General features: G+C 37.3%; 1 protein-coding gene and 1 long non-coding RNA gene across 7 annotated transcripts; one reads left to right on the forward strand and one right to left on the reverse strand.

Moving 5' to 3' along the window:
* The first annotated feature begins 13,441 nt into the window (after positions 1-13,441).
* Positions 13,442-66,646, forward strand: LOC101789263 (uncharacterized). Of its 6 annotated transcripts, XR_010046683.1 has the most exons (8): positions 13,442-13,703; positions 15,442-15,477; positions 16,289-16,433; positions 17,345-19,095; positions 27,528-27,564; positions 30,623-30,700; positions 63,645-63,789; positions 65,438-66,646. It is a non-coding gene; the product is annotated as an uncharacterized LOC101789263 (long non-coding RNA). The 6 variants fall into 6 exon arrangements; XR_002789959.2 differs by having other exon boundaries at positions 27,508-27,564; positions 63,645-66,646; XR_002789960.2 differs by having other exon boundaries at positions 63,645-66,646.
* A 5,696-nt stretch (positions 66,647-72,342) lies between these two features.
* Positions 72,343-73,519, reverse strand: LOC101787700 (cerebellar degeneration related 1). Its single transcript, XM_063246483.1, has one exon. The coding sequence runs from the start codon at positions 73,312-73,314 to the stop codon at positions 72,922-72,924; it is 393 nt and encodes a 130-aa protein (XP_063102553.1). The 5' UTR covers positions 73,315-73,519; the 3' UTR covers positions 72,343-72,921.
* Positions 73,520-144,179: the final 70,660 nt, after the last annotated feature.

The raw sequence follows: 144,179 nt of genomic DNA on the forward strand, positions 1-144,179 counted from the left end.
CCAGTACTACTGTTTCTGTGACATCCCTGGGACTTTGGTGTTAATCCTTAGATCCTCATTTGGGAAAGGGGAATAAATAGCACAGCCAAGCCACAGCAGGGACAGTAACAGATGCAACAGAGCCTGGCTGAGCCGTGGTTATGTGACAGTTGTGGAGACATACAAGACTGCCAGAGTTCTTTCGCATCTTTTATCAGAGTAAGGAAGTTTCTTGCTATACCTAATTTTCTTAGACTTTTAATGTGAATGAATGTTACATTTCAGAGTTTTACTCGGCTCACTGACACAAGTATTTTTTTCACTGAAATTTCAGTTCTTTCTCTCTGAAATGTTCTGCCTCCTTCACTTTTTAAAGGGCCATTGACTTTTTTAGTATTCAACTTGCATTTTGTCTGTAGCCTGGAAACTTTCTTAGATACATTTTTCTAACTTGGCTACCCCTTATCCATTTCCTTCATAATCCACACTACACCTTTATTAGAGGATTTACTGCACTATATTATAATAATTTGTTTAATTTCCTGTTTTACCCATTTAATTTTGTGGTCCTCAAAGTCATGTATTATATCTTATTGTTTTCTCTATCCTGGTACAAGGACTTATTTATGGGGGGTACTTAACTAATGTTTGTGAAGTATATCAACTGTGCATACATTCAACAGATAATCTGCCGTATTCTGCAACTAGCGAAGAGGGGCTAGTGAACATGACAAGGAAGAGGATTAGTAAAACTGCAGTGGCAGCGTCACTGACTCCCATTGAGCAGAGCTAGGGAAGGAAGAGGCTTACATCCCAAATGACCTGACACCAAGGTTATTGAACTCATTCTTCTCGGTGTAATCTGGTTGAGAAGTACAAGGTCAAAGTTGGACAGGTAGAGCAAGTTAACTGGGATAATGGAAGCAAGATTCCAACCTAAGTCTGAATCTAACACCCATGTTATTCCTATACCTTGCTGCCTCTCCTTCCCTTGGTAATTACTGCTTCATTTTAGCTCTAAATTCCACACAGCGGAATAGAAACTCAAGATGGGCAGATAGTAAATAAATCGTCAACTACAGCTCACAACCCCATCACTGCCATTTTACTTTTCTGAAGGGATTTCTCTAAGGCATGCTTCCTTGGAGATTGCTTTCCTTAGGGTGACTTAGCAGTTACTTGTATGACCCAAGAAGGTTATTTCATCTTTGAGCTGCACTTTATCTAGTGAGACAAATTAAACAGCTGGAATATGGTCGAAGGCAACTGATAAACAAATTGGAAGGCCTAAAATAGAGAATATTCATGAACTGCAACTATGAAGGCACGCTGGAGATGTTTTTTCCCTTTGTATATATTTTATTTGAAGTCTCCATTCCTAGAAGTCTACATTCTACTTCATATATAATTGGGATATGTTATGCCTATTGATATATGCAGACGAAAGGCAATAAGAATCAGTAGAAAGAATACAGCTCTGTGTGTCCAATTGAGGTCACTTAGTTTTGTTCAGCCTCAGATTTTCCCATATAAAACAATAAGAGTGAGTAGTACTTAATTTAAAAGGTTGTGCTAATATTGAACTGAAATAACATTTTAAAATACGATGTTTGGTGCAGTGGTAGCATTATTAATATGATACCCACGTACCAACCTTAGGTATTATCTCAGCTAGTATGTGCTTTGATTATTTTTCAAATAATGAGACAATTTCCTCTTGTCACTCAGCTGACTAGAATTTAGTGTGTGAAATATATTGTCACTGGATGAGGTTAACTGGTTATAGAGAGACTGATTACATGATTTTTTTTGCCTTGATTGCCTCAAGAGCTGGCTAATTAAATGTTTTTGTGTCTCCCAAAACAGAATAGTGAAGGGTGTTACAGTGTTCAAAAAACATGAAAGAACCTTCCAAACCTGTTCTCTATCTACTTCAAACACTTTGTTTTTATTTCAATTTTCAAAACAAGTTAATTATGTAAGTAAAAAATAAATCGTTTGCAAATCGGAGCTTAAGTTTGGTGCTCAAATGTTGTGACTCTGCTAAATAGGGAAACTCCATGAAATTGGAAATTAAGAATTGTATTTGCAAGTACCATACAGAATAAAATAGGAATTCAAAGATATTTTGAATATAGAAAGAAATTGAAAATGCTACACAAATTATTTCAATGACTCCAAGAAGTAATTCGACAATAGTTTGCAGTCTTAAGTGTACATATTAGGAAAGAAGAGAAGCTAGATATTTTTTAGCTATTATCTGACTCAAAAACAGTAAGAAAATAAAAAGTAAATATAAAGAATATGGACTGGAAAATCTAAGGAAAAAAGTATAAATTAATGAAATTGAAAACAAATGTAACATGTCAACAAAACAAAAAACAGTCATTTGGTAAATCTGATTGGGAAAAATGAAGAAAACTCACAAGTAGCCAGTAGCAAAAATGGTAAAATGAGATGTCATTACAGATTTCTAGAGGTAATTTAAGATACTAGGGGAGTACTTGAATCTTTGGATACATTAGTGAAAGGGACAAGTCCTTAGAAAAATGTACTGTAACAAAACGGTTTTAAAAATTGCCCCCCCTCAAAAAACCTTCAAATATATTCCCACAAAGAAAATTCCAGGCCCAGTAAAGATTCCAGTAGTGAGCTTTACTAAATATTCAAGGAAGACAAATTCCAAGCTTACACAAATCATAGCATAGAAAAGAAAACGAGAACATGACCCAACTCACTTTGTGAAAGTAACCTTAATACGAAAAACCAATCAGGGCAAAACAAGAAAAGAAAATTACCCTCCTATGTCATTTATGTAAAAAGATGCAAACATGCCAAACAAAATACTAGCAAATCAAATCAAATATAGTAACACAGGGCTGGACAACACAAAACAACAAAAACAACACTACAACTACTGTTAGGCACAGTGGTACATACATGTAGTCCCAGCGACATGGTAGCTGAAGTAAAAGGATCACTTGAGCACAGTATTTTAAGGCCAGTCTGAGCAACATAATGAGACTTTCCCTCAAATGTAAATTAAAATTATATGGCATTATGGTAACCATTGTTGATCACCTTGTATTATGTTTTTACATTATCTATTATGTCCACCCTTTTGATTTGACTTACTCTGTTCTGTTGTGTCACATGTGATTTTACTCTCTTCCAAAAAAGTAATAAGAACCGTGGGAGTAATAAACCCAAAATATGTAATAGTCATTGTACAAAAGAGAGGAAAAGAAAGTGCTCTAAATGATATAACTGCATGTATATCTAAGTGTATAAGATAGACAATGATATTACTGAGTTTTGTTGGATCATTGAACAGAACTGTTTGCAGTCTCACTGTTTGAATGTCCACTTTATATGCTTTAATTTTTTAACTTGAACAAGTATTTCTAAGATGACAATATGTAATCCAGTAACTAGTGATTTCCTACTGTTTATTTTTTTCTGAAATTCTGTATAACTTGTACCCTTTCTCTGCTTTTTTTTCCCTTTTTCTCCTTAAATAAAATAAAAATTATATGGCAAAAGATAAAATACACAATACTAGTCATATGTTGCTAATTAACTGCTTTGAGACTTGTAGAGTTCACCATTTTGCATATTCTGACATGAAAAATTCGACCCAGTACTTGCTATTTGATGCTTGACCAAGAAAACCAGAGCTTGTCTGTGTCGATTACGTTAAAACAGGCTAACCTTTCCAGCCAAAACAATTTGATTGGTGCTCATTGTTTTTGATACTAAATAGCGCCTCCTGGAACGAATTAACAATAAGTACTAATGTATCTCTACATATCATCCCAGTTGGGTTTATTCTAGAAAGAGATAATTTCCTTAAGATTTAAAAATCAATTCTAATTAATTTGTCACAAGTCCAGTGAGAAAAAAATATGATCATCTTAACAGTTTCATCAAGAAAATTTAATAAAATTCGACAACCACTCATGCATGATTTAAGAAACACTTTTAACAAAGTAAGAGTAAGAAAAAACTTGCTTAATCTGATAAGGTATTTCTTCCTTACCGCAAAATTAAGATGTAAGTATCCTTAGTTGTGAAATGATAATTTTTCTTTTAGGTTAGTAATGAGGCATGGATATTTGCTGTACAAATTTCTATCACTATTGTGTTGATATTTGTATCCGGTTCTGCAATACAAGAAAAAAAATTAAAATTTGAAAAATTGGAAAAGAAGAAATAAAGGTCGTTGTTTGTGAATGATCATGTCCTTAAAGACGATAAAAGCAGAATACAGATAAATCTTTTAAATATATGAGATAATTTAATAAGATTCCTGAATACAAGGTCAGTATAAAAATTACTTATAGTTAAGTATATTAGCAAAAAGTTAGAAAATGTAATGTTTTTAAAAGTAACCATTTATAACTTCATACAAGTATCAACACATATCAAATACCTAGGAGTAAACAATTGAGTAGCAACATATGACTAGTTTTGTATATTTTATCTTTTGTCATATTATTTTAATCTTAGAAAAAAACCTATATGGCAAACTATAAAACATTATTAAGTGAGAGTAAGAATCTAAATAAGAGGATAATTATGTAATTTTCATAGAAGATTCAATATTGCCTTCTGCAAGTTGATTCATGGGATAAACATACAACCTCAATCAGAACCTCACATTTTGTTTTTTGTATGACTTTAGAAGCTGACTTGAAATTTTATGTGGAAATGCAAATGCCAAAATATGAAAACACCTTGTGTAAAAGAAAATAAAACAGCTTTTTTCAAAGTGATTGTAATTAAAGACAGTGCGATATTGGCACAGGGATAGACAAAACAATGGGTCAGAAGAGAGCCACAAGAGATAGTGTTACATGTAGGGGCACATGATATGAGACAGGAGTGGCACTGCCTATCCATGGTGGAAGGCTAGATATTCAATAAATGTTGCTGGACAATTGGAATTTATGTGAGAAAAATTAAAATTGGTATCCTATCTTATATCATATACAAAAATCAATTACAGATGTGATATAGACAAATATAAAACACAAAACAATAATGTCCTTAGAAGTTAATACATATTTTCTTCATTATTTTGGGGTAGAGAAAGATTTTAAGACATAAAAAGCAGGAGAAAATATTTGTAAAAGTGATAACCAAAAATGCACTGATACGTAGTATGGATGAAGAACACAACCCAATTAAAATGAGAACAATCTCTACCAACTGTGTCACATCATGAAGGAGGAACCCCAAAGAACTAAATGATTTTGATCATCTTCATAATATTAAACTTCATCATTAATCGGGAAAACGAAGATTAAAGCCACAGTGAATACCACTGTATATCCTCCAGACTGACTGGCAGAAAGATTAGAGTCTAACTATAGTAAGTACCCAGGATATTGAGTAGCAGAAATTGCAAACTGGTAGTAGGTATATAGACTGGTGCACTCTGGAAAATGGATAAAAGAGCAAAAGGGATGGGAGATGAAAATAATTTTGACAGTCTATTATGTGTCATATGCATTTAATTCTAATGAACTCATGAGATTCATAAGGAAATGAGTCAGAATTCGACTCTGGGTTTCTTAGTTCTAAATTCTGTGTTGTGTTGTACTCTTCCTGGGAGATTAACTTTGTGGTCTAAAGAACAAATGAATGGTTCCAGCAGAACACTTTAAACCAGTTTGTTTGGATATCCGAGTTAGTAGGTTCTGAAAATCTGCCAAGTAAGAAACCCGAGAAGTATAGATTTAGAATTATTTTGTAGATTATTTGTTATGGGTGAGAGAAAATGAATTCAGGTAAGTCTTGTCAAAAGCAGTTGTTTGTTAATCATATATATATATTATATATATAATTATTATTTATATATATAATATATATATATAATTACTTTATATATATATAATATATATATAATTATTTTATATATATAGTATATAATATAATATATAATTATATAATTATATAATAATATATAATAATAATTATTATATAATATATTATATTAATTATATAATTAATAGAATTATTATTATATAATATTTATTATTATATAATAATTATTATTATATATTATATAATAATTATTATTATATTATTATTATATAATATATTATATTAATTATATAATAATATAATAGATAATAATTATATAATTATTTTAATTGTATAAATTTTTGGGTCACTGATAATTTAATATGTTGGTAATAACGACATTACAATACAGCAGTTAACATTTTCCTCTGCTTAAACACTAAAAATTTGAATAACACATAATAATTATAAATGTTCTTTGGGGCCGAGTGTGGTATTCCAATAAAGAGATATGAGATACGCTGATCAACTCAGGGTGATTAGCATTTCTTTATCCTTATTATGACTTTGTGTTTGGATCTTTTTAGCTCTCCTCTACTAGTTACTATAGTCATAAAACACATAACAGGTCATCATTAACTCTAGTCCTCCCACTGTTTTGTAGAACGGTAGAACCTACTGCTTCTATTTATGTTTCAATATTCATTATCTGACTTCCGACTAGCTCCCCTTACTGCGTGCACTTTTGATAGATAGAAGGATTAATTGGATGCAATTCTCATGGTACCCAGCAAGTGAAAGTTACTGCATGATGAAATGTAGTGATTTCTTATGAGTGCAAGTTTAATTGGTATTTAGAATAACTGCAAAGTATGTTGCAGCCAGACAAATAGGCATGGGCCATAATATAGTGTCTTATTTTCAGAATTTGAGGATATATAACTAGAAGTGAGGGTGTTGAGTCATATGGTAATTTTAGCTTTTCGAGGAACCGCCAAGCTGTTTTTAACAATGGCTGCACCATTTTACACCTCCATCAGCAATGTTCAAGGTTCCTGTTTGTTAACACTATTTTCCTCATTTGCTTAAAATTATAGCAGTCTTCAGAGTGTGAAGTGGTACCCAACTGTGGTTTTGATTTGAATTTCCTTGATGACTAATGATATTGATGATCTTTTCATACGCTTGTTGCTATTTGTGTATCTTCCCTGGAGAAATGTTTATTTAAGTCTTTTGCTTAGGTTTTAATCATGTATTCCTTTTTGCTGTTAAGTTTTGAGAATTCTTTAGATATTTCTGGTACTAGACTGTTATTGGATGTATGACTTACACATATTTTCTCACATTGTGTGGGTTGTATTTTCACTTTTTTCACTGTGTCTTTTGAAGTGCAAAAGGTTTGAATTTTGAGAACTTTATAATTTTCATTTTTGTTGTTGCTAGAGATTTTGGATTCATATCTAAGAATCTAATTTCAAATCTGTGGTCATGAAGATTTATCTCTAATATTGTCTTATAAGATTTTTTGTAGTATTAGCTCTTACATTCAGGTTTTGACTCATGTTGAATTACTTTTTTGCACTGTGAGTTAAGGGTCCGATTTCAATCTTTTGAGTATAGATATCAGGTTGCTTCTGCACAATACCTGTAAAAGAATCTTATTTCTCCATTGAATGTTCTTTGCATCCTTGTCAAAAATTTTTCCACTTCCTGGATGCTAAAGCCTGTTCGATTGATCTATGTCTATTTTTGTATAACACTGATTTGATTACTATAACTTTGTTCTCTGGAATAAATTAACCTGGTCAGAATGTATAATTCCCTCAATATGCTTCTAAATTTAATTTGCTGGTATTTTGCTGAGGATATTTGCATCTATAGTTGTAAGACATATTCTTGTATAGTTTTGATTTCTTGTGATGTCTTTATCTGGCTTTGGTATTGTAGGGTAAGGTGGCTCATTGATTTAGGAAGTGTTCTCTCCTCTTTCATTGTTTGAAAGAGTTCGAGAAGGATTGTTACTGATTTTTCTTTAACTGTTTGATAGAATTTACAGCTGAAGTCATCCATGATATTTTTTATTATTCTTGTTGGGAAGGTTTTATTTATTGATTCAATCTCATTAGTTTGTTTAGATCATGTATTTCTTCTTGAATTAGTTTGAGTATTGTGTGTGTTTTTGTGAATTTGTCCATTTCATATAAGCTATTTAATCTGTATGTAATTTTTTACTGTATTTCCTTATAATATTTTAAAAAACTATAAAGTCTATGGATTTTCTTATAATATTTTTGAAACGTCTATAAAATCTGCATTATCAACTCAATTCTCTCATTGTTTTGATCAGTTGAATTAAAAGCTTGTCAATTTTGTCAGTCTATTCAAAGGATTGACTTTTGGTTTTGTTGATTCTATTTTTTCTATCCTCTTTTATTTACATCTGTTCTGATCATATTATTTTTTCTGTTAGCTTTAGGTTTTGCTTCCTGTTGTTTTTCTAGTTTCTTAAGGTGTAAGATTACTTCATTCATTTGGTGCCTTTTCTTTCTTCTAAAATGTTTTAAGCTACAATACACCTTTGAGCCCTGTTTCTGCTGCATCCCAAAGGTTTTGTTTTTGTGTTCTGTTTTCATATTCATTTGCCTGAAATTGTTTTACTTATAACTTTTTGTTTGACTCACTGGTTGTTTCAAAGGATATTGTTTAATTTCTACATATTTGTGAATATTTTTGTTTTGCTTCTGTTACTGATACCTGGTTTCATCCATTGTGGTTGAACAAGAATGTTCATATGATTTCAGTCTTTTAAAATTACCGTAGGATATAGTTTGTCCTGGAAAATGTTCCATGTGCACTTGATAAAAATGTGCATTTTTTTGTGAATGTGTGGTATGCTGTATGTCTGGTACATCTAGTTGGTTATAATGTTAATTAATTCCCTTTTATCCTTCTGATCTTCTGTGTAGTTCTTTACTGTACACTATAAAAAGTGAGGTATTATGTTCCCCATCAGGACTGTCGAACTGTTAACTTCTCCCTTAGATACTGTCAGTTTTAGGTGGATTTTCAAATCCCTTTTCTGCTGGGCATGATGGCACATGCCTGTAATCCCGGCACTCGCGAGGCTGAGCCAGGAAGATCATTGCCAGTTCAAGACCAGTCTGGGCTACAAAGTGAGCTCAAGGCCAGCCTGAACTGCGCAGCATGACCCTGTCTCAAAAAAAGACAAAAAAGAGAGAAAATATAATAATAATAATAATAATAATAAATAATCTCCATATTCTTCTACTTTTTCCTCTCCAAGAGTCTTGCTTTTTCTGGCACTGGGACTCAACGCATAGCCTTACGTGTTTCAGGCAAACGGTCTTCCACTGAGCCTCACGCTCAACCCATAGAGTTTTCTTTTCCTAATCTCTTCCTTCTTAGTCTCCTTGGCCTGCCTTTTGTCTGTTAAAATTATTTTCCTTTATTGCAGGCTGCTGCCACCAATATTTGTGCTTTTTACTCCTTTAAGCCAAAACCTCCCTGAAAGCTTTCTGAGCACTGAGCCCTGAGTGAAGCAACACTAAGGCGAGTCCTACTGCGGGCCGGAAGGGTCACTACCAGGTAGGGTAAGCCCACGATCCCTTTGAGAATAACTTCCCTGCTCTTTGAGGATAAGTTTCCTATTGTTGCCACTAATAACCTGTACCAGGTGTGTGTGCTGACATAATAGCTGCCACCTGTCTAGGGAGAGGGGTGACAGGTGGGCAAAATAACCCAGCACTCTCATACATTAAAGTAGCCACGTCTCTCCTCACTGTTTCCCATGTCATAATTTCTCTTATTACAGCATGGACTCTGGCATTCTTCAAAAAGTTGTAGCTGATCATTTTTATCGCCTTGTTACTTCTGCAAAGGAATGGAGTCCTGGAATTCCTTCCTCTCCTATTTTAGTGATGTTCCCAGGGGGAATTTTTTGGATGATTCTGTGTTACATCTTGATATACCTGTGCATTTTAAAAACTCAGTTATGTATTTTACATTATTCATTTCACTCTATGGAAATTATATGTCAATTAAAAAACTGTATTAAAGAAACCATTCTGGCTGCTGTGTAGAGAACATATCGGCAAAGACCACAGCCAAAGTAGGAGGCTATTGAGATTGTTTAGGCCAGAGGTGGTGGTTACTTAGACTCAGGAAGTTAAAAGTGTAAGTGTACTCATTAGAGGATTACAGGATAAAGTTCAGTGTTGGTACCAGTTTCTCTAAAACTCTTTGCATTAGACTAGTGCAGGATCTCCTATTGCTAGTCCCTGTAGGGGTGGTAGAGCTATTGCAGAGATTCTAAGTTTTAAAGATGATAACTCATGTAAATTTTAAAGCTGATTATTTATTTATTGTTGTTTTGAGACAGGGCCTCACGATGCAGTTCAGGCTGGCCATTAGCTCACTTTGTAGTCCAGCCTGGTCTTGGACTCGCAACAGTCCTGCCTCAGCCTCCCAGGTGCTGGGATTACAGGTGTGCGCCACCATACCCTGTTTAAAGATGATAATTTAAAGGTCAATAAACTTGTCATTTTCTTGTTTTAAAAGTGTTATGCTTTCCCCGGCTATATATTATAGAGTGACTAATAGCAATTGCTGATCTTACTTATAACTCTGTCACTCAGTTGGTTTATTTCCCAGGTGAATGTTGGTTTAGGCGTCATATAGGCTTTATTAATCATAATGTGTATTCTGATTTAGAGACCAGCTTTTTTCATATAATAAAACTTTTCTGGTGATACAAATTTAAATAAATCATTAATACTGCACTTCAAAATTAGTACCACAAATCACATAAATGTTGAAAAATTTTTAAAAATCAGAGTTGTATTATTGTTTAAAGTGTTCTCAAAGCAGAAAAAGTCAAGAAATTCTAACTCTATCCGTTTAACTTTGAGAAGGAAAAATGTCCCTGCCAAGAAATCAAGGAATCTCTAAGCAGCAAGACCTTCTAGGGTGGGTGTGACACCCATAGATTTGGCCAGAACACAGTGAGCCTAAGTAATGCAGAGAGTGTGATACTAAGAGAGGGCATTAGCAAGAATATCACGGGGTCTGCTCTGCCATCCTTAGCCCCGCGGGAAGACAGGGAATCAGTGGGGCAGGACCAAAGATGACCTGCGTTGTGAGTTGCTCTGTCATGGAGAAACTGTCCCACACTATAGCTAAGCAGATCTCAGAGGCCATGGTGTAACGGACAAAGCAAGATGGAGAACCCCACACTTTGCTGGAAGGAGGAAGGTGCATGAGAAACAGCCTGCTGGCAGCCACCCATAGGGCAGAGAAATTCCTACAAATACTCCCCATGAGGCTGCTTCTTTTGCCGTGTTCCAGGGAGGATTACTGGGTGGTTCAGAAAGACTTGGGTCAGATTTCATTTGAGCCTTAGCTTTGTGGCCTATGGGGAGGTGCACAAGTTGGTCAGTATGTCACATCCATCTCTTCCCTTCATTGCATTCCCTTACAAGTCAGAGTGCATAACTAGGATTAAGGGAACTGCCTTCAGCTCTATTAATACACGGTAAGGAAAATTTATTTACTTCAGTATGAATTATCAGTAATATTTAATGGTCCTTGATAAAATTTATCCTTCAGTCATGGTAAATTGGGATTTGACCACTAGGTGGCGCATAACAAATAATTATCCAATTGTCAGTATGCAAAAGTCTTTTCTTGAGTGATTAAAATTTGATTGTCATTAATCCCAAAATATACATGAATTCTAACTCTCCTTGTACTGTGTGTGTGGTATTGTGTATTGATCCCAGGTACTTGTACTAAGATTCATCCTTGATATGAAACACATCAACAGAAATATGCACACACATACTCTCAATTTTAGTTTTAATTTTTAAAAAAAATCTTTCATTTTGAAACAGGGTCTTGTTAAAATATTAAGTTGTCCAGATTGGGCTCGAATTTGCGGCCATCCTGCTTCATCCTTTCCAAGTGCATATGGACTTGGAAAGGGAGAGGGAGAGGACTATAGAAGTGCAGAACTTAAAGTTATTTTAATTTTACATAGAACTTTTGTGCAATAATTATTTTTCTGCAAGTATTTTATTCCTTATTTTCTGAATTTAATGTATATATATTTTCATTTAAAGTACCTGGAGCCCCAGGGAAATTTCAAAGAATCAACACAGTGACTATCTGTATATACTTGACTTAGATTTGCCAACTCTTATCTCTGTGACATACATTCAAGAATAATTTTAGACATTTTGGCCATTTCCCCCCAGTACTTCAGCACATGTCTTGTGGATGTAAGTCCATCTGTCTGTTTTTTATAGATGTTTTACTTTTGTTCCAAGGTCCAGTTACTGCCACACATCAAATTCAGTTCTCATAACTTTCTAATCACCTTTAAACTAGGATAGTCTCCCCCTTAAAATATGACAATAACATTTGGAATGTTATGGGCCAGTTGTTTTTCTAGAATATTTCACAATCTGTATTTCTTCTCCAAACAAATAAAATTATTATGCATCACACATACATACTGATAAAGGAGATGCACTGAATGATGTAGTGATGAAGAGAATGAGCTTTAGGTATTAATGATTAGTAATCCTGTTCTCTTATTTAATCCCTACAGTTTTTTCATCTATGCAATGGTGATAATATTAAGTTCTTTATCACTTGATACTCATAAAAATGCCTAGCATATAATAAATGCACAGTAAATAGTACTTACGATCTTTCTTTCGTTTTAGTATAAAGCCTTAAAGTGGATTTTCAGGTATTTCCTATCTGGTAAAAATTACATTAACTAAACAATTTTTGTGCAATCATTCACTCAGTACTCATTCTGGAATGGAATGAATTCGTGACAATAAAAGCAAACATAAAAATTCACTATAAATGAAAGTGCACATTATCAGTTGAGATGTACATAGTTATAATTACATATCAAAATTATGCATTTCCCTATTTCTTCCACATTCTGGGAATTCATTATTTTGGGGGCAGATTGTGTAACAAGTTTAGTTACTCAAATTTACTTACCCAATCTTGTTAGCCATAATTGTTGATAAAGAAAGATAAGCAAAATGGCTTTCTTTTGCAGCCTGTGAAGATCATTAGATTATAAACTTTCAGAAGGGGAAGTGGACTATATTATAATCACTTTTATCCTAGCAGACACCATCTTTTGAACGTGGCCAGATTTAACATATCTTTGTGACACGGATGAGTGGTTCTGTCTCTTTGTAATAAAACGTAGTACAAAATACACAATTTAACAATTTAACTATTTAATTGTGCAGTTTGCTGGCATGAAGCACATTCACATTCCAGAAGAGGTTCACTGATAGCATTGTGCCAATAAAGGGGACAAGAACAACCTCTGCTTTGCAGAATTGTGGAATGTCATTTGAATGAGACAATTTCCTCAGGATACCTTGTTCCTGAATTCCTGACTTCATGTATTACTTACCTGGGGAAATCGTATATTGGTCAGTGAAATGGGAATGCTTCTTCTTAGAGACTCATCCTTGTCAGTGTTCTCTGATGCCTAGTAGGACTACTGCTGGAAAAAAAAATGAGAACGTTGCTAGGAGACGGAAGAGCCAAAAGCCCACAGTCTTGTAGGGGTTCCACTGGAAATCAACGGAATTTAAGTATGGTTTGGAGCAGAGGTTTACCCATTAAACTGTGTCCTCTGATGAGCATGCGCATTTTGGCATATAATGCGTTCCATGATTTTGTGATTGTGGAGGATTATTGAAGATAATCTCAAGGCAATTTATTTATTTCTGTTGGGCTAATCCCTTCGTCGGAGCACAGCTCATTTTCAAGTGGCTGCTGCGTTGCCTTGCTGTTTTCCCCCACCCCTTCAGTGCGACAGCCTCGGAGCTGGTGGAAAGGCAGAAAGTACGCAACTGGTAAGTGCCTAAGAAAGCCTTCGTAAAATACTTACCGAGGCTCCACTTTTTAAATCGAGTGGCATGTTTGGATGGAATAGAATAATACAGAGCTGTGGAGGAATTTCTCCAGTCAGTGGCACTGAAAGATGGATTCAATTCTAAATATTCCTTGGTTACTTTTCTAGTTTAAAGCTTGCTTCTTAAATGGTGAGTGAATTGCTAGAAGGGAATACAGATGCTTCCTCTTGTGATGCTGGTAAGATGCTTCCTAAAATAAGATGTAATGGAGGTGTAATTAGGATGAGAAATTGCCTTCAGCGTCATGTTTGGATTAGACGCGAATGGGTTACGGTTCAAGATGTTCTCAGATCTGTTTCCTTAGCGAGTGGCATGAGAGAATTATTATTTTGCGATGGAGAAAAAGATACGGTGCCTCCTCATGCTTCTTAAATTAAGAAAATTGTATGATATCTGTGTGGGAGGGAAAATGAGAAAGAGGGCAGCCTGTAACGATTTCTTCACGTGAGAGATGAACATGTATTGAATGGAAAACATTAAATTCAGGCTTTAGAATGAAAAACAAATAGCAAATATTGTGACTATGGATTCGTTTGAAAAATTCATTTGTATTATTAGATATCAATTTATACAGCAAAGATAATGCTCTTAGTGGGTTTTTTTGAGGATGTGAGAAACATAGCAGAGATTCCTATTGACCCAGCTTTTATGTGTGTTTCTGAAATATACCTTGAAATGCATATTATTCATAGGTCAGTTTCTTCAAGAAAAAAAAAAGTATCGTGGTTTTTTAAAAATTTCTTTGGAATTTAGATTGTTTTGACACTCAAACAAGGAAGAGCAGAAAGCAAAATAAATAGGTTTTTGAGTTAGATGACAAAGCAGCAATCAAAGAAGAACAATAAGAACGACAAAGCTTGCTGGAAAGTATATGACCTGGGCCACTTCCTAAGTTGAACATGTCTGCAGGTAGCGTGTTTTGCAGGGGACAGGGAGAGAGCATGTTGAAGGCAGAGGGAGGGGGCGTCAGCAGAGCACTGCGGCAAAGAGACTGACTGATGCATCTAGGGACATGTGACGACTCTCTGGTGTAGCCAAGAAAAATTTCCAGGACTCCATCTTGTATAAGGAATTCCATACATATCAACATGCAATAATGCTGTCATCTTGCTGTGATCCATAATTAGTCATCTTGCATAAGCTTCCAATGGTCTACATTGGTATTTAATCTTTGCTTTTTATTGTCTTTGTTCCTAGACTTTCTTCTCTGTATTCCCAGTGAATTTATATGATTATTGAAATATCTTACCAAAAATGTTGCTTTCCCCTTTATTATAAAATTACACTATTTACAGTAGAATATTTAGAAAGGTATACAGATAACTATAAAAATCACACATAATCCCATAACCCAAAGATAATCACTTTAAACACAATTACTATCAATCTCTTTTCTCTGAACATATGCAAATATATGCATAGGGATATATATTTTATACAAATGAAGATCATATGTATATACAATTTTTATTTTGCCTTATTCATTAGACATATACTAGAAGGAATTCCTCATTTTAAAACACCTATGAGAATGTAATTATTTTGGATGCATAATTTTTGATAGAATCTCACTAAATGTCCAATTATCAAATGTACATTTGTGCAATTTTGATGCTATAAATAATTTAAGAAATATCTTTCCATATAAATCTCTGTGTGTTTTTCTGTCCTCCCCCAGGATAAATTCATAGATGCGGAATTCATGGATCAAATGGTATGAACCAGTTTAAGTTTTTCCCCCCAGTCTCAAGACATATCACTTAATTTATTTATCATCTGTGGTAACAACGTTATTTTCTAGTCATTGTTTGCCTATTGATTTTCATCATTGATGGTGGTGATGTTTGGAGCATTTGGAAGCTTTATATTTTTAGATATCTACATCTATCAGCTGTTGATTTTGTGATTTTTTTTTTCCTTTTAAGTATTTATTTATATACGGATACACCTGTATTTTCCCTTAGGAACTTCATTCCTTCATTTGTAATTGACCTCTTAATCCATCTAAAATTGATTGTGCATGGTGTGTGGTGCAAAGTAGGATCTAATTTTGTTTTTTCCTAAATAGGTCACCAATTGTTTCAGCATTGCTTATTGAATAAGCCAAGCTTGCTTCTTCCAGTGATTTGCAACAGCAACAGCTGTTCTCCCATTAGCTAGGGTGCAGCTTGCCACAGGTCGGCCATTTTCTCTCCACCCAAGATGTTCACATTCCACAATAGTCCTCTTACCTCCTGGCAGCAGCTGGCAGGGTGCTAAAGCATCCTGTTCGTGCATCTGCTTTGCAAGCGTCCTAGGCATGTGCAGTAAATTATGTGGTTTTCCAACAAATTTTATTTTAAACGTTTGCAGTGCTTATTCTTGTCACTTTTTGACAAATTAAAATTGAGAAACTGACTATAGAAAACCTTTGCTCCAGATGTGGTATTCTTCTTGGACACATGTGAGGGCCCAGCTGTTTATTTAAAAGGGGACTAGTGGCCATCCCTAAAGCTCCTCTTTCAACCTCTTTTTTTATTCTCCAGGTACTTGCAGAGTTAAAGCTGTCTGGACTCAGTTCCTGGAATTTTCTAGAATGGTGTAACAGGAAAATGTAAGAAATGTATGAGGAGCAGAAATAAAAATGTTTGCCAGGCTGTTGCTGACAGTAGTGTGATCTAGAGATAGAGGGTGAGTCCCAATCCGATCTGCCACTGTTACTATCTCTTTGACATAGAGCAAACACCCCACTGGTCCCCCTCTTTTTGCTGCAGGTGGGTGGCTCAAGACATAAAACAGAGTCTTTAGCAGGAGCTGCCTTAAATGCTGCTTACAGAAATATTTGACAGTTTTTTTTCGAAAATCCCCTAGTGCACCTGCTGAGGCCCTGCCTCCAACACAGCCTTCTTTTACTATTGACTTCTGACCCTGGCCTCTGGCATTTACTAATAGTAGAATAAAAGGACAGGGAGACTTTCTTACTCACTGTTATTTCAAGACATTCTCTGTGACCCAGAGGCACAGCCCTAGTCATTTTCCAACTTACCGCATTAGGCTCTGATTTGTTTATGACTGGAGGCTGGTTTCCCAGGCAACGGAGCTCACCCCCCTGAGCATGCGCACTTGCTCCCCTGCTGTAGCAAAATGCAGCTATGGAGCCATAGGAGGGGTCTTGGGGGCTTGCAGTAGTGGAACAAGTTATTCTGCAGGCCTAACGGTCAGTTTTTCTGTACAGTACTTAACCAGCATCGTTACTGCCTTAAAAAGCCCTCTGAAGGCTTTGAGCCTCTTTATATTTCTTCTTCCCAAATCAGCTGCATTTGATGTTTTTGCCACTCATCACAAAGTCTTTCTAAGGTGAAGACCTCCTACATGGGAAGTGAGGGGACCTTGGGGCACCAAGGGGGTCCATACAGTATGGGGAAAGGAAACAAGATCGCCTAATTTCAAACCCCCACCACTTGTTGGTGACATATCAAGAGACAGCTATTCTCAGTGTGCCTCGGTTTCCACAGATGAAAAACGAGGAGACTAGTAGCACCTTTAGAATAAGGTCAGGTGCATAGTAACCATTAAAAAGTGTTGTCTGTTGTTATTTTTAGATTTTAAGGGAGTCTTGCCTGGAAAAAGACTTGCGCCAGCAGTTACAATTCGCCCTTTAATGCCTACACTGCTCAAATAGTACAAACACTCATTTGCACCTCCAGCTACAGACCTGGTACACACAGACTTGCCCTACTCACACAGACACACCTCAAAGCATGGCCGTGAGTGTCCCAGCAAAAGACCTGTCCTGTAGTACAGGGATACTTCCCATATCATTAGAGTCACCTCAAAATGGAGACCCACCTAAGGGACACTGAACTGCCCCATTGGACAGAAATGGCTTTCACAGGCAATACCACCCTCACAGCCTGTCTTCATATCAGTCAGACTCTTTCTAGGACACCAAGACATACAGATTCATGGCATACACCGCAGTCCCCCCACAGCCCGCAGAGATTACTCATATTCAAAAATATCGCCATGGAGCACGGGCAGTGCACAGCACAGACACTCACCGGAGCCCACAGGACTCTCCACACAATGCAGACTCATGACCTCAAAACTCCGCTACAACAGACAGCCTCGTCACACCACATAGGACACTGACCATCCCAGCAGGATATACTCATCCGTGCTGTACAGCCACTTTCCGTGTTATGTATACCACACAGATTCTCCCTGTGAAACACAGACTGGATCCACAGTACACAGTCCCAACAGCATGCAGACAGGTCTGGCCCACCCCACAGGGATGCTGCTGAGTCCTGCAGTACACGTGTCACACTGAGCTGCACAGAATTGCATCGCGACAAATAGATTGTCCTTCAGTGTGCTGGCTCATTTCACCACAAACACAGTGACCATATAATGGAAAGGCTTTCTTTACAGGCATTCTCATCCTATAACATCTGACCACCCCCTCCAAATTCACCCTCCCAACACACACCTCGGCCTGCTGTCACTAGAACACATTCCGGATTCTGCAGACACGCTGTAGTAAATGGACATATGTCACAGTGCATGGCACAACACTGCAGCATGCACATGGGCACTGTGGTGGACAAAAGCATAACGCGTTAAGAGCATTTCACAGTCCACCTTTCCCTCACTTCCCACACGACCTCCACTGTGGGCACACATCCCACAGCACAACGCCCCAGCCCCACAATGCTCAGAATGATGGCATGGCATGCACTTGCTATCCGGCTTCATTTCATCAAACTGCACTGCTTACACAGTGTGGGCACATGCGCCACAACATCTAAAACCGTTTGCCAAGTGCTGCTCACATTTACCAGAAAGCACCTGGGCCGTTTTCATTGCTTACCCTTCTGCCCAGTGTGAGCTGTGTACAGAACAGCACCAAAATGAAGCTTCTCCCAGGGGCATACCTACTTTCCTCCCAACTCACACATGCACCCCTGCACACTGAGACTTACCCCACATGCGCAGGGCATGGACTTACGCCACGATACTTAGATTTGCCTTAAAATTCACAGGCATGCCTATAAACACAGAGATTTATTCCACAATGAACAGAATTACCTCCCAACACACAGACCTAGTCTAGAGTACGAAACCTACAATTACAGAAACATTTCCCACTGAGTAGACTGCAGCACACATATTACCCTCCTTCGCAAAGACTTCCATTCCAGTGGACGGACATGAGTTACTGTACTGTTGAGCTACAGCTCTGGCATACAGCAGAGATCCGGCTTTTGCAATGGTTTAGAGCAAGGCCTCTGAACCCAGCCCACCTGGGTTTGAATCCCAGATCCCATCCTTGCTAAACGTGTCACCGTGGGTAAGTATATTTTTGTTCTTTAGTTTGCTCATCTGTAAAACAAAGATAGCAGTAGTACTTGTTTCAGAGGCTTACTGTGGATAATAAATGAATTAAGACATGTTAAGTGTTTATTACAGTGCTGGATACATGAGAATGTTATTGGAGATGTTAATTTATATTCTAGTCACACCCTTGCCCATTACCCCTATTTCTCCTAAAAAAACTATCCCTAATGCCTACTGTAATCTAGCAACCCAAACATTTATTGCATATGTTAACTAACTTAAGAAAATGTAGAAACACTCTACAAATCACAGACATCCCACCACAGTACCCACAACATTACAGAGCATAAATAGAGGCCTAAACTTAGCAGTACTCATAGTGTAAAGAAGTGCACTGAAGTTCAGAAATCTCCTCGTGTACAACACAGAGATTCATTCTTGGACAGGCAGATCATCTCACAATGTGCAGAGTGGATCCACAGCACACTGCCTCACTCCACGAGGCAAAGACCCACAACTCAACAAGCATATATGTACTCTGAACTCAGAGGTTTGTCCGCTACCACCCAAACACACCTTCCTGCTCACAGACTTTTGTCCCATAACATAGATTCCCCTGCTGTTCACAAACGTACCTACCAACTCATCCCACAGTAGGCAGACTTGTTGTTAAAATCCCCACTCTCACACAAACCAAAGGCAGGCTCATAGTATAGTAACTCACATCACAGCTGTCAAGCTGGCACAAGGGAGAGGTTAGCTCAGCCTCCCTAGGCCCAACTGAATTGGCCCATGATGTGTAGTTCCCCTCTCCAGTGTAAAGCATCTACGCGGAGACCCAGCTACCTGGGCTCTAATCCCACAGAAGTCATTACAAGTTTTCTGACCTTGAAAAGTTTTGTGAGCCCTCATCTGTAAATTAGGGATAAGAAGAGGACTCCTAAGAAAAATAAATATGTTGAGGACTATAAAGTGCTTAGAAGAGCACTTGGTAATGAATTAGTGTTACTGATTTAGCTGATCTTGTTGTTGTTATTGTTGCTGTTGCTATGCAAGAACTGGAACAGAGTGGTAAGACTCAGCATGAAACCAATAGACACAAACTGCTGTATATTGACATTCCTTATAAAGCCCCAGATTACATTGCAACTCACCCTCTCACTACTCTTTCCATTCAATACCTGTATTGACGTGCTTAGCCCGTAATACCTAGAAGCATCTTCCACGTAGTATGCCTAACACCTAGACTCATCATGTAACACATAGACACCTGTATACAGCCTTCATATAGAAACGTGTCTAAACACTTCCTGGCATACACATACACATGCCACAATGTAGGAGGCATGATTGAAAAATACAGTGTGTGTTTGAATTAAAAAATACAACTGAAAACACATTTCTGTGAATACATCTTAAAATCCTGCTCACTTTCAACACACTTAGGTAAGTCCTTTCTGCCACTTTCTGATATAGTCACCGAAGGCCTCTCTTGTGAGTGATTATCTTTAGTTGTCCTGGCATGGTTGTCTTTCTGGGCCTTACCTTTCATGGTTATTTTGACTTTGGGGAAAAGGCAGACATCTGAGGGTACCGTATTTGGTGAATAAGACAGATGAGGACACAGCAGTATTTTCACAAGCCTGCCTTTTGGGGGCATGGCACACACTAGCAGTATTCACTATATTTTTAAAATCACAGTTCATAAAGACATTTGTGCATGCTCATCCCATCAGCTCCACAATATGAAGAATTCACTTCAAAATTCCTAGAAACAATCCACAACACATAGACTTTTCCAGAGTACAGAATCATAGCACATAAACTTCACCACACTAACAAGACTGGCCTTACAGCACATAGGAATGGGACACAACCCAGAACACATGGATTTTTCCCTGTGACATACATACTTGTCCAACAAAACACTGTCTTGGATATATAAAAGCAGGATTTACTTCTTGAGTACAGACTTGTCAACACACATTAACACGTTAAACATCTCATGGTGCACATATGTGACTCATAATGTGTACACTTGCTCCACTTCACACAGATGCAGCCCCTAGCATGGCAGTTTGAATCAAAACTGTCAGAAGAACCCTGTAACATATAATAGCAATGATTCAACAGTCTGTCCCTTCCGCACCTGGATTCATCTCACAAAGTAACTTCCTGTTACAAGCTTCCTCAGAGCAGCACCATAAAGGATGACACCCATAAAGGATGGTCTACACACAGAAAAACACAGTGCTCAGACCTTTCTGTAACACACAAGTTTAATGCAGAAGACTAAGGCTTGCTTTGGACCCCCAGATTCACTCCACATTAAACAGACTCACACCACTAACATCACACTAACCCACCAGTCAGTGGACATGCTATACAATACATAGATAAATCCATGACACACAGACACGACTCACACTATGTGGGCACACACAGATGCTGTCATCAATACACAGAATGGCTCTGTGAAACACTTCCTTGTCTCTATGAAACCTAGGCTAGTGTAGGAATGTTGAAAAATACACAGAACCGAAAATGCAGAAGAGGTAATTCCACTTTGACCAGCTTTGCCCTATACTACCCAGCCACTCTGAAATAGAGATTCACCCTGCCATATGCACAGTGGCCCACCATTACCAAGAGTAGCCGCAGAACATCCATACACAAAGCCTAATATACATATGTGCCCTCACATTCTTCCCCAAAATAATGATTGATCTCATAGGACCTCTGCCTCCACAACACCAATGCCTTCAAGCATATATAAACGCTGGACAACAGGCATTCTGACAACACATATGCATTATAATACTAGCACTTGCTTTAATATATTCATGCTCCTAACCAAACAAAATCACGCCATAATCCCCAGGCGTTCCCCAGAATACATGGCCATTTCTTCATCATGCACATAATCCACAGACAACATAGATGGGTTGGGAAAAGTAGGTTTTTGATCCATAGCAACAAGATTTAGAAGAGAAAATATAGAAATGCTGAAAGTTTAACATAAAATTTTGTTGCATAAACATGCCATCAATCCCCAAAGTCACTCCATAACAGTCTTACTGTAGTGCATTGACCTAGAGTCACTTAAAGACACTGAGATGGGCACATGAAATGCAGACCTATTTATGAATCCCTGTTTGTCCCATGGCACCCAGACTTAGCTTGCAATAGCCAAACTGACCTGAGTTAGCACATCCTGTCCCATAACAGCTACACTAGAATAAAAACAAAACAAAAAAAAAACCCTGTCTGAACAGCACATAGCGGCCCCCTAAAGTATTTTCTTGTCTCCACAGTTCTTAGACTTTTCCTCATAGCACACATAAATGCTGGAAAACAAACTGAACCTGCAACACTAAGATATGTTCCTTAACCCTCAGATTGGTCAGAAAAAATCCAGAGTAGCTTTACAAAACTCAAATTACAACACAACAAGCACATATCCCTTGCAACACCATGCTCCATAATGCACAGTCTCCCGGTGACATAGATTGATTTCATAGTTACTTATCAACATAAAGACATGTCTTATTCCACATAGAATTCATAATACACAGAAAAATACCTGAGGCACAAGTACATCCCACAACACCAAGACTCAGATTCCCCACTGAGAGCTTGATTTACCACTAGACACTTACACCTCCTCTATAACACCTGCTTTGTCCCACAAAACCAGAAACACCATCTAGATGTTACTTGCCTGGCAACCCTGCTTTTCCCCATAACCTACAGTATTGGCCAAAAGAATCCTAGTAGTCCACAGACTGTCCAGAAAAACACATCTTTTTCCCTTTACAACATCAAGACTTGCACATGGCACAGTGGACAAAATACAGGAAACTCTACAAGCACTGGAATCCATTGTAGTACCCAGACTCAGCCTGTAACACTGATCCAGCAGCATAGAGGTAATCCCCATAGCAAACAGACACCTTCCAAAATCTATTAACTCACAACATACAGACTGTTCCCATAAACACTTGTCGTGTTTTTTTTTTTTTTTTTTTTTTTTTTGCTCTACAACACATGAACTTCACATTACAGAGAGAGACTGGGTAGCACATGTGCAATTAAAAATAAGTCACAAGCACAGCGTTCCTCATCCAGACTTGTTATGTGATAACAGAAGTTATTCCCTGACACACAGATCTACACCACAACACCAGACTAGTTCTACGAAATCACTTCTTGCTTCTACAATACCAAATTTGTTTGGCAGCACAAGTCTGGAGTGCGAGAGAACACTGAGACAAAGCCCTAACACATAAATATCACCCAGATTCATTTCACAACATCCTGACTTGCCGTACAACATCCAAGCTTCCTCTGCTTCCCAGGCCCGGCTCACCAGATTGGCCGTGTAGCGCAGTTACATTCTCCATAACATACTCTCAGCACATGACAGATTGGCCTTTCAAAAATCTTTCTTTTGCAGAACAAATATTTTCCTCTGATCTGACAGAAAACTTGAACAGCATACAGATTAAAAACTCTGCCTTCCACATATATACCACGCACATCTACATCCTCTCTACGGGAAGGACTCACAGTGAAACTGAAATCCACTTTCATGACATCAGTCCTCAGCCCCTGGCACCCACAATCATTTTATGAACCCAGTCACTCCATAGCATTTAATCCAGCCCGATAAAACCCATACTGATCGCATAATACCAGACAGACCTCTTATCACTCAGTCTAGCCTTGTAGCAGCCAGACATGCCTTACAGTACAAACCAGCCCCACCACTCATGAATGTATCTCAGCTGCAACACACTGTCAGAAATGTGCCAGGTGGGATCTCCTGCCACTCTAGCACAAAAATTTCCCTCACAACACAGGACTGAAAAGAAGCAGAAGAATCACACTTTGCTTGGGCAGATCCCAGTGCTCAGTTCATGTTGCAGAAGCTTACAGAGCAAGACTCCTAGTGATCCCACAGAAATGCCTCCCAAAGCCTCAGGCTTACTCTACCATGTAGCTGTGGACTCAGCAAAATATGTCCTCCCTCCAAAACATTCACATTGTGACTTATAACACATATGAATGCTCAGCCACACAAGTAAGTCTTACACTGTCCGGATGAGCTCCACTCTTTGAGGGCTTGGTACAAACTGTCCATACTTTCTGCATAACACACGGACTTGGCCCATGAGTCCATCCTCATGCTCAGTCACAGAGGTCAACCTCAGCAGCACACGGGCATGCCCACCTATCCCCCCTCCCAGGCACACCCTGTGAAACAGCTACTTAACCTTCATTAGATCAGAGTGCAAAAGGAATGCACAGCACATAGAAGTCACAAACACAGACATACCCATGCCACTGTTACCAAAGAACACCCTGATTCACACTGTGACACTCACACTCACTCACTAGCATGCATTACTGTACAACACACAGACATGACCCGAAATAAGTAACACCCACAAGGCATGGACATGTTCAACACCATATGGCATGCTTCACAATTCACAGACTTTTCCCACAGTGCTAAAACTTGTCTTGCAATGCAAAGGAATTCTGTATACACACACACACACACACAGCACCCAGACTTGTCACACCATGTCCTACTTGCCTAATTACATGCACTTACCCTTTATAAAACTCGATCAGCTCGAGCACATACAACCTAGCCATACTCAACAACAAATGGGCTTGTCCCTAATATACACATGTTCTATACGACATAGAACTACTATACAAAATTACACAATAATGCAAAATTATAACCAATGACTCAGAATAGATTCACTCCCATATACCCTTATCTTACAATTTTCATCTTGCTCCAAACATTTTCACTCAGTTCAAAATATATAAAGTCACCCCAGAACAATCATAGATTTGCCCTCTCTGGATCACTTCGTAACTAACATGTGCCCCATAATACCCAGCCCATTTTGCAGTGTACAGACAACACTCATCACTTAGACTAAATTCTGAATAGCACAGAGAATTCTATAACACTAAAAGCTGTCATACAATATCCAATCCCACGTCGCAGCATCCCACATTTTAATAAAACGCATACACTATCCTGCGTACATCTTTCAATGCATGAATGTGCTTCATAAATAGGGATATCAGAAAAACATAGCATTGCCTAGTGACTTACAAATATTTCTCAGATCACATAATCATAAGGGATGGGCTCAGAATATATAGTTACTTCCTCAAACCCATAGACTTGTCCCTTTACCCTTGTGTCCTGCCAGTGTAGACATGTCTTGAAGCTCTAAAACACACTGTGGGAAACAGAGTCTACTCACAATTTGTGGACTTTATCCAGTCTTCAAATTCATCCTACAACACACAAACTCACCTCATACATGGCATTATCCTATAATGCAGAGATTCATCTTCAAAGCGTAGGATTGCCAAATAATGCTCCATAATTACCAGACATGATCCCAAACACAGGGATGCATCACAATAGCAAGAAATATTTCATAACATCAATATGAGCCACACAATGCCTGAGTGCTTCTATAACTTCCATACTAACCACTGAATAGCTAGACTAGCTTACTATGTCACACATGCTTCAGGACACATGACTCCTCATATATCCCATAGAATCCCCATCACAGTCTACAACTGTGCTTTGCAAAGAAAAACTTCATAAATGGCAAGTCGTGCTCCAGAATGTATCCACTATCACCATGACACCTAGATTTGCCTCAGAAGTCAGTCTTGCACCAGAGAAACATAAAAATGCCTCCAATGCCGTCAGTGAGCCTACAATAAAAACACTTACCTCCACCATGCCAAGACTCACTTCCTAACACCAAGAGATGATTCATAACCCACAGGTACGTTCCACAGTGCAAAAGTCTCTGTAATGCACAGCCTCTGTAGGATTGATTTTCCCATTACAGATTCCAAATGTCCAGTCTCCACAAATTGTCTTGCCACTCACGCTAAGGTATATCTTAAATAATGCACAAACTAACTCCATAATGCATAGATATCACTTGTGATGGACAGATTTACCCAGTGACAGAAATACTTCTTCACAAACACAATATTACATTCTAATGCACAGATGCATCTAAGATTTCTACACTCTGTCACACAAGTATCCTACAAAGAAATCATAGGCCCCTCCACACAGAGAACTGTTTGAGAACTCACCAACATGTCTCATAAAATTAAGATCTGTCCTATATTGCACAGGTACACTCCTTACTAGGCATGTATTTTGTAGTACAGCCTTAGCCCACAAGGTAACCATCCCTACATCCTGTTAAGGGGTACAAACTAGCCCACTGTGACAAGCACTCCAATAAAATGGTACATTATGTGATGCAGAGATGCCTCAAAAGTTCACAGACACTCTGAAGAGTCACAGAATTGCCACATCATTTACACACTTTCCCTCATGTACAGTCACACACTAAAATGCCTAGAATCAAATCCCAGTGTAGAGTTGGCCCATTTTGTTCTTTTCACAATGCACTGGCATGCTGTATATCACTCAGACTTTTCTACAGCACACACAATCTTGTCACAACCTCACAGCACCACACACCTATACATGACCTATAATACATAAAAAATGCACAAGCAGTTTACAGCAAACCTCAAAATGTACAGACTTGCTCCATTACAGAGCAACACACTCTATGCTGCACAAAAATACCCGACCACAAAACATTGCTGACAAACCATCACCCAACAACGCAGAGATCCACACTCAATACACAGTGCTGTATCCCACAGTACAAAGAGTTGCATCTTAATCAGAGTGGACTTATAGTACAAAGTGGTTCTACAACACAAACACAACCTGTTTTCCCTAGATTTGTGACTGATCACCTGCACTCTATAACACTAAGACTTATACTGCCTTCCATCTAAAATCAGTCTACACCATACACATTTACCACATGACACACAGAATTGGATTACAAACTCTAGAAATGCTGCACTAGGTTCATAGAGACCTCACACCTGATGGACTTTACCACCACCTCTGCTTCCAACACAAAAATTCACATGAATTCTCCATAAAACACAGCCACATTCTAAAATCCGAAGATTGTAATATGGCATAGAAATCTATGATGGGATCTCTGAAATCAGCCCAGGAAATGGCATCATCCCTATGTCTCCAAGATATATCCCATAATACACAGACTTCAGTGTGTAGATCACAATATCTTGCCCTGCTCTATAATGTGAGAACATTTCCATAGTCCATGACTTCCCCAGTGGAGCACACAAATACACTGAAAAATGCACCATCATAAATTTACAGCAGAGCACACAAATACATCTAAATTACACCACCATAAGTGTACAGCCTAGAAAAACAGTATACTATGTATGATTAATATAGAGCATTTAGAGTCATTTCGGGAGGCAAAATTCAGTCTGTTATATCAACTTCTCACAGCATATCGATTTGCTCCTCAGATTCTGAAAAGAGGACCCACATGTTCACACAGAGTTGGTGAGTGACTTCACTTCTTTGAGTCTATTTAGCTGTTTTTAAATATGAATGAAAAAGTAACTCTCCTTTTAGGTTAGTCTAAGGACAAGATGAGGGCCTTTTTAGAATCAAGCAAGATTGAGAACACAGCCTATGGAGACAAACATGCCTGCTTCCAATCATGGCTTCACTATTTACAGAGGAATGCTGCTGCATTGTGTCATCCAGTGTAGGCTAGTGACAGCGTAACAATGTGCCCTCATCCACCTTAGTACTGAATCCTCCCCCAAATCAGAATGATCGTGAAAGGTAAATATTGTGAATTGATACAGGATATTCAAGCAGCCATGCCAGTGAAACTAAAGACATGAAAGCGGACTTCCAGAAGTGCTGCAGAAAGTGGACAGAAAGATGGGATAAGTGTGTTCAAAGTGTAGGAGGGCATTTGGAGAGGGCTAATAACAACACAGTTTACTGTAGTCAATTGTTTAAATTTATATTTTTACCATATTTGTTGGTCACACTGCATTGATTCAGAGAAACGTGTATAAGGAGAAAGAGAGAGAGAGAGAGATTGAGTATGAGTACATCCCAGTGCAGGCTTACTTTCTCAAAAGCATGCATCCACATATGGACACTGAGACACATTGAGACACAGACTCTGGGATCAAAGCAAAGCACGTCCATATTCTCATACTGACTCATTTGTACACAAAAGGAGCACACCAAGTTACATGAGTGTCCAGAAATACAGGCAAATTCACAGAAACACAAGCTGGTGCACAGAGAAAAGGGATGTATACACAGTCATACCCATATATATGCACACCTTGTTGGACCCAAAATATTGCACTGATGCTTGCTTATGCAGATGCTTGTGGAAACATTTAAACATCTATAAACATGCAGAATACTTCCTGGGTATACAGGTACACATGGATATCCATAAACATATACAAATACAGAGATTCACAGATATACACAAAATCATGTGTGTCTATTGGTCTATCCTCATGGAAATGTGTTCAGCCGTGCATACTTTCACTGACACACATTTGTGCAGACAGTTATGTGTAGACTAGTATGTATGCATGCAATTACAGATGAGTATGCATGCCACAGAGGTGTGCACAACCCAGGAACACATACATCTATATATCTACATCTCTATGTATATCTGTATCTATCACAGGCATGCTGAATTCCCATTCATACTGAGTCCTTATGCACACATCAACATAAACATTCACACACAGAGACACACAGATTTCTTCGGATGAATCACTGGGATTCATCCAAAGACAATAACTTACACACAGATTTCTGTTCAGACACATAATTCTAAAGATATGCTGAAGGTCACATAGACATGCACATACAAACAGAGGTGAATGAACACATAAACACTGTGATGTACATATGTGAATATAGAACATTGGTAGTGCACCTTTGACATACATGCCATAGTGAGCTGTTCGTTATCACTGAGAGCTCTAAGAGGTTTGCCATCACTAATACAGAAGGTCCCAGACATAGATAAAAGCATTACAGGAAATAACATAAAGGTCCAGACATATAAATTCAAACCAAGACATGTAGACCTGTGCATATTATGTACACACAGATACATAGACATGTAGAGGTTATACAGATGAACATTTTTAGCCAGTAAACATGAGCACTGAACATGTCCAAATAGACACAGATGCTATCCTGTAGGCATGCATGCACACACAGATAAATGCAGGGGTACACAGGTGCAGCCCTGCATACACATTTACATATGTACTTACCCACTTAGATGACGACATTTTTAAACTTCCTCCCAGGCACATGTGCACAGAGTTCTATATTGCATTTGAATAGATAGACACATAAAGGCACATGTAGATGTATAGTGTGTGGGTTCAGTGTATTCTCACACAGCATTGAGCAGACCACATCCTAAGCACATAAAAGCAAGCGACATATACATGTATCTATAGATAATACATACCTAAGTGTAGTAAGAACGTACAGATGCATAGATACACAGATATACAGCTGTGCACACACACACATTGGCACACATTGATCTATAGATGTACTTCTGTGCTTTTAATGGTGTACAAGATCTAAATGAACCACAGCTATATGAACGCACACATAGACACACACATGCCAACATAGGCATATAGCACATATAGATCTTAATCATACTAAAAACAGAAACACAGATTTACATGCACAGACAGATACACACGCGGATTTATGTATATGAAAACACAGATGACCAAGCACATATAAAGGGAGACATATTTTTAAAGGAGGCTGTGACTGCTAATGTACTTTTTTCATAGCCTCTTGAGAGAGTGAAGATTATGAAGTCCCATCAGCTGACTATATTGTATAAAGTCCATATGGAAATTACTGAAATGAATCCCAAAAGGTCTCAAGAGCACATGTTTTGCACATACATACATCTACGGGCAGAAAATCAGAGCCATAGATCACATGGAAGCTCAGAAATATAAACATATGCATAGCCCCAAAGATCCATTCATACATACATGCCCCACTTACATGGCACAGTATTATGCATAGCTATTGAAATTAAATACACACAAAAGACTTGCATTTCATTCCAGCCTTATAGCTTAGTTGCTTAATAGATTAGGGTACCTTTATTGTTTTCTCATCTGTCATGTGCGAGTAATCTTCATATTCACCTTTCAGACTTGTTTGAAGATTCAATGAAATGAGCTGATCTCAGTGCTTAGAACATCGTACATTATGCTGTTGTTGCTGTGCCAGTATATTAGTTTTTCTAAAGACAAACTGCTTAGCTAGATAGGCTTTGAGTTTTATGGTGAAAAATCAAAATGCTTATACCATAGAGACATTAACTTTATTTTCTGATGTACCAATAAGAACTAATTTGTTGTTGCATTAATAGAGAAGAGATTCTGTTCACAAACAAGGTCATTTCTGAAGTTCTCGGAAAGGATGTTAACTGCTGTCCCTGGTGAATGGGAAGACTAGAAAGAAATATTTTGTATTATTGTTGTCACTGTCATTAGTACTCTTTTCCTTTTCGTAGGAGGAGCTGGAAGACAAGAGAGAAGAGCAGACGAGGGCTTCGCTCCCAGTGCATATTGCCATCTAGTGACCATATTGAGTAAGTACAGTATTTGTGCGTTTCTTCAAACCCTCTGGAATTTGACCCATTACAAGGTTGTGTAACTGTGCTGGAAAAAAATTTAGAATCTATTACGTTGTTTTTTGTTTTTTGTTTTTGTTTTTTTTTTTTTTTTTTGCTATATCTTGACATAAAATAGCAATCAAATGAAATTTTATTTTCAAGTTCCATCCCTGTTCTCCCAGATTTCCTTCTGGGCTTCACTAAAACTGTTTTCGATAATGGCAGTCTTCACATTTTCTAAGAATTTTGCCACCGCAAGGCACTTTGAAAAATGGTTTATCACATCACACCTGTGCTTTGACGTTAACATTAGAAATTTGTAATGAGTTTAAATATTTTCTGTTATTTCTAGCATACTATAAATATTTATACTTTTAACAAAATGATTTAATTACATTTGACATTATTCAATGAAATGAAAATATACTATTTTGATACTCATTGTTAATTGAAAAGGAAAGCAATGAACAAGGTTTTTTTAAGCAGTAAGAAATTTTACATGATTTTTCTGTTTCCTTGAAATAATCATTCAATTCAACTTTCTTACATAATTGATTTTGATGTAATATATTTTTTATGTTTAAAGGCTTTTTATTGATCATCCTAGCACACATCTCTCCAGCAAGTATAAAATGATTGAAATAAGTGTTCCTGTGGATTATAAGCCTCAAGTTTTAAAATGTTATCATTCAATTATTAGTAGTATACAGCTGATAAGAAGTACATAAAATATGATACATTTTGGTAAGCAGTTAGTAAACCGAAAGGTAGATTTGGTTGGAAATGCATCTTACAAATGAACTTAACCTTGTTCTTCTCCAATATTCTTTCTTCGTTTCTGTTTGGTACTGTATTGAACCAAGGCCTTGTGAGTGTTAGGCAAATACTTTACCACTGAGCTATATCCCCAGCCTTTTTAAGTTTTACTTTGAGAAGGGGTCTTACTCCTTGTCCACACTGGCCTCAAAGTTGTGACTTTCCTGCCTCAGTCTCCTGAATATCTGAGATTTCACCACTACATCCAACTTATTTTTCAGTTTTATAGATATAAGAACCCAGATAACCTTGTTCCCATCAATAAGCAGAATGGAATGAAATAAAGGTTCAAATCACAAGTCAAAAGTCACACAAAAACCTATCATCAAAAATAGCTTAATGATTTAAAATAACTTAAATAAAATTTTTAATTTTTAACAGATCACTAGATTAGGTGTATCTTTAATCCCAAAAAGCAAAGTTACTCAGATGACTGTTATTTTAAATCATTGAGCTATTTTTGATGATAGAAACTAGAATCTTTTTTTCTCAGTCATTTCCTTTTTCAGTTTCTAGGAAGTCTACCAAAATGGCTGTACCAAGATTTATCAAATGACGGTTGTGCTTGTTATAATTTAACTTTGAGGCATTATTTTTAATGTATTATACTTACAAATGTTTGGTGAAATCAAAATATTTAGATAAATATGCCTTTTTCAATAAAGTAACGTGATATAACATCTAAATTTATAGCCTTTAAATATTGAAATGAGATTACAGTGTTGAATCAACAAAGTTACGGAAAATATTTATAATACAGTATAATTGGCAAAGGCAATATTCATGTCAGAATAATGCACCCAATCAGTTTTAGTTTTAGAAAAAGTGACTGACTTCATTCTTCAAAGAAAAAACTATATGTATATTGAGAATCATTATTAAAACTATAGAGAAGTCAGTTAATGGACACATCTCATTAAAAAGATAATGAACAAGTAGGTATAAGACTTACAATAATAATGAAATTTTTATCCATTTCAAAATAGAGAAGTTAAATAACAATTTTGCTTCTGATAGGTGTTTCATGTACTTATAATTTATTTTGTGTAGCTTTTATGATCCTGTGAATTGACTCCAGGACCCTGATCATGTACTACCCCTGAGCTATATTCCCAAATCCTCATATATAAATTTAAATTAAGCAATGTAACATGTAGCTGAAATCTAATCCATAGATGATACAAGGAGTCTGATGGCAAGGTCAGGTTCCTCTGGTACATATGTTTGCATGTGCTTTCAGACCACTGGTAGTAGGTTTATGGGAATACTTAATGACATATGAAATTTTTTAAATCCATGAATTTTGCTTGATCATCAAATCAAACTACTGAACTATATGTTATGGAAGGTAAAATATATATTGCTAAAAAGAATTGGTCTGGTAATTAGCATATCATTTTATTTTTAATATAAGTTAGAAGACATGTTATTTATAAAATGAAATAAGGGTTGACTTTAATTGGAAAAGTTATTTCAAGATACACCCTGAGAAAATAGTTTGAACTAGTTTAACTGAATGATGCACCTTATCAGTAACAAATCATATATAAATTCTATGGGTTAAATTTTACTGGCGTAAGCACTTTTAGTATTAGAATCAAATCTAGTTGCAATTAGAAGCAGTGCAGTAAAATATATACAGCTACTTGTTAGGAGGTGCTTTGCTTTCTACTTTAGTGATAATATGGAGAAAAACTGGAAAATTTGCTTAGTTTTAAGCATGCAGGGAAAATAGTTGGTATTAGGCTGTTGTTCTTGATTAGATGCTGGGCGTGAACTGAGATGTGCTGTAAATTTACAATATGGTATGTTGCAAAAACAAGACACATATAAGTAGAGTAGACAATATTTTATATCGATAATATGCTGAAATGACAATATTTTGGGTTGAGATAAGTAATAAATATTATTAAAATTAATTGCACTTATTTTTAACTTTCTAAAATGTTGCAACATGAAAATTAAAAATTCCACATATAGCTCACATTATATGTATTATGTGATAGCACTTGTCTAAAATTTTTATTGAATAATTTCAAACTTCTTTTAAACCACAACTATGGAAAAATTGATTTGTCCAATAATCTAGTCAGGTATATTAATATTCCAGTGTAACCAATACCTTTCATTGTTGTTTAGATTTTAAGTTGGCAAATTTAGATTTCGTGTTGACAAACTTGTAAAGCAGGAAAAAGTAAAAACAATTCCATTAAGGCTCTTTGAAAATAATCTGTCCTTAGTATGTAAAAACTTTTCTAGTACGAACTTTGGAAGGCTCTTTACTGATTACATGTGAAACTTTTGAAACTCTTCTGAATTTCCAGTTGTGGTTAATTGCATTTCATTGAAGTTTTGAAGTATTTCATCCCATTTGAGAAATTTTTAATTTAGTTTTTCTTATGTAACATTAAGAAACAGTTATACTTCCAGAAAAAATTGTCATGTAAAACTTTCTTATCCATGAAATTCTAATTCTCTGTTGACTGAAAAACCTTTTGTACTTAGACAGATTTTTATCATATATCTGGATATGGCAGTGTCCATGATCAAGTTCGAGACTATACAGCAACAGCTCCTGTTCAGCCACCTGCTGGCCCCCAGTGACTGTAAAAAAGCCTTTGAGTCTAATGTGTATTCTGCTTGCAGAGATTTGAAAAAATTATGCATCTTAGAATTGATTAAATATAGCAACTCATTTGTCAAGACACAAGTATTCTGGTGGGCAGAAAGCCAAACTCTAAGACATAGTGATATTGGAGATTGGACATCAATAAAAATAACTTTTTATATGTTGTATTTAGAAAGACAAGTGTGGATCTCATTGAAGATGTTATCATAGCCCTGTTAAATAACATAGTATATCTTTCATTGTTTGATGGTTTTTCTATCACTCTTTTATTGGTTTCTGTCTTAGTTACTTTTTACTCATGGCTGAGACAAAATACCTGATGCCCAAAGCTGGGAAAGGAAAGGTTTATTTCTTATAGTTTTTGGAGGTTTCAGTCCATACTCAGTTGGCTCCAAGGCAGGGTGGCATGGCGGGCCGCAGTTCATGGTGGCTGCAAACACAAAGGCAGAAAACAGCCAGAGAGAGGGACACACCTTTTTCCTGCCATTACATTGTATGCTGGCTCCACCCCTATGTGGGTGTAGCACTGACACCATCAATCCAAGTGCTAGACAGTGAACCAATCACAAATGCATAATGCAAAGGCATGGGGCCTAGGGGCCCCTGACATAAACCATGACAGTTTCCTAGCTTGGATGTGGAAGGTTGGCAAACAGTGGGGTTGGGCGAAGCCTCATCTGGAGTTGGACTGGATGAATTCACACGTGAAATGTCTAGCCTTTCTGCAGGGAGAATCACCTAGCACAGTCTTGTGTGAGGCTGTGGCTTCAGTGGCTGTCTGTTCTTTGTAAGTAGCCTGAAACAGGCAGCCTTTTTCTTGCCATGGCTCAGTTTAGGCTTAGTATCATCAATATAACCTTTCTTAACTGAAGGGCCTTAGAGGAGAAGGAATGGCGATTGAGCTGCTTTCCTAGTTTTGTTTTACACAGAATTTGAGAGGCTCAGCAAGGTAATGTCCGAACACCACAGGAAGTACATTATCTCAAGAGTCAGTGAAATAAAAGCTGGTCATCCAGGAATTGTGACATATTCTGATTCTAATGGTTCTCTTGATGATATAAGAGACTTATAAGAGGCAGCAAAGCCTGACATTTTCATAGAAGGAGAGGAATAAGAGAATTGATGACACATTTGTTCACTTGTCCCTATCATTAAACATTATACTAAGACTTAGGTATCTTTTGAAGAAACATGAGTGAGGCCAGCTTCATGGTTTGTGACCTGTGCTTTTGCACAGAGCCCCAAGATTAGAAGATCTCCATTCTTAGTTTAATGCACCTCTGACACCATCTTGAAATTCATAAGAAGTTTTGAAACAAGGGCTTTACATTTGCATTTTGCAATAGGCCTGGAAATTACATAATCGCTTATATTCTAAAGGCGGTACTCATTAGCATGGCATTCATAAGCCGCTGTTGCCACTGTTGGTATTTCTAGGAATAATAATAGTTGCAGGAGTGGTAGGAGGATCAGTAGTATTATTCAGGAGTATTTTACATTTAACTCCTGATTTGTTTGTGATTCTACTTGGGGCCTCTTCTGTGTTTGTGTTTTATCATCTAAAATATGTCTGTAACATTACTTACCCTTCTAAATCCCAAATTAGATTAATTTTTAGGGTCAAATTAAATTCACATGGAAGTACCTATAGATTTCTAAAGATCGAGTCACATGTAAAAGACTATCCATCCCCCTCTCCCACCGCCATGCTACGCACACACTGCCAATCATGGAGTCTTGGTGGCAATCACCTGTTCAGGGACCCATTGTGCTCAATAATCAGGTTACTGTGGCCCATGACCACAGAGCAATTGTTCTGGAAGATCCTAGAGCTAGAAAATCAGTTCCTTTGAAATCTCAGAAGCCTAAGCAAGGCATCTCACTGCTGCAAAAGATCTGAGTTGAGGAACCTGCAAAGAAACTGCAAAATTGGAGAAAGGAGAGAGTTGGGAAGAGAAGAGAGATAATGAAATGCAGCTTGCCAAGTGTGAGCCCCTGGGACATAGTTAAGAACACTGTCTAGGGTTGAGGGTTGAGGAGGGAGGGGCCAGGAGTGACAGTCACTTCAGAGTGATGCACAAGTTTTCTTATTGCCCAGAAGGGAATTGTATTCAAAGTTTCCATTGTCCAAGGACAGGAAGCTTTTATCTTGATGTGTGAAGGAGTTCATTTTCCTGATGGAAAGGGGAAAAGCACACAACCCAGACAGTGAGAAACTCAGAAAATAACAGATGGCTTAAAGCATGCAAGAATGCTGTAGATGCCTTCTGTGGTGCTTCCTGAGGGTTTTACATAAACAACTGAGGATTCGGGGTTAAAACAAAAGAGAGATGAAAATAGCACTTCAAATGAGGCCATGAAATGAAATGCCAGAAGATGACATACCCATCACTTTGGCAATGATTTCAGTTCCCTATGAGAAGTGATGATTGACACCTCGTTTTATTTGACATTTTCGCCTTGTGCATTGCTGACAAAAATGGTCAGTATGTTTTTTAGTCCTGAGCAGGCTCAAGGACTTTACTTAAATTAACTTATTTCTTTGAATCAGTAGGGCATTTTTGATTTATTTATGGATTAATCAAGCAGAATATATAGGTTATATTTTACCCAAGGAAAGCTTTTCCAGGGTGTTTCACTTTATGAAAGCATATTGGAATTTTTTTGTTTATATTGGATTGTGATCAAATTATTCAGTAGAGCATAGTTAAGGTCTCCAGGTTGAATATTTTGAAAAGCCATCAAATCACATCATATTTATTTTTAATATGCCAGGCATTTAGCTTAATTAGTGTAGGGTACACTTGTGGGATTTCTGTAAGAGAGGAAGATAAAAAAGAAAATGAATTACATGTTGGCAAGGGAGGGAAAATTAATTCAGTCATTTGAGACTTGTGCATATATATATATATATATATATATATATATATATATTAATATTCATTCCATGGTACAAAAGACAGGAAAGAAAAAACATTTTCTACATCTTATCTGGTAGATGCAAGTAGGGAACTTCTTAACTTTTCCTGTAATGTTTCTTTCTCTGTTAAAGGCTGGCTTCCTTACCAACAAACAAATCAACAAATGACATAAATCCCACAAATTAGAGGATGCATTCCAGCAGTGGTTCTGTATCCTGGTATTTGCTCCTATACATGTAGCAGAAAATTCCTACAACAACAAGCGATCCCTGTAAAATCCTCATGTGGAAAGCAATTAGTGTGATGCTGAGCTAATAGAAGCCCTGAATGATTATCTCAAAGGGCTATTTCTCGGTCCTTATGGCAGAGGCAGCTATGCAGCGAGATACCTCATAAGAAGTCAGCTCATCATTATAGGATCATTTTGACCAGATGTGTGTGAGAAAGCAACAATTAGATTACTGAGGGAGAAGAGACAGTGTTGTTCAGCTCTAACATTTGGAATCTGGATTTAAAGATGAAAGGCATAACCTTATCAGCTTCCACAAAAAGGAAGGATTTTTCTCCTCTTCACTCTGCTTTGACCTTTTGTTTATGTATTGATTGTGTAGAGCATCACTCAGCAGGTGTTGTTTCAAACAGTTGATCCTTGTATTGAATACATTTGATCAAATTGTCATCTTTATATTTCTTGTTCTATTATAAAAATTAATAGAAATGTGCCATTTTTAGTCATCTTGTATTTTTTTAATTTTTAAAAATTTATTATTTTATAGTCACCTTGTATTTAAATAATTGGATTTACAGGTGGTTAATTTCAGGGTGGTACAAAATTCTCCAGTCACCTAGAATAGTAATGTATATTGTATGTCGAACTTCTCATCACCCGATGTGAGCTTGGGTGTGAATTTTTACAAAAAAGTGAAAAACAGCTTTCCCAATCTATATGACACTTGCAGCATTTTTCAATATTTGCACAGAGAAAGCAAGAGATCCTTTATCAAGGAGCTTGCAAGAGTGCAGTTAAGCTGGCAGGACTTATCTCCACATTGTGTCGATGACAAGCAAATTACCAGCCCTGACAGATAGACAAATAGACGCAGCGCAGCACTGTTGATGTAGGGACATAAAAGCCCTTTCCCATGTGAGAAAGTCTAGGGGCTTCTTTCCTTCCACCTTCTCCTATTGACCTTGGACTTGGTAGGACTTGACTGTGCAGATCTGGGAAAAACAGAAGTCACTGAAGACTTTGATTTGGATGCATCTTGTTTGTATGTGTTTTTTATGTGTGGCATAAGAATGGAGGGTAAGAGTGTAGCCATATAGGCATGAGAGGGCTCCTTGTCTCCTGGCTGAGATGATGCAGTGCATTCAGTTGCATACCTGTGTTGCAGAGGTAGGAGGGATGCTTGCTCTGTTGTGTCAGAATGCAGAGGATCAGGTAGCTGGGACTCATTTCCACCATTTTAATTGATTGTCATCTGAGTTTGCGCACCAGGTTTAGACTGCAGCGAGGACTGCAGACATAGTTAAACCAATAGGAAACCGCCAGCATCTGCCTTGTGATTGGTTAACAACAGAGACTTCCAACTGTGTAGCAGCTTAGCTTGAGGAAGGTGAATGAGGTGGAGCCTGAGGATAAGGATGATGACTGACCAGTTACATTTGTGCTAAAGTGCACGAGGGTCCCCGCTGACCCTGTGGATGTTGAGAGCCTTCCTGGGTGGGGGACGGGGCTTTCGTGTGTAGAAGTTTGGGTGCAAACACAAAGAAGTCCAAGTGTGAGAGGCTGGGAAGTGGAGAAGGTACTGAGGGAAACACTTCTTGACTAATTGGCTGGTGGTGACAATCTTTTTCGATGCCTATGACTGACTTTGCTCAAGCCCACTCAGGCTCTCACCAAAGGGTTTTTGAACTACCTGCAGTGCTGCCTAACATCTTACAAATTCTTTTTTTTTTTTTTTTTTTTTTGTACCGGGGATCAAACATATGACCTCACACTTGCTAGGTAGGCGCTTATGCTGCTGAGCTAAATCCCTAGCCCAGTATTTTTAGACCAAGTAAGAGGTACTGAGTGTGTCAGTGAAAGAAAAGCTCAGCAGTGACTTCATTATGATACAGGAAGATTTCCAGTGTGTCCTTAGGACCTCCACTGAGACTGAGGGCAACAGAAAGGAAGACGGTAATGCAGGTTGAGAAAGTCTGATTCAAAATGCCTGGGATCTGAAGTATTTCTGATCTTGGAATATTTGTATAGACATATTGGTAAACATCTCTAATCTGAAAAGTGAAAGATTTCACATTTTGGAGCATTGCAGATTTCAGAGGAGACATGCTCAACCTCTGTATTATTAACAATTGCAAAAAACTCTTCCAGGTCAATTAACATAATTCTTCTATTTCAGTATTGAAATTCCCAGTATATAGTCTCCCCTCTGCTTGAATATCTCCAGGCCTGAGGAACTTGGGGTTTTCTGAGGTAGCTCATTCACTCTGTGGCCATTAGTTTGCCCCTATACTGCACTAAAAATCTACCTTCCTGGCTACAGGTTCTGAACTCTTGGGTAAGTCACCGTGTAGTGACTTCAGTGTCCATTTTTCTGCTATATACTCCTTGTTGAATGTTTGCAATTTCATATCATGCCTGGGAGACCAGACCAATGAAAGCATGGACAAGTGAACATTAATTCAAGTTGAGGAGCTGTTAATTACATGTACTACTCACAGAAAAGCCAGAGAGATTTTCAATTTCCTTTTCCCCTCCAATAGGAATGAATGACACTACAGTTCTGTGCATGAAGAAAAGAGAAGCTGGTAAATTCCAAATACAGCACTTCATGGTTTTCTTTCTCTCAATTTTTAATTTTTTTTTTAAATTGAAATTGCATAGATTTATGGGGGTACAATGTGAGGTTTTGGTATATGTTTACATTGTGACATGATTAAATCTAGATGATTAACAAACCTGCCACCTCATATACTTGTATTTTTTGTGCTGAAAACATTTAAAATCTACTCTTAGCAATGTTGAAATATGTAATGAGTTATTATTTTAGTCACCATTGTGGGCACTGGATCAGTTGATCCTTCCTCTTGTCTAGCTGAAACTTTGTAGCTTTTAATTAGCCCCCTTTTTTTCCTCCTTCCTCTAGATTTGTTCACTACATGGGTTGAAAAGTGTGATATACTTTATACCTGATACCTGAATTATAATCCGTGGTAAAATGTAAAGAAAATGATTTGCCATGCACATGCTTCACGTAGCTGCATAAGACCACAAACTAGTGTGAAATTTCTGCTTTTGAACCGTCACATTTTTGGTGGATTCACACAGTCAGCACACATCATGCTGGTGATGGGCTGAGAATTATGCAGATAAGACACTAGGCAAGGTTTTAACTAAAAGTCATGACAAGAAGAGTAACTGCTACATATGGTTTAGGGAAGAAGATGAGCAGGAACTGGGGTATTGAGAAGGTTCTGGAAGAAAGGGCATGTAATAACAGCTGTGAAGAATTCACCTACATTGTATCATATTCGTAATCATGTATTCTACCCTGTCCCCATCACTGGCATTTACTGCACTGTCTTGCTCTGGAGACTGACATTCCCACGGGTCCCCCTGAGACTGCCTTTGTTCCCACACATACCTGTCTTACTCCCAAGTCAGTTTCAAGTGTGGTTCCTTCTCTTTACACCATCTTTGCTGCTCTGAAGGACAGGGTATGCGACCTCCTAATGAAACTCTGAATTCCTCTTTAGAAAGACAAATACAGTTTTTCCTGCATTTAAAAATTTTTTCCACAATAAATACAAGAGAGTTTTCCTGGTAGGAAAACTAATAAGTGCAATTTTAAAAAACCCTTTATTTGGGTCAAGGATTGAATGAGTTTAATATTTTATGTTTTAACAGTGGAAAATTTCTGGACTGATAATAATTACTTTGACATGCACTCAATCGTGGCTTTTGTTTTTCTGTGGAACATCACAGTCATTGTGAGCACACGAAGCCAGCTGTCCTGTCTTGGATGATTAGATTGGCAGTGGGACATGGCTGCTTTGCCCGGCCATCTTCACTAAGAGCTGTCTTCTTTTTGAAGAGGCAGAATTGGCTGTTGGCAGCAAAATTCCTCTGCATGAACCCCTGACACCCTTGCCTTTGGGCTCAGCTCTGCTCTTTGTCCAGTGGTCTAGTTTTAGGAAGGAGGATATACATGGATGATCGTGCCTTCTGTGGCTACAGGGACACTGGATGCCTCATTACAGTTGAAACACTGGGTTAGCAGAATGTAAAGTAGTAAATTATACCACCGAAGAAACCACCTCAGATTTGTGTTAATGAAATGTTCTGAAACACATGAACTTAAAATTTAATATAAATATTCAGGAAAATATGCTTCCATTTTAGAAAAAAATGAAGTCAAAGACAGGAAGGTTTTTAATTTATATTATTTTAATGGCAACAGTGAATGCTTGATCTGAGACTGGTGAAGATCTCTAAACTGTTTATACTCAAGCTTTGCTTCTCTCAAAGCAACCAGGGAAGGGTCAATTTTCCAACACAAATGCTTTCAATTTTATTCAGACAATGAAACATGATACTACAGAATGCCAGCATTATTTTACACCATTACTGTTTATTGAGGGCACATGTCAAACTGAGGACAAAAAACTTAGATTCAGCATTTAACTCCATTGTTGATTGGATGATCTTTAGCTCATTAGCCGTCTTTGCATTTGTAAAATGAGAAAACCCCTAACATTTGCTTTGCCTGTGTTGCAGCACTATTGTGAGTATAAGGGAGGAAATACGGATGAGTGCACATTATAAAATGTGATGTGATATGCTTGTGTTTCTTGCATAAAATCAGAGTAATCGAGTTCAATTAGGTTCCCACATATTTCTCTTTAAAAATTAAGTAAGTTTGTTGGTTCGTTTTAGTTATACATAGTGATAATACTCATCAGAGGGATTTGTGCCTGCGCATGATCTTACTTTTCATTTTCCCACTCTTCCCCTCCCTTCATACCTTCCTCCAGTCCTTAGTTTCAGAAGCTTGCTTTCCATTTTATCCTTTTTTCTCATTAATTTCTTTTTCTTCCTTTACCTTCCAATTTGAGCATTTTCTCCCTATTTCACAATATTCATTATAAATGTTGGTTCTTAGTTACACATTTGTTTTTTCACACCACAGAAACAATATTATATGTACACATGTGGTTCTGATGTATTTCACTTAAGAGTATGTTCTCAAGGTGCCTCCATTTACCTAGAAATACCCCAAGTTCATCATTCATTCTCCATGACTGAGTAGTATGCCATTGTATTTTTTAAAAAGCCACTTCTTTATCATTTCATCAGTTGAAGAGCATTTGGACTGTTTCAAAGATTTGGCTATTAGAAACTGTGCTGCTATAAACATGAGTGTGTATATAACACCTTGGCATGCATGATGTTTTCAATACTTTGAAGAAAATATTGAAAAAGGGATGGGAAAAATTTTTGTGAGCTGTTGTTTAGATAAAAGACTAATACTTAGAATGCATAAAGAACTAAAAATATCATACCCCTGAATTTAAAGATCCATTCAAAAATGGACATCTAAAATTAATATACACTTCTCAGAGAAGTAATGCAGATGGCAAATAAATATATGAAAAATGTTCAATGGAGAGATGCATCTTAAACAACACAGAGATTCCACCTTACCCCACAAAGAATGGATAGCCTCAAGAAATTAGTCAATAACAAATGCTGGCAAGGCCATTGGGAAAAAGGAATCCTTCTCTGCTGTTGGTGGGAGTGTAGACTGGTACAGCCACTGTGGAAATCAGTGCAGAGATTTCTCAAAAAACTAAAATTGGAAGTTTAGTTTGATCTGTCATATTTCTTATAAATAATTACTTTGCATGGTTATAAAAAAGGCAATTTCTTCACCTCCAAATAAACTTTTAGGTGACAATCCTACAACATTCCAAATGTGAAGCAGTTGTTGCCAATTAGGCATACCTAATGGTACATAGGTTTTTGAAATTGAAAATTAAAAAAAAATTAACTCTGTAATCATCATGAATAATAGAGAGTTGGGAAAGTGTTTATGATGCATTCCATTTTCTCCCAGCTTGAAGATAAGCAAAGTGGCCTTATTTATAAAATACTTATATAAGAAACATTGCTTCCTACAGAGCAAAATAGGCTGATTCTGAAGCACACTGGTGTCAGCCAGTATAATGAAGTGGGTATTGATTCTTCCAAGGCTGACTTGAGCCAGAATAGAGGAGCAACTTGAGGCTCAGTTAATGTTCCAGTCACCAAAGTAGAGGGAAAGATACTTTATTTCTCAGCTTCTGACTAGGGGAGAAGATGTTAGTCTCCACAGGTTAAAGGAAGAAGTAAGGGAGGAGAGGACAGGAAGGGAAAGAAGTAATATCCATGGACAATTACTTGGGAAATATTTTAGGTTTATGTCCTAAGTGTCCATAAATCAATGAATAAAGAAAACATGTAGTATACACATGATGAAATACTATTTAGCTTTAAAAAGGAAGGAAATCTTGGCATTTCCAGCAGTGTGGATGAACCCGGAGGATATCATGTTAAGTAAAATAAGCAAGAGACAGAAGAAAAAATACTTTCACATCCCATTAATATGTGAAATCTAAAAAGTTGAACTCGGTACATAAAGAATAGAAAGGTGGTTGCCAGAGGCTGGGTGTTAGGGAGATCGCAGATGTTGGCTAAAAGGCACAAAGTTTAACTAGAAAGAATAAGTTCTGGGGATCTATCATACAGCATGATAACTACACATACTAACAGTATATTGCTAATAATAATATATTATATATTTTAAAACTAGTAAAAGAATAGATTTTAAGTGTTCTTACCACAAAAATGCCAAGTGTGTGAACTAATGTTCATGTTACTCAACTTTGCTAAGCCATTCTACAATGTATGTTTAAAAACATCATGTCATACCCAGTAAATATGTATAGTATGTTTATCGATTATGAAAATGAATTATACTAAAAAAGACTGTTACTAAGAGACTTTTTAACCTGGAAAATAACCACCAGGAATCAAAAGCAAGACATATGTGATATAAAACAGGACCTGAAAGCTTCACCTGGTTTAGACAGAGGAAAGAATAAATTTTGCAAAGGTTTCAATGTCTTTGCATGGCTGGATGCACAATTTGCCTAGGTGGAATTTCGGAGGAAGCAAGAAAATTAGTTTTGTATTTGACTCAGGGTATTAAAGGCTTCCTAAAGAGATTAAATCAAAACCTTATTATAGTCCACTAATGCTTTTATTAATGCAGCAGATTTTTTTTTTTTTTTTTTTTTGCTTTTCAAATCTTTCAGTGAAACTTGTGTTTGCGAATATTATTAAACTTCTTGGGATTAAGGACTTTTAAAATGCCTTGTTTGCAAAGCCCCGTTATTCAGTTCTCAGCAGGAGTTCAGAAAGCCTTCTGGAGAGCTACCCATATCCCTCCTCAGTACTTGGGGGCTTACAAGTGACAAAGGGAAGATGAAACAACTTTGGCAGAGGACTTTGGCCAAGGTGAGAGAGATGTTTGCAGTTGTTCACCACCTTTACCACGCCACCCTCTCATCTTCCTCCCTGAGTCCACTGGGGATGAATATTTTAGAGACAGGGCAGCGTGGTTAGCCCCAAACAGAGAACTTTGTCTCAGCCTCTCTAGTGTGCTTCCCAGAGTTCTTCCTCTGGTAGGGTGCTCTTGCCTGGTTCTGGCTTCTCTGCTTTCTCTAGGCTCCTGCCTCTGCTGTTGCATGCTGCTGTCTTGCCTGTGGTGGTCCTTTTCCTCAACTCATCGGTTTAAAACTTGTTGCATCCTTCAGAACTCATCTCCAATGAATCTTTATCACCCCTTTTGCCACAAGCCAGAAATAAAGTTTTCAGTGATTTCTGTTTTTCCCAGCTCTGCATGGTCATCCGATCATCACAAAATCCTCCGGGCTCTAAGTTAAGAGGAGAAGGTGGAAGGAAAGAATCCTATAGACTTTCTCATGGGAAAGGGCTTTTCTGTTCCTACATCAACTGTTCTGCGTTGCATCTGTTGATCCATCTGCCAGCTTGAAAGTAGAAGTTTCACCTCCTTTATTCTCTGACCCTTCTGGTGTAGCGCAGTGCTGTATATGAGGCTTCCCAGGCAGTGACCGAGTGCATGACAGACAGGAGCAATGTGTTTGTATTAGCAGGTATTCACATACTGCAGATTTACAAATTTGTGTGGTATAACACCAATAAAAGTAAATGAGCCAATCTTTGGGCAGATAGAACTGTCTCCAAATTAAAACCAACCAACCACTGAGAAGCATAATTAAAGAAACAAAGAAAAGCTCAAACACATTGGCCCACAGCTCTCCCTAGGACACATAAGAGCATGCTAGGGAGGTACTCTTTGATAGTTACTAAGCATCTGTTTCAAAAAGACTTTTTTTTTAACTTATCACAAGCTTCTGAGTATGGGACAGATAGCTGTTTGTACTTAAGTGACCTTATTGACTTTTGTTTTCTCAAAAACAGATAACAAACTAAAAAGATTGTGCAGCCAACCAGTGGCCTGTAACACACCAAGTGTTCTTTTGTTTAATGCAGATCTGTTAAGGGGGCATCTGATTGTTCCTACCAGATGTGTGGATTGTTCCAGAAATCAATCACTCTATTCAACTAGGATCCTCCTGAGTTAATTTGGCCTTTCAACCACCTCATTCTTTGTGTGTTGAAATTGATGATTGATGAGGCATCAAACTATCCAAAGCCTGCCACACGCACGCACACACACACACACACACACACACACACACACACACACGCAGGATCAAACTCCCCTCCCTTGAAACAACAAAGTGAAAATTAGTTATTTTAGTAAGAAATGAAAAGCATCTGATAAATTTAGTTAAATGTGATAAACCCAAATTTCTGGTGACATAATTTTCTGTTTTATATCCAGCATCAGAAGAATATCAGTTTCTTTATTGGGCACTAGAGGATGGACTTCTTTACTAATGAAGAAAAGGGAAAATGAGGCCAGATGTTACCTTTTTAACTACAAGTTTCTTTTGGGACAATGAGAGCGCCTAAGATTCCAGTCTTGTGTTGGCACTGATTATCAGTGTAATCTGAGCAAGCCTTCCACCCCAGTGGCTTCAGTCACCTTGTTAATAGATAAAGGAGTTGGACTAGATATCTATGGACTCTTACAGCTCTGAGGGTCACAACTGTGTGAAACATCTTTGTCTTTATCATCTTTGTCTTCACATGCTGTCATTTCTCGGTGGCAGCTTCTTGGAATGTAAAATCATACTCACTTGTGGGTATTTCTTAGATCCTATTGCCACAGTAGAAGAGGGTATTAGCTTCCAGAGTTGTGCTCCACAGAATACAAGATATGCTGTGCATGTAAAATTTCTAGAACCTAGGATGAAAAAGATCAGTTTTTGTATTGATTGTATATTGAAAGGACAATATTTTAGTTATGTTTGGTTAAACAGAATATACGGTAAACTTTTCTTTCACTTTTATCCATATGCTACGCAGAAAATTTAAATGTAACCTGAAATTCGACACCTGCTGGATTAGACAGAAAGCAGCACTGATGTAGCCCCAACACTCAGCCAGTCCCCAAGAGCAAAAGAGTCTTCTCCTTAACTCATCAACAAAATTCAAGGAAACAAGACATGGCAACTCGAATGAATTCCACTTTAGTTGCTACTTCTTGTCTGAGTTTCTGAACATCAGTTGACTGCTCTATCTGGCTGCCTGGGGCGATATTTAGTACTGCTTGGTCTATTTACAGAAAGGAAAAAGGGGGCAAGGAGTGTGGCCATCCATCTTTTCTTTTCTTTCTGTTTTTTTGGTGAAATGAGTTCCTTCCACTAGATTTTTCTTGTAATGGAGGGATTTTTAAAGGAAACTAAGGAAGGGACCACGGAATGTGTGGTTTGATTGGAATCGAACTGATTTCAAAAATGGAGTAAACAGCCACCAATTTCACGTTTGTTCCTTATCAATGCATAGGCTGTTTTCCAGAGATCCACCATCCACACATGTTCAGTAGATCGTCAATTATTTGAGGTTGGGCCCTTCTAAGAACCTCAAGTAGGGAGGGGAGCTTCTCTTGGTAGTTCTCTTGGCTCTCTAAGCTATAGATAGCTGCCTAACTTTTGTGGATGGCTAAGATTGGGGTCTTCAAAATGAATTTGGAACAGATTTTCAGCATAATTAAAACTCTTGCCTTAAATCAGACTCTACTGAATTATATCTTGGGATCTTTATAAGTCACAGCATTTTGTGACTTGGGGGTCATTGAGAAAGAGATTTTGAATTACTATATCCATAACAGGGCAAATTTAGCTTCATCTGTAGTACTGTTAATATTTTGTCAAGGCAATGGAGCATTAGTAAAAAAATTCTAGGAAATAAACCAGGTGAAGTGGCGCATGTTTATAATCCCAGCTGCTTGGGAGGTTGAGGCAGCATTTCAAATTTGAGGCCAGTTTGGGCAAGTTAGTAAGACCCTGTCTGAAAATTTTAAAAAGTTATGAGGTGTGCTGGGGATATACCTTAATGATAGAGAGACCCTATGCTCAGTTTTCAGTACTTCCAATAGTAATAACAGAAACAGCAACAGTAATAGTAATCTTATGTATTCACAGTGGCCAGAGGCTTATCCTAAAAATTTCAAATAAATACCACTTCACTGAGTCAAAGAGTTGATTTAGAGTATCCTTGTTACCTGAATTATTTTGGGGGTAGCTGCCATTTATAAGCTATGTGACCTTGGGTAAATAATTTCTGTAAGTTACACTTGTAAAGAAACAATCATAGTAGTCTACTCTACATATGTTTATTGTGAGAATTTCATAAGTTACTCTGTGTATTTCCTGCACCTCACAGTGGTACACCCTGATTAACAGTTGAGGAGGATTGTAGAATGAATAGGTGAGTGGATTCATTAGTATCGCTGTGAAAAGTACATGCTTACAGAGGTGCCCTCCTTTTAAATCAATCTGCAAGCATCAAGATTTAGTCTCGGAGCTAATTGCCAAAACCTAATTAGTTTCTCAGTCAAGTGTATCTTAGATGCATCGTATCTCCATTTCTCTGGCATTTTCACAAAATACGTGTTAGACAAAGTTGGAAATGTAGAGAAGACATATTGTGCTAATTGCTGTAGAGCCTTCTGCTGGCCACACTACAAATTTTATATTGCAGAGATATTTAGAAGATCAGATTGTCACCAAATATGAGAAAAATAAACACAGGTAGTTCATGATCAAATCTAAATAAATTCTATGTAAGAAGCCTTTAAATGGACAACGGTTTTGGTTGGTAGTTGTGTATTATTTTGAAACATGGACACTTAACTGCTTGAAGGAAAAAGTAGAATTTTCTGAACTGCTTTTATAACCTCCCCTCCAGCTAGAATGAATGGGAAGGGAGATAGTCTGCCAGACTTTTCTTAGAGAACAGCTGTAGGAGGATAGGATGTTAATGCAAGAAAGGGACCTTACATGAGCCGTGATGCAGGATACTTTTTATCGGGTGAAGTTTATAAAAGGAAGCATCATCCTTTATTCCTCAGGAGAGATTTTCTCTTAAGTTCATTGTCAGACTACATTCATAACTTACATGGCATTTGAATGACACCTCGGAGAGGATACATTTGGAAACCTCTCGTATTTAGAGTTGTAGCTACGGAGAATAAAAGTGACATGCTTTGAAGTTAGGTCAAGTGTAGAGCGATTCAACCCTGGCGTGATTCTGTGGAATTCCAATTAGAAGCCTGATCACTTCCATAGCCTCGTTTTATTGTTTTTTAACCCCATGAATCATTTTAAGGCATCTCTGTGAACTAGCAGGAGGAGTAGCAAATAATAGGACTTCTCACATGCATGGGGACGAAGTGAGCAAGAGAAAAAAGAGATGCCACAAGAGTAAGGGAGGACAGATATACAGTGGGCACAGCAGGTGCCGCAGTGAGCTGGATCACTAAATTAAGTCTGTCGGGGCTGTCCCCTAACCCGTTTGTTTGAGTGAATATAAGGAAATACGCATTCACAATGTCATTTTTTTATTTTCAATTTAGTTAACAGCTTTTCAAATCGACATGGTATTTTACAGCAATTAACTCTCATTACAAATCTTAAAAACATTTTTATGGATAATTACATGCCTAATTATTGTTCCTTCACTTTCATTTAATCTAAAAGAATTTAACTGTGCCATTTTGACAAGTGCTTAGCGTTTTTAGAACCAATAGTGAATATTCCATTACTGAAATATTCCATACACTTTCCCAAGCTTTCCCCCAATTCAAAACTGTCTATAACTTTAGTGATTCCCTGTCAATACACTAGTTGCATGCTCACTGTCACACCTGTAATTGCTTGGGAGGGAATGTCAACCACTACCAGGGAAAAGTGTTTCTGACAATGTGACAGCAGGGTCAATTAATCAGTGAGCACAAGAGAAGAACTAAGCTCCATATTTTCTGATGGTGATGTCTGCTCGGCAGCAGGCCACCAAGTGAGCTATTGATCTATTGGAACCCAGCCCATCTGGATTTCCACAATTGGTTTGCCGTCATCAGGCTATTAAACTGTGTATTTAAGGAAGGTGAAAAAATAAAAAGGATAATTTGTTTGACTTAACAGGTTTAAACTACAGACCAAAATGAATGCGGTAGGCATTAGCAATAGGCTAGTGGAGTGGCAGAAATACTGTAGATATATTGCATGAACCTCTGAAATTCCATTAATGGTCTGAGATAGCATCTAAAATGGCATTTGCGATGGGTAAGTATGAGGTAAAATATGAGGGATATCAGTAAGTGATACATTTACAATGAGTTTTAAATAAATAAGTCAGGCAGAATAGAAAAAAAGCAGGTGCATGTTTAAGTTCAGATACGTATTTTGCTGTGTAACCTCTGTTTAAATAGTTTTTCAGAGGGATGAATTAGATAATGAATTTCACACATACTCAGTAGATACTCAGAAACGCTCTTTTCTTTATCCCCATACATCTTAGATTTGTGTTATTCTGTAAGAATACACTTTGAAGATCCTCCACTTTGAAGGTCACTTCTTTCCAAGGAAAATTATTTTATTTATTAATTGATGGTGTAAGAATGAACCATTATTAATTTGTAGACACAGATAGTTTTTTATGATCTTTATAAACTTTCCTATCCTATTATAATATCACCTTTAAATTTATTGCTTTTTATCCAACCAATGCTAAGGTAATTAAAATTAACTTTGTCAAAAACAAGAGAGGGACCCCGGAGTAGTGCAACAATTGTCCTGGAAAATGAACACATCTTATTTGTCTAGAATATATGAAGCTATTGTGTGAGACTAATGCATTATATGCAAATAATATTTTATAGGTTTTTCACTACTGTTTTATTCTACTTGATTATCTTGATGTTTGTTTTCCTAATTTCTACAGTTCAAAGCAGAGGACAATGATCTGTCTCTAGTGTTGACAGTTGACAGGGATAAATGACAAATGCTGGTCCATATATATAGGTGTGAGTGACAGACTCCGTAACCCACTGCCCTTCTGTCCCACACACACTGTTCCCTTCAGCCTGGACAGGTGATTCTCACACAGCATGGCTTTGTTGCATTTATTCTTAGGAACACTGTTAAGGGGTTGCCTTCATTGTGATGAATCACTCATTTAGAGAACATTTATTGAGCCCCTTTACTGGAGCAGGAACATGGGCAGGTGAGGAGAGACCATGCAGGTGCTCGAAGTATAGACTCACTTCTTCTAAAGGTGCTAATAGTCTAACATAGAGGCTCTAACATAAACAAGTGTAGCAAAGGAGGGCCAGATTGTTGGAGTTAAGAGGAATGAAGGGTTATTTCCAGTTGGGGCACTTGTGAAAGGCTTCACCCATTTTTTCCTTCATTCCACAAGCACATGGGCAAGAGATCATACTACCCTGTGGATACAGAGATAAATAAAATGCTCTGCCCACAGGAGTTTAACTTTTAAGGAGAGGCAGGTCTGCAGATTACCAGCCAGGCTGTAATAGGGTTAAGTGTTACAGAGAACTAAGGTAAGAATGAAGTGCTGTAGGACCTCTGTGTGCCTGTATTTGGGGAAACCCAGAGAAGAGTCTTGAATGAAGCAGCGCTTGAAGATGGTTTTCATTAGCAAGTTTATAGTCTGGGGACTGTGACCGCATGCTGCACACAAGTAATCGCAATACCGGGCATAAGGTGCCAAGTTCCTTAGTAGAAATTCAGACAAGGCCTGCAAGGGAGAGCTTGGGGCCAATATGTTTATTTTCAGCTGGTTCTCTGGTAAGGATTTACGAAAGAGGTCAAATTGGAGCTGGCCCTTATAGGAAAATAGGAATTCAGCAGGGAAAGGAATGCATGTATGTATGGGGGCGATAAAACAGAAAAGGAGCAACACCAAGAGGCCTGTTAGTGATGAGTGCTGTCACGTGGCTGAAATGGACCTCTGCTGGCCTGTGATTTGGCCCGAGGAAAATGGAAAATGCAGGATGCAGCCAAATCACTGCAAGTGCTGAATGCCCAAGTGAGCCATAGGACTTTATTGGTAGGCCGAGGGAATGGTGTGTCTCTTCTTCTGTCTGTGCTTTGAGGTTGAGGCAACAGTAATTAAAAAGCAAAGAACCAGACTACCTGGGTTCAAAAATTGCCCCAGCCCACCCTGGCTGTGGGAACTTGAGCGAGTCGCTTAGCTTCTGTGTCAAATGGGGTTGACAGTAATGCTGTACTGCGCAGGCACAGTCTATGGGAATGGTTTTAGTTCTCATGCAGGAAGCTCTTAGAACAGTGATCAGCAAGAAGAAACACTATACGTGTCCACTGTTGTTAACAGAATAGTAATCGTAATGGTAAGAATATTAGCAGCAATAATAGTCTTGATATAAATGATAGCAGCTTTTAGAAATTTTGCACTCTGAACATCTAGGGATGTACTTCTAGGGACATACTTGGGAAGACTATACATGCTGGAGACAACAAGGAGTGAACCCCAGGTGCTATTAAAATAGCCAATACTGTTCTATTTGTACAACTTTTGCACTACACCTGAGTTGATCCACACAGTAGCCACATGAATAGCTCAGCCCTGGCAGCTGTCAATGGCTGAGCCAGATGTTGACAGCCAGGACAATGGGGCAGTTGACAAAAATGGGTCCAGGGTCATGTCCTAGCTAAAGCATCTCAGAAACTTTCTCCATCCACAATACAAAGTGCATCATTAGAGTTTACAACAGTAGAGCTCATGGGTAGTGAAGCCTAAGGTTGTGTACAATGTCGAAAAATGATTGAAAAGATTTTCATTCCCATGCCCCAGCTGCCTTAGCTTTTGCACCGCTACCTCAAGGTTAAATTTTTAACGTGAGAGTGTGACTGTCTGCAAGTACCACTAATGTGTTTGCTCAGGGACTGGTGGTCCACAAGAAGCCACCAGTCTAGGAACCACGATCTGCAAAGGTCTCTAAATTGCTTCCTCCACCACCCACCCTCCCCCCACAACCAGTGCATTTTTGGACACACTCAAGTACAAGTGCACGTAGCAGATGGCCGATGATCTGGTGCATTCTTCTTGTGTGCTGACCTGGAGGGTCAGCAGATGGGTGTCAAGGGTCAGCAGATAGATGTCATTGAAACACAACTCTTCCTTGTGAGCTGCCCTAACCTTTGGTTTGTTTAACCTGGTTCTTGGCCTTCACTAAGCATACAGGCTGCTGTTACAAGGCAGAGGCACCTTAATGAGAATTGGGAGAGCTCACAAATCTTCCTTTTCAAATGAGCTTTAGCACAGAATGCTCAGAGGTCCCTTCGCAGATTCAGCAGAAGCCCCTGAAAGTTTCGGAGACACTAAGCAATTAAAATCGATCTTTCTTTTGAGACCTATGTGTCTAATACTCTCAGAGCTCTGTGCAAACATTTTTCATAGGTCTAAAAGGAAGGAATTATATTGCTTGAAAAAATTGTTCTTATAGGTCTTAATCATAAAAGGACTTAAAGATAACTGGTGGCAGGTGTTTTGCCAATAGTCGCACATCCCTGGGAGGTCTAAGCCTTGGTTATGCTTGTTGCCTAATTTATGCATGTTCTGTCAGAAAATGGACGTGAACTAGCCTCATTTAGCTACGCAGTGATGAAATCCATAGCTAGGAAAAAGGTATGTTTTCCTCCTTATAATCTCTTTCTTGAGAGAACATATTCTGAATGATTCATGTTTGTTTAAAAACAGACTTCTTGGAGGTGGTGAAGAGAAGCAGAGGGTGGGTGAGATAAAGGAGAAGGAGGTAAAAGACTCAAAAAGGATCAAGGTGTTACGTGCATAATATCAGTTCTCCCAAGTGAGCATTGCTATTCTGTACTGCACACATACGCTAAAAACTACTATCCATGGAAATTCCTAGAATAAATGTACTTGTAGCAATTAGAGACTCTCAAAATCACTCACAGGACAGAACAACAAGAGGTAGAAATAAGCAAACTTAAGTTCCGAGGAGATACATAATAGAGTGAACCAATCACACTGTTTGCTTTACAGCTCAACTGTATGACCTTGAATCTGCCAATATTCAGAGTCGGTATAAATGAATTTAGAAAAATGGGAAAGGTCGGTTTTGCTACAGGACTGTGGTGATCAAGGATTAATCATAGAATTATACTTTGAGAAATGCTTTATAAATTACAAAGCTGTTCAAATAAAAGCTATGATTATCATTATTGTCCAAGGTCCTACATCTTGCAGCTAGGTAGTTGGTCAGAATAAATTACATAATGCACTCCTATCTTTCCCCACTAGATGGCAGCCGAGCCACTCACTACAAGTGACTGGGTTAAGAATCTGAAAGCTACACTGAATATTCTGATCAGTGGGTGAGACATTGCAGCAAGGGACAAAGAACAAATTAGAACTCATGAAAAACAGTTACATCCAGGGGCTGGGGATTTAGCTCAGCGGCATAAGCACCTGCCTTACAATCGGTTGTGAGTTAAATCCCCAGTACCGATAAAAAAGAAAAAACAAACAAACAAACAAACAAACAAACAAAAAAACAAAAAAACAGTCACAGCCTGTACTGTTAAAAACAAATCTCATTCAGTCACTCCAGGTTTGTAATTCGTCCAAACGTTTTATGGGTGGAAATACAGTATTTCATTTGACTATGAGCAAACGACAGCTAAGCAAATACTTTCTGCAAAAAAGGAGAGGGTTATCCTATTCAGGGGGAGAATTCAGAGACTGGACACCACTTTGCAGATAATCTATTATGTTAGGAATCCAGAAACTGCTTCCATAAAGGGCCATGTAGTAAGTGTTTGCCGTTTTCCAGTTACATGGTTTCTTTCCGGTCATATATGGCAACTTTTCAGCTTCGTAGTGAAACTTCCAAACATTCTGAGGCAGTATGAATTTTGAAATTCATCTAACTTTTACTTGGCACAAAATAGTCTTTTGATTTTTTCATCATTTAAAAATGTATGAATTATTTTAATCTAAAGATCATACAAGAGTAGATATAGGTCAGCTTTGGTTATCAGGCAGTATTCTATAGATCTGTGGATTAATGTTATTAAAGACTTAAGATTGTCTTAGCTGTCAGACTGACAGTCTTCTCAATTAATCTATCTATCTATCTCTCTGTGTGTTAATATATAACTTTTATAACAAATATTTCAGTGTGCTCATTGTTGTATAATTTTACCATATATAAATAACTAAAAAAATCCATGTAGTAGTTTTTTTCTTGCTGGTCCTAGTGCCTAGTCTGTGAAAGATGACAGGTAAAAATTTCAAATACTTGTTGCATGTGTTTATAGAGTTGTCAGAAAAAACAATACCCAGTTAAATTTGAATTCTGTTTGAAGAATGAAAAGTGTTTGGTGCACCTGTGTTGCAAACGTCGCATAGGACATGCATGTACAGTACCCTTTCTCCCTAGGAAAGCCATTTCAAGACCTCCTCCTCCAGGAGATGCCTGAAAACACAGATAGCACTGAGCTTTATACATACTGGTTTCCCGTATACATTCCTGAGCACAAATCGCTTCTCGTGCACTCTCTGTGACATTTAGAATCTGAGGTGCAACAGCAAACCTAATATCAATGTTTCCTTCATAATTGCACAGATTTGTTTTTACTGTTGGTGTTAGCAACCTCAGCATACAACTTTATTGTCAGTCAAGAATTTTGCCTTCTGACTTAAATGGATCACTTTACAACTGTTCTTTGGCATATCTGAATTGCCAGTTCTGTTACCCAGTGGAACTAGTATGTCATAAAATAAAGCCTACAGGAACACAAGCACAGCCATGCAACATGCCACTATCAATCAGGTACGCAAGGTAGCTACTAAGTGACTTCACAAAGGAGTCATTCACTCCTGTCCTAGGTGGGATGGAGCAGGATGGTGAGAGAGATTTCACAGCGCCACTCATAATGATGCAAAGATTTCAATTTATGGACAATTTCTTTCTGGAGATCTCTGCTTAGTATTTTCAGACTGTGGTTAACTGTGGGTAACTTAAACCATGGAAGACAAAACTGTGGGTGAGGGAGGACTATTGTATTAGGGAAAAACAAGTATTCTTTGCTTATCTAAGGTCTAGTTTTAACTGGGTGACCTGAATTTTTATTTGCCAAATCTGACATTTGTTCTTGTTTTTAGAGGCTTTGCCCAATCCTCATTTATTAAAGTCTTGAAAATAGCCAAAAGTCGGGAGACAGGACTCCTGAAGGAAAATACGTCTTTAGCGATTGGGAGAAATCTCTCCGTCTGCCTGCTTCTGCCTTCCTCTCTCTCTCCCCCCTCTCCTGCAAGCCTCTGACCTGCTAGATAAGTGCTCTACCTCTGAGTACCTCACCTCTAGCCTCTAGCTGTGTTCAGGTTAGGGTAGGGGGAGAGTGTTCTGGGCTGCCAGTCTCAGTTGGACCAGTCATTTTAAATGTGAGAAACCCCGAGTCTCATGTGGACACACATTTGCTTTCTTTCTTTCTGTCTTTTTTTTTTTTTTTTTTGAACATGATTAGAGACTTGAGATCTTGAAACAAGATTGGGTGAACGAATGCAATGTCCTCTCCTAGGGTGGTGGTCTGTGGTTCTCTTTTGGCTTCTCTAAACCCCTTTTTTGCACTTCTTGATGGATTGTGACTGGGCATGATTGGTGGGAAATGTGCTACAGGGGTGTGTGTGTGTGTGTGTGTGTGTGTGTGTGTGTGTGTAAGGGTTAAGTAGGGCTGATCACTCAGTGTTAATTTACCTTGACTTTTGGGGAAAGACATGGAGGTGAAATCCTGCTTTGCTCTGAGATTCCTCCCAGCTCCAAGATTTCAACCCCTTTCCACCTCCAGATGAGCGACTGCTCAGATTCTTGGCTGTGCTTTGGTTGTCTCTTATCTCTGTGGCATTGAGATAGTCAATCTGGAAGTGTCTCGGGCTGCCTCTCTGGGGACAGAATGGGCCAAGGAGGCGGTGGTGTGGCGGTAAGACGGAGGAGGAGGAGTCAGGCAACACTCTCCCATCCTGGCAGGGTCCAGGGAGAGGGTGGGGAGGTGACGCTGGAGCCCCTGTGGTCCCCAGGGACAGGTCTCTCTAGAAGCAGCTGGTGGATAAAGGCAACGCTGCAGGGCACTGAGTCAGAGTAGGCGCACTGCAAGGATGAAAGGCATCTTTCCGGGAGGGAAGGTGTTCAAGCCTTGGCTGTTAGAGGGGAGTTTGTGGCCCAAGCAGGCGGAGCGGTAAGACGATGCCTTACAGTTCCACTTAAGCCACCTCGATTTCTCTGGTGACATGGCTGCTACCAACCCCGAACCGAGCTTCCTCTGCCTCCTGGAGCTCGCCTCCGTGGCCTCATCTTCCATCGAATCTCCAGGCAGCGCCTGCGTGGGCCATACGCTCCTGGATTCTTTCTGCCCCTTTCCAGCTGTGAAACTCTGGGGCTCTCCTAGCGCCCTCATTGGGATTACCAGGACAGGAGCTGGAGCACCTGCGGCAAGGCACGTGCCTCAGGAGCAGAATTAAGGCAGCATACAGACGTTCAATACTCTAGGTAGTTTCGTAGGGTAGCTTTAAGATTCAAAGTTAATGCCAGAAATTCCACGAGGAAAAAAAAATCATGGAACATTTGTTAAACAAAGGCAGAATCAGACCCTGAACTCCCAGGCTTCCTAGGCTTGGTCTTGCTTGCCACCCGCTGACCCCGGCTCTGCGCGGTGCTTCTGAAAGTGTCGCCTCCCGGAACCTTACCTTAATTCAGCCTTTCATTGCAAGGCACTGGGGTTTCTCTGTATATTTGCCTCCCAGGCTCAGCCGAGGGAGCAGACACTGTTATAGTCACCTACTGGCCCCAGGAGGGAGGAGACAGGGGACCTGCGGGTGGGAGGGAGACTGAGAGGGGAGAGGAGAGCTTATGGAATGACCTCCGGGTGCAAAGCCCTTCATCCCCCAGAATCTCGCAGAAGCCAGGTGCTAAGGGAAGCCATAGTCCTTTAATTAAGGCTTAGGAAGACGCTCAGTACAATACTTGTGTTGAGTAAAAACTGTTTAAAGGAACCACACGTAGCAGGGAACGAAGAGTGAGTCTCTGTGCCCCGACCTTGTTCCCCTCTAGCCTGCGTGAGCATTTAGAGATACTCGAATTCAGTCTACATTTGCAGCCTTGCCAGCACCTTAATAAAGATCACATTCACTTAATAAGAGTCACACTGTCCCTCAGACCTCCTTTGACTCTCCCAGCAGGTGACTGGACACTACTCTAGGTGCTGGTGCAAAGGGGCTTTCAATTTTCATTAACCACTGGAGCCTTTGTGTGCAAGTGCTGTGATATTGCTGGCTTTGTGGTCAGGGAGGCAATAAGTGACACATGGAGCATGGAGTGGAGGACTAGGAGACGTCACAATGATATCGCAGGTTAGTTACGGGCAGGGCAGTCTGATGCAGGCTGGCTATAAACAGGAAGAACAAATGGAGATCAGGATATCTATGTATCTTTAAAGGAGGATATTTGAAACTTAGGGATATGTTGGCCCCCCACAAAGAAGTAAAAGGAATTTTCTGGGGCACCCACCTTGCCTTTGGCCAGCTGAGAACAGTTTCATTCCTTTGAAGAGCTATAAAGTCAACATTGTACTTAACGTGAAAGTGGAAGACATTGAAATGAAGGATCCTTATGGGCAACTTTAGGGCTCACAGTTGATCCCTGTAGCTTTTGCATGATCACCTGAATTTGTCTGTTCTACTCTATGACCAGTAGGGGTCAGAGTTGCCACATAAACTATTTTGACATTTCAATGGAAAATTTCAGAGGGACAAAAATACTTTGATCCAGCAAGACTTATAAATGACTTTCTATGAAATTTTAACATAAAAATACATTATTATTAAAACTCATGGGTATCTATTTGAGCAACGAGCCATTTAACTATAGAAGGAAAAGAAAGTTGTTTGGTAACTCTTATCACCAAAGATTAAAATAGCAGTGACAAGTAAGCAATATGGTAACAGCATTATTCTATATCTAAGCTGTTTGGACATAAATAGGGCTTTTGCCTTTAGAGAGGATATTTAAAATTTCAAACAAGGATAATGTGAATTTTTATTCTTCATTTGGGTCAATGAAAACTGGTAGGTGCATACAATTTAGTTTTTTATATAGACATCTTTGGTAAAATTTGGTCTCCCATACAGTGGGAATTTAAGAATTAAAAATCTAAACAATTTATAGCAAAAAACATTGAAGAAAGACTGTACATGATCTGAGCAGGATTTGGATCAAAATGTTCATTGTGTTTAGCTAGTATTTGTGACAATTTCATGGAATAGTTAGATCAATTGTAATGTACTTACTCCAGTTTTAATATGGATGCATGAGCCAAAAAGGAGGTTCAGAATGTGATGCTCAGACTTACATTTTGTATTGAAAGCCATGAGTTCTTTCAGGTGTTTATTTTGATATGCTTTTTCTCATTGTTATTCTCTGGGTATCATAATTTAACCAGAAGATTCTTGTGTTAGGGAGATTTTGAAGCAGTCAAGAATTATAAGATCTGAAGATCGTCAGTTTCAAGTGCAGTGTAGTCTTAATTGTGGAGTCTGGAGCAGGACTGCTAGGCTTAAATATTGGACATTAAATCTGGATTTGTAGCTCAGTAGTAGAGCACTTGCCTAGCATATAAGAGACACTAGGTTCCAGCCTCGGAACTAACTGACTCATTAATACTGGCCTTTGGCAGTTACTGAATTATGTAATGTTGGACAGTTTACTGTGAGCTACAGTTTCTTCATCTATGAAATAGAGATCAGAGTAATGGTAACATCTACAAAATAGGCTTGTCTGAAATGTTAAATTCCAGTCTAAAGAAACAGTGTTGGCAAAGGTATAAATGGGATCTTGGATATGACTTGAAAGTCAGTCTTCTCAGAGAACTTGCCTGAAAGAAGGTGCACTATGGTGCCCAGAATGCAGGAAGGATAGTTTGGATGGGACACTGAGCATTAAGCCAAGGAAGTTAGAATGTATCCTATAAATACTAGAGGGCTGCTGAAGGGTTTCTGAACCAGAGAGCAAATTAACCAAGGTACTAATTGGGAGAATAACAAGCTGGTGCTAGGAGATTGTAATTTTAGAGGGAGCAATCAGGGAAGTCTTCCCAAAGAGGTGACCTTCGAACAAAGGCTCTGATGAACTGAAGCCCTATGTATACACAAATCTACTTGAAGGAAAATAGGTTCCAAGATGAGAGGGGAGGTCAAAAGGATAAAGGTCCTGCTAAGGCAGAAGTGTCATTGGCAAGTTCAAAAAGAGGCCAGCAGCCCAGTGCCATTTCACTGTAGTGCCTTAGGTTTCCTTGTAAAATCAGGCAGAATGAACAAGATTTGCAGGAGTAGGACGGGACTGCGGAGTAAGGCAGAGCCCTCTGCAACTCTCAAAGTCACCATCGACTCCTTAATCTAATTATCACACCCTTTACATTTCTCTAGGCTGGATCTTTTGCATTCTTCAGGTGTCTACCATTTTAGTCTTCGATTCTCTGTTTTCTATTTGTAAGGACTAATTCCACAATCCAGTGTGATTTCCAGAACATATAATGAGGTCAGTGTTTTTCTCCTCACTACAAAGAAGTAGAATTTCCTATGTGCTGTTTGTGCTGAAATATTGTAACAAGGGAGGTAGGTGAGATTCACATAAAATCCCCTTTTTATTCATTGCAAATATAAAACCATTCATTAATACCATGACAGTTCAACATAAGTCCATTGCATCAAAGGCGTCTGCTGTCTGAAACTCTCTGCGATTGATCTTTTCTAACTTTTCCAGTTTGGGTTTGACTCCACTTCTGCCAGCCTTAGTTTCAAGCGCATCTCTCACCTAGCCCTCATAGCTGCCCAGGACTTTCTGGCTTCTGCCTGTGCCCACATCTCACACCTCCCATTTGCTTTCCTCTTTCTCCCTACTCTGGAAATCCTACCCATTTTTTTAAGATCCCGTTTCTGTACTGAGCGTTGTGAACGTATACCTTACAAAAGCAGATCTTTTTGTTCAGACACTGTCAAGGTGTTGGGAAATGCTTAGAACACAGAGAAGCAGGGGGCAGTGCAGTCAGGGAAAGGTCAAAAATGCTGCAGTGAGATGGAGCCCGGAAGTGAGGTCTTGAGGGCATCCATTAGTACTTCCGGGGTCAGCCAGTGAACCCAGAAAGCTTGCTGGATGGAGGAGGTGGTGCTGAACTAAGAGCTGCCATGTAACTTACCTAAAAGAAGGGGAAGAGTTAGTGAAAGATGAGTATGGGAAGGCCTGCAGGGACATCAGAAGGAACAAGTTGGACTTCATTTAGTAAGCTGTGGGGACTCGGGAAGTGTTTTAAAGTGGAGAAAGTGCCAGATGATATCCATCTTTCAGAAAAAGTGGATCTTATTTTTAAAAGTCAGTTGAATGCTGTCTTTGTTATCGTTAGTTAATGCACTGGGGCCACCTGATGAATTTTGGCCAAAATAAAGATTCCTTGTGGAACGCTCACCATCAGTTTTTACTTCTGGGCATTGTATTTGAAAATGTTGAGTGACTCTTGATGGCCTGTGCTTTTTAAGCCTACTGCTTCACTGAATGTGTATGTGGGTTTTAAGTTTTTTTGAAAGGTAAAATGAGAGTTCTGGGAAGCTTGTATAAAAACAACCCCTTAAGCCCAAATATCCTTTTATAACAAAAGCGAAAGTTAATTGAGTCCTCTGTTTGTCCAAACAAATCCTCACAGGCCTTTTGAAAAGCAGTCCTTGTTCTTTTCTGTTGAAATGTTCAGAGGAAAACATCCTGAGATCCTCCTGAGCTTCTGAGCACTTGAGCAGTAGAGTGCCAGCTCCTGATTCCGGAGGTGACCTGCCAGGCTTTATTTCTTCTTCCAGCAGCCACCAGGGGTTCTGGGCCTCACAAGGGTTCAAATGACGTTATAGTCTCCACCCTGTATATTACCGGACTTTAGAGAGAAGTACTTTCAGAACAAGTACACTTGATTACACAATTATTTATTAGTGTCCTAACAATTCCAAGTCTCTTTATGGCTTGTGGAACAGAAAAGAAACACAGGAAGTTTAATTCAGATGCCTTAGTCTTTGCATTAGCTTAGTCCCAGCAGGGCTCCTCCAGTAGAGAAAGACACTTAGTAAAGACAGAGAACATGGGGTGAAACTCTGACCCAAAGTAAATGTCATGAGAATAGGTATATTCCATCATCCGAAGATTGGTTGAAGAGAGCTTTACCCAGCTATTTAGCTTAACATGTAGCAGCCATTCTCCCTACTCACTGGTGTGTTCCTTATTTTCTTTTATGTAATCTCCATGTATTGTTTAGCATAGAGAACAATTGGTATTAGTGTTACTAGGTTGAAAGGTCCTCATTTTCAAATAATCTGGTTTCTGGGGAAATTGCTATAAATGTTTTTTATTTCTTAAATCAGTAGAAACAGCGAAGGCATAGAAATTGAGTTTTTTTTTTTTTGGTATTTATTGATTTGTTTATTCATTGACTGATTGTCTTAAGGACTGAACTCATGGTCTTTTGCATATAAAGCAAGTGATCTACCACTGAGATACATCCCCAGTCTTGAGTTTCTTACCTTTAAATTGACTCTAGGATGTAGGCTTCACAATACCTGAGCATCTAATCTAATTTCTTGATATGGGGAATATATTTAAAGTAATTTTCCTCTAATGATCAGTTATTTAGTTGTAATCCTTTAACTTGAGAAGCTATATATATATATATATATATATATATTTCATCCACATATCCACATGCACATTTCTAACGAGAATTTTCAAACCTATAAGGAAATAGACTAGTCAGTGTCTACTTACCAGCCAACCACATGGATTTAGTAATTAACACAGTTTCCTAAAATAAACTGCCTATCAATATGTATTTACTTTGTTATTCCACCAAAATATGGATATTTGCCCATCACTTTATCCAAGAGTCAATTGCAATTACTTAGTGATATCTAACAGCCTACTCATACTCAGATTTCTCCAGTTTTTCCCATCTGTGGTTATTTATTAATTATTAGTGAAGGCTTTATAAAACAATCAGAGATCTGAGAACTTGCTACTGTTACTCAGGGCATATAGGTCAGGAGTATGGATTAGAAAAAGGGCAAGATTTACACTGACAACATGTATACTGATTATTCATTTGGAAATGCGTCTCTCCCCAAGGTATGATAATGCTCTGAGAAATATGATGGTCAACTAGGATCAGCTTGAGTCACTATTTTGGCCACCTCGAAGTGCTGATGCCATCAGAACTCCTCTGACTCTAGGGCAGAGAAAGAAATCCATTGATAGAGAGCTCCAGACAGTTGTAGGATGGCCAACTGGCTATTTACCCCAACACCTATTTGCAGGTGACCCATCTTTTCCCCAGTGCCTTGAAATACTACCACAGAACCCTAACAATACTAAAAGAAAATGAATGAACAGGTTTTTATTATCCTACCCCGGAGAAGCCTTTTCTTAGCAAGATATGAAACACCTATGGCATACATAGTAGCTGAGATATCTTTATGGCAAAAGACAAACAACGTTAAAAAGCAAAATGATAGTCTTGGAGAAAATATTGGCAATATAGAGATGATTAAATCATAAGGTTCCCTAAAATGCTAACAGTGCCTACAAATCAGTAGACTGGAAAAAGGAGATACACAGAAATTTAAAGATGAAGAACTAGAATGAAAAGATTATTAGAGAAATGAAAATTAAACCCAAAGTGAAATATCTCATACTTCCCCTTCTGATTGGCAAAGATCACAAAGGTCAATAAGGTTTCATGCTGCTGAGCACAGGGGAAAAAAATCACTTCCCTCTCCTATTAGTGAGCACACAAATTGGTAAAACCTTTGTAGCAGCAATTTTGCTTGTACAGTCATTCCAAATTTTTAGCCTTTTTCTCTCATAAGGTATTCATTCATACTACTTCTGCTCTGACTTCATTTCCTGCTTCTGTGTCTGCTTTCTTCTAGGTGGTGGCATTTGTGGTTCTGACCCTGGCCTGGTAACCTGAGCATGACCTCAGAGTTTCATGATACCTTCACAACTGCAAGAGATTGTCGTGCAGCATCTGGTTTAACCCTCTTACACCTTTGGGAGATTTGGAACGATACGCAAGTCCACAGCACCATCATATTGTCTTGCTGACTGTTTCATGCAACAAGGCTGGCATTTGGGTTGCTTGCTTCTCCCTTTGTTGTTATGCCTGTTGTTCCCTCTGCAGCCATTTATCATGTCCTTGTGTTGTCATACAAAAACTGTCTAGTCCTTCTTATTTGTGTTGTGAATTTATCATTCGGTTATTAAGTATTACAAGTTAATATTGCAAACTGCGTAATGATGTGAAAGTTGAATTGTAAACTTACATAAATTAGGATACGAATGGGCTCCGAGCCAAAGACAATGAAAGTAGATACTAGGAAAAAAAGAAGACTGAAGAGTTTGAGAAAGGTAGTGTTGATGGCAAATAAATGAGAGGTTTCAGATGCTTGATACTAGGGGAAAGACAAGATCTCCAAAGGGCATTTTTGGCATTAATGAATTCCCAATTTGTACAGAAAAGAAAAATGAGAAATCAGTTAGGGCCAGTGCACTGAAGGATGCCTCAGAATTTCTAGGATTATACATACTTCAAAATGCTGAAATAGAGACAGTGGAAATAAATACACATTTGTGACTCTTCCAAAACAGAGAAGATTAAATGGCCCACTTTCCATATATATAATCTACCAGTGAGCATTACAAAATGCAAGTTTAACCTTTTATCTCGGGGAAACATTCATGACTGGCAGAGGAAACAGATCATGAAGCTGCTGTAGAATATCCTGAGTATCTGAAGAGACCGATTGAAGAAATGGTTTGCCTGACCGTGTTTTCAGTGCTGATGAAAAGTTGTATTCTGAAAGTGTACACCAACTTGCACATCCATTGCAAAGGGTGAGAAAAGGACCAGATATTTGAACCCTGGAAGAGACATCCTCAAAGGACTACTTCATTCCATTGCTGCTGGTGACTTCATTATTAATCTCAGGTTGCTCACAAATTCCAATGTCCTTGCCCTCTGAATGCCAAGAACAGGTTTCAGCCTGCATGAGTGGAAACCATAAAATCTAAGCCACTGAAAAACGCTTTCTGAACGGGACATTGAGTATGAGAGTTATCGCTGATCCTTGTGTTCTAGTCATTGTCATTTGCCCCCATACAAGTTCACTCCTCAGACCCCTGCCTTTGATAGAACTAAAAATGTTCATGATACACTATATTGTAATAGTAGCGTGACAAATTTTTTTTCCATTTTTAATGACTTAACAGTAGGTAAAGAATCCAGGAGAGAAATAAACCAGTCAAGTTTGAATGGAAACTGGCAGAAACTTTAAAATAAAGAGATAGCTAATTTTCAAGGTATCTTTCCAATAGTGGAAAAATTGAAAATTTTGTAACAGCTGCAAAACCCTAGGTTGGTGGAAGTTTTGAAGAGATTAAGTAACATTGCTGAACTGTTAGGCTCTCACCCTGTGAAACAGCATTGTGAAATATTTCAGAAATGTGATCACATAAAATGTTGATAAAAGAGGCCACAGTAGGTTAACAACCAGAGCTCAAAGCAAATCAAATTGTTGTGATGATTCAGAAGACAGAGATCCTTCAGTGGAATATACATTGACCTTCAGGCAAGGCTTAAGTGATTATCCACAACTCTGTAAAGAAGTAATAAGAAATCTTCAAACAGAGGTCAGTAAGTCTTTTCTTTCTGCTTATTTAACAGGGGAGCAGGATCTGGACTTCTGCCATGCCGTCCAAACGCTGCACACATAGTTGAATCTTGGGATTCAGACTCTGATGGCTCTAACAGTGTGGCGATCCATTTGCTGGTGTATGAAAGTGGACCTGAAGACTGAGTTTACTTCTTGTCAAACAGAATCTGATTTTCTCTATCCTTTCCATATCACTGCCATCATAACTGCCATTGTCATTTGTACATTATCATCTTAACCTTGAGATCAGAGAGAAATGGAAATCAATTGCCCAATACTCACTACATCTAATGCAAATTTTGTAAGCTATCATTGAGATTTGGTTTAATGTTTTATTTGAGTGAACAGACCAATTGAGCTTTTGCAATACTTCCTTCTAGGCCCCATTTTCCCTATAAACGATCTTAAATTCCTCCAACATATGTATTATGAGCGTTTCAGGAACTAGCTCTAGAATCTAAGGAGGGGGCTACTAGACTGAATTTGACGATTTGATTTCTTTTGACCATAAAGTTTATTTTAATTCTGATTAAGCATAACCATCTTAATATAAGCAACTAGTTTGGTGTAAGTTAATTTGTTTTACAGCAATTAGGTAAGTTAGCCATCGAATACTGCTGAAGTACAGTACATGTATGATGAATTCCTGGATTTACATTGGTGCGTTGTCAAAAAGAAAGAGCTTATAGAGTTCATTTTCAGAGTTTCCCTCTGTTCTCAGATCTGGCCCCATATCTACTGATATATCTGCTGATATATCTTATCACTGATGATACATCCTGTTCTCTGAAGATGATGGAGAATTCATCTCCAGATTGTTATTTTATTTCCTCTTCAATCCCATATATTTATTTTATTGAACTCTCCAGTGCCTTGACTGCTTCAGTACATTCTTACCTGAATATTTGTTTTTAAGTTGGATTGTTATTCTGGGTAATATAGGCATACAGAGTCTGAATAGTATTGTTTCTTCTGTTTTGACTGCTATGCGGGTGGGGATTACAGCATTGATACTATAATTACATCTCATGATAATGCACAAGAAAATCAAAAGGAATAAAGACAACTCTTTGGCATGAAATTACATAAAGAGATATTACTTAGCTTGAAAAAACAAAATGACAAAGGAGAATGATGAAATTTTTGTACAGTCATGAATTAATGCTGCCTTTGAGCAATTATGTCAAGAACTTTACTGGACATACATTGAATTGAGATTAGGAGTGAGCGAAGCCAGTAATTTCTCCCTTAATCTTGAGGTATGAATGATTATCTATATCTGAATGAGAAGCGATCAGGGAAAAAAAAATTAAAAAAGGAAAACAGGGCTTGCTTCAATGGTTATGATGAGGAAGATGGATACTTCCAACAAGGTTGAAAGGGGCAGGCAGGAGTTGATAACCCATGGCGCGGTGCTAGGGAGCTAGTGACACCACAGTGGCAGATGAGTTGCTTATGGATTACCCTGATTACCCTTATGCATACCCTGTATGCATCAAAGTCACGATGAGAGCTTTGAAAAATTGGGGCTTCTGGGTCCTGCCCCCGCACTTGCTGAACCACTGATAGCGCCAGCATCTATATAGTTTGCAAGTTACTCAAACAATTCTTTGTATAATTCAGTGTTGTAAAACTAAACAGAATTCAGCCAGAAAATATTAGACAGATGGCACTAAACCCATGAAGTAGGAAATCTTAAACAGAAGCATTCAGCTACTACTTCAAGGGATAGTTTCATTTGAGGCACTTCTCTCTTTCGTTACTTGTCAAATGAGAACATGGGACCATTTGGTCTCCAAGGTCCTTTCTTTAATATTACCTTGACAGAAGGGTACAGGAAGCTTATTGGTTAATTTTGGGAGTACCTAACCCTTTTGCTAGAGACCCATATAAATAGAAACATTATTGCATTGTATTTTTTTTTTTAAACTGGATTTGAGCAACCCATTCAGGACGTCTCCTGTCTCTCAGGAGCTATTCCTATTCCCCATTTTTATTTTCCAATAAAGTTTCCTACTCTTAAAAAAATTGGGCTTATGATTTAAGTTTTATCATATTTTAGTTCCTCTTAGAAAACAAAGTTAGACTTAAAGAGTTCACAAATGAAAATGCAGACATAGCACCAGCTTCCTGAAATTAAATACAGAAAATATCCCACGAAGGTGTTTTGTTTTTTTTTTTTTTTTTTTTTTTTTTTTTTTTTTTTTTTCCTGTAACAATGCTTTTTTTTTTTTTTCTCTCTGGGTTTGGGAAAAATAATGAATAGATGTTGTGTGTAAAACAGTTTAACATTTTATATCATTGTTTCCACAAATCTAATTGAAAAAGTCTGTACACATAACATTTTAAGATTCCATGGATAATGTGCTTATTCTAGAGGTAAATATTTTTTAAGTCAGCAGTCTTTTTATTAGTATAATCAACGGTTCCATATGCCTTCAAATAATAGGCTTTTTGGATAATTGCAATGTTCACTGAGATTACGGCATTGGATATTTTTTCTAATAATTGGAACAGGATTAGGGAAATCAAATTTTATATCAAATTGCACCAACTTGAAAATCTGTACAAAATAATTAAGCATGAAATTGATTAAACTGACTGTTATATGAACATAGCTTTTGCAGGAATACCTATACTTGGGCATAACAGATGGAAACATTGGTCTAGGGCCTACATCATTTAAAATAAAACTTGGGACTCTAATTGTTGCTTAAGATAACATCTAGTTAAAATAATCTAAAAGTACTACAAAATGTAATGTAATACATTTATATAAATGTAAATGATAGAACATTTTAACATGGTTAAATTTAACAAGTTGGTAGAATACATAGGAGGATATGAAAGTGTGGTAGAGGATAAATGGTAGAAGGAGAATTTGATGAAACATCACAGTAAAAATAGGTATTGTTCTTTTATGTTTAGACTATCCTCTCTCCCAGTTGGAAAGTACTAAAAGCTTAGTAAGTTTAGGTGATGACTATCTTTTTTTGTGAAATAATTTGAGTAAGTCCTTGAGCTAATGTTAAGAATATAATATATTCTTCACATTTTAGCAGTCTAGGTTGCCCTTTCTCCTCACCTTCATTTTTCTATTTTGTGCTTTTTTGCTACACTGGTTAAATATGTCTGCAAAATTTTTTTTTCTTGTGCTTCTTAACATTAGCTCAAGGACTTACTCAACATTACTTGTAAAAAGATCCTTTTGGTTCAAATCTTTTTAAGTTCAAAATGAGAGAAAGGTTTTTAAATTATATTTTTGGATCACGTAGCTGCCATCGCCTGAATGTTAAGTAAAGATTTTTGACAGTGTGTGGACTCTGAAAGCTTATGTGAATACTATTTGAATTATGAATATATTGATCATTAATTTACATAGTATTGTTCTCTTTTAATGGTTTTTGATCTTGATACGTTATGGTTCAGAAATAAGTGTGTACTGTGAACACAGTGTACATATTTTGCCAAACAATACAATCGAACAGAAAAAAGATAAAAGAATAAACAATGTATTTTATTAGCATTAATAACAAATATTGAGGAATTGAATCTTGAGCGTAGTGTATTTGAGACATTGCACTTTTCTTTTATTGCTAAGTAGAACATCATTGGAAACACGAAATTGACTCTTGGCTATTTGACAGTGGGATAATGAATGGCAGAATGAGAATGACTGAGACTTAAGAGTGAGGTCTTTCATTGACTTCCTGTCTGCTCTGAGTCAAGGACTTTTCGTCTTTGGTGCTTACTGCTTAGTCATGGCAGCACAAACCTTGAGTTAGAAGGATATGAGGCATTAGCATGGAGCCTACATTTTGGAATCAGAAAAACATGCTTTTGAATCCTGGTACTGCCAATTGCTAGCTGTGTGACTGTGGGTGTGTTTCTTCACCACTGAAGATTTCAGTTTCTAATCTGTAAAATGGGGTTAAAATACCCACATTGTAGGGTTCCTATGAAATTATATGAGATGCTTAGTACAGTGCCTGACACATAGTAAGTGCTCAATAAATTGTTGCTATCTTTATTATTAAAACAGGTAAACATTATATAAATATAAGATGTTAGTTTGTTCCTGTCTTGATGAAATGGTAATATTTAATTTTGCTGAAAACAAATTATGCATGGTGTTTTTTTAGAGAGGAGAAGGAATAAGCAATGAATTCTAATATTTTTCTTTGTTATTGATGAGGGATACCTGAAACAATACTTTCTTTGTTGTTAAATTGCTTTTTGGTCTGCAGTGATCATTCATACTGTATTTATAATATGGTTATCATTGGATGGTATTTTTGTGGTGATTAGAAGTCCTGACTTTTAACATGAATGCGCTCATATTATCTAGAAAACGATCCGTCCACAAGGATGATTCCTCATAAGTGACATCTGGAATGCTTTGTATTTCTCATAATTGTGATTGTATCTGGGTATTTTAAAGTAGTGGTATTTAGAATTCTGAGTATTCATCATGAATCTTGTGCCTTCTAAGCAATACAATTGTCACTGCCTTTACTCAAGCCCTTCCTACCACGTAGCATCATCATTTTAGTGACCTCACATTCAAACTCTTTAAGCATGTCAGCTTTTAATATGTGGTATTCATATATATATATAGTCATTGAACACCTTGCAGCTTGACTAGCTTTTCATGTGTACAGTTCTCATCTAGATACTTCCTTCTTCAAAAAACTCCAATGACTGCCCATTGTCTATATATTAGAATATCTTTAAATCATGGCCAAATCCCAGTGTACCATTACCAATTTTATTGCCTATGTTCTCTTTCCTGTATTGTATTTGATCCTTCTTTGTCTTCTTCAGCCTTGTGTAAATAATAAGTACCTTTAGCCTGTAGGTCATCTCTGATTGCTTAAACTTTCCCTTTGTGTTTTGGTGTGTAAGATCAGAAATTCCATGTATTACCTAAAACCAAGGTACTTGAGATGTAACAGACATGTTATCATCTCTTTCTTGTTTACTTCCAGGCATGCCCAATCTGGTGTGTGTGGGAGTCTCCTCTCAATTTCTTCTTAAGCCTCCGTCCAGCCTGCTAAATTAATCCTAATTTATCTTCACAGACCTTCAACCCTCTTAGTTGAGTTTCTGAATGAAACCTATTGAGTTTTGGCTCTGAATATAAGGTTGCTTATATGGGGATCTGAAATAATAGCCTGGAGATCTAAACTCCATTTCTAGATTCTTGCCAGCTTCATCTCCTCACTAGCATCATAGCTTATGAAACAATCTCTGTTCTCTTACATACTAATGCCAGCCTGAGATGTACTTAAGTGTACCTTACTCTAGATTTGGCAACTAGACAAGGGTTTGTCAAATGAGAGGCCACACAAATCCAACCCTATTGTTATTCTTTAGGTAAAGTTCTACTGCAACACAGTCATCTCCAATCATTTATTTATTATCTATGGCTATAGTAAAATAGCAGAGATGAATAGTTGCAATAGACACCATATAGCTTTCAAACCTTTAAATATTTACTATGTGATACTTTAAAGAAAATATTTGCCTAACCATCATATAGAACCAAATATTTTCCTTAGCATTGATACAGTTTATTCTTCGTCAGTGCATGAATGGCCAGAAGGCTAGTTAATTTCAGACTATGAGGAGAGGTTCCACACCTTTCAAATTACTTGCTTTAATTTGATCTTCTCCGCTTCACCTTTGTCAGTTTCTTAAATTGTCTTTCCTCTGTGTTTTAATTTTTTTTAGTAGAAGGGATGCTATAGTCATAAACAATAGTCATGTCTGTCTTCTAATGTAATATCTAGATCCTTTAGATAAAAGCCTTTCATTGTTACAGACCTTGCTCTACTCATGGACTCCAATCATGAACTTTAAATATCTCTGAGATTAGGCTTTTCCATTTTCATTGTCTCTAACTCACATCTTCTAAGTTTCGCAGCTTTAAAACATTTCTAATAGCCAGATCTTTCCATATTACAGCATCTAGATTATCCAGCCTCCAGCACTCCCAGTGCTCATGTTTCCTAATTTCCCCAATGTTAGAGTCATTCACAGTCTAGCACTTCCAATACCTCCACTAATCCTCAAGGTCTGGATTTTGTCTTTCAGAGTTCAGAGTTCTAACTTGCAAATCTTCTACAGTTCCTATTCTTCAATATTTTTATATACAATTTTTCTAGAGTCTGTAAATTTCATAGTGTCCAAATCTAGTTTGCCCAATATTTTTATCACATCTATATAGTTCATTTCCCATATCTTTTAATGTCTCCTGCATCCTGGTTTTACAGTGTCTTTTTCTAAAATATCCATTCAGGTGTTTCAATATATCTATGGACTTGGCCTTTCAATATTCTAATGTGTTCTGATATCCCCAGTGTCTGAGTTGACTACGTCTGTTAACATTCAGCTATTGTAATAGATAGATCCCCTAATATCCATAGTTTCCAGTTTCCTTGAATCCCAGCATTATTAAAACTTACTTTGGGGCTGGGGATTTAGCCCAACGGCATAAGCGCCTGCCTTGAAAGCAGGCAGTCGTGAGTTCGATCCCTGGTACTGATAAAAAGGAAAAAGAAAAAAAAAAAAGAAAACTTACTTCTAAATTCTATGTCCCTTGACAGGAATACATCAGTATTCGTGTTTTCTAGTACCTTTCAGTATCTAGGCCTTCTGATTTTATGAATCATAAATGTTGGTCCTTTAGTTCCTATATCCAACATATTCTCAGGGGCCCCAAGATAAAGAACTTACAATGCCTTTAGTATACAAAGCTTCCAGTGTCTGTGGCTTCATGTACTCAATATCCCAGTGTTCGGGGTATTCAAAACCTGCAATGTCCAGAGTAAACAGTGTATCCAAATTACAAGACTTCCAATGCCTCCAACATCCTGTGCTTCCAATGTTTCCAATGTCCAGGGTTTCCAATGGCGCCAGTGTCAAGATCTTCCAGCAAATCGAAGTCTTCCAGCGATTTCAAGGTCTTCCAGACAATCTCGGGCTTCCAGAAAATTCATGTCTGCCAGGAAATCCATGTCTTCCAGAAAATTAATGTCTTCCCGAATCTTCTATGTCTTCCAGTAAATCTCGTCTTCCATAATCAAATCCAGTTCTTCCAAGAGAATGCATGTCTTCCAGAAAAAATCATGTCTTCCAACAATTTCAGGGTCTTCCTGTGACTCTATGTCTTCCAAGAAAATGTTGTCTTCCACCAAATCCAAGTCTTCCAATCAATTCAAGTCTTCCAGAAAAATCCATGTCTTCCTCTTAATCATTGTCTTCCAGAAAGAAATCCAGGTCTTCCAGCCAGTCCATGTCTTCCAGAAAAATCTATGTCTTCCACCAAGTCTAGGTCTTCCAATTAATCCATGCTTCCAGAAAAATCCAGGTCTTCCAACTAACGGATGTCTTCCACCAACTCAAGTCTTCCGGTCAACCTGTGTCTTCCAGACAAAATCTGTGTCTTCCACTAAATCCAGCTCTTCCAATAAAGCCACGTCTTCCAGAAAATTCATGTCTTCCAGGAATCTCCAAGTCTTCCAACCAATGTATGTCTTCCTGAAGACTCAAGTCTTCCAGGAAATCCATGACTTCCAGAAAATTCATGTCTTCCATGAACCTTCCAGTCTTCCAGCAAATCAATGTCTTCCAAAATAATCCAGGTCTTCCGGAGAATTCGGGTCTTCCAGAAAATCCTCATCTTCCAAAAAGCCACGCCTTCCAGAAAATCCATGTCTTCCTTCAAATCCATAGCTTCCAGAACATCCACGTCTTCCAGGAAATCCTCGTCTTCCAACAAATCCACGTCTTCCATCACTTTCATGTTTTCTGGCCTTCCTACATTTTCCCAAAAAGCTATGTCTTCCAGAAAATCCACGTCTTCCGGCGAAGACACGCCTTCCATCTAATCCACGTCTTCCTACACCTCCAGGGCTTCCAGCATCTCCAGGGCTTCCAGCGTCTGCTCGTCTTCCACCGTCTCCACATCTTCCAGCATCTTCAGGTCTTCCTACAACTATCCAGTCTTTCATCAGCAGGCTCAATATCCACGTCTTCCAACATCTCCACTGTACCGGCCTTAAAATATCCAGGTCTTCCACTGTCTGCAATATCCAGGTATTCAAGTTTATTCTATAGTCTGGGTCTTCTAACCTTTTTATAGATTAAGGCTTTCCCAAATCTAATCTTCCTGGGTCCAAGCTTTCCCATATCAGATCTTCCCACAGGGATGTCACTAACTCATGTATTCCTGCTTCTAGTATGATTAGCTTCAAAAATTTACTAGGACAGGTCTTCTTACAGGCCAGAATTTGCATATCAACTGTAATTTAATTATGTTTTTGATATTATAAAATGTATATTTGTGCTCTACAACTATTTAACATATGTTCAGGAAAATGCTTTACAGAATAAACAAGTTGTTGCAGTAAATTTTACAACTTTTCTTTGCTTATAGTTTCTTGAGTCAACTATGCTTAGGTATAAGTGAAATTGTATTGCTATGAAAAAATTTATCCATGGGGACTATTATTTTAGATAAAATTCATATACAGTATATTTGATTTGATATCTAAATAACATCAATTTTTACTTGTTTTTATGTGTAATACTACTACTACTAATAATAATAATAAATAGCATTTGCTGTGTCCAGGCACTGTTCTAAGATCCTTACATATATTAACTCTTTCAGTCTTTACAATCACCAATTCAGATAGATGTTATCATTATCCCCATTTTGCAGATGAGGAAACTGACACACAGTTGAAATAATGTGTCCAAATGACACAACTAATAATTTGGAATTTGAACTTTGTAATCTGTTTCATGTCCATGAACTTAACCACTGTGTTCTAATATCTGCTATTGAACATCAAGATGAGAATTACGAGACAATTTTGATCGGCCCCATACTGTGCTTCAAATATAAAATCATGCATACAAATGATCTTGTTTATTCTGTCACTATTAGAACCTATTCTAGTTCAAAGCTTGCATTCCTCAACCAGCTGTTGCCATTCCTTTGCTCAGGTGTATGGAAATGGATGCTATCGCTTCTTAATACCACATTTAGCTTTGACAGGAAGAGTATAAAGGAACACTGACTTCACACATCCTTTGCTTTACAGTCATATTCACAGTTTCATGCTTTGAGTACGGGTGCTTGGAATTTAACTTTTCCATCCACTTTAATCCTTTATCTCTGACCTCCCCTATTTGAACTTTACTGTCCAAACCATTTATCATTAGTTTGTTTTTGACCTCCAGGATCCAACTGCTTCTTCACATATTAATGACTTCCTTGGGCTCTGACCACTGCCTTGCATTCAGCTAATGGTCACTACATCTCCTTAAATCCCAGCATGTTGATCTAGAGAACTAACTGCTTGGTTCTCCAAGTCTTTGCTCTCACCACGCACTTCCAGCAATGCACTCATGCCTCAGACTGGTATGAACAACATTAAAGCCAACATTAAAGCCACACAATGAAGTTCTGCTTAGGGAAGAAATCTCTAACGGTCTAGAATCATCTGCAAGGTAATAGAAAGGAATAAAAACAATAATAATTAGGATTTCCTTCTGAATTACAGCTTACAAAGTGCCATCACTTCATTTATGCATCCACTCATTCAACAAATATATATTGAGTGCCAACTGTGTGCCAGGCTTGTTTAAATGAAGCTTAAAATTAGCTGGAGGGCATAAAGACAATGGGTAAATAATTGAACAATTACTCATTAATTATGGCAAGAACATTAAGGAAAAAATAAGGATAGAATCTGTGAGAGTTCAGAAAGTGAAGGAAATCGTTCTTGAGGAAGTAACATTCATGGTGACTCTGAAAGGATGTTACCAAAACAAGATCGTGATTTAGATAGGGCAGATTTTTTTTTCCTGTCAGTTTTACCTACTCAGAATAATGACAGTGAGTGTGGGATACAGGCGTTTGGACTGTTCTTTTTTTGCTATTACTCCATTCTTAAGGAATATAAAAATATTTGTATGCTTTAACTTAGCATTTTCACTTTAAGGAATCTACCAAAGGAAATTATTTAAAATTTGGATAATGTATGTAAAAAAAGTTCCTCACATGCTTATTTGTTAGCAAATAACAGAAAAACTTGTGTCTTGCTTTAAAGGAATGATTAAATAAATGTGCTATTCACATATGATGTATTATTATTATGTTAAAATATTTATGGCATGCTCATTATACAATATTCAGTGGAAAATCAACACACGATGATTTAAAATATGGTCTCAACTATTTTAAAATAGATAACCAGGAACAAATGACTACAAATAAACAGACTGGAGATTGTGAAGTACTTATCACTGGCTGAGCAGGATTATATATGATATTGTTTTCTTCTTTATATTCTCAGTTTTTATTTTTTTTTACCCAGTGTTCTTACAATGTACAGGTATTTTCTATTCAGGCAAATTATGTCAATAATTGTCCACAAATTATTTATGTTTTATTGTACATGCAACCAATTTTTATCATTGACAATATTTCAAAATTTAAAGAAAGTGAAAAAATGAACATTTAAAATAATCTCAATGCTCAGAAATAATCACCATAAAGAGCTTGGTTTTGTTTTAGACTCTTGCATAGGTATGTTTATTTTCTTTTGCAAAGTGGAATCCTTATATCATTTGAGCTATGTCTTTAACTTAGCAGTAAGTTGTGAGTAACTTTCCATGTCAGTAACTGTAAAACTGTTATAATTTTAACATATAATTTCTGTACTCTGTGTCTTTTTAGCGAGCATCAAGTTTCTTCTAACTTTGGTATTATACAAACTTTCTGTGATGAGTACATGCATTGTAAAAGTTGTGCAGGACCCAAACCATATCATCCTACGTGGTGGCCTACTACATTATTGTGTATAAATTTGTTCAGATGTATTTTTTTAACTAAATAATTTTTTTAATGAATAAGGGAGAGATTGAGATAAAAGAGGACATAACAACATAACAATACAGGTCAAAGCATGACTGTTTCAGCAACCTAGTGCTTCACCACCAAATAACCCGACTTAATAGTAGTTACCATAGTGTCTTTTTCCTTGCAATATTTGAATATAACTTCATATATTATAGCTTCAAATATTTCTATATCAAGCAGCCCAGAATAAAGCCATTCCAATTAATAAATGAAAACTTTATAAGGCTTCAAGGCCACATAATGGGGAATCATGATTTATTTAGCATAAATAGCTAAAAAGAATTACTGACCAATAAGCAAGTACAACAAACTGTGCATCATAGCAAAACATTACAAACAATCCAGGTATTTAGTAATTGGGAGTGATTAAAAATTTTAACAATAGGGCCAGGGATTTAGCTCAGTGTTGTAAGCACCTGCCTGGCGAACACAAGGTCATAAGTTTGATCCCCAGTACAAAAAACAAAATTATAACAATATGTAGGTGTATGTTCCAGCCATTTAAATTTATACTCTAGAAGCATATTTACTGAAAAAGGAATATAATCACAAGGTCTCATGAGTGAGAGGAATAGGACAGGTGGTAGTATGTATAATCATGTTTTGTAGAAGGGAAACTTTATAAATAGCCTCAGAAACATAGCCAGAAGATATGCAGTAACATGTTAGTAGAAAACTTCCCAAACAGAAAATGCATAAATCGCAGTATATTTAAACAATGGATTATTATATAGAAATGACATGACTGTACTATATCTACACACACATGATAGTAAATTTTACTTCTAGAAGGTTAATTTAAAATACAAAGATCACATGTAATAGGATATCTTTTAAATATTATTCCCACACATACAGAACTATTTAATATATTATTTAGGCTGCAAATATATGCATATAAAAGATTGAGGAATAATGTCCATCAGAATTGAGAAAGGAGGTTCTAAATAGTGAATATCGCATACTTTAAAAAATCAGTTAAATTTTAAAATGTTTTTAATATAGAAGAAATATATTCAGAAGCCATCCCAGAATTATGTAGAGTGAGACCTAACATATGTTTAAAATGCCTAACCAAGGACTGAAGAGTATTGACATGCTATAATTACCTCTGTTTAATGGAATTTCAAATTTCTGTTTCCTTATATATCTGTATATTATATATATTATTTTTCTATATATAGTTCAAATTCTATGTGGCAAGTGTATACTTATTTATTGTTGCAAAAATAAATGCTTATTGAAACAGTAAAAGGCAGGAGTTTATTAAGCAAAAATAGAAAATATTCCCCTGCTAATCCCATTGGACAGAAGTAAGCATGATTATTTATTTGCTTTGTGTATTCTTAGTAATTTTTCTGTGAATGTGTATACTTTAAGTGTCTTACAAAATGAAATCATCCTACATGTATTATTGTGAAACGTTCTTTTTCCTATTCAAAAGAAAATCATTTTAAAAGCAGCTACAGGATATCTCATAGTAGTGTGTGATATATCATTTACTCAATTCTTTCCACATAATAATCGATCTTTAGGTAGTTAATAGCTTATTGCTATTATAGATACTCCTATAAAATGTATCCTTTGAAATCTACTTTTTGCAATTTTACCAGTATTTTTATAAGCTAGTACCTTAGAAATAGAACATCCACATCAAACTGGTTGAACTAAGTTCCCTTCCTGGCATGCTGTACACTACTGATTCATTTTAATTTGGCAACGTTTCTAAGGAAAAGTGCCATCTTACATTTTTAAATCATTCCCCCTTTTTTACTACTGAAGTTTAGCGTCCTTTCATGCATATTTAGTATTAGCTATTCCTATGTCTCCTTCAAAAATCACTTTGCCCATCCTTCACCTATTTTTTTCTATTTTCTTTTAAATTTGTAAACTAGCTCAGATATTAGAGTTGATATCCCTGTGTCCAGCATATATTGCAACTGTTTATCATTTGTATTTTATATTTATTTATGGTTTTACTTGCCAAAAAAGATGTAATTATGTAGACAAGCATTTAAATTTGTTAAAATAATTTCTTGTTTTTGTTTCATACTGCTTTGTTAGGCTTCTGCACTGCAGATATAATGACCTCCAGGTTATACAAATATTCAGTATTTCCAATATTTATAAATCCTTATTACTTAGTACATTAATCTCTGTGGAGTTGGCTTCTCTTTGTATATCTGTGTATGATGGAAACTAGGTATCTATTCATTTTTTAGAAGAGATAGACTGCCAATTTATTCAATTGGGTCACTTTCACATTAATTTATCATGAATTTATGTTTCCTCTCCCATTGATAGTGCTTATCTATCACTGAGATAGTATCTCATTGACTTAATTATTGTAGTATTATATTTTGAAATAAGATAAGATTACTCCCCCTTAATTATTCAATCTTTTATTCCCCAGAGTATTCTCAGCTATTTTTGTCCATTTTCTTCTTTCTAGGTGAATTTTAAAATCAACTTCGATTAAAAGCATCCCTTGGAAATGCCTGAGACTTTCCAAGTAACATATTTAACAGAACATATAAAGTAACATATTTAACAGAAATTAACATAATTAAGATAGTGAGCTTTGCATCTGGGAACATAGTGTATTCCTCAATTTATTTAATTCTTCCCTAGTTCTTAGATATTGAACAATTAAGCCATTTTTTGTTATTTTATAATTATCTTTGACCCCAATGTAAATGGTACTACATTTTATTATATATGTAGATTTATTTTTAATTAGAACATAATATTTCTTCATATTTTGGGGGTTTGATATAATTACATAGCATGTAGTCATTACATAAAGATAATTGGTATTTGCAGTACTTCTACGTGTTGGGAACATCTGGATTCTTTTAGTTATTATAAAATGTGTCATACATTGTTATAGACTATAGTTACTTTACAGTGCTATTGAACATTGGAAATGATTCCTCCATTTAACTATAACTTAGTACTCTTTGATCAACCTCCAGTCTCTGATAACTATCATTCTTCTCTTGACTTAATGCGATTTTCTTCTATTCCCCACATGAGTGAGATCATATGGTACTTGTCTTCTGTGCCTGAATTATTTCACTTAACATAATGACCTCCGGTTCCATCCATGATGCTGCAAATGACATAATTTCATTGCTGTTTTATGTCTGTGTATATGCCACTGTATACATTACCATATTTTGTTTATCCATTCATCTCTTGCTTGATTGCACATCTTGGATGTTGTTGATGGTGCTACAACTTTACTTGTAAAATGTATTATTAGCCCTATATAGAAAAGCTATTGTTTTTTAAATATCTTCTACCCATGCATTGTGTTAAACTATTTGTAGCTCTAATCACTTTTCCTCCATTGATTATTTTCAGTATCTATCTTCCCAGTCATGTTAGTTGTAAATAATAAAGCACTAGTCTTTCTATTGCTAATGTTTGTGTCTAAATTTTTACTTTTAGAATACTGATGAAAATGTCGTGACTTTTAAGACGGTGCATATAATATTGACCAATAAAGAGTGGGCAGCCAACCTTCTTTACTTTTTCTACTTTAGTAGTAATGCCTCATAGTTTCATTATATTTTAATTGCCACTGTTGCTTGGGCATGCCCTTTTTTTTTTTTTTTTTTTTTTTTTTTTTGTCTTTTTCCTTTTTATGGGTACCAGGGATCGAACTCACGACTGCCTGCTTGCAAGGCAAGCGCTTATGCCTCTGAGCTAAATCCCTAGTCCTGGGCATGGCCTTTTTTCAAGTTAAGGAAGCACCCTTCTTTTACTGATTGTCTTATAATTTTATTGGAATGAATATGAAATATTATTAAAATTCTGTGTCTGGCATCTTCCAAGATGATATCAAGACGGTAACATGGTTATTCTCTTTAATCCACTAATGTAGTTAATTATCTAATGTTGAGCTCTTCTTATATTGCTACAATAAAATTTGCTTGGGAGTGATGTTTCTGATTGTAATCATTTTACTTAGGATATAAAATCCTGTGTTACATCAAGGCATTCTGGAGCAAATTAAGATTGTGTGGGGAGGTGGCAACTGACTTCCAGGCATTGGTTCGTTGCCCAAAGGCCTTAGGAGCCAAAGGTCGGAGTACACATAAAACCTAGCCACATGACACTAGTGTGCCAAGACGTACTGATGGGAAACCCTCATTTTTAGTTTTCCGTTGTATGGTTCCCTTTTCCTGATTTGATGTGAGGATTATGTATCCGTTTTGACTGAACTTAATTTTTTTTTGTTTCTATAGTGTAACTGAGATGCAAACTGCTCCTTAAACAGTTGACAACACCAATAAAACCAAAACCATTTTGTTCTGGTGCTAGTTTGGGGGCTAGAAATTTAAATAGCTGTTCAGTTTCATCTACAATTATTAGTTTACCCCAGTTTTATACCACTTCTGAAGTGAGTTTGGTCAAAACCCATTCATTTCTTCTAGATTTTAAGATGTATTACAAGAAGATGCCTGTTACATATTCTGATGTGGCCCTACACTGTTTTAATTGATAGGACTTTCTATAGGTTTGTACATTTTATTTTCAGTTACCTACTTTTAGTATATTGTAGTTTTAAGATATTTTCTGCTGTTATTATTTCTTGCTTTTTGCATTTTCTGTTTGATCCCTTTCTAAATTCTTTTGGTGAATGTTTATTTTACAATGTTTCCAGTTTTAAAATTAATGCAATATAGTTATAAAATTTTCTCCAGACTCATATTTTGTTATAGCTTACAGTATTCACATAGATCTTTTTAGTCACCTTCTCTGGAGTTAAAGTTTTATTTATCTTTTCAATGTAGGAACTATTTAGAAATTATCTATTTCTGCATGGTTAGGTTTTATTTGATGTTTTGTTTCTCTGTCCTTTTTAAAAATTTTGTTTTTCTGTCCTTTTAAAAAATTATTATGTATACTGGTTCATTGATAGAGAATATCTAAACTAAATCATACGTTTTGGAATATTTTCATTCTGTCTTTGTGGAATAAATTTTAAAATAAATAATCCACTGACAATTGAAGTAAATATTTTATTTTTCTTGAGGTTCAATTATATGATGTTTTGACATATTAAATATGTTAATTGTCATTCAATTTTTGTATTTGATTTGCAGTTTCTGATAACAGTATATAACTCACCTATTTTATTATTTTATCAGTTTCTCACTTCTAACTTTCTTTGCTTTATGTATTTGAAATGCTTCTTCAATGCACTGCTTTATGAATCTCACTGGATTATTTTTGTGCACAATATAAAGTTACCTTCTGTGACTCATTGAGTACCTTTTTTCTTGACATTGTTACCTCTTCTTGTTTTGTTACTAGTTGGCAGCTATGTCTTTATCTGTTCCCATATTTTTAACTTTTCTCTGTTGCTTTTTGTTAAATAAATCTTTTCAAAATGGGACATGATAATGTTTTTACTCCATCTGGAAATGTCTACATTTTAATTCACATTTTTCTTATTTATTACAATTTGGTACTATGCATTATTTTGTATAGATTTTCATTACTTATTTTATCTTGTTGCTCAGTTTTTCAAAGTATATACACTCGTTTTTCATATCCTCATTTAGAAGTTCAAGATAACAGTTTCAATAATGATTACACGATTATATATATATATATATATGCATATACATTTTTCTTCATACACTTTCTTATTGTTGTGATTTTAAGATAAAGATGTAATAATTTTACAATAAAAACAGCAATATCTGGTCTTCCATGTGTCCGGTATTGGTTCTTTTCACTCCTCTTGTGTGAGTTTTCGCCATCTACAATTTGGGTCTTTCTACCAACCTCTCAACACCTCATGCCTCCTGTTAACTTTGTTTATTGCTATTAGATTAATTTCTTAACTATTACTTTCATTCTGTCACTCAAAAACTTAAAATACCGTTTTCCTAATTCAATGTAAACATTTACATGTGACATCCAAGTCCCTGTGACCTTCTTCCCTTCGTGAGCATCTCTGCTCTCTACTTGCATATGGATGGTCTACTCTAGTCAGCTTGGTCCTCACTACCTCCTAACAAGCATCTGTTCCTCCCTCTGCTTTCATTCAGTTTGTTCTGTACAGTCTTGCTGTTTTAGACCTCCCCAGTTGCTAAGTTGGAGCATCTGTCTCAGAAGAGTTGTCTTGTCCTAATTATTTTCTACCAAAGAACACCTACATTTTCAAGAAGCAGAAGATTCTGGTCATAAAAACATGGGAACAAGCTTTTTGTTTGACACTGAAACCTTCAAGCATTTAATGTTTATTGAAAAGAGACAAATTGACCATATCTTGAAATTATTTAAGAATTCTATTAACCCCTCATATTAAAACAAAGATTTGCTTACTTGTCTACCTTTTTGTTTGTTTGGCACTGGGGATCTAACTCACAACCTCATGCTTCTCAGACAGGCACTTATGCCTGCTGAGCTATACTTCTGCCTTAACAACAGTGCTAACTACAATCACCTCAATTTCAATTTTTTTCTCCAGTTTTGTACTATCTGGATCCTCCCTAGCACAGGAAAGAGAATTTTCCACTTCCTGAGGCTTGGTTGGGTTACATGAGGATGCAGTCTTTGACCTGGAGCGCATCTCAAGTTTTTATCATGTATTCCAAGACTGACATCTCAAGAAAGCCTTTGGTTCCAGTTTAGTAAATGTGGTCTTTCCTGCAATTGAACTAGCGAATTCCATGAATTCAAAACAAAAACAAAAGCTTTTATCTTTGTGCTGATACCATGAATTAATTTCTATAGCACTTTCACCATAAATAAACAAGGTCTTTGCTTTCCACGTCTTTCTGATGGCTGTGTCCCCAGAGTCCCTAGCAGGAGGTACAGCTGCAGACAATACTGTCTCCACATGCTGGAGTTCAGCTAGACCAATACAGCTGGACTCTGATAAACTGCTGCCTGTTTTCTAGATTTTAAAGTAATTTTTTAGAGGGCTCCTTTTCCATTTTAGGAATTTTAATTAATAGTTTTATAAAATTCTGTAGTCACATTACCAGAACTTACTGAGCCAATTTATTTTCCCAATTACCACTGTTATCACGATGTCTTCTCCCTCCTTGGATATATTTCTCATGGTCAGGAGGAAATATCCTAAATGGTATTATAATAGCTTGAGTTTTTCATAATTTAACAAAGCTTCTCTTGGTACCTAAGATCTTGAGGGATCTGTAGCTGCAAACGTCTGCACAGGGCGAAGTGCTGACACATGTAAACTCCCTGGTTCAGCACCAGCTTTTTGTGAGGTTTGGGCCCTATATCATTATTCAGAAAACCTGAAAAATGTACGTGCTTTTATTTTGAATCAAGATTATGATCCAAAAAATCCTGTACTCATCAGCAACATGAAAATGAGATAATTCCCAAGTCTCCATGTAGTATCTGACCCTGTGTCCACTAGACCTGAGGAAGGTCCAGACTCAAGTGGACCTGGTAAAGAGCTTGAGAATCATCCCTGGACATGTATTTCTCTTACTCCAGCCCTGATCCTTGGTGGGTGTCGATATTTATCTACGATAATTTATACTTGTGCCCCAAGTATATATAAAAGTTGTTTCTTTGCGTTTTCCTCTTACATACCATCACGGAATTGTGGATTTTCACAGATTCAAGGTTCCAGATGATCGTAGCCACAGTTTTAAATGTTCATAGAACAGTAAACGGAATTCTAAACTGGTTCTTACATCACAAATTTTGGAAATTTTTGATAAAGGCCAGTTTTCAAGCGTGCTACTAAGGACCATTACTCAGCCTGATCACGGTGAAAAATATTTCACTTGTGTGTTAGGGTAACATGGCAGCTACTGTTCACTTTCATGATGGGTCAAAAGGATTATTTTTCCCAAATGCAAACCACAAGTTCACATGATTGTCTTAAAGTTGCTGTTTCTTTTAAACTGATGTGTAAGAATTTAGAAATCGAATACTTCATTTGTGAAACTGTTTTTGATACCAGACTTTCTCCTTTTTAAATTCACTTTATTGTACCATGCTGCGTGTTATGCAGTCACACCCTACGCTGCCCTCCCCAGTCCTAATTTGACAGCTTCAATTACCTATCACTCAGACCCCTGCTATGTACAAAGAAACATCTCCATTCTCCTTCAGAGAAAGCCAAAGCTACTGCATCCTGCTCATGCAGGAAGGTATCTTTACTATTGGCCTCTAGTTACTTAAAGGCCTTTAGGTTAATACAGATTGTTTTTCTGAGTGCTGTACCAGTTCAGCTTTGCAAATGACAATTAAAACGTAGCCACAATAATGTAAAAAATGAAGTTATCCAGAAATTTCAAGATTCTTTTTGCAGCAGCATGTGCCTGTGGTACAAGCTAATCGGAGATCCGAGTATGAGGATGGATTGAGCCTAGAAGTTTCAGGAGAGCCTGAAAAATAGAGATTCAGACTCAAAATAAAAGAGACCACCAATATTCATGCAATTTAAAGTCATTCTTTGTAAAATAAAGCAGTAAAAGTTAGCTTTTATACAATTTTGTATACTTTTTGAACTGTTTATATTCCTGGATAATTCATACTATTATTTGTTTGCCATAAACACAAACTCATAAAACACCAGAAAATTAAGATGTCAAACTTTAATAGCAGTTTTATGTTTGAGGCACTTTTACTTACTGTCTCAGTTCATTCAGTCTGCTATAGTACAGTAATATAATCGGGGTGGCTTATAAATTGTGGAAATTTGTTTCTCATAGATCAGATACTGTGGAGTCTAAGATCAAAAAGCAATTTTGGTGTTTGGTAGAGCTTGAGTTTTAGTTCATATAAGATACCTTCTTCCTCCATCTTCACATACTGGAAAGGCAAGGCAACTCTGTGCATATAAGGGCACTAATCCTATTGCTATGCCCCCAAAGCCTCACTTCCTAATACAATTGTTTTGGTGAACAGGCTTGTACCTGTGGCATAAACACTCAGACTATAGCTCTTTACCTCCTTTTTCCCACTTTCGTACAAATCCGCGGAGTACTGTTCTTCACCTGGTTTCTTACAAAAACACAGACAAAACAAGTATTTAAAGTTTTAGTACACAGATAAATTCCTTTCATTGATTAAAACGTACTATATCTACAAGCCTAATTTTGAGTTTAATGGCAACTTAATGGTAATAGCCCAAAAGAAACATGAACCAACTTTCAGTTTACTTGCTTGCTAGGACGTGTATTCCCGATTTATTAGTCTAACAAATTACTCCAAATTTCAGTGGCTTAAATCAATAACATTTTATTTTTGTTCATGAAGCTGTGAGTCAACTGGAAATTCCATCTCATCTTGGCTAGATTCGCTTTGTGTTTGCACTTATCTGTGAGTAAGGTGGGAAGTCTTTGCTGGGGTCTCTCACACAATTTTGGAGTTTGCTGACATAGTCAGGGTTCCAATCACATGGTCCTTTCTTCTGCAGCTAGTTAACCTGGGCTTGCTTTCTTGGTATGGCAGAGTTAAAAAGGGAGAGAAGTGTACAAGGCCTCTTAGGGCCTGTAGGTATAAGTGGCACACCATCACTTCTACCATATTCTATTGGCCACAGTAACATAATCCCAGATTAAATGTGGGAAAATAAACTTTGTGTGTGTGTGATGCTGAAGATTTTACACAAGGCCTGCATACTGCACTAAATCCCCAGCCCTTACTCATTTTTTTAAGTTTTGAAACAGCATCTCACTAAGTCACTAAATTACTCAGGCAGAGAAATTGGGATCCTCCTTCCCAGAATGCTGGGATTACAGGCGTGTGCCACTTGTGCCTGGGAAACTGCACCTTTAATGGGAAGAATTGCAAAGTCACATTGCAGAAAGTATGATTATGGGAATCCACAGTTTACCCTCTGCCTCCAATTATCCTCATCCATCCCACATGTAAAACACAAACTCCCCTTCCAAGATGTTAACTTGCCTTTCATACACCAAATATATCATGATAAAACAAGGCCAGCAGTCCCCCCTTATGTCCAAAAGAAAGCAAGTAGTCTATGATAATTCAAAAATCTCAGAATGAGGCTTTTGAGGGACAAATATGTTTCCTCATTATAATCCTGTTCTAATTACTGTAAGTGGCATTAAGCACTGTTCATGGATCTTGGATCTGTCCTCTGAGACTATAACAGGTATTTTTTTCCACTGTACTGAGCATTTCCAGAGAAGGTGTTGGAAGGTAAGCCCTTTGGCGCTCTCTCAGCCTGCTTCCTGCTCGTAGAAGGCTGGGGGCCGAGGGTATCTTTCTTTGCATTTTGACTTCCTCGTTTCCTTTATTCTACATTGGGGTTTTTAATGCAACATTGCTTAATACTTTCGAGAATTTTCTTTGAATCTATATCTACATTGGGTAGAGATATATCCACAAATCTTCTGAGACAAGCTTTCTCTCCAGATGTAATTTACTTTGAGCACATCAGACTCTTGTGCTCTAATACTTCAATTCTTGGAAGTCCTATTGTCTACCTGCTACTAGGTACTGTAATTTTTTCAAAGTTATTAACATGATGTCTTACAATTGTAGTTTTGATTATCTTTACAAACGTACTGTCTTTTTTGGCAACGTCCTCATTTGATACTTTACTGGATTGAGGTGTAATGGAAATTTTATAGCAAGAAATTTTAAAAATCAACTAGTAGCCTGTTTGTTACTCTATTGCGACAAAGTGTGCTCACTTTGCCTGTCACATAATTAGAGTGCTAAACCTAATCAGCCTTGACTGTCTGTGTCCACCTGCTTGTCACAGATAGCCTGGTGCAGGTCAACCTGTCCCAGTTCAGCTGCAAGGACTACATTTTTCCCACCTAAGAATACAGTCCCTTTACTAATATGTTTCAAAGACTTTCAACGTGGGACAAAATAGCCCAGTCAAGGATACACTTAACTGTACCTACCCTGCTCAGCACCCCCTTTCCCAGAATTTCCCCATCTCATAATGTACAATTCCTTTTAATTTTGCCTGACAAAGTATGATTTAATATATATAACCAATTATATGATGACTGCTATCAGCTTTTGTACTTTCTGCTTACAAAATGTATAAATGTTTCTGTTTGACTCTCAGTTGTGGCTAATGATTTGGAACGGATTCCCACCAGCTCACTAGTGTAATAAATTGTTGACTTCCAAACTCCTTGTGCGAAGTACCCTTCTTTGGGTTCAGTCCCAGATTTCTGAAACAGAGGATTGTATCAAAGAAACTTTATTTTATTTTAAAGACAAAAAATTATAAAAACAATGATACATAGTTAAAAAAACTAAATAGGAAATTAATAGTGGTTAATATATTACATATAGAGGGAGGCTGAGGGAGGAGGATCACTGTAAGTTTGAGACCAGCTTGGGCTAAACGATTAGCTCGAGGCCATCCTGAACTGCATAGTGAGAACCTGTCTCTAAAAGACTTATATGCATATATATATATAGCATATTGCTGTTTTCAAAGTAGTTACTTAGATTACAAGATATAGACATGCAAATATGATCAAACAATATAAGCACAAACCACTTTTCAATGATTTGATAGAAATTAGTAGTATACTTAGCTATCTTATATATATATATATATATATATATATATATATATTTGTTTGCTTTGTTTACCTTTCCTTCTTTTCTCCTTTCTCCTTTACCAGATGTGCTTTCCTTCTGAGCAGTTTCTTTCCTTTTCATTGACGTAAAGACAAAAACAGTAAAAAAAGACAAAGTCATTACCTAATTAACCTAGGGATCAATTCAAGAAGATATGACATGTGTTAACATATATGAACCTAATATACAAGCACCCAATTTTATAAGACAAAAATTATTAAATCTAAATGATAAGATTGAATGCAACCATGCTGGGAAGTTTCAACATTGCCCTTTTAGTGGATAGATCAGACTAAAAATAACAAAGAAAAATCAGAGTTAGTCTATATTATAAAAAAATGGAATGTCACTCGTTTTACATTTTTGTTTTGTCAGTAGCCTCAAAAGTTACCAAATTACATAGCAGTTAGCCATTGCTGTATAATAAAGTGCCTTAAACTTGGTGCATAAAATTACTATTTATTACTGCACCTATGTATGCAGGTTGGCTGAACATTTTCTCCGGTTTCAGCTGGGTGGGTTTTTGTGTCAGCTGTCATCTGTGGATCAGACTAACCTGGGCCATCCCCGAGTGAGGGTGAGTCAGCTGGCTCTGGTCTATCTGAGGAATGCTTTATCTGGGATGACCAGGCTGTGTCCCACATGTTCCCTGATGGACTACCCTATTATTATTCTAAGGACCTGACAGGGGCCCCAGAGAAGATTTGAAAATAGGGATAGCATGGGCACAGCATCACTTCTGCCACATACTAGATTAGTGGCAAAATAAAGTCATATGGCTCACTCAGATTCATATTTCTTGTTGGGAGGATCTTCAAATTCACATTTAAAGGGAATGCATGTTAGAGGGACCAGCAAGGCAGCCAGTAAGATCATAAAGTACTGCACATGGCTTTCCTAACATCCTAATAGTCTCGTTAGGCCTTGGGCATTGTGCTAGGACGTGTACAGGGCCTATAATTTGTTCTCAGGTTTTCATTTCGAATGACTCACTCCCTGGCCCCCATTGTGGAGGAGGAGAGATCGGTCCCAGTTCCATTCGGCCTTAGAATGGAGCTTCAAATGGCATTCCTTTTCAGGACTTGATTTCCTGTGAAGTTTCTTGTTTTAGTCCGTAATTTCTCTCTTAATTCCATTACTTTCTTCTTCACTTCCCAGGGCTCTTTATTCTGGGAGGAGGAGGACCTTGCCATGCAGTAGCCCTGACATCATCTGACCTCCTAGTTCTATCCCTGATTGCTCTTTTCACGTTTGCTTTTGTTTAAAAGTTAATTTAAAATATACTTGGGAAAATTCCCCAAATCTGAAGACTTTTGAACTTTTAACTGAACCTCTTAAGAAACATCTTGCCTGTAATTACAGCATTTGAGGAGGCTGAGGTTGGAGAAAGGCATGTCTGAGCCTAACCTGGGAAATTAATGACATAGTGGGACCCTTTCTCAAAGGTAATTTCTTTTTTTTATTTTTATTTAAGGAGAAAAGAAAAGAAAGAAAAAAAAAACAGTGAAGGGGTACAAGTTATACAGATTTACAGAAGAAAAAAATGTGCAGTAGGAAATCACTAGTTAATGGATTACATATTGCCATCTTAGAAATAATTGTTCAAGTCACAAAATTAAAGCTTGTAGAGTGGACATTCCAACAATGATACTGCAAACAGTTCTGTTCAATGATCCAATAAAACTCTGTGATATCATTTTCTATCTTATACATTTAAATATACATGCAGTTATATAGTTTAGAGCACTTTCTTTTCCTCTCTTTTGTACAGTGACTATTACACATTTTGGGTTTCATTGCTCCCACGGTTCTTATTGCTTTTTTGGAAGAGAGTAAAACCAAATGTGACATAACAGAACAGAATCGGTCAAGTCAAAAGGGTGGATATAATAGATAATGTAAAAACATAATATAAGGTGATCAACAATGGTTACCCTAATGCCTCCCGCTATTTCTAATAGAATTGCCTATATCATTAGTTGTAATACAATTGAACAAAACTGTAAAGAATAAAACCGACAAAACCAAAACATTGGAGATATTGTAGGTCTTCAAAAGTAGATAAAAGTCAACGAGGTAATTTCTTTAGAAAGGCTGTAGATGTAGCTCAGTGTGAAGACCCAAGTTCAATTGCCAAAAGTGGAAAGAAGAAAGACGAAGAAAATTAAAGGAAGAAGAAAGGAGGAGGAGAAGAGGAGAAAAGGAGAAGGGCGAAGAGAAGAAATGGTGGCATATTCATTTGTAGGAAGAACACTTTTTGGTATGCAACCGCCACGTACCTTTGTGCTTGGTTCAGTAGCCACAGAATCAAGGCTGCGAGGCAATACTATAACATGACACAGAAGTTAACAGGAAAATATCCTCTCTAAGATTTCTAGCCATGGAATTAACATCTGAGAAAAACTGGTTTATTAGTGCCCATCATGTCAACTTGTAAGCTACTGACCAGCACAAGTCACCTTATTCCTAAAGAAGAAAAATAAAAAGATAAAAGTAAAGGTCCCCCACTTTTGTCTTACTGATAGAGGGAAAAAAAAGGAGCATGCATGAGACACAATAGTTGTTTAATGCTTTAATTGACTGTCTCAAGGTTTTAATTTTTCAAAATAGAAATTATTTTTATTCTGCAGAAATTTTTTTCTGAAATCTTTTCATTAGAAATAAAAAGAAAACTAAATTCATTTGGAATGCATTTGTATAAATCACAATTCTCCAAGGCCATAGCTGTCTATCAGCTGTCTATCTCTAAAAACCAATTTTTACCAAAAAATATGCTTGAATATGTTAAATCAGCACATTCAACAGTATTTTTTTCTAAAAATGCAAGCTTTTATTTTTTCTTTTTAATTAAAGGATTTCTTGGCTCCATTTTCATCTTTTATCAACTCTAAATCTCACACTCTCTAATTATCTTTTGGGTCCAACTGCTTCCATTTAAGGAAACAGTTGATTAACTCTGTTATTACGTAGTCTCTACCCCCAAGGAAAATTCCACAATTACCTAGCAGTCTCATGGCTCTGCCCATTGAGTTTCAACACAGGACATCTCAGATCACCTTTCTATCTTTCATTTTGTCAGCATTTCTTCTCACATCTAATAACTGTGGTGGATACAGTTCTTTCAAGCAGTCTAACTTTTGATACTAACTATAGAATTTTAGAGGTTATGAATTGATAGAATCACACCACATACAAAAGTGCTCCTAGACACACACCCAAGCACACGTGCACGTAGGAAGTATAGATATCGTTTTGGTCTATTTTCTGTTGCTATATTGAAATAACTGAATATGGGTAATTTATACAGAAAAAGAGACTTATCAAGCTCACAGTTTAGGACGTCTGAAGCCATAGCACCAACATCAAGCTGGTTCTGGTGTGGGCCTTCTGGCTGTATCACAACATGATGGGTGGCTTCATGCAGAGAGGACATATGAAAGGGAGAGTTCACAAGGAAGGGTAAGAAACAAGAGACTGGAAAAGAAGCAGGCTTACTCTTTTTTTTATAATAACTGTTCTTATGAAATAGCTTACTTTGCAAGACCCTGCCCATTCCATAAGATAAGCATCAGTTCTTTCATGAGAGTAGAGACCTCAATGGCCTAATTATCTCTATTGAGCCCTACTTTTTCAGTTTCACCAGCTCAACTGCACTACACTGAGAATCAAGCTTCTAGTCTTTCGAGAACACATTCAAACATAATCCAAATCATAGCAGATGTGGTCCTGATGGGTTTATGCAAGAGCATAGAATATTATTGGAAGCAAGGTGGACATTCAAATTACTGTCACAGATAGCAAATATTGATTCAGCTTCCTTTTGTCCCCCGAGTCTTTGGAGTGGTTCCTTGCCATTGATATCATCCATGTAGGAAAGAATCATGACAGATATGAGGGGCCCCAACATTCCTAATTTATCTTCTTTCATTCTCAGGAATTATGTCACTATTCAAGAAGACTACTGTTATGGTATTTATTGTGTCACCACAAAATTCATTTGTTGAAGTCTTAAAGCCCTGTCTTTAGTGATAAATATTTTAAAGATGCAGTTAAGTTAAAATGAGACATTAATGGGCCATTATCTAATCTTATTGGTACTTTAAGAGATTAGGATACAAAGAGAGACACCAAGGGTGTGCACATATAAAGGTCATTGAGAACACAGTACAAAAAGAAGTAATCTCTGAACCAAAAAAGGAAACCTCAGAAGTTACCAAACCTGACCACATGAGGCTCATAATTCTGGTTTCCAGAATTTTGATAACATGAATTTCAGTTGTTTGAGCTATAGGGTTGGGTTGTTTTGTTAGAGCAGTCCTAGAAAACTAATGTAAATGTAGAAAATTAATCTATGCACTTTCATTAAAGAGGTTATTTTCAAAGAGAACCCATGGATTATTGAAAAATTTATCTGCCGTTAAGTGATAGCTTTCTGGCATATCCAAAAATCTACTTGTCTGCAGTGGTATTTTAGGTTCAAACTCATTTCCACTCAGATCTCCATAAGCATTATACCAGTGTATAATAACATCTTCCACTGCAGATAAAGAATTCAATGTCAGCTAATACAGGAAACCTTTTATACTGTATTTCTGAATTTACATGATTTTCTCTTTGTGTTTATAGTTCACAAATGTGTATGTCTTAGTGACTTGCTCACAGCTCTGACACAATACCCAACACCTACAATTTAAATGATTATTTTGGCTCACAGTTTGTAGAGGAAGTAACAAGTAGAGAAAGCCTAGAATGCCAACAGCCGAACTTGATGGAGATTCCAGTCAGAGCTCAGAAGGCCACGGTGCTGACAAGAATGTGGAGAGAAAAGGTTAAAGGTTTAAAGGTTAAAGGTTAAACATCCTGAGGTTTCAGATGACAACGGGGTCTATGACAGAAACTTGACGAGAGTCCGTATGTGTTTCATCCTGACAAAGAAGTTGTCTACATTTTCTCCAGGTGCTGACACTATGTATGAGGCTGAATCAAAGGTGGTGGAATAATTGATCTGGTTGAGGACATTTTAAGTCATCCTAAAGTTCAGGTAGTGAGGTGGATACTTATATTATTGGAATTGAAAGGTTTGTACTAATTCTTATCATTTTATTGTTCATTCTAGTGTTTAGTTATGATTCTTATTTAGTTATGATTCTGCTTTGTTTATCTACTCTCCTAATGAAGTTTATTGTTCCTCTTGACTTTATGGTTGTGGTTGTATTCCTCATTTTTGTCTAGGTTCTCTTAGAATTTTCTGTAGTGATGGCTTTTTGGTCGTGAATTTCTTTAGTTAGTATTTATAATGAAAGAAATGTTGACTATTCCTTTGATTTTGAAAGATATCCTTGCAGGGTATAGTAATATAGCTTGATAGTTATTTTCTTTCAGGGCTTGAACACATCCTTTTAAGATTTCTTGCCTTTAACAATCCTACTGAGGAATATACTGTTACTCTGATGAGTGTATCCCTATATGGATATGATGTTGCTTTCCAAGAGCTTTCAATGTTCGTTCTTTGTTCTGAATTTTAGGCATCTTGAGTGTGTTGTGTTATAGTTTTGACTATGATGTTCTTTTGTGGAAGTGTCTATTTCAGGTTCTAAATGTCATCTTTACCTGGATATCTGTTGTAGTTAGGGGTTGTATGGAGTACAATTTGAATCAGGACATGAAGTTTATAAAATTATTTTTATAGTGGTCACCAGGAGTTAACACAAGAAAATGCAGGAAATCTGTCTGCAACATCAACGACATAGAATATTTAGTCAAGTCTAAATCCTACAGCAATGTCCCACATGACTCCAGATAAAAAACCAGAGCTCATGACAATGCCTTCCACAAGTCCAACTGGAGGTCCACAGCCCACAAGAAGGACTCACACCAGTCTCTTTTATGGATCCATGCCAAGAAGACCCAAAGGTCAGTGGTGGAAACCAGAAAGTCCATGCCAGCAGGGTGAAGGAGCTGTGCTAATGGGATGAGGGTTCTATGCTGGAGCCAAGAAATCACACTCACAACAAGACCAGGGCTGTCCTGAAAAGCACCACAGTTGTCCTTAGCAACATGGAGGCCCCTAGCTACTCCGACCACAAACAGAGTTGGGTACATGTCAGGAAGCCAGCACGACGAGCCCATCCTAGAGACCAAACAGCACACATCTTCCCCTCGGGAGCCAGGAAGCAATGCTTGATGTGAAGACCAAAGCTTCTCCAGGAGAACCAATGGCCCAAACAGCAACATGTAGGAGAACCCACAATGCCTCCACACAACAATGCATTAACGCCTCAATGCCTCAGCACCTCCCTTCTTCTCCACCTATTTATCCTGGAAACTTTCCTCAGGTGGAGCATCTTCGGTCAATGTCATACTGATGCAATCCAGCTGGCGTTAAGTTGACCACCAGTTCTTTTTTTTTTTTTTTTTTTTTAAATTTCATTTAAGGAGGAAAAAAAAAAACAGAAACAGGGTACAAGTTATACAGAGTTTCAGAAAAAATAAACAATAGGAAATCACTAGTTAATTACATATTGTCATCTTAGAAATAGTTGTTGAAGTTACAAAATTAAAGCATATAGAGGGGACTTTCAAACAGTGAGACTGCAAACAGTTTTATTCAATGATCCAACAAAACTCAGTAATATGGATATCTATCTTATACACTTAAATATATATGCAGTTATATCTTTTAGAGAACTTTCTTTTCCTTCCTTTTGTACAATGACAATTACACATTTTGGGTTTTATTACTCCCACAGTTCTTCTTATTATTTTTTTTAAAGAAAGTAAAACCAAATGTGACATACCAAGACAGAGTCAGTCAAATCAAAAGGATGGACATAATACATAATGTAAGACTAAAATACAAGGTGATCAACAATGGTTACCATAATGCCTCTTGTTATCTTAAAAAGAATTGCCTATATCATCAGTTATAATAAAATTGAACAAAACAGTAAAGAACAAAACCAATGAAATCAAAACATTGGAGACATTAGAGGACTTCAAAGAAGATAATAGACAACCGGAATGGGCATCACAATGAATCTTATTGTCTTCATAGTTGTTGCCTATACTTTCAAACTTGGTACTATCTAGCATAACAGAATAGAGGAAAATCAGTCAAAACAAGATGGTGAGAGCAATACAGAGTTTCAAATCAAGTTAACAGGAAATCAAAGTGGGTTACTATAATATATCCTGCTATTTTTAATGTATTTTTCCCTTAATTAAAAGGATAAAAATGAAAAAGTAGATAATAAAAAGGAAATTGAGATAAGAAAGAGGGCATAACAACAAAACAGCACAGGTCAGAACATAGTCATTTAAGCAAAATAGTGTTCACCACAAGATAATCTCGACATAATAGTAGTTACCATAGTGTCTCTTCCCTTAAAATCTTGGTGTATAACTTCGTATACTGTAGCATCAGATGTATCAAGACAGTGTAAACTATTCAAGAGAATGACAATATTACAGGGTATTTAGAATCAACTAACAGAAAATGAACAATGGTTTCTGTATAATCTCCTTGTCTATAAAAGTTTTTGTTTATATTATCACATATAATAAGATTCAGTAAGTACATATAATAAGATCCAATAAGATACAACACGTTAAAACCGATGGAGACAGAAGAACAAAAGCTTGATGGGACTTCAAAACAAGAGGATATTAAATCAGCTCTACCTATTATGATGTCTTGTTTTCTCCAAAATGGCTGTTCCTACCATCCAACCTTCTCTGCCTCATTTCTGTTGAGCTCTTTTTCTGTCATTAGTTGTCAGTTTGTCCTCTTCATTTCGCTTTCTGCTCCATTCATTGTGGCTGCTCTGCCACTGTTTCTGGAATCTTGGTATTTTTCATTTTTAGAATATCCTGCAGTAATCTCTGTAGAGTTGAATTGGTGGTTGCAAATTCCCCTAGTTCCTCTTTATTCTGGAAGCACCTTGTTTTTCCATCAATTTTTAGGGACAGTTGTGCAAGATGTATCAATCTTGGCTGGAGGTTATTATCTTTCAAAGCTTGAATTATTCCCCCACCATGCTCTTTGTGATTTGATGGTTTGTGCTGAGAAGTCTGCTCTCATTCTGATGGGTGTTCCCTTGTAAGTGATCTGTTTCTTGTCTCTGATGGCTTTTAATATTCTGTTCTTATACTGGATTTCTGGAATTTTGATTATTATATGCCTGGGTGTAGCTCTGTTTGGGTTGTAGGTGGCTGGGGTCTTGTATGCCTCATACATCTGAGTATCTTTACCTTTTGCTAAATTAGGGAAATTCTCCTGGATTATTTCTGTGAATAGCTTTTGCAGTTCATTTATTTGAGTCCCTACTTCTTCTTTTATGTTCTTAATTCTTAAGTTATAGATCCTCTTATCATCTTCTAGTCTTTGTATTATTGATGTTTGTTTTCTTGTTATTTTTAAGAAGTTTTTCATTTCATGCTCCCACCTTACAAATCTGTCCTCCAGTTCTGATAATCTATCTTTAGTTTCTTTCAAGCTGTTATGCCAGCTTTCAATAGAGTTTTTAGTTTCCTGGTAATCTCTTTGAACCTGCTTCACATATTCTACGTTTTCTCTATTTTCCCATCAAACAATTCTCTCCTTTTTTTCTGTTCTTCCATTCCACCATCTGTTTTTTCTTGGGTGGTGCTTAGCATTTCTCTAACTATTCTACTTATTTCTTGCTTTATTTCATTAAATACTTCATTTTTGAACTCGTCTATGAGGCATGCAATATCAAACACAGCACCTATAGACATAAAGTGGTATCTCCACGCCACCAGCTCTTAATCCATAAAAATATCCAAGTTATTCTCCAGATTTGTTAACATTTTCAGCAATAATTTCTTGTCTTTTTTTGTACTGGGGATTGACTCACAACCTTGTGCTTTTGAAGCAGGTGCTTATGCCACTGAGCTAAATCCCCGGCCCTCTGTAATAATTTCAATGAATGGGTACATTTTCTAAGACATTTTTTTTATTCTTTTTGAGGCCAGTGAGTCTTAACTTGATTTTTTAGAGTTGTCCAAGACCTCTTGACTAATTTGTTTACTGTTTCTTGTTCTTTTGCTTATTTCTGTCCAAATGTTCTAATAGATGTACCTGCTTTTCAAGTCCTAGTATTCTTTCTTTTGATTCATTCTCTCTACTGCCAAGACTTTCAATTGAGTTTTTAAAAATTTGCCTAAAGTTTTCATTTCCAGGATTTCTGCTGTTTTATTTCCAGATAGCTATCTATTTTTACTGATATTTTACATACTATATTCTCTTCAGTTCATTCATCTCTTTTTTTTTTTTTTTTTTACTTTACTGATCATTTTCTCCCTAAACCTTTCAAATGATTTATCTTGCATTTCACCCAATTCGTTATTTATAGGATAACCTTTTGGAGGGTGTTGAATTTTTGGAGACATTTTATTGGTTTGTTTTCTCATGATTCTTGTATTTTTGTCTTGAGATTTGCATATCAAATGGGATGGATACTTCTACTACTATCATGTGTGGGTCTTTTGAGTAAGTGGTTTTTTCTTTGTGATGCATCTAGAGATGTGGGTGTGTAAAAGTTCCCGCTCAGTCTCCTCTGAGTGCTAAGTTCAGTCCCTAATACTGCTTAGAGAGGAAAGAGAAACTAACAGTAGCATTATCAATTGAGAAGCACAACATAAATTGTCATACAAATGAAAGCTTGTGTAAAAAATCTCTACTGTATCACTAACCCAAGAAAATAGAAGAATGATACTGATAGGAAATAATCTAGAGAAAATTAAACATTAATTGTGTTCAGATTAATACTAGTAATATATGTAAAATAGAGGAAAAAAGAAAGAACAGAAAGATAGAAGAAAGTGGGACAGAAATACAGTAAGAAAATAAAAAAAGTAGCAGATCCTTGAGTTATGACTGCTCTCACATACAAATGACATGAGTTATGATTAGAATTTTAGGCTTAACTTACAATGAAAACCTTGAGTTATACCTTGCATGCTAGTCATGTGTGGTAGACAAAACCAGAAAAGCGCGTGAAAGCGTACCTGTCAGTCTGAGCCTAGATGGGTGTTTATGGACAGGATTTCACACTTCATATAATTGCTCTGATTACTGTTTTCAAAAAGGCACCCAAAAAGCTAGGAACAGAGATAAAAAAGGAAGAGAAGGTAAAGAAAGCACTCACAATAAAAAAGAATGGAATTGTGGTAAATAGGAGAGTGGTGTTCATATGACTGATCTCACTAATATGTACATTATGTTGAAATCCAGTCTCAACAATTTTACAGAGAAAAGAATTGTATAAGGAATCTAGTGTTGCTAAATGTGTTACTCAAGTAAGTCAATCAACATTGTTAGATGAGATAGAAAACTATTACTAATGTATAGGTAAATGACAGGCAGTTGGCAGGTTGTTAAGTATCTGAGTCTATAATTTGAGAAAAATCTAGGGCTATAAATTCAGCTTTTGTAAGGACAATTCATCAATGAGTGATAAAGATGAAGCATTTTGTGCAAGTGAGGGGTGGTTTCACAATTTTAAAGTGAGAACTGAGATTCATAGTGTAACCATGCATGGTAAATTGGCCAGGGCTGATAAAAGGGCTGCTGAAAATGACATATACTACTTTGAAACCATGACACAGAGAAATGCTTTTGTTCTTATCAAGTTTTCAACTGTGGTGAAACAGGCATTTTCTGGAAGAAAATTCTCAGGAGAGCGTACATTACCCAGGAAGAGAAGAAATTGCCAGGCCACAAGCCTATGAACGATAGGTTAAACTTATTTCTATGTGCCAGTGAGTGTAGTGACCTCAAAATAAAGCCTCTATTCGTTTATCATTCTGAGCCCCTTAGAGTGTTCAAAAAACATAAAGTCATGAAAAATAGGCAAGGGGTCATGTAAAGATCTAATGCAAAAGCCTGGCCAACAAGAGTAAATTTTCTTCCATGAATCAGGGAGGCTTTATCGCCTATTAATAAATATCTAGAGGACAAAGGTTTGTCACTCAAAGTTCCCCTCATCCTGGACAGTGCTCCTGCTCACCCAAGAAAAGTGAAAGAAGAACTAGCCGAATAATTCCCATGGCTCTCAGTTGAGTTTCTAGGGATCAGTGGGATCCAGAGACCCACCTAGCCAGAAAAAACAATAATCGTTGCATTCTCTTGCTTAATGACTTTAAAAAGCTATCCAAGAAGGAACTGTTCCTAAAGTGCTTCCATATGGTATCAGATGCAGATTTAACCCTTAAAGAGTTCTGGAAGAAACATTCCAGTGTCCTTTCCTGTGTAGAGTTTCACTGATAAATCCCAGGCTAGTGTTCCTCTGACACTGAGATCTGCCTGGAAGAAAATGTGGCTTAAAATTATACAAGAAAGAGGCTTTGGGCTGTATAAAGGAGCCTGAGCCTTTGTGTGACACTCTGATTGACACTGTCATATTGCAGAGTCCACAGGCTTGCATGTAGATAGTGGTGATGCTGAGGAAATGGTGCAGGAACCCTCAGAGGAACTGTCTCCAGAGTAACTCCAGCAGCTTCTGGCTGAGCTAGAGAGAATGGCAGCTGAGGAGCTCTCTGAAGAGGAGGGGGAGTATCAGCAACTTTCTGAAATAAAGGAAATCCTTAAAAATGGACAGAGCTGCAAACATTTGTAGCTCACCCAGACAGAAAAAACAACAATCGTTGCATTATCTTGCTTAATGACAGCATCATATCATCCTGCTAGTGTTAAAGAAAAGACAGACAACTTCAGATCAGTTTTTAATTCTGAAAATGTTGAAATCTAGTGAACCAGAAGCAGGCCCTAGTGGGCTACAGATTCTCCTAATGAGAGAAAGGACACCAGAGGCTATGTTCTTGAGATTCTTATGGAAGGGGTCTCTCCTTCCAAACAGTAAAATCTTTCCATTGCATCCTCCCTCCCTGAAAGCCAAAGATGTCAACTTGAATGGTGAGTATAGCACAAAATTATTGTTTCTGATAAGCTAGGCACATTTTATAACTTTTTAGACTGGAAAAATTATTTGGTATTTCTGGTAAATTATGCACATTATACAACTGTTTATTATGAAAAAAGTTAGTTAAATGGTGCCTGGGGAGCTTTGAAACATATTATAGGTACTGCAGTTGTTTATTTTGCGAAACATATTATAGGTACTGCAGTTGTTTATTTTGCGAAAAGTTGTCTTCACTTACAACCATCGTGAGTTACAACAACTTGAGTTTATAAATCAAGAGTCCACTGCAGCCTAAATGGAAAGTAAGGGAAGAGATTGAATGATTTGCGCCAATTATTGAACCAACAGTGAAACAAAAATAGAATTATAAAGCTAACATGGATGTGACAAAATGTAGCAAATCAGAGAACAATATAAAAACAAAAGCAGAAACTAAGCCACACATCTACTTCCCCAAACATAAAAAGACCAAGCCTAATCAAACAAGGACAGTAAAACAAACTAACAAAACCAGGAACCACATACTGCATTGTGGGAATATTTATAATGGAGACAATTAGCCTGTGTTGTTGGTTGTGATGAGTATCCCAGAGTAGCTTTTCAGTGTCACTTTAGTGATGTTCAGGGGTCTCTAGTGTTCTAGAGGCAACAGTAGGGCATTTGTGCGAGTCTTACCCCAGGGCTCCCAGGCCACGCTCTTCTCCCAACTGCAATGGCTAGCACTACCCAGGCTACCACTTTCCACTCCCAGTGTTTCCAGCTCCTATTTGTACTGCAGCTCCTTCAGTCTTTATGAAGCTCCTGACTCCAGTAGCACTCAGAGTCAGGGACACAACAGCCCTAGCTGGAATTGCCCACGCCATGGCACTCCCAGCTCCTGGCCACGTTGCAGCTCACTCAGTCCTTCTGCAGTGTGCAGCTCCCTGACACCTGGGCCTATGGAAACATCAGCCCAGTGGTGCTGCTCTGGACACCACTCTCTGCTGGCCCCAACCCTTGTCACTCCCTCTTGTGCCCCAGCCCTCTCTGTCTCTCTCTGGTTCACATTTTGGGCAGTGCATAGGACTGGAGTCACCTCCCTGGCAAATACCTTAGTGTTGGGCTCTACCTCCTGAGGGAGAATGCTCAGTCCCACCTAGTAATGAGGATGGCAGCCTCCAGGTTAGGCACTGAATGGCAGCTATTTCTACTGGCTTTTCCCCTGTAAGGTTTTGTAAGTCTCACAAAATGACATGCTCACCAAATCTGTGCAGTGATGTACCAGGGTGAGTGGCAGGCTCACTTGTTATTTTAATTAGCAATATTTCTGGATTTCACCTGGTCACTGGCTGGCTGGAGTAGTATTGCAGTCAATGGTCTTCTTACCTCCAACATAGCTGCACATCTGCTGAACTACAGGAATAACGCAGAGCAGCCTGCGAGAGCAATTCTATATTTTTGGTTCATTTCTGAGTTGCTCAAGTTAATCACCAGTGACCAAAATGAAAACAGTACCTTTTATAATATTTGATTTAGATCACACAGCACCAAGATGAACACTAAAACAGAAAGTCAATACTTGTATCTTACAGTATTTTCATTTGTCATGAGTGCCTTATGAGTTTCAAAAGGGGACTTCTGTTTAAGCAGTTTGCTTATTGTCTCCTTGGGATTTTAAAGTGTATGACATGAGTTTCATGATTAACAGTCATATAGAATTAGCACTGATCTTTGGAATGTATTTATGCTTTTTGTTCTAGACATTAGGGTAAATCTTAGGTATTTTATATAGTGTATATTGGCCACATCCATTGAATTCCAAGCAGCTGGCAGGGACCTGAATTCAGTCCTGGGCCCAGAGCATGCATGGGTTGAAATCTAGTACACAGGGAAGCCTTGGAACTTTGCTCCCAGGCTGTAAGACTACACCCCACATCTGAAATCACAGGAGGACACACGGGAGTCCTCGAGGGCCTAACTGGCCCACTACCAGTGAACTCCAAGTGGCTAGCTGCCGGCTGTCTGCCCCAGGAGCCAAAAGTGGGCTTGTGATTCTCAGCACACAAGGGAAGCCTTGAAACGTCATTTGAAACCCAGAAATATAGTAAAAGGACAAAACAAAAGAAAAAAAATCTCAAACTTCCAGCCCTACCCAAGCAAGCCTAGGTGACATGGACAAAGAAGAAAATATAAGCCATACACCTGGAATACATGAAATGATAACACCTGAACTAAAGAAAATATCCAGGAAGCTATAAAAGAACTTAAATCAGAAATAGTTTCTGAGGTAAAAGAAATAATATCTATAGTGAGAGAAATGATGAACACATCTGAAAAAGACATAGATAAAAAATTAGCGCAACAATGCAAAAAGATGGAATCTCTGAATGAACAATATAAGAAACCCTTGAGACCCTAGCTTGAAGTGAAATAAATCAAACTCACTTGTGTAAATACCATATAGTCTCCCTAGTGAAAGAAATGTACATAATATACAAAAAACTCAATAATTACAGTGAAAGGATAAGAATCTGCTTAAAGGGGAAATATAATATCTCAGGAAAAATGAGGAAAAAGAAAAAGGAAGGGAAAAGAAAAAATATCTAAAATTATATAAACACACTTAGGATAGCAAAGATGATTGTGCTACAAACTCTGTAAGTTCTTGGAAAAAAATAGTTAACATTCATAGGATTGGAATGATTGTTCATATTACTGTATGGTGATCTGTGATCTGAGGAACTCTTAAAGATCACTATGTAAAATAACAACCCCAGCTATGCTCATACGACCTTGATTTGAAGGCCTATATTGTCAGCGTTCTGGACTCTTTCATTTTGTGTTTTCCTAGGAATTTTTTTATCTTTTTTTTTGTTTTGTTTTTCCCTCTAATATAGAAAGGATAGGTATATATGTAGAGACTCATGCATGTGTAGAACTTCTAAAAAGTTTATGAGAATTGATAATATAATACACGATGAAATGAACAGCTACTTTGAAGAAAAAGATACACTAAGGTACCCAGTGTTGATTCCATAGTGTCATGATGTGAAACCCATCAATACTATTATTACTTGTTCAGAGTGATTTTAGTCTGTTTTGCTTAATTTCAACATAGATGAAGGTATGGACAGATATTTTGAAGAGAATGAGAGACATTATTGCAGCCATTGTTGACTTCCTTATTGTCTGGTCTTGAAGACCTACAATGCCTTCATCATCCTGTTCTGGTCAGTTTTATACTATTTTGTTTTGTATGCATTCATTGTATGAGAAGATATGGACAACTATTTGGAAGAAATCAAGAGACAGTATGATAGACAGTGAAGATCTCCAGTTGTCTTGCTTTGAAATTTGTATCTCTTACACTGTTATGATCTGTTTTGTTCTGTTTAATTTTATCCTCTTTTAAAAAATATATATATATATGTATATATATATATATATATATATATATATATATATAGTGTATATTTTGAGTTAGAGTCTTCTAACTAAAATTTACAAATTTGGTGAAAATGCATTTTATGTTTTATTGATTTGCATTCATGAAAGTATTCAAAATACTATTGTTTATAATTTGGAATAATTGAAAAATATTTGAAAGTAGATTAGCAAGTTAAATAGCACATACAATATGTATTCTGATATATGTGCACAGATGACATTATGCTTTCTAAATATTCTAACCAAATGTGTAACTTTTGAAAAAATATCATCGGGAGTTAACTATGAGTAGAGTTTTGGATAATTTTTATTTTCCAATTATACATTTTTAATAGAAAGAAAAAATCTTCATTCAAAAAAGCAAATTGCATAGCTTTAACTCAACAGTGGTAAAATCCATAAATAAAATGTAGGAAAATGTGTCAAATTTTTAATGCTAATTGCCTATGAATTATGGATGGTTATGACAATTTTTCATGCATCCTTGAAATTTAACAACTATGATATTTTTGAAGCAGAAAAAGTAAACATTTTATTGAAATTGGATTTCATAAGATAAAACAAAAACCGTATGACTGATGTATTGTGCTGTGTATTTTATTAGTTTATAATTATAATGTTAGTGTCTGAAATTGTTGGTTTCCATTTAAATAAGGGAGGGCTGGTACTTTTCCAGAATTGTCTATCACAATTAATGAAAATCATTGATTTTCTTTCTTGTTAAATAAAGAATGGTTCATGTTTTTGAATTAGGGTAGCAACTATTGTTTTGTTGTACATATTAAAGGTCAAACTGAGAAGGTGTATAATTTGTAAGGAGCTCTGGCCCCACGTTAATCTGTCTCTCAAGAGCATATTATTCATTTGGCACACATCCTTCAGTCCAGTATTTCCAACTGCAGTTTCATGGGGAAGGATTCTATGTCTTAAAAGTAATTGTAGAAGAAGTTATGGTGATGTACAACTGTAATCCCAGCACTCAGGAGATTGAGACAGGAGAATTACTAAAAGTTAGAGGCCAGCCTGGGGCTACATAATGAGTTCAATGCCAGCCTAACACAGTGAGACTCTGTCTCAAAAAAAAACAACAAAAATGTATTGTGTTGTCTGTAATATGTGAGACTGATAATATGTGATGGTTGATTAAATAGTAATACAGCTCATTTTATGACATTAACTCTACTGATTATTTGACACAGTAAACTTCCTCTTTCACTGTGCACAGAGGCTTGCTCAATAATGGATAATATAAGGAACAGAAAGATTGTGTATATCATGCCCAAGACCACAGAGCTTATAAATGAGGTCAGTGCATGGAATCTTGTACAACAAAATGTCTGACAATAAAAAACGTAATTTATAATGAATAGAAACTTATTAGCTTACAATGCCGAAGGCTGAGACGACCAAGATCAAGGTGCTGACATAAGGCAAAGGCTTTCTTGCTGCATTCTAAGGTAGAAAGTGGAAGGGCATAAAAGTAAGAGAGGAGTTTGAACTGAGCCTTTTGTAAGCACATGCATTCCACCCACAATGTTAGAGCCCTCACAGACTAATCACTTGTGAAACCTCCCACCTCTTGATATTGCTATAGTGACAAATAACGTCCAACATGAATTTTGGAGGGGCCACATAGTCGAACCACAACAGATGGGGTGTAAACTCAGGTTGGCTGGCTTTGGAATTTGCCGTTTCTATATTCTGTCAAGCAGTCTGATAGACTTGGCTGAACCCAAATCACACGTAGCCCAGGTAGATTCAGACAAGTATTACTTAGACAGACAACCAAAGCAAGATTAATATAGTGTCAGTTTCCCATTTTGCTAGTCACTCTGGAGGGCATCCCAGTAAACAAGGGCAGCTGACAGGCTCTATGAGTGGTGGGTAGCCTATCGCCAAGGAGCTAGGTGCAAAACGTAGCTAAACAGTTTCATAGCATGCAGCTGTCCCCTAAGGAGACTGATTTGCAGCAGTCTCTATTATCTAGATAAAAATCTGTTAAGTGGGCAAATGAGTCAGCTCATTTGAGAGCCGGAGCCAGTGAGAGAGGGAGCCAGAGAAGCAGCAGTAAATTACAAGTTTAGCTGAAAAGACCATGAGGCAATACGCCCTCATCACATGGCTGGGGAGCTTTGTCTCGGTTTACCGAGCGCCTTGTAACATTTTAAGGAAGGATTATACAAGGCTGACGTGTCTTTCAAAGGAAGCCTTGCATCAGGCTAGTTGCTGAATCCAAATCAGAGAAAAAGTTTGAATGATCATTACATAATTATATTACCTACTGTTGAAAGCTTAAAAAGATATATTATGGCAGTCGGCTGCTAGGAAATCACTAAAAAGATTCATGCCTTTCTCATTGCTATGCAGTTCTGTATTAGGAAGCTAATTTTTCTTAATTTGCCTATATAGTTTCTTGGGTTTCCTAAATTAAATTAGCGAATGAAACTGTCTTTAGAAAACCATGGAAATGATTCTATAGTCATTTTTTGGTGTAATCATTTAACACAAATTTAAGAAAAAAACTATGAAAAATTATGTTTATAAATACTGCAGAACGTCTGTAATCCAGAAGTGCTCCAAGGTTACATTTCTTTTTGTTCCAATAGCATGTGTCATTGATGAGTAACTAGTATTAATTGCCTTAAATATTAATAAATGGAAATTAAATAAAAATGATCTAGATTATGGTTTACTCAAGAGCAAATATTTTTTAACTTTTTTATTTTAAAGGGATTAAGATCAAAGAGGACATAACAAAGCAGATCGGAAAAGAACAATTTAAGCAACACAGTATTTCATCACAAGACAATCTGATATATCAGTAACTATCCTAATGTCTCTTTCCTTGAAATAGTTGAGTATACCTTTATACACAATAGTATCAAACATAACAAAATAGTATAAAACCATTAAAGAGAATGAAAGTATTACAGGGATTTTAGAACCAAATAACAGAAAACAAAAAATGGTTACTATATTATCTCATTGTCCATAAAAGATTTGTTTATACTATCACATAATAAAATCCAATAAGATACAACATGATAGAACCAATGGAAACAGAACAAAAGGATGGTTGGACTTTAAAACAAGATTATATTAAATCAGCACTAGCTATTATAATGTCCTATTTTCTTCAAAATAGTTGTTCATACCATCACAGATAATAAAATCAAACAACCCAGGATAAAACCATTCCAACTAATGAATGCAATCATTATAAGGCTCCAAAGCAATGTAATGGGGAATTATGATTACCATAAACTCTTATGTACTCTTAACATTTCTTTCACTAGGGAGACTATACAGTACTTATACATGTGAGTTTGATTTATTTCACTTATGAGTATGGTCTCAAGTTGCATCCATTTATTTATAAATTCAAGAGCAAGACTCCATATAGGCATTATGATTACTGAAGCTCAAATATAAACACATCCCCTCATAATTTTGAAGAGCACTGGATGAGGAGTCAGAAGACTCCTGACTCCATCATTGAGTCACTGATCTGAACTACTAGTTCCTTACTTTTGGGCTGAAGTGATTTTTCATGTTTCAACTTTTTTCTGGTAGTTCTTCAGAATAGTAATATATTTACTCTGCACTGTATTCTTGCCATCTGGTTAAACTGTAATTGTTTATTATTCCACTGCTAATAGTGAAGTTAACTAAACCCACAGGTGGAAATGTACGATCTATACAATTCACAATTGAACAAACTTCAATTACTGCTTTCTGAGAGGCAATGCTGGCTGTGATAAATTAATGGACCTTCGTCCAACAGATAATCGTAGTCTGTAATGGAAATGTAAAAAGACTTGAATTGATGTGTTTTCTACTGGTTGCTCATGTTTGCCAATATTAACTCACTGGATTTTTATCTGTAATAAATATAAAGATTAAATGCAGGTCTGTAACGTGGTAGCTTTTTCTTTTAAGAGATGCCCTAAAATTCTGCCTTGTTCTTCAGTAACTGAAGGTCGCAAGGGCTCTGTTGGTATTTGGGCTACAGCAGATAGATTCACAACCCTGATTTCAGAAATATTTTTGATAACTGTAAGGTTATGATCCTTACTTATTTTTAATTCTTTTTAATTAACAAAAAATTAAGAAGCAATTACTGATTTTGTACTTCATTACCTCTAAACTTCATTACCTCTAAACTAGCTTTCATGTTCAATTCCTATGCTGTATACATTCTTAATAATTTAATATTCAGAGGATAATAAAGCTAAAAAGTTTCAGACATTCTGATATGGGAAATCAAAATTGCAATGAACTATTTTCTGAGTTAATCACTAGAGAGAGATTTTGAAGTGTTAATGTAAACAATAAAACTGCCTTAGTGTTTTTTGGACAGCTTTAGTTTATGACTAGGAAGACAAAGGTTTTGAATGTGTGACAGAAGAGTGCTAATATTGTGAGTTAGTGAAAATAGGGAAAGAATAGTCTCAATACAGGTAAAAGGTTTGTTAAGTAATATCAGTGAAACTGTCACACAGATTGCATGTGATCCTAGAGCACTAAACACACTATTTACTTTGATTATTGGTGCCCATCTTTACTAGTACAATTTTGTCCCCAAGATCATATGCATTAATCCTTCAAAATATGTGTTTGAAATGGGGACAGCTGGTAGAAAGAGCAGTGAGTTGGCTATTATTACTAACTCTGCTACCATTTAACAATTGTGAACTTGGGAATATGGTCTCAGGTCCACTTCGGGGGAATGAATATTTGCCTGATGGATGGAAAATCAAACAAATCTTCATTTTGTGAAGACAAAAGGCAACACAATTCTAGAGACTACCACTTTATACCAACTAGGGAAATTTATTTTTATCATTTAACACTTATACAGAGAACAGTATGCCTGGCATTGGTCTAAATCAAGTATGAATACCAGTTGAACCACTAGTCTTCACAATAACCTGTGGAAATATATATATATATATATATATATTGGAGTAAGGCCCCAAATCCAAAATCAGGCCTGGTTCATGTTAAGTAAGAACTCTACTCCTGAGCTATACTCCATCCCAGATGATATTTTTGTTGCCCCCATTTTACAGACAGAAAGCTGAGGTAGAGAGCAGTTAGGTAATTTGCCCAAGGATGTACAGCTAGCAAGTGGCAGAGTTCTGACTCAGTCCTAGGCCGTCTGCTTCTAGAGTCTTTGTTCTATATTATTAACATACTAAGAGAGCAATTAAAGGTTTGCAAACCCTGATATTCATAAGCTGCAATCAGTACACTGCATACCTAATGCAGTGTTGTGAGGATTGTGGGGTTTCCACAGCGCATATTTATCATGCACAGCTAACTGCTGGAGTTCTCATGGTTCACAGGAAGGACATTTTAAGAGCATTCCATTTTCAAAGTTGTCTTGAGAGGGTCATGGCTTGCCAGCTCTTTTCTTACATGTTAATTTGTCAGTTACACTTCATGTGTTTTGGTGGACATTTTCACCAACAGTGTGCTTTCCTTCATTCTCAGCTGTCATATCATTTCAATTCAGACTTCTCAGCAATAAGGAAAAGGCCTGTTGCTGAGTCATGCATTTCTTGGTGACCTCTGTCTTTGCTATCAAAGATTGTAATGCTTTGAGATTATTTCTTGTAAAGGTTCAGGTTTGTGTACATTTTCTTTATGCCCTACACTGGCAAGTGAAGAAGATGGAGGAGTTACTCTTTTCTCTGGTTTTAGTTTATTCTTCCATCTACTTATGGACAACCTGAAGAAAACACAGCACAGTGGAGGGTATACTGAGGTTGTATTTTGTTACGTGATGCCATTTTCTCACATTTTAACACCAACAGAACCTGTTTTAAGATTAAGGTTTAATTTTAATGGAAGATAAATGCAGTTCAGTATAGATCTTTCCCCCAAATAATTATAATGGTCAGACCAACTCTATCACTATTTGCAGGAAAGTCTCGTCCCTTGAAGCTGCATGTCTTAGATTCTGGGAGAAGTAATATGTTCAAAAAATAAAATATTGGTCTACCCAGTGAGTCTCAAATTAGAACAATTTCCATGATTATTTCTTGAGTCATTTTTAAAAAAAATTGCACTTTTCATATGCCAAATTCACATTCAGCTGTTTGGCTCCAATTACATTAATTTGTATAGGAAATTTCATGTTTTAATTTTGGTGTTATTTTCTGATATTTTTAGATACAGCAAAATAAAGTTATCATTTGCCAATAAAATAACTCATAAACAAGTTAGGGTACTAGTCTTATCAATAACAAGTATTTTATATACATATTGGTTTGTGTCCACTGGTAGAATCATCAAACAAATATATACTAACCTGAGAGCATAGGCAGCCACACAACGGGATGTGCTATATGGGCCACTGAGTGTTAGGAAGGTGCCATTCTTTGGGGAGATAAGCTGTGTATATATCTTAGCTACTTTTCTCTCATTGCTGAGACAAATGCCTGATGCCCAAAATTAAGGGAGGAAAAAAACTGTTTCCAGAGGTTTCTGTCCACAATTTGCTGGCTCCAAGGCAGGGTGGCACATGGCAGAGGGACAACAGTTCATGGGAGCAGAAGACATCAAAATTAATGATCAAACCTGGACAGTGTCTTTTTGTCCCTTTTATACTCTATCCATGCTGCTGGAATTATGGTGGTGCCAATCCAATTAGTGCACTGATCCAGTCATCACCCACCCTTAACCCTAGCATCTTAATCCCAGAAATGCCCCATGAACGAATCACACACTCTAGATTCAGCCACCTCCAAAAAACTCTATGATTCCATGAGGCTGGGGGGGATATCTAGACACAAACCATAACAGTATATGAAGTGAAGAGTACATGGAAATTCCAGGGAGCCAAACAGTGATGCAAGTACCAAGCACCAAGTGATAGAGAGGTTCAGTAAAGTGAGAGGTTGTCAAGGGCAGGATACATAAGATTGACTTCAAAGAGGAAGTAATCTTGAAGTTTATTTGGAAATTTTCCTGATAGTCCTTACTAAACTTATGAATAATGCAGCATAAGTCAAAGTTCTCTCGAGAAACAGAATGAATCAGGTGTGTGTGTGTGTGTGTGTGTGTGTGTGTGTGTGTGTGTATCTTAGATTTATTATTTATTATATGAATTGGCTCATGTGCTTATGGGAGCCAAAAAGTACCACAATTTTTCATCTGCAAGCTGGAGAATGAGAAAAGCCAGAGCTGTAATTCATTTCTGCTCAAAAATTCACTAGAAAAGAGCAAGTTGATGAGCTGATAGTACTTTGAGACTAATTCTTCACATCTGGAGACTGAGAGCTTTGAAGTTCTAGGGGAGAGATGGTGAACTTATGGCATGTGTGTTGTGGTTTTCTTTTGAGACAAAAGATCTTGACATATGTGTTCTTTGTTCTATGTTAAAACCGCAGTAATTGGGTTTAAGTGCATTGTTGGTACTTTGCGAGTGGGTATGGGATTATAGTTTGACATTCAGTCTCTAAAAGGTTCCCCACAACTGTTCTAGCACAAAAGAAGATGACTCTCCAACTTCAACAAAAGAGAAGAAATTCATCCTTCCTTCACCTTTCTGTTCTATTCTGGAATTTAGTGGATTGATTAATGGCTGCCTGATTTTTTGTACTCAGACTGACAATACAAATATTTTCTCTTTTGGAAAGATCCTCACAGAGATACTCCAAACAATGTTTTCCCAGTTATCTGGGGATCCTTTTGCTCAGTCAATGCTACATATAAAATTAGCCAGCACAATTTTTTTAAACTTTTTTTTTGGTACCAGGGATCAAACTCATGTCCTTGCACTTGCCAGGCAGGGACCTATACCACTGAGCTAAGTCCCCAACCCCTTAAAATTTTTTTTGAGTACAATATTTTAAAACATTTTAAATGCCTGTCACTTTTCTGCTTAGATTTTGGGAAACACGTCCCATTATCAACCAGAGAAGCATCTATTGTTCTTTGTATGGCCTATAAGAACTTCCATAGTCATGCCTCTGCCTACATTGCCAATCATATCACCTATTGCCCCTCACATTTGCTCTGCTGCAGGTACTCTAGCTTTCTCTGTTGAATACAATAATATCATTCTCCCCCTGAGGTCTTTTAACTTGGTGCTCTTTCTCTCTAGCACCTTCATCTTTTGTCTTTATAGGTGGAAGGATTCCTTTTCACCATAGAGGTTTCTAGTCAATTCTCACTTCCTTCTCAGTGAAGCCTTCTCTGGCCACCAGAATTAGATTACAGGTGCGTGGTACTAAATTAGTCTCCTGATAGAAATTAGCATATTTCTAGGTGTGGCTGAATGGATTTACTGAAATCAGAGGCTCCACTCTGGATGCGGGTGGCATCACCCTAACTATTTGCAGCCTGAATGGGATCAAAGATGCAAGGCAGGCTTCTGCTGCTTGTTGCCTTCTACCTGCCATACCATGAACTGTTTCTCCTCTGTGATAGCCTTCTGTTATGCTGCCCTGCCTCAGTGCCAGCTAATTATAGACTGAAACCTCTATTAACTCTGAGCTGAAATAAACCTTTCCTCCCTCCACATGTGGGTGTCAGATATTTTTGTCCCAGAAAGAGAAGTAAGACAGAGTTATACCCAGAGAAACCCACAGATATCATTACTAATGTCTTAGGCATATCTCAGTTCAATCCAGTTGGCAATTAAGATTAACCATCACAAGCAGTCATTATTTATCGCTTTTTCACTTGAAGGGTTTTCAACTCAAGCAACATAAAGTCCAATTCAAGCTGCTTTGTTATTTAAGAAGACTTATTACTCTGTAATAAGTCATACAGTTGAGGAGCCAGGTGGTTACACAACTGGTTATAATAGCTTCATAGAAATACTAACACATTAGGCCAGGTATTTAGCTCAGTGGCCTAAGTGTCTGTGTGGCAAACCTGAAGTCGTTAGTTCAATCCAAGGTATAAAAAAAAAAAATACTAACCCATACACGTACTTGTATTCTTTCCACTTGTTCATTTGTCCATCTGTAGTCCCCAGCTTACCCTTCATCTTGAAAAAATGACTTTCATTGCTTCAAGAATACGTATTCATAAGGCATCTCACAAGGTCTGAATATTCATTCTGAGACAGGGTTTCACTATGCAGTTCAAGCTGGCTTGGAGCTCACTTTGTAGCTCTGGATGGTTTGGAATTCACATAGATCCTCCTGCTTCACGTTTCCAAGTGCTGGGATTATAGGCATGCACCACCACACCCTGCTCTGAGTCTCTTTTTAAGGGTGAAGAAATATGTTTCAAAAGTCTCTTAGTATTTTTCCCTTATGTTTTAATAATGAAGAAATCTGGTAACTAAGCTATTATCTCGACACATATAACTTAAAGAAAGACTTAGTATTATGAAGGAATTTTTATTTAAGACCCTAATAAAACATTCTTCTTCCTTGCCAATTTCAGGACACTGGAGAAAACAGAGATATGGCATGTAGAGAGGAGAAGGGAATGGGCAAACAGAAGCACTAAAATATATCAGGTACAGGTACAAATGCCCTATGATGAGTATGATCATTATGTACATCTAAATTGTACCAATAAAATTAATTTTTAAAGATCATCTTTATTACTTTTGGAGCCTGGTTGAGAAGATGTGCCCTCAAGTATATTGTGATGTAGGCTTACTAATACAGAACCCTTCAAGTAGGCAGCTTTAGCCATTCAGCCATCACAGTATTTAAGCCAGAATAACTTCCCTATTTTCCATGGACAGAGCCTCTGTATGAGCATAGAGCAGCTAGAAGCCAGAAGGGCCAGATCTGAGCTTGATCGACTACAATTTTAGTATATGTGCTGCTGAAGTGAACACAGAACTTGGTCATCCCATACCTACCAAGAGACAGGCCATTTCCCCTACAACAGAGCTTACTTTATTATTATTGGGAGCATAGTTTGGCTTTGCACAATGATTTAGCATTGCTTACTAGAAAAACCTTCTCTGTGACACAAAACCATACTTTAGCACAATGTGGACCAGTGGGTGATATAAATGCATTTTATCTATGTGTACATGCATGATTCTTTTTGTCACTCAGCTTTTACTTGCTACTAATGAGGCTCTATAAGTGATGTTCTGGGTGATGTGGGACATAATGTTACCTAGAACTTGTGAAGTGGCAGAATCAGCGGTTATAGCTAAATTATACTTGGGAAAAGTGAGAGGTCAGATCTGGAAAAATAATAGCATGTTTATGTCCAAGTTGTGAGACAAGACTATTACTAGCATAACAAGCCACAAAGGTCAAAGCTGGGATGATTCAAACTGCTTAGGACACTAAATAAAAGACTATCAAAGCAGATCCAAGAAGGACTGTAGATTAGTGTTATAACACCCCTACATTGTGGTGGGGTGAAATTGGCCTAATTCTGATCTGTGAATATTGTTTTCACAAATGCACTTTGCAGGGCTAAATATCTGCTGTATTTAACATAGACTCCTTGAAATCCTGAAGGACGATGCATGCTCCATGTTGCTTGTTTAATCCAGTCTTCTGTATATTTTGATAGGATGTGGATTGCTTAAGGACGATGCTGATTAGGGTTGAGGATGTAGCTCAGTAGTAGAATCCTTATCTAGCAGGCGTGAGGCTATGGGTTCAATCCTCAACATGCCCTCCCCACCCCAAAGAAAAGATACTGATTAGAACAAGCTTCTGAGTAGCTTTCCCAACTACACTGGCTGTGTTGCCTGGGAAATTTCTAGGTTGGCACTGCTAGCATCTTCCCCAGGCTGGGATCTAGAATTGTGTGGGAAGATGTGAGAATATTCCTTCTGTGAGTCTCTATTCATCCTGAGGCTTGGAAATAAGGCTCACCTATTTTTTTACAGCCATTACATATCATATATAAACCTGCTTAGTTGAGTTTTCAAGGAGTGCCTATCACTTATACCCTAGAGAATTTGTGTTGAAATTGTCCACTCTGGTTTAAGTGCAACTAACTACAGGATTGCTCAGGATATTCTGTTCCCTTAAGCTCTTTCTGGTGAAATGTTCAGTAAGAATTACCTTGTAGAAACATCAATAAATGAGGTTTTTTAAGATTGTGATTTTCTTTCAGAATCACAAAATAAAAATATTTAGATGCATCTTTCCAAAAGGATATTTTGCTCAAAACTTTAATATCACAATGGAGGGAGGTTGAGGTCTTTATTTGCTTTACATTCTGTAAATTTTTTATTGTTATTGATGAAAAATAGACAAAATTATGAAAGTAGTAGCATTTTAATTTTAATTCCTTTTTAAATATATGTAATACATTAGCTATCTTGCCCCACAGGGAAGAATATAATTGAAATACTGAATTCATTTCTTTGAGACAGAAATAGTAAGAGATAATGGCATACCCTGACACCTTAGCTGCTTTTTAGAATCCCTGGGAGACCAGGCAAGTTGGCATAACAGTGTCACATTTTTGTTAGAAACAAATATCAGCTGCCTGTAATTTCTTTATCACAAGCTGTTTGTTGCTGCTGTTTAAAATGTTTTCACATCCAGCTAGTGCAAGATCATCTTTGGGGTCTCATAAGAAGCTTTGTATACATCATGGAGATATAAAAACAATATTATATTTTCCTTGAAAAACAGTCAAATGATGACTCTGAACACCTTCAGTGTACAAGCGTGTTTCGGCTAGGGATATGCTAAGACAGGAATGAGTGCTCAAACGATAGAATTAAGTCATGGTTATGAGCTGATGGTGTCAATGGTGTGCCTACAATATTGCCCTGCTAATTCTTTAATAAAACATTTGTGATAACTGCTATCATGAGGCCATTATACTTTGTAATTATTTGTGTGTCTCTCTTCCTCTTGGAAGTCTCTGTTTTTCAAGAACATGTTCCATGTCTCATTCACTCCTCATCTCCTTGCAGTGTTAAAATTTAGTGCTGGATCCAACATAGTTGCTCTGTAAACGCTTCCTGTTTGTGAAGTAGAAGAAAACGGAATATATTGTATTCATTATTTTTATTCCAATGTCTGATTTGTCAAATCTCAAACTCCATACTATAGCTGACATGTCTATTAATCTTGACTTGTCAACCCCATTGGATTAAGAAACCCCTAATAGATTAGTAAAGCGCTCCTGCTCCTGCATGTTTATGGATCATGGAGGGGTGATTTTGGAGTAGTATATCTGGTCTCTAGTCCTTTCCTCTCTGACACTGTTCCCCTGCTCTGTTCCTTGGCTGTCATGAATTAAGTAGTTTTGTTCTGTCGTGTCCTTCTGCCATGATGTTCCTGCCTTGGAACTGACTATGGGCTGCTTCTCCTCAAACTGTGAGCTAGATCAAATCTTTTCTCTTTTAAGTTGCAGGTGTTGGCTATTGTGTCTTGGTGATGAGAAATCTAATACAACTGAGGTGTTAAAAATATGCCTTGCTCTTGTTTTCTAGCAGATACATACCCTTAACTTCAGCTATGGTTTCTGTCCCATTGTAAATTGCATGTACTCAAGGGATAGGTATATGACTGTGCATCTTGTCTTTCTTTCTTCCTTTCTTTTTGTGGTCTTGGAGATTCAGCTCAGGGCCTTGTGTGTGCTAGGGAAACACTACCAGCATGGTATGGGGATGAACACATCCCCATACCATGCACACCTTTTCTTAACTTCTCTGTGTATTAGGCTGATATTTGAGGGCAAGAGTAAGACGGATTATGATTAGATCTTCTAGATCCTTGATGGAAGAGAAGAGTGAAAGCAACTAGTTGTGTAATCTTCCAATTTTCCAAACTCCTTTTGGCTCAAAATATCCGAGGATGTTGTTTTGTTGGGGCTTGAGGTCTTATTAGTGCATGGAAAATGATTTCTTGCCCAAATTTCATTTTATGAGTTTCTGAAGTGAATAGCTCCCATGTTTTATGAGAAGTTTTTCTTTATTTTGTAATACAAATATTTATGCTGAGGGTAGGGGTAGGACAGTATTTTATGTCCCTTAGCAGAATAAGTATAATAAGTTCCAAAGGGACTATTCTTGGGAATTTGATAATCAACAGAGGTAGAACTTATTTTGAGATGCTTTCCCTATTACACTTTCTGTAATATTCTCCTTCTGGCATGCATAGCACCTGAGGGTCATCTCTCATGCTCATAACGTTCCTGAGTCATCTATAAGGTACTAATACAATGTACAATTTAAGAGAGATGATGCTTGGAAAACATACATTCTAAATTTAGATATTCCAGGGAGAATATTCATCTCTTCTGAAGGATCTTGTCATTTTTCAAAACATGTTCTGAATTATTCCTGCTTTTATAGATAGTTATCTAGTCACATGAGGACACATTTCCTGTAGCTTTACTTTAAAATGCATGTCGAACTAAGAACACTATTATTTACTTTCAAATGCATATTAGGCGGAGAATGATTACCCGATTCAGGGGATTCGGTTGAGTCACTTTTAAATAGTTCAGAAATGAAAAATGGGCTCAAAGAGTGAAGCATTGCCTCTACTGAGGAGAAACAAATGAACCAAGGAATAAGCCCTTCTGAAGGCTCATCTAGATGAGTGACACACATGTTTGGAGTTCTGAGCCTCGTTGGAATTACTGCATGACTTCCTCCGGAGAGGAAGTGCAAGCAAAGGCAGTCATCTCCGAAATTGATTGTCAGAGAAGAATGAGCCTCAGACACCATGAAAATTGTGGTATGAACTGTGCGAAAATTGTTGTGTGACTTCAGACACCATGAAGATTGTGGTATGACCTATGTGACTAGCTTATTGATCAAAATGGACTCAGTGGGCTGAAGTCATGAAAGCAGTTTAATTTCTCACAATAGTGACTTTCAAGCTCTTTCCATAAGATTTCCTTTGCTGCTCATGGACACAATCTCAGATTCCTGAGCTTTCTCAGTCACCTGTACTTTTAGTTGCTCTGTTCTTTTTCTTTTCTTTATCCTTTTCCTTTTTGCTATCCCCATCTCCTTCCCCACCTCCCTCCCCTTTCCTTTCCTTTCCTTTCCTTTCCTTTCTTTCTTTTGTGTCTCTGTCTTCGTCTCTGGCTCTGTCTTTCTCTGTATTTTAAACTGGCCTTGAACTCACTATGTAGGCCAGGCTGACTTCAAACTCACAATCCTTCTGCCTCAGCCTTTCAAATGTTGGGATTACATGCCCGTGCCACCACACTCAGCAATCATTTCTATTTTAAATGAACAATCCCTGACTCACGTTTAAAATCCCAGTCAGGGCATCGAGGCACAGCACCTGCCTGGCAAGTGCAAAGTCCTGAGTTCAATACGTAGCACAAAAACAAAACAAAACAAAAACAAACAAACAAAAACTCAGTCATGAAAAACCAGAGGTTGGGTCTGTTGATATAAAACTTTCCATCTCCCTTTCAGCTCCTGGCCTAAGCTGGTCTTTGAAGCATCCAATAGGGAAGGCAGATGAGTGGCAGACTTTGCTCCCTAGAAGTGGATGCTGAGATGGGGATTTGCAAGCAGATGGTTTATTGGCAAGTGTTCTTGGGACTGACACCTGTGCATAGGAAGAAAATGAAAGACGTAGCTCTGGGAAGAGGTAAATGAGTGGCAATACACATTACCTGAGGTCTTGGCCAATCCTACGGGAGCTCTGAAGCTGAGCTAGCCCTTTGGAGTTGTCTTGAGTTGAGCAAAGGGGCCAGACCTTTCTACCTGGCAGTCATCAGTCATCAGATGAAGTTCATCCTTCTTGAAAGGCAATATGACCTTACCCAAGGGGGGATTTTTCACCTGAGGGAATATCCATATGGAGATTCTTTACAGTTTTGAATTTAAATATTCCCCCTAGGTCTATGTATTAAAGCTTTGGCCCCCAGGGTACAGGTATTGGGAGAAAGTGGAACCTTTAGGAAGTGAGCTAAGTGGCAAGCATTTTAGTTACTGAGAAAATTCCCCTGAAGGGGATTATGAGACCTCAGACTCTTTCTCCTCTTTTGCTCTCTGCCTTCTGATGTCAATATTTTGTGCCATGCCATGTTATGCTGCCTCATTAGAAGTTCAAAGCAATCACTTCTGTCCTGAGTCCGTCAGAACTCTGAACCAAAACAAACCTTCTCTCTTTATAAATTCATTATCTCAGGAATTTGGTGATGATAATATAAATCTGACTGATAATGGAGTAGAACTGGACATTATTAGCTGGCACTAGTTAGAGGATTGGGAATAAAGTCTTTAATCCTGAATGGAGAACCAGGCATCACATCAAGGTGTCCACCAAAGGATTTGTCTTTTCTCTATTACTGTAATGTTCTGTCTTCCTCCTTTTCTTCCCCTTATGACACTTCTGGCTCCACTCGTGTCCTATAGATAAAGGCAATAGGCAAGACTTTATAGGACTGGGGCAGCCTTATTCTTACGTTAGCATAATCTGGATGAGATGTGGGCCCCAATACTGACTCTTCCTCTTCTAAAGTGTTTTAAGGCATTATCTGGAGACACCCCAACATGAAGAAATGCTGTTGAACCATCTCTATGATAGGCTGCATATCTTCTCAACAGATGCCCTTTGACTTCTCCCATTCCTGTTTTTTGGGTCCTGACAGTACAACTAGCACAGTCTTTTGAGATGTCCCTGCTATGAAAGTTCCATCTCTTAGTTTGGGCCTTTTCAGAACTCATGTTACCAACCTTCTTCAGTGTTTATTGTTACCTATGATAATATTTTTGCTCACCAAACTCTGCCCACACCAGCATCATCATCAGTCATCTGCATTAGCTTATATTTCATCTTGACTTCCATGTGTCATCAGGGACCAGATTCGATGTTATGTAACTTCCAGGAGACACAGAACGAGTTCTCCAGGCAGTTTTGAAGCCTCCCCACTTGGCTCCATACTACTTATCTGGTACTAGTCAGTGTGCTTAACATGGTGCTTTTGAATAATTGATGCATTGAATCCTAATGAGCTGTCAATTAGGTAAAAATCTCTTGAGTTTTGAGGAGTCACATAGTCTCCAGTGGATTTTTGAGCAATTGAGTGCCATCCCCTTGGGAAGCATGCTTCTATTCCTGTATAGGGCTCATGCATGCTGCCTTTGTAGAAATAGGGGTAAAGTTGTAAGCTTAGTGCCTGATTAACAGGAGACTTATACTTTGCTATCCTTTTCCAACAGCTTTGTATACATGTGAACTGGATGGAGTCTGCCCTATACAACAATCTCAGTGTCTCTCAAAGGTGCTGCAGGAGTTTGGACTGTGTTTAGGCAGTCAGTAAGTGATCAGTGGTGTCTTGAGTTGGTGAAGACAGGTGGGTTGTTAGACTTTACATATTGTAGTTGTGGGGGTCCAAAATTTAAAGACACTCATTGTGTTTTGGGCCTGTGTGCAATGCCTCATCTTTGTCTATACAATTGAACATTAAGAGCTCCATTAGAGAGGAATATATAAAAAGAATATTATTATACATCCCTGAAATGTTTGAAACTATTCTGCACTGAAGATGAGAAAGAAGCCACCAATTTGTTAGGTCAAGCTTTCCTGATGATATTCTAGCTAAAATGTAAAATCTTTGATGGTTACATAGTTACACCTACTGACAAAATTGAGAGGAAATTCTTTAAATCAGATCATTTTTCAGGAAGGCGTAGAAGCTGCACATGGTACCAGTAGCATGATTTGCAACTAATAAGACCCTGTGCTATCTTTAAAAGTTACTTATTTGGAGCAGTGCTCCAGGAAATCTAATTTGAGATCATTTAAATGTCAGTGAATTAAGGGGCCCAGATGATTAAATATAGTGTATAGATATTAAAAACTGCAAGGATGAAAGGCAAGAACATTATTCTCATTCTGATTAGGAACCGCTGCACAATGTTCTTTCTTAGTGTAGTAGGTATTAATGAAACCTGTACATTTGCTTACATAGCTCTGAAAGCTCAGTAGTGGGTCCCAAGTGTGGAGAGAAGGAAGTTTGTTATCTTTAAGACTAAAAAGTGCTTGCCTTTGTGTGTAAGGTAAAAGCCACTGAAAACTAATTCTATAGATTTGCAGCGATGTCTTTTGTTCCAAGATTTCTTTGTCGCCACATTAATGTTTTACAGTGTTATTGAATGTTTGCTATTTTCTCAGCAACAGGAATTGAGAAAGAGAAATAACTCACAGAAGGGTGAAGTGTTATTCTTTTGGAGACTGTCTGAGTCCAGAGAAAATATACTGGCAATTCAGTAAGCCGGAGAATGAACTTGAAAATTTGTGAAAATGCAGATTTTCAGCACTCATGTCCAGAACCTGTTTCTGGAGATCTGACTTACTGCCCTGATGCCTGCATTTCTAGCTACCAGAAACACCTGGTGGTTCTGTTACACACCCCAAGAAGAACTGGTCTAGGGAAGCAAGAGATACACTCAAAGAACTGTGGGTAAAGTAGAGTTAGAGAGCTGAGATGATCATAAGGAATGAGAAGATGCCATAACTAGCCAAATCTGGAGAAGTTTGTGAAAGAAAGTATGTTTTGAATTAAGCAATAGGGAATGGGTAGCACTGCTCCAGGAGGATATGGTGAGGTTAGAGTGGGGAGGGCTGGAGGGAAGGCAGATAGAGGACATTCCGGGTGGACAGTTAACAATCAAAAAGGCACAGGTGGTGTGTGTGGTACTTTAGCTTGGTGTGTCACCTGACTGACCTGGGAGGCCCACCGGTTTGGTGGGACACATTTCTACATGTGTCAGCAAGAGACAAGGAAATAGAGTACCTTGAGTAACTTGGGGACTCTGTCTGGTGCCTCTGCCCTTCCACTCTGGCTCTGTTTTCCTGCTTGTCTTCCAGGCAGCTGCCACAAACTAAGCAGCTTTGCACTATCATATGCGTCAGGTATGATGTCCCTGCCTTGGAACCAGCCAGCCATGGACTAAATCCCCTGAAACGATGAGATTAATTAAACTTCTCCCCTGCTGAGATATTGAGCACTGTATCTCAGTAATGGGAAAGCTGGCTAATCTAGTGGGCAAAGTCAAATAATCTGATGTAACCAGACAGCAACATTTCTGTAATATTTCAGGGAGGAAATGATATAGACTAAATGTTTATGTTCCCCTCCCGATTCATATGTTGAAATCCTCACCTTCAGCATACCAGATGTAAGGAAGTGGGACCTCTGGGATATGCTTGGGCCATGAGGGTGAACCAGAATGAACCGGAATGTAGGCCCTTACCAGACACCAAGTCTCCCAGCGTCTTAATTTTGGGCTCTGTAGTCTCTAGAATTGCAAAAATTTGTTGTTTAGAAAGCTATCAAAGGCTAAGGTAGTTTGTTGCAGCAGCCCAAATAGACTAACACAGAATTGGTACTGAGAAGCAGAGGTGCTGATTTAATGAAGACTTAAGAAATAAAAAAGTAGCTTTAAAATTGAGTAATTGGGTAGAGGCTAAAATAATTTGGAACAGTAGTCTAGAAAAATCGCACACTGACACCCAAAGATTGAAGAACAATTCTGTTGTGGGATTAGAAAAAAGAACTGGAGAGAAAGCCTCTATTTTCTTAGAAAATAGGTTACCATAAACAAAATGGTAGTAGAAATATAGACAATTAAAGTCATTTTGATGCGATCTCGGAAATCAGAACAGATACTGAAAACTGTATGAAATCTTTATTAAAATGTGGCAAATGAGGCTGAATTGTATTCATGTTTGAGTTTTGTGGGAAGCAGAACTTAATTTCAGTCTTAGATCAAGCTATTTCTAAAGAAAGGCTTTGGCTTCCCCTGAGTGTTTCTAATTAAATACAACGCGTGAAAAATGACCTAAAGAATTGTTAAGCCAGAAAGGAAGCAGAAATGAAAGATTCAAAGAATTCTCAGTTTATTGATGTTGCAAAAACAGAGAGCAGGGAAGAGAAAATTAAGGGTGTGGCTAAGCACCCCCTTTGACAAGTAAATTAGCCTGGGTGTGAGTCTCTGCAGTAAGCAGCTGCTTCTGCAGGAAAAGCGCCAGTTTGAACAAAAAGGAAGAAGACAGGAAGGAATTCAGGAAGACGGTTAAAGTTCTCATATTTGACAGGATGGTACAATAGGTTTACAGAATTTTTTGGATAAGAACATGTGCAATATTGCTTCTCCTTTTTTACTCAGTCTTTTATTTGGAGGTGGGTCTTCTTATGTCTTCTGAATTGGCCACAAACTCTGATTAAGTGATTTTCTCCCGTTGGCTTCCAGACTGCATGGAGCCCAGGTGTGGCTCCACCACCATGGGCAGCTTGAGTGGTTAGTATGTTATAGACTACCTAGAATAAAATGAGGCATAGGCAAACGTAGCCCTTGCTCTTGTGGAGTTGTAGAACAAGTGGAGAATTATGATTGAAACAAGTACTAAGAAGGAAAATATGAGATAAAATAAAAATAGTAACAGCAACAGTAAAAATGGCAGCTGCTGGTAACCTTTACCCTCTTACTGCAGCAGTCTGTACTAAGAGACTTGACCCAGTTAGGGTTGTTCAAGCTACAGCTAGAATCTGAAAGAAGACAAGGAGTTAATTAGGTGAGCATGTGCATAGACAGCTTGAGGCAAGAGGCACTGGCCGAGTTAGTACAGTGGAGCCTCGGTTTACAGAATGCTTCTGTTTGCAAGCAGAAGCTTTTGGCAAAATTTTGCTTTTGTTTGTAAACTCTGCATCAGGTGACAAATAAAACCATGACCATATTTCCCACACAAAACGAACGTGACCGAAATTATAGGACAAATGGAGTTCACACATTGAGGTACTAGGCATGTTAGTAGTGATGGTGGGAAGCCATCTAGAGTGACTTGAAAGAAGGCCAGCGGAGATAGAGAGGAGCGAGAGAGATAATATGGCCGTGTAATGCTAGTTGTGATTACATTAATGTTCACTAAATACAGCTCTAAACTTACAGTCAAATTTTTCTTTAAGCCTTCAAGTTCAACTTAAAAACCTATCGTCTGGGCTGGGGATATAGCTCATCAGCACAGTTTCTGCTTGGCAAGTACCAAGTCCTAAGTTTGATTCCCACTACAAATCAAAACAAAACAAAACATCTATTATTCTATTTACAAATCTAGTACTTTCATAAAAATAATTGTAGTGGATCGGTAACTGGTGGTCAGTTTCAACACCAGCTGAACTGAATCAGGGTGGTGCTGAGCGTGGATGGCCCACCTGAGGACTGTTGCCAGCATAAAAAAGAAACCTGGAGAGGAAGAGAAGCATATGGGTTCTCCTAAGTGTTATTGTTGTTTGGAGCTGTTGGTTCTCCTGGAGGAGCTTGTCATGCTGGCTCCACTGATATTAACTCAGCTGTTAGCATCTTAGAGGGGCTCAGGACCTTGTCTCTGAGAATGGCTGTGGTTCACTTTTGGGGAGTTCTGGTCCTTGAGTATCACTTCCTGGTTCCAGACAGAAACGTGTGCTATTCAGTCTCCAGGAGAAGTTTGTCACACTGGCCTCCTGATACAAATTCAGCTGTTCTCGTTGTAGGAGGATTTCGGGACCTCACTGTCACTGAGCATGGCTGTGGTACTTTTTAGGGGAGCTCTGGTCCTTATTTTTAGTGTCACTTTTTGGCTGCAGCATAGAATCCTCAACCTACTGGCGTAGATCCTTTACCCTGCTGCCACAGACTTTCTAGCTGCCACCCCTCTCATTTGGGCCTTCCCAGTGCAGATCTGTAAAAAAAGACTTGCGTGAGTCATTGTCATAGGCTCTAGGGCTTCAGTTGGACTCATGCAGGACACTGCTGTGGACCCTCAGCTAGATTTTCTAGGTCTTTAGTGTTGTGGACAGATTTCCTAAACTTTCCTGTATTTAACTCTGGATGATCATCATAAAAGAATATTATAAATCCTGTATCCCGTATGTAATTGTTCTCCTTGCAACGCCTGACTACGATAACCTTTGCTTGCTCTTTTTTCATTTTTATGCTAAATATATTTAGACACTTAATAAATTTGTTATATAGACTTCAAATACGTGATAGGGCGATCTTGCAAATCTAACAAGCAAAATTTTTCCAAGTTCTACACTAATGGTTATAAACTTAATTAGCCAAAATTATAAATCACATTCTGATAAGAATGGAAGACTTTATAAAAAGCATAACAAAATTTTTTACTGTTTTCTGCAGTCTACTGCTAATTAGACATTTCAAATTAAGGTTATCATTTTAGAATTCTAATTTCTATTCAGTTTCTCAAGTAATTTTTATCAAGACACATATGTAAGAAAAAAATTTCAAGATGGTGGATTAAGAAGCTGACAGCACTTAATGTACTTCTCCAAAAGGAGTGTTTTGGCTCCTTCAAAGTCCTTTCAAAATCTAGAGTCCTTCAAAGTCCATGTGCTCATAGGTGGGACTTTTCAGAGCAAGCTGGATCTAGGGTTTGTGATAATGGGATTAAGGATGTATGGTACTAAATCAGTCCACTGATTGGTTCGGCAGAGTTCTGGGTGTGGAAAATGGAAAGGCCCCACCTGTGTTATAGGTGGCACCACAATAAATGTGGATAGTCTGGATGGAATAAAAGTGAAAGGCAGGCACACCAGCACGCAAGCCCAGTCTTGGAACCAATGCCATGCATGGGCCACTGCCAGACTGGAACAGACAGACCCCAGCCTCTCTCCGTGAGTCAGCACCATTCAAGGACCAGGGATGGAGAGAACAAAGCCACACCAGTAAGCAAGCCTAGTCTGGAAACCAGCACCATGTGCAGGCCACCGCTGGACTAGAACAGACAGACCCCAGCCCTTCTTGCTTGTGGGCTGGCAAACAAGAATAACTATGCCCCCCAACCATAAGTGACTGGTTTCTCCTCAGAAACACAGGCTGTGTTGATAGCTATGGAGGTGAAATGCTATTGGATGCCTGTGGTGCTTTCGTGTTTCACTAATTGTCTTAGTTACTTTTTACTCGTTGCTGAGACAAAATACCTGAAGCCCAAGTTGGGAAAGGACAGGTTTATTTCTTACAGTTTTTGGAGGTTTCAGTCCACACTCAGTTGGCTTCAAGGCAGGCCGGCATGGCTGGGCCGCAGTTCATGGTGGCTGCAAACAGCTAGCAGGAACCAGCAAAGAGCAAGACACACCTTCTTCCTGCCATTACATCACATCCTGGCTCCACCCCTTTGTGGGTGGAGCACGGACACCATCAATCTAAGCACTAGACAATGAACCAATCACAAATACACAATGCAAACTCATGAGGCCTGGGGCTCACAGACATAAACCATGACACTAGTGTTCAAGGTCTAGGGCCAGGGATCTGATCACAGGCTCAGAGGATAGTGGTACATAGGGTGACATCTCAGGGGCTTCTCCTTCTGAGGGTTGCAGCCATTGTTTATTTCTTGTGGTCTTGTTTTGGAAGTCCTATATCTTTTCTGTTGTTTTGTTGGATTGGGTTTTATTCTCTTTTGTTTTGTTTGATTATGTGAAATCCGAAAGCAGAAGCAGCTATTTCAAAGATAGCAAGATATATTGTGGTAGCAATTTTGGATTTACTTTTGGCTTGTTATGAAGTTCTTTATTGCATTCATTGTTTGATTTTTATTGCTTCTGTTCTATTTTGTTCAATTTAATTTCTACCATGTCCAAAGTTATCTGTAGTTATTTTAACAACATCAAAAGGCATTGTGGTAACTATTACTGCTTTTGTAATGTTTTGAAATCCTGTATCTTTTACACTGGTTTGTTTTGATTGATTTTATTCTGTTTTATTCTTTTTAAAATACAAATAAATTAAAAGGTGAAAGGCAGACTTGCTGCTATCACTTCTGCTTATTGCTGGCCACCTCCTGCCTGCTGCCATGGACTGTCTATCCTCTGTGATGCTCCTTTGCCATGCTGCCCTGCCTTGGGACTAGCTGACCATGAACTAAAGCCTTGACAGACTGAACTGAAACACATCTTTCTGCTTTTAAATTGTGAATGTTGGGTATTGTGTCCTAGCAGCAAGCAAGTAACTAAGCTAAATAGGAATCAAAACCACTAAAGGACAGCTTCTTACTGAGATAGTGACTGGGAAAATGCTGAAGTTTAGTAGTGGACAAAAACTTGAAGATGCACAGAATGTCTGGATATCCTAGAGAATGAGGAGAAACATCTCAGTATGGAGCACGTGGAGCTTGGCAGAGGGTGAGGGTACCGGAAAAGGAGAGACACACCCAGTAAACACAACTGACTCAGAAATCATCACAACGTCAAAATTCAATCCATGTCTATACTGAGCAGATCTGGGACCTGCAAAGCAGGCGGGTGCTAAGGAACTTCTCTGTGCTTTCCAATGTATACTCATGGCCCGATAATTGGGACCCATCTTGAGAAGGGAGTCTATGAGTTTGCTGCTTGAGAATCAAAATCCTCTGCTTTTTCATGTCTCTGGGAAGGTAGAGAAAATATTACTACACTGTCTCAGCAGGCGTCCGTTTTGAGAGCCAGTTTGGCCCTAAGGGTGTGCCCCTGAAACAAGCCTATGAAGAGTCTATGGAAGGAAACGAGTTGAAGAGGTGGAGGAGAGCGGAACTTACTTCCTCTTTAAGACTGGCAGTCTACTCACACCCATGGCCTTCCATACTCTACGGCAGACAGTAGCTTCACCTCCTATGTGAGCTTCACAAAAGGCACTAGAGACCCAGACAAGCTGCAGTGACAAATGCATCAGCCTGGCTCTTGTGAGCTCCTTGAATAAATCTCACCGGGATATATTTTTAATGGGGAGAACTTCACATTCTACGTTAGCTCAAGCTGACTAATAGAGTAGCTGCGAGCTGTCTCTTTCCCCAAACCACTCCTGCTGATTGCCTGCTGAACAAATAGTAAGAGAGAAAGGGTGAGTAACTGCGGCCTTTGCTCTCTGCAAAGGGTGGGTGCAGTCTAAGAGGACAGGGAGGGAAGAGACAGTGGGCACAGATGGTGACCACCTGCCCTTGCCTACATGATCATTCACTTCAGCAGAGGCTGTAGTTTCGTTTTTTATTAAGAGTTTTCTGCACTGTATTTGCTCTTTGGCGTGTGTGTGTGTGTGTGTGTGTGTGTGTGTTTGGTTCTTTTTTCTCATTCTTTTCTTTTAATATTCATATTATTTCATTTATTTTTGTGTTAATTTCTTTCACTTTCTATTTTCTCTTGTTTTCATTTTTCCATTTGAGTTTTCTGTTTTTTGCATTCTCATTTCTCTTTTTTTAAATTAATTTCATTTTTATCATTTTTAAACTTTTATAGCCTATTCTGTATAATTTTTGCCACTGCCATTTCCTGTTGGTGGTGTTGTGGATGCTGTACTTTTTATTGTTGTTACTTTATTTCTGTATCTGATTTGCTTTTATTTTTGGTGTGTGTTGTTATTTGTTTTTCCTGTTTCTTAAAAATTCTGCAGATGGAGCTTGACTCTTGAAGCATGTTGGGTAGACGCTCTGCCGCTCTCAGCCCAGTTAACAGAAATTGTACTTCAACCATGACTCAGACTGAAACCTTGGAGAATACTTCAGTTTAAAAAATAGAAAAGATATAAACTGAAAGCTGATGAGCCTGTCTCAGGTAAGCACAGCTGAGGAGTTCTTGAAAACTCTCTCCTGAAAATTCACCCCCATAGCAACAGCAGAGAGCAACAACCAAGCGTGGACTCTTGGCATCTACCCCAGTTCTCAGCGTGAGTCACTGTTTCCAAACTTTTTCAGAGAGCACATTACAGACAAACATGCAGGGGTAACCACAGAAGGCAAACCTTCTAAACTCCACTGGCTACAACACAGCTGCCTGAACTACTGGGGGACCCTACTCTTGTGAGACCTACAGAGAAAGCAGGACCATCAATAAATAGCTGAATGAATTAAGAAAGACAATGGGACAAATGAAAGAACAACTCAATAAGGAGGTGATCTGAATAAAGAAACCTAACAATGTTTGGAAACGAAAACCTCAATAAGTCAATAGAAGACTCAATTAAAAGACATCAATAAACTAATCAAGCAGAATAAAGCATTTCAGGATGTGCAGACAAGTTGATGAATTATACCAGACAGTAACATAAAAAAATAAGAAAGAATGAAAAGAACATGTAATATCTTTGGGACATCATTAAACATATGAATAGTAGGAATAAAAAAAGGGATCCAGAGAATAGGGCTAAAGACATAGAAAACCTATTCACTAAAATAATAGCAAAGGAATTCCCCCAAATTGGGAAAGATACAGACATCCAGGTATAGGAGACATTAAGAACCTCTAATAGACATAAACAGAGTAGAACTCCTCCACAGCATGTTATAGTTAAAATGCCAAAAGTAAGAACGAGGAAAGTACTAAAATGCACAAGACAAAAGCACCAAGTCATTTTTAAAACAAATCCATCATAATTACAGCACACTTGTCCGCTGAAGGTATAAAGGACAGGAGGGCATCCAGGGATGTATTTTGAGTCTTGAAGAAATTAATTACCAGCCTGGGTTACCATTTACAGCAAAGTTATCCTTGAGAATTTAAACAAAGGTCTTCTGAGATAAGCATAGAGGAAAGGAATTTATGATGATTAAGCTAGCATTATAAAATCTACTTAAGGAAATTCTAGAAAGAGAAACAAGATAAACGCATGATGAGAGTATAAGAAAATTAATTGCCATAAAGGACTAGATAGACTAGGATTAATATTTGCGCATCAATCCAGTAAGCCATTAAACCTCTAGTATAAAAAAGAGAAATGAACATAGATGATTCAAAACAATAAGAAGGAAAACAACAAAATTACAGCAACTCATATATACCTTTCAATAATAGCTGTGAACCCAAATGATCTTCATTCTCCAATTAAAAGATATGAGTACCTATATTAAAACAAAACAGAGGAGTCTCATATAAGTAACCTAGTTATACATATCAAGGTTTTAGAAAAGCAAGAGTGACTGGATGAAAAAAAAAATAACACTCAATTTGATTTGTGAAAAAAATCTACCTTGTCAGCAAAGACATACATGGACCAAAAATAAAAGATGGAAAATTGTATTTCAAGCAAAAAAAAAAAATCAAAAGCAAGTAGAATAGCAATATCTCTAGTCAACAACCAGGCCTCAAATCAGAAACAAAAGAGGGAAAAAAGATATATATATACATATATATATATAAAGATATATATATATATATAAAGATATATAAAAAGATATATATATATATATATAAAGATATATATATATATATATCTTTTTTCCCTCTTTTGTTTTCTATACATATATGTTCCATATATATATATATATATATATATATATATTCCATGTATATATATATGGAACAATGCATCAAGAAGATATAACAATTGTCACTATATATACACAGAATATCAGGGCACTTAATTGATAAAACAATATAAACTACACTACTGGGAGTGGGGAGAAAGACTTTAATATATACTAATAGATGAGTTTAATCTCCTGCTATCAATAATAAATCCAGAAAAAATCAATAAAGATAGATCAGAGTTACATTACATTTAGATCAAGTGAATATGACAGACATCTACAGAATACTCAGTTTAACAGCTGTGAAACATACATGGTTTTCAGCACCTCATAAAACTTTTTCTAAAATATATCACATTTCAGGCCATAAAGCATGTGCTAGCAAATACAAACAATTGAAATAATTTCTTCTATCTTATTAGATCAGAAAGGAACAAAACTAAAAATCAACAGCAAAAGATACTACAGGAATTACGCGAACAGATGAAGATTGAAAAACGTGCTTTTGAATGAACAGTGGATCACTGAAGAAATCAGGGAAGAAATTAAAACATTTCTAGAATCAAATGAAAACATAAAGATAATATACCAGTCTAGGGACACAATGAAAGCAGCACTAAGGGGTTTAGAGATATGCGTACCTATATTAAAACAAAACAGAGGAGTCTCATATAAGTAACCTAGTTATACATATCAAGGTTTTAGAAAAGCAAAAATAAACCCTAAAACAGCAGGAAGAAATTGTAAAGCTCAGCACAGAAATAAATGAAATAGAAGTTAAATGAGCAATACAAATGATCAATAAAACAAAGATTTAGGGGCTGGGGATTTAGCTCAGCGGTGTAAGTGCCTGCCTTGCAAGTGCATGGCCGTGAGTTCAATCCCTGATAAGTAAAAAAAAAAAATAGAAAAAAGATTTGGTTCTTTAAGAAGAAAAACAAATTGGTAAACCTTTAATCAAACTAACCAAAAGAAAGAAAGTATACCTGAATAAATAAAATTAGAGCTGAAAAGATGTTGAAACAGACACCCCCAGAATCCTTAGACTCGTTAACAAATATTTTGAAAACTATACTGATAAGTTAGATAATCAAGAAGCAGGCACACTGCTAGAAATATATGATTTCCCGAATTAAACCGATACCAATAAACCTAAACAGACCAATCACAAGCAGTGAGAATGAACCAGTCAATAAAAAAGATAGAGTCTCCCAATAAAGAAAGCCCAAGGTAAAAGCTGGATTTACTGCTGAATGTTACCATGAAAACTAACGCCAATACTCATCAAAGTAGCCCATAAAATAGAAAAGGAAAAAATTCTTCCAAATTTATTATCTGAAATCAGTATTAGCCTCCTACCAAAACCAGATAAAGACATGACAGAAATAAGACTACTTACCAATATCCTTGACTAATGTAGATGCAAACCCCCTCAAAACTACTTGGAAATTGAATTCAACAACATATTGAAGAGGCCATCGATAAGTTGATTTCATTTCAAAAATGTCAGTATGGTTCCATGTATGTGAAGCAATAAATACAATAAATCATGTAAATAGAATTAAGGATAACAATTACATGATCAAATGAATAGAACATTGAAATTCTTTGAGGGCTGGTGTTGTTATAGCTCAAGTGGCATAAGTATCTGCCTAGCAAGCACAAGGTTCTCAGTTCAGTACTTGTTAAAAAAAATCCTTTGACACAATTCAGTATCCCTTCATGATTAAAGCTCTGAAGAAGCTAGGTACGGAAGGATCAGACCTTAGCATTATAAAGGCTATATCCTACAAATGCACGGTCAGTTATACTAATTGGTAAAAAACAGAGTATTTCCTCCAAAAGCAGGAATAACACGTGTGTGTCCAGTCTTATTACTTTCACTTAATACAGTACTTGAAAATTTAACCAGAGCAGTCAGGCAAGAAAAAAATAAAAGACACACAAACAGGAAATGTGGAAGTCAAATTGTCCTTGTCTGCTGATGGTGTGGTTCTACACATGTAAGACCATAAAGATCCCACCAAAAGACTCTTAGAACTAATATCCCTAAAGTGAAGGTAAACTTTATGTATTTCAAATATATACTAATAAAACAAATTAAACAAAGCGGTAGGTTATAAAAATCAATATAAAACAATCAGTAGCTTTTCCATATCCTGCTAATGAACTTGCTGAGAAAAAATGAGAAAAACAATCACATTCACAATTGTCTAAAAAAGTGAATGAGGAATAAACACAACCAAGTAGGTAGATTGAAGAAATAAATTGAAGAAGACACTTAAAAGATATAAAGATCTCTGATGTTCATGGATTAGGAAAATCAGTAAGTTTAGAAAGGACATACTAAGAAATCAAGCCACAGATTCAGTGCAATCCCAATTGTATAATGACATTCTTTACATAATTAGAATAAATAATCCTAAAATTTATATGGAAACACAACACACCCAAAATAGCCAATGCAATCATGAGCAAAATGAGCAATGCTAGAAATCCTCCCAATGTTAAGTTTCAAAGTATATTATAGACATAGTCACAAAACATCATGATATTGGCTTGAAAACAGACACATGAAGCAGTGGACTAGATTAGAGAACCTAGTAATACACCGACACATCTTCAGCCATTTGATTCTTGATGAAATTACCAGAAAGATCTATTGGTGGCAAATACGCCTCTTTAAAAACTGGATGACCCCACGTAAAGGACTGAGTGCTCGCTTTAGCAGTGCAAATAGTAAAACAGGAAAGAAGTGAAATTCGATCTCCATCTATCACCGTGTAAAAAATCTCCTCAAAGTGGATCAAAGACCTCGATGAATACTCCAGACAATTAGAAATATCTCAAGGTATTGGCACAAATAGGATTCCAAAATCTCAGGAAAGAAAAAGTAAGAATAGACAAATGGGATTCAATCAAATTACAAAGCTTCTGCAGTAGAAGCACAGGAATCAGCAGAGTGAAGAACCAGTCTTCACGACGGGTGGACACTGGGGCCAGCTAGTCGTCTGCCAGAGGACTGTTATCCAGAATACTTAAAGAACTCAACAAAGTTGACAAAAGAAACAATCCAACCAGCAAATAGGCAAATTATCTGAGCAGACACTTGTCGAAAGAAGTATAAATGGCTAATAAATCGATGAAAAAATTACTCAACACTTCAGCCATCAGGGAAATGAAAATCAGAATTTCACTGAGATTTTATTGCTGTCTTATTTTTTGTTTCGAAAAGGGAAAAAATGCTAGCAAGGATGTAGCAAAAATGGAAAGCTTTTACATTGATGGTACAGATGCAAATTAATGCAGCTACTATGGAAAACAGTAGGAGTTTTATCAAAAATCTTCATCTATCCTACAATCTGGCTTTACCGCTCCTGAGAATATGGTGAAGAAAATAAAGCTAGCATTTGACAGAGAAACCTGCACACCCATGATTATTCACAGCAGTCAGGACAAGAAATCATCTTAGGGAAGAAAAAAGGAATCATCTTAGGGACCTGCCTACAGATAAGTGGATACCAGAAATATGGAACATATGTATAATGAATGAAGTCCTGTCATTTGTAGGAAAGTAAATGGAACTAGAGGTTATCATTCGAAGTGAAATTAGCTAAACACAGAAAAATAAGTACTATATTTTCCTTCATATGTGAGAGGTTAAGGGAAAAGAAGGTAGTAAGGAGGACAGAGATGATCAAAGCATTAGATAGGCATATATGGAAAATCACAGTGAAGTTAATTTATTTGAACAATAAATGTGACGAAATACAATAAAACACAAAATATCATGACAAAGAAACATCTTAAAAACACCTTTTACTACATGGTAGATTTATTTGGATATTTATATACCAATTTCTATTCCTTAATGGTTTTCTGGCTTGCCATACTTAGCTCATAAAATATAAAATGTAAAGTGCAATCAAAAAATACAGTGAGGGCTGAGGCTTCAGCTCAGCGACATGGCGCCTGCCTGGCATGAGTGAGACCTTGGGTTCCATTCCCAGTGCACAAAACAACTGCAGTGGATTTTTAAATTTTAAAAGTTATTTACTATAAGTGATACCCTGCTATTAGTCTCCCTCAAAATAGTCCCCTTTGCTTCAAACACACTTCATCACTCAGCACTTTTGGAAACAGTTCTTAAGTCCTCTTTTGAGAGTGTCTTTAGTTGTGCTATTATGGTTATCTTGATGTCTTGAATGGATCCGAACCATTTACCTTTCATGGTCATTTTGACTTAGGGAGATAGCTAGAAATAGCACAGTGCCAGTTCTGGTGAGTGAGGTGAATGAGAAGGCAAACTCTGCAAGGCTGCCTTTACGATGGATGGCACTTGGCAGCAGTGTGCACCGTATCTTGATCACTCTTTATAAAAACACTCACAAAAGATTTCCATAACTGACTCAGAAAGTAGCAGAAAAAACACAAGAACTGTCTTTAAAATGGGGGTATTTTGAGAGGAATTAATGGTAATGTGTCCTTTACATAATAATTTTTAACAAGTTACATATTGAGCACACCTAATATATGTTAAGTTTGAATTTCAGATGAACAAGTAAATAATACTTTAGTAACAAATTTAATTTAAACATATGACCCACATTTTATCTGAAAACCCTACTTCATTTGCAAAATCACTCACCCAAATGGCTGTCTCTACTGAGATGTACTTAGTGGTCAAAATTTGTGGTCACAATATAGGTACTATGCACATTAGTGATCTTAGAAACCACTGACCTGATTAATACTTCCTGAATAATTTTACCCAAATGATACTTTAACATGCCAAGCAACTTCTAATTACCCGAATCTGACCTTGTGTCTTAGTGATGAACTTTAAGCCCAAACATGTTAAATAGGATATAGTTTTGTCACCCTGAAAATTATGGATTCCTTGTAGGCCTTTTAGGCTTCACATCTTTTATAAGTGACTTCAGAGTTTTTCACATCACTTGAGACAATAGAATTTTTTATTTGAGGTGATCGAATTGTGTATTACCTCTGCCCCTTCAATCCCATATCTGAATAAGTGAGGCCTTAGATACCACTGGAATAATCTACCTTATTTCCCCTAAAAGCAATGGGGAGTCCTTGAAGGGCTTCAAACAACAGTGTGACATAGCCAGACTTTTGGTTTTTTGAAAAAAATTCATACTTATTGTTGCATAAAGCATAAACAGAAGAAGTTTAGAGTGCGTGAGATGTGTCTGCACCATTTGCGGACTGTTGGGGGAGAGAACAAGGCCTCACCAAGTAGCAAGCTCCCCTGCAAACCAGTGCATGGGCTGGCAAACAAGAATAAATCCCCTCCCCCACCGCCCCCTAAGCGACCAGCTAATCTGGAGAAACACAGGCTCCATGATAGTTATTGAGGTGAAATGCTATTTGATGCTTGTGGTGCTATAGTGTTTCACTGACCTTGCAGGTCTAGGGCCAGTGGTTTGAGCATCTTTTCAGAAGTTAGCAGTACCCAGTCATCTAGGGGGGGGGGGGGATCAACTTCTGAGGGTGTAGCCATTGTTGATTCTCTATTATTTTGTTTTGAAGTCCCATATAGTTTTCCTTGTTTTGTTGGGTTGGGTTTTATCCTCTTTTGTTTTGCCTGATTTTGTTATATCAGATGACATGAGCAGTTATTCTGATGACAGCAAGATATATTATGGTAGCCATTTTGGATCCACTATTGTCTTGCTTTGAAGTCCTTTATTGCATTCATTGTTTTGTTTTTATTGTTTCTATTCTATTTTTTTCTGTTTGATTTTTACTACATCTGAAGGTATCTGCAGCTATTTTGAAGACAACAAAAGACATTATGGTAACTAGTGTTGATTTCATAATGTTTTGAAGATCTGTGTCACTTACACTGGTTTGTTTTGGTTGGTTTTATTCTGTTTCATTTTCTGTGGTTTTATCTTCTTTAAAATAAAATAAAAAATAAGTAAAGTGAGAGACCATTTAGGAGGGTGTTGTGGTAGAGGATCAGAGAGATAATGGTGAAGTGGGCTGATAGTGATAGAGATGCAAGAAAATAGGACAAATTGGGGGCATTTTGTAGGCAGAATCAACGGGACATGTTGATGGGAATTTGATGTGGGAAGTATGAGAGACTAGAAATGCCCAGAATATGTCTCAGATGTTGGGTGTGAGTGACTGTATAAATGTTTTAGTTTGGCTAGAGAGGGAAAGGAGAGTGATTGCTGTCTGGGCGTACTGAATTGCAGATGCATACAGACATGGAAGTGGAGATTTTCCACCAAGATTTGGAAAGGCATTTCTAGATAATCCATTAGATTCCATCTATGTCTATAGAATCCAGTACTTCCCACAGCAGCATTGTCACAACGTGCTATGTCACAATTTATTCTAAATAATTGTCAGAATTACAACTGCTGTAATAATGTTGGCCATTATAATCTGTTGCTGGTTGGTGATGGTATTTCACTCTATTGGTAGTTTTAGGGTCATGGCTCCATTTGGAGAATGGTAAATATTTATTTGAACCAATATCCAAAATAACATTGTTTACATGTCTTAATTTAGTCCCAAATTCGGTGCCTCCTTCTGTTTAATGATGCTAAGCTATTTAGAAGTAATAAGTAAATAATAAATCCTTAAGTTTAGATGTCCCATCTATAGTGAATTGACTTCTACCTTCAAGACAGTGAACATTAATGGATTCTTTTTTGTGATAACAGATTGTGCTACTTCTCAAATTGTTATAAAGAGCTCCTTCTGTCATTGTCAATCAGCCAAGATTACCAATCAATGTTTTTACTGAGGGAATCCCTGCTCTTCAAGACATGAGTCTGCATTTTGTGGGCTTTGCTAATAATCAACATGTAGTCAGTGGCCTGAGTGAAATTTTGATCTTTTTCTCACTTTGTTTTTTCAGACCTCAGTGTCCTCTGTTTTTATTCAGGACAAGCAGTTGGAACTGTTTATGACAGTTTTCTTTGTTCTTTTATTTTGTCTAGAATTTCTTAGGGTATTTGCTTGGAGAGAGTCCTAAAAATAGCTTGTCTCTAAAGTGAACTTTTATAATAATATGCTAATTATTTTGATTTCTATTCAGTCCTGGGAAACCATTTGTCTGTTCTATTTAAACTGTTTTTCTGATTGCTGAAAATGAGAATATAATTGCTATTTATAAACCACCATTGGTACCTTTTCTGGGACACAACATATTGCTATTCCTATACCATATGAAGTAATTTTTGACTAATTAATTGGAATGTATGCCCATAATACCCAAAATGTTTATCTCTATATTTGGAAAGAAGACAAGAACACTTTTAGACTTCTCAACATGCAAATCTTTTCGTGGGCCTTGCTGTATTGCTAATTCATGCTTTAATAAATCATCTTGAGCATATGTTGCTTGCTGATACTTAACAATGAATAAATGTAAGCATTCAGTGTCCAGAAATGTGACATCTTCTCTTCCCAAATGATAAGTGGTGAGTCAAACCTTAACAACAAACCATGGAAGCATTAAAATTTAATCTAGCTAGTTGTAGTATAGTTTCCAGGAAACAGCAAATAACAGAAAAGTGTTTCTCCAGGCTTGTGGTTACAGTTTTTAGTTTACATTGTTATCTAAGGTATGTCAGGATAAGATGATCCCAATAAAAGTTCAATGACATGCAATGAGTAAAGCCAGAAAAAAGCTGATGTGGTGGTACTTGCCTATAATCTCAGCTACTCAAGATATTGGATCAGGTAGGTCATGTGAACCCAATAGTTCAAGTTCAGTTTGGGCAATGTCACAAAGCTCTATCTCTTATTTTAAAAATGTGAAGGTCATAATGGATGGGAGTCAAAATCACAGACAGAAGAAAATCAACAAAGCAGTCCTTATGAATGGCAATCTGGAAGCTAAAATCCAGAAAGACACCTAAAGTGTGAGATGCATGACATACTAGAAGAGGGTGAAAACTGCATCAAGCTGTGACATTTTAACAGAACACTCTGTCAGCTTGAAAATCCAAGCTTAATATTTTCCCTTAGTCACCTGGTCATAAGGAATCCTTCGCAATAATAAGGATGCATTTTAAGACAGCCATCACTCTTCCTTTGCACCTGATAGTGGAAGCTAATTTTGACACTTGGTCATTTGGGGCTCACTAAGCAACCCACTCTAACAAGACAAAAATAGAAACCACAAAAAAAGAAATAGATTTTCAAGACTCGTTACTGAAACTATACAGGTAGGACAACTGAGAGCTCAGAACCTTCAGGAATGAATATTTGGTCATATTACCTGGGTACATATTCCTTGAACAGGGGTATTGATAAATACCAGAAAATAGTGTTGATATAGTTATATGAACTATATACTTTATGCATAATTAACGAATATAAGTTTAAATAGTAACATCTCAAGGTATAGCGCCTCGGATGTTGGTGGGCTCTATTTTCTTGTATCTTTCAAGAATCACCAGGATAGTTAATAAAAGAAAAATATTCTGAATTCAGATTCCAAGTAGGATGAGACTTCCAGCCAAAGTGGATATGAATTCCTGCCTGCTGTCTCTCCTCTAACCTTTGAATGTTCAAAACCATGTAGTGCTTTGGGGAAAGAATGTAGTTATCCAAAAATTCATGGCCAGAGGATATTAAGTTAAGGAGATGAAGCTATTCTTACTTATTAATCTCTATATTCTTTCTGAGGTAACTATATGTCCTGAATCATTTATCATATCCTATAGAAGAGCCCATAATCAATTAGGACATGTTTCTCCATTGAACTAGATCTGGCAACCCTCAGCACAGTACCCCAAATAGGTACATTGTTGAGGTTGGAATTTGAAACTAAATCTATCTGATGTATTGGGGGTAGAGTATCAGAAAACAAAATAAAAAGCAACTATAGGAAAAGTTAATCACTTGCTCACTCATTTCTTAAAAGCAGGAGGATAAAAATTTGTGTCTATATAATCTAATGTTAGGAAACTAAAAACATAAGGTGCGATACGGTTGAGAGAAAAATAAGTCATTAGTTGAATGAGCACAATATTTTACTAATTGGCCCAGTACTAGGAGGACTGCTTAATAGGCACCCCATGTGTTAAATCAGTAGGTTGCTATCCCATTTGATAATAGTGACCAATTAAGTAGTGCTAGGAAACGCAATTATATGACAACTCACTGCCCAGAGAAAACAAAGGATGATCACAGACATAAAATAAACTCTACTTGAGCTTTCTTAGTACTTCAACTACACTGTCACATTATTATGCAAATAATAAAAATGCGCTGGTATAATACCAGAAGTCAGAAAAATAGACAAACTCGATTATATCTTTTATGATTAACTCTAAGTCAGCTTTGTTTTCCCACCGTTGAGTGGCATCAACTCTGCTACTAATGGTCAGCAACAGCGGGGTCCAGATTCTTCACACTTAGCCCCATCACACTCAACAGCCTCCCACTTTCAGAAGGCAGAGCGAGTGGAAAGCTCTGTACTGCTCACAGCTGGGAAGAATCAAGAGCCGAATGTCCTAGCTTACCTAAATCCAGTGGAGACTGCTATCTCAGCAGTGTTGCAGAGAATAAATATAAAATGATAGTGCTAAAAAATCAGAACCTTTCACTTCAAAGCTTTTCCATTCAAAAACCATACACCTATTCAAACTGTGCAGCAGACGTATGAAATATTTTTGCAACTCCTTGTTGGGACCTGCTTCATAGCATGCCAGTGATACAAAGAATTAAGCATGGCTTTGTGATGTAATATTTTACTTTTTATTCTATTACCTTGCCTTTTGGCTACATTTGATGTTGAGAGGTTTTTGGTAGTTTCTAAAAGGTGCATTTGTCTTCAAAATAAGAATCATTGGCATTACTAAAGAAGATCAAATAATGACCTCAATGTTTGGAGACATTCTTAATTGAGATCTCCTCAAATGCTTTATTACTTCCCTGAAATGTGTGTCACTCCCTATATATAAGGAATTAACAGCATTCATTGATTTACTGATGTCACACATTCATTTGGGAAAGATAATACTGAGTATCTATTCTGCTCCAGGTACAAGATGAGTCAGATGAAGAAGTAAACAAATAGGGGCTGGGGATTTAGCTCAGCGGCATAAGCGCCTGCCTTGCAAGCAGGCAGTCGGGAGTTCGATCCCTGGTACCGATAAAAACGAGAGAGAGAGAGAGAGAGAGAGAGAGAGAGAGAGAGAGAGAGAGAGAGAAGAGAGAGAGAGAGAGGAAGAAGTAAACAAACAAAAAAATCCAGAGCCCAATACATTTAGTGACTCAAAAGAGTTCCCTACCATGAAGAAGAGGGAAGTCCTTACTGAGGAGGTAACATTTGTGCTGAATCTAAAGGCTGAGCAGGTCAGCCGTGTGAACACTGTGTGGGAAGAGGGTGGAAACCGCAGGAACCCAGGCTGTGGGGACACCAGAGACAGAGATTCAAATGCAGAAAAGACCTTGGTATCTTCCAGGAAATGAAAAGAGGCCAACTGGGAAACACGTGAAGGAGGGAGTGGGTCAATTTGTTGTATAACAATAAATGCTCTAAATATTTCATGCTCACTGTTGTAGGAAGATAAATCAAAAGCATAAACGTTGAGCTCTTTCCTCAAGGTGCTTATACTCATATTGAGGAGACAAGATTGCTAATGTCAAGGAAACAGCTAAACTTCAACATTAGACAACATGTTGTTTACCAGGGCTTTGAGTGCTCAAAACACTTTTTACGAGCAGCATTTTATTGGACATTCACTGTAGCACTTATTGAGGTAGAATAATTACTATTATGGCTCTTTAACCACTTTCTGTCTCTGTTTTTGTCTGTATCTGTCTGTCTCTCTGTCTCTCTGTCTCTCTCTGTCTCTCTGTATCTCTGTCTCTGTCTCTCTCTCTCTCTCTGCCTTTCTGTCTCTCTCTCTCTCTCTCTCTCTCTCTCTCTCTCTCTCTCTCTCTCTCTGCCTTTCTGTCTCTCTCTCTCCTGCCTTTCCTTCCTCCTCTCTCTTTCCCATACTTCCTAGGAGGACATGGACTAAATCTGTTTTCCCCGTTGATGTGCCTCCATTTCCTAGCACAGGCTTAATTCAAAGTAGTGTTCAACACATCTTCATTAAATGTGTGGATTTTGTAAGTTGGAAATTCAAGTCTTCAAGGCTAAGACACTTAAATGCTCAAGAGAACACAGAATGTCTATGACAGAATCAACTAGAATTTATGGCTTCAGTCTCCCAGGCCAGTACTCAGCTTGGCCAGTGACACTTCATATTTTCTTCGCTATAATTTAGCTTAGCCCCCTCTGCTTCTTTTTATCCTTATTTCTTCCTTCAAGCAGCACAGGCTTTTGTCTTCAAATAAAAGTTTATTCACCTGGATATGGAAAACAAATATTTATGACAAATGAATTATAAATACTTTAATATCATCTTATTTATTATTTTGTCAGGCAATTAGAATGATAGAAGTAACTTAACGAACATCGAAGTCAGGCATCAAGTGTCTGGATGCAAGAGGCAGTCATCTGACATCCTCTTCATCTGATTCAATAAGTTTCTTCTGAATTCCCACATAAATTTTTACAAAATCTAGTAGTTGCACATGGTAACGTGTCCCAGCAATCTCAGGACACGTAAAATTCACCAGTCCTAAAGAATAAAAGTAGATTAAGAGAGGACATACTAATTTATTTTCTACTTTTTTTCAGTACTGAGGCTTGAACTCAAGCTTTGCACATGCTAGGCAAGTGCTGTGCCACTGAGCTATGTCGCCAGCCCTGAGGATGTATTATTTTAAACCTGATCCACAGCTATTAACTCAGACACTGGTACAATATAGCATGATAGTCTTCCCATGAGGATGTGCAATACAGCTATCACTACAGAATTAAAGGCAAGCATGGGTAATGCAGTCTTGCCTTGAACTTTATTGGACCCAATACCTGTGTTCTATAAGCCCTTTCTGATTTGTGCAGCTCTGTGTGAGTGAACCTACACAGATCTGAAATAAAAAGATAACTCCAAACCTATAATTTCCCCCAATCAATGACAATGCCCAGGAATCTCAAATTCATGCCAGGTTTCATAGGAGGTGCTCTATTCTGAGGTCTTTTTCCAAATCTATCACCTTGTACTCCATAAGGAAACATCTCTCTGGTTTCTTGGGGTCCAAACATAGCACATTTGAGTTACCATATTGTTTCCTGTAGTGAAACATAGTTTACAATGGTTTTCTAAAATTAAATTCAAATCAAAGGAGTTGCAACCTTGAGGCAGCCCTAGAATTCTTCAGAAGTCTGCTTGAAATCAGGGCTCTATAGCACTCTCTTTGTTTTAAACTGTACCAAGCTGAGGTGGGTGGCTCTATGGTAGGGTGAATTGGGTGTGGTCTGTTGAATTCAACAATGATGTGGTATGGGAATCTTTCAGATGTACATGGGCATTTTGCTAAATTTCTCCATCACAGCTTCTAGGAGCAAATAAAAGCAATAGACTTTTGCTTTCTAGTTGAAATATAATTACCAGACTGTGTAAAAATTTAGTTGGGGAACTGAAGGAACATCTGAATCCTTGCAGTACCACTAATGTTCTTTCTACTTTCATTTACTTTATCATTAATCTGTAAAGAGTGGTTCCATCATTTTTAAAGTCCTAAGCTAGTTGAAAAAATTAGTTCATTTGGATTCATTAACTTAGTATTGCCTAAACAATTTCTCAGAAAATTTCTGTTACTAATTTTCATTAGTATCTTCATTAATATTTTTGTTTGTGAAGTAAAGTTGCTTTTACCATTGCAAAATGTCCAAGTTTACAAGAGAAGGGAGCCAAATATTTTGTAGCGAAGGGCATAAGGGTGACAGAGATGGAAAATGGAGTTGGACTGTAATCAGGAAGTTTCTATCTTAATAAACTTGAAAAGTAGAACATACCCTTTATGAACTAGAGACCACAATGCACTGATTCTCAGAGTAGAAATCAGGATGTGAATAGAACAATATAAAATTCTGCTGGGTCTCCTGTTGGTGGCTTAAGGTCTCTTGGTCCAAGATGATTATAATGTCAGGACTCTCTCATAACGTCTCAGCCTACTGAAATCCTATGGATATTTCTGGAGTGTCTGCTTCATAAAAACTTATATTTTTATTTAAACTTTAAAATTATTAATATTTCTTCTGAGTTTGTGCAGAAGCTACAGAGCCTGTGTTTCTTAACCTAGCTATCCAAGGAAACATAAAGTGTACTTTGTGACAAGGTAGAAGAAACCAGGCCTGATGACAGATGTCTATAATCCCAGCAATCTGAATGGCAGAGGGAGAAAGATCAGAAGTTTGAGTCCAGACTGGGTAACTTAGTGACTTAGCAAAATGTTGTCTCAAAATAAAATAAAATAAAAATTTTAAAAGGGCTTGGAATATAGCTCAGTGTGTAGGCCCTAAATCCAATCCCCAGAGCTTCTATGACAAAAGGGAGGGCTAATAATTTGTTCTTCTGACTGAGCTGTCTAATGAGCAGAGTAGTAAGAATTCTATTCTATTTTCTTCCCAGGGTTGCTATGAGACTCAAGTAAGCTGGTATCGACAACTATGTTTTGAACACTCACAACACTGGCCATCTACATTGTGTCTAGTGTTGAGGTGCAGTTATGCTACTGACATTAGCTATCTTGTCTCCCCACTTTGGGGACAGAGATCAACTTTAGTGCATTATCTTTTTATCTCAGTGATAACTATATAATTAATATTTAGAGCAATTTTAGTTTTACATTATCATTTATGTAGCATTTAATAGTTGCCAAAGTACTGTCACATGCCTTATGTCTGTAGTGCATACCCATTTTTACATGCCAGAAGTGTAAGAGTTTTGAAAAGCACAGTGACTTTCCTAGGGCTATGTAGTTAGTGGAACTGTTGGAATTATCACACAAATCTACAGGTTTCATGTAAAATCCTATTCACTGTGACCACGTTTTTTTTGTTTTCTTTTTTGTAATCTAGGTATTACCGAAGGGGTACTTTATTCTAGGCTGTTCGTGGAGTTCCAATTATAAAAGGAATTTGACTTTGTAAACCATGTACCTCTGGAAGTGACATTATCCATTCTCTACAGGTGGCTGCACCTGTTAGTTTGACAGCTTTATTTCCCTTTTGCTGTAACAGCAAGGGTGGTGGTTAGTGTGTGGTACCTGCCTAGGATGATACACGGTCTGATCTTCTCCATTTCAGTGCAGCCAATGCTTATTTTTGGTGTGGATTATCCAATGTCTTTTTTGGATTGTTCATTTCCCTTTGCTGCCACAAACTTTTTGTACATGTCACTGTGAGTTAGAATCATTTCTTCCCTAATGGAACTGAATCCAGCCCCTATGCCCACGCCAAACATCTGCTCTACTACAGTGCTGCATCCCCAGCCTGTGAGCTGGAATTCGGATGAGAGTGCAGTTCGGCAAGGATGAGAGCAGGTGGCTGATTTTAATCATCAAATATGATATGTTAAAATCAATTTTGCAAAACTGCTTTTAGAGAAAAGATTGAAGTTATTGAACAAGAATATATCTTCAGATTATCAGGGTATTTCCCCATCCACGTTCCCCTGATCTTAATTGGTACTGACTAGGTCATCCAAATTTATTCCAAGATAAAACAAACAGCCAGTGAAAGACACTGTATCCTAACTATTATAATTAAAATCTGAATTTAGGTCAGAACATGCTCCTTAAATCCCCC

The sequence above is a fragment of the Cavia porcellus genome, unplaced genomic scaffold, assembly GCF_034190915.1.
Source record: "Cavia porcellus strain 051 isolate PalLab524CR breed Dunkin Hartley unplaced genomic scaffold, mCavPor4.1 scaffold_3, whole genome shotgun sequence".
NCBI classification, from domain to species: Eukaryota; Metazoa; Chordata; class Mammalia; order Rodentia; family Caviidae; genus Cavia; species Cavia porcellus.

Bases quoted from the DNA above. Each gene is read 5' to 3' on its own strand.
- LOC101787700 (XM_063246483.1), bottom strand. From the start codon at position 73,314: ATGGAAGGCGTGTCTTCGCCGGAAGACGTGGATTTTCTGGAAGACATA.